Source organism: Chanos chanos, chromosome 8 (genome assembly GCF_902362185.1).
Source record: "Chanos chanos chromosome 8, fChaCha1.1, whole genome shotgun sequence".
In the NCBI taxonomy this organism is placed as follows: Eukaryota; Metazoa; Chordata; class Actinopteri; order Gonorynchiformes; family Chanidae; genus Chanos; species Chanos chanos.
Genome location: NC_044502.1, coordinates 27,998,966 through 28,143,144, shown reverse-complemented (window position 1 = coordinate 28,143,144; position 144,179 = coordinate 27,998,966). Strand labels below are relative to the sequence as shown.

The following is a 144,179-nucleotide window of genomic DNA, read 5'->3' as shown; positions in this document are numbered from 1 at the left end:
TGGTCTTAAGGAGATCACAGAGTGGCCCCCTAATGGTTGCCAGGGAGGGTACGTACTTCCCTACCTAGTTAATCATTTCAAGTGCTCGTTTCAGCTCTTTTATGTTTGTTGTGGCTGGTAGGTCTGCTATCGCCTTGACCTTCTCTGGATCCGGCTGTACACCTCTCTCATTCACCATGTGTCCCAGGAAGTGTAGCTGCTATTGGCTGAAGTAACATTTGTCTTTTTCCCCTTCAATCCAGCTCTCTCTATCCTTTCCAGAACTTTCTCCCTTGTTCTCCTGCATGCTGAATCCATGGACAATTACATCGTCAGTGTAGACCACCACCCCATCAAGGTCAGAGAGTATTTCATGCATCTTCCTTTGGAAGATTTCTGTCATGTACTTGGGAAGTGTAGTTTTTGTTTTGGCCATGTGGTGTCCTCAGTCTTTGTTTGTGCCTGTTTAGTTCATCATTGATGTATTGTTTTCACCTGTGTCTTGTTCTGTCTGTCTATTTAAGCCTCTTGTTTTCTTCAGTTCTTTGCTCAGTCTTGAGTTGCTACCAAGTGTACAATTCCAGATCAAGCCTTCTAGTAAGCTCTGTGTTTTTTATGTGTTTTCTTGGGTTGCCTCCCTGTTGCCGAACCTCTGTTTTTGCCTGTTTTTTGGACAAGATTCTGCCCGCCGATTTCTCTGGTTCTGACACTGGATATCTCTGTTTACCGGTTTTTGACTTCTGCTCTGATTCACCTATTAAAAGAATCACTTGCACTGCATTACTTTTTGTCTTGCTTTCTGCAATTTGGTCTTGCACTTGGCACCAGGGTAAGGCTCTGGGCTTTCAAGCCAGAGCCCGGGTTCGATTCCCAGGTCATACGTCACAATTTCTGGTGCTATGCTTATGCCAGGAGGCAGCTGTTTAAAGCAGTACCTACCAAATGGCGTTACAGCAAGCTGCTTTCACTGTGCAATGGAATCTGCCAAAACCCACGAGATGCGTCCAGGGAGGGGAAGACTTTGGCCCTGCCAGCTTTGCCAAGACTTCCTTGATGGTGGGAAGCATGTATCTTTCTCTTTTCACCTGCTCATTCATTTTTTTCACATCTACGCAGATGTGCACTTTGCCTTTTGAGTTCACTACTGGCACCATTGGACTGCACCAGTTGGTTGGGTGGGTGACTTTCTCAATCACTCCCAAAGTCTCCATCTTGCTAAGCTCCTCCTTGACTTTGGGTATTATGGGCAATGGCATTCTGTGAGCTGTCGTTACTGCGTAGGGTTCTGTTCCCTTCTTGAGGGGTATTTTGATGAGCTCAGTCTTCAATGTGCCATGCTTGAGAAACGCCCTACTTATTTCCTTGACTCTTTTCACTAAGCCTAGTGCTATGGCTGCCTCCCTACCCAGCAAGTTGTACCTGTGACTACTTACAGCTTTGTTTCCTGGTGTTTCCCTATATAGCTGAAGGCTGTGTTGAAAAAGCCTATACATTTGAAGCATCCTCCTGGGCTAATAAGAGGAATGTCTGGTTTATTTAGAACCTGTCTCTGCCTCAGTGCTTTGAATGTGTCATGGTTTATTACTGTAGCATCAGCCCCTATATGAGTCTTGAAGTGGGCAACTATTTGACCTAACTCTAAAGTCATTGACCATGTTTCTGGGTTGCTCTCCAAATCATCTGCCCCAGGGTAAAATGATCCCTCTTAATTTGTTTCATCTTGGACCTCGATATATTTATTATTATTTATTATACACACACACACACACACACACACATATAGTGTTTATAACTGAGTGGGTTTTAAATATTAACACTGTTTGGCCTCAAAATAATGTGCTACAACATATTGATGATTTGGAATTTTTTAAAGGGGTTAATGGTTTTGTGATGGTCATAATATATATACAAGCAATGTTCATCATCTAAGCTAAATTTTTCATTTACAGCTTTCAATGTGTTTCTGTTTTAAAACTTTCTGCAACCTACGGCACTGTCTTAAAATGAAAAAAACAAAAAGAGTAAAAAGAAAGTACCCCATTTTCTCACCAAGAACCTGTCACTATTCCTCGTTCATGCTCTTGTCATTTCCTTACTGAAGTGCTAGCGGGCTTTCTCGGCCAGGCACCCTACCTGTGCCATTAGACTTTTGCAGCTTGTCCAGAATTCAGTGGCATGTCTGGTATTTGAACTCTCCGAATTCCCAGGTCACCCCCTCTTCACGCACCCACTGTGCTGGCTGCCTGCGGAAACAAATATTCAGCCGAGGACTGTGGTTCATGTTGTTCAGTGTAATGAAGGGAGGCGTACTGGCCTGTTGACAGATTATGCTCTGGGGAAATCTACTGAAGACATCCCTTGTCATCTCTAACCTCTAACCTATTCTTTCTTTACTAACACCCTACTCCTTTATTTCTAACCTTCTCACAAACAAACAAAGAAACAAAAAAACCCCAAAAGAAAACAAAAATGTACTTTAGGCTCTAAAGGGACATGTTGTTGTTTTCTTTCTTATTCAGCCTTTGTCGTCAAAGTGTAACTGCAAACATGAACACGATCTCAGAAGTCATTTTCACTAGGGAATTAATTTAAAAACGTTTGCAGTGGTCATATGCTTGATAGTTATGGACTTGATCGAATTTATTAGGAGACAATCCCCATGCTTACAAGTCTATTATGTGGTGATTTAATCAGTAATTTGGTATATTTCAGAGTCAAGACCTGGAGGAGGTGTGCTGACCTTTGCAGTGGATTTACAGCGAAATTGCTAGTTAGGGATTTCTCTCTGAAATCTAAATTTCTTGTCAGAAGTGAAACTGAAGCTGAATAAAAATACAGGTATGATTCTATGGGGTGAGGGGGGACATTGATTGCAAGTGAAAATGGCTGGTTGGTCTCCAGTGATGGAGTGTAAGCTGGATACTTATTAGATTTATATTGCAAAAACGTATGTTGCAGTTGGCTACTTGGGCCTCATTTGGACAGAGATAAATTTGTAACTGTATGCCATTCATCTTTGCAATACTACTGTCTATATAGGGAGGAGAAGATGACAGGTGGAGAGTTCGTCGAGCATCTGAGGTGTGGTATTATACCTCGCTTCGTAAAGGAAGAGTGGATTCCAGGCCGTGGTAGAGTGTTTGACACATGGTTGGAATAGTCCAGCGACAACGATAGGGGGAGCAATGATTGAAAGAAGTTGTGAATTGAAAATGTTGACGTAATGTCATCATTATAAATATGAATTCTTTGGGCGGACCTATAGCACACACTGTTGTCACATAACTGGGGATTTACAGAAACAAAAAGGAAACATCGGAATAAGTGGACGTAACTTTACTCGGTGTTAGTTCTGCATACCCCGTACACACGAATATTTCGTGAAACATCTTAAACAGATGCCACTAATGTACTACATCGATTTTACAGCCCCCATAACGTTGTCATATACAGTGTATTTCATACATATTGATGTATTATGCGCAAGCTTTCCAAAATACCCATTTAGCCTACCCGTTGTAAAAAAAAATCGTAAACTATGTCCTGACCACGCTTATTCAGAAAGTTTGTGTCCACGCGTACGGCCATTACCTACATTCAGCAACGCCACCGCCTAAACTGTTATGAACAAAAACAGAAATCAACGATGATATTTCATGTAACGTTTGACTGGCAATGCCGCATGAGTAGGGTATTCAATTCAACTCAAAAAAAGTAGTCGTGGTCACAATTTTTACAGTGTGTACCATCAAATCAGCAGGACCTGTCCACGAAAAGCACCCACCCCCCCCCCCCCCCACACACAAAATGTGAACCAGCATTAAAGATTGCGTTCTAATCCCAATGGGACAAATATAAGGTCTCACTTGCATGAAACCCACTTCCAAATCAATGCAAGTCAAGAAGACAGGATGACAAGAACGTAGCCACGAGATCAGATTTTGAACATGGGCTTTATGGATATTGGGGCCACGTATTTTATAGAATGGCCATGATACAGTTAAAGAAAAAAAAAAAAAACCTTCTCCGTGTCCCCTCCCCGCTTCCGTAGGGGATCTCACGCATATCACAGTCGGCTACTTCGCTTAATGCTCAATGCTGCCGCAAGCGGGTGAGGTGTACCGGTCATTGGGAACGTCCAATTACAAAAAAAGAGAGCGATTAATAATGAACCTTTGTGCGCTCAGGAACTTACACTGAATATCTATACTGTATTTTCCCGCATTAGTTTTATGTCATGTGTATTTTACAATAATACTGACCAACTCAGAATTTGAGGACAGATCGGCTTTCACACATTTCACACAAGATGTAATGGGACTTCTCAAAGCAAGATCAATAGAGTGCACTCTCTCTGAACGGCTGGACTGACTGATTTTGTCACTTTGTTAAAGTAACAGTTGTATGGTTACAGACTATGGCAGCTGCAACGAGCCCAGATGCAGTGCCTCAGCCGCGGGTCTATTTTCAAACACCTGCTGGTGCGGACGACGCTGAAGTTACAGGTCAAAAGCAAGGACGAGTAACCGTTAAATATGACAGAAAAGAACTAAGGAAGAGGCTTAATTTGGAAGAGTGGATAGTTAGCCAGTTAACGGATTTATACGACTGCGAGGTAAGAGAAACAGAAGATGTGTATTGTTGGGGTTGGACTATAGGGCTTTGTTGTTTGGGCTGCCGATGCTATTTTCTTTTATTGTCGTCATTGTGAGATTAACTTTCATCAGAACAATATTTCACCGAAAGATACCTGGAACTATCAATGTGCATTGTCCATATATAAGGAAATGAATATGAAGAGGTTATAATGGCCCACTGATTAGACGCATTTTGATTAGTGTCTATTAAGGTATTTGGTAGGCAATATAAGGGCGTGGCATCAGATTTCACAACAAAGCAGTAAGTGTCTGTATTAAACAAGAGTTGAGATAATAAGTAGAAAACTATACTGATAATTGTGGTTTCATTATCATTTTCCAGACAATGGCAATAAAAATGATTAAGAGGGGTTTTTATCGTTTACCTGTCCGTGCAATGCGAAGCCTAATGTAAAGTCAAAAGTAATTCTGCCACACCAACAAAGGAAAACTACCTCACTTTAAAGAACAAAGAAAGAAAGAAAAACCCCGCTTTTTTATTGTTTGGCCTACCTTGGCTTGCGTCTGTAGTACCTTTCTTGAAGCCGGCATGGTGATGTCATGTCTTCATGAAGTCACATAAAAGCATCTTTTACCCATCTGCACGGAGAGAGCCGGTGGTAGTAACTCGAATTTGCAAGTTTAACTCGAGTTCAACTCGAATTTGCAAGTTTAGATACACCTCCTGAGATGCAGTTCAGCTCCCCAACTAAAACGCCATTGCTGGCATAGGGTATACCAAACTAGTTCTGACTTCTGGGAGAAATCAACCTGACATCTGAAGTAATGTTGCAATAAATTATATTTCTATAGGCCATTTACCGTTGCGCAAACATGATCATGTTTGTTATTTCTGATTTTCATTTGGTTGGACAGACGACGTTTTATTCAGTGCTCGTCTTCAGATTCACATTTGGTTTCGACAGTGTAATGAAAGACACGCCTCGCACTCTTTTCATATTAATTCAACGCATCACGGTTTTTCACAATACTTAGTGAAACGAGCATATTTCGCTTTCTTAACGAAATTGAATTTACTCGGTAGTCTCACGTGACCTATACCTCACAGATTTCCAATTGGTGGAGCAGAGAGCCAATCCAAAGGCCAACAAAAGGTAGATTGTACTTGATAGTGTGATTGGATTAAAACCCATATTGTGTTGACAATGCCAATACACCTGAATTGATAATACAGTAGTGTGTGACACACATAACTCATCCCCCTATGGCCCCTACCATATTATATGATTGATATGCAGCAAAATGAGTGTGTTCATTGTGGGGGCGAGTCTAGCTATTAAAATCCCAAGAGCACTTTACAATTATCTTAACCATTAGCATAGACTCCATAAGTAGAGAGGCCAAAGATGCCGGACCTCCCCATGCCATTGCCAGGGATCTCCTGGATCTGTCCACTTTGCCACCTGAAAGTGCCTCACTGATCTTGATGCAGTTCATTTTGGATGGGTATCATCTCTTCCAGGTTGATAATACCCTCATGGCCATCCACAGGGCAGTGTTCATGGAATGGTTTGAGCACCAAACAAGGCAAACTCTGTGATTTATGAATAGAGTTGACATATGATGTCACTTAACCAAATCTGAGCCCAGCAGAACACTTGTGGGTGATTCTGAAAGCGCTCTGTCAAACCCCTCCCTTTCCAACACGGTCAAAACAAAATGATGGATTTTTTTTTTTGGTGTGTGTTGATCCAGATACCATTGCCATATTGAAGCTGTTATGGTGTCTACTCGTGTCCCAATACTGTATTTAGACACTATGTTGCTGTGTCCTTTAATCTGGTAGTTAGTTGTGGTTTGTTTGACCAATTCTAACCAAAGTCCTTTTAGAAAGCAGTGCAATAGCCCACATCCAAAATCATCTTATCTAAGTTTGAAATGTCATTTTAAACACAGGTAGCAAATAAGAAGAGACTGGAGCAGATGTTATTATAATGTGCAATTTAGCCGATACTTAACCCCTGTAAAGAAAGACTTTACAAGTATGTGAGCAAGCCATGGAGATGCCTTGCCCAACCCATTAAAGGTAACAAAAGAATATAATTTCATACAGGCAATCAGGAATTGCCAATGGCCATTTCACTGCCTGCGGTCTCATAAAGTGCTCTGAGAAACACTTTTAAAAGGGAATTTTACCTCTAGCTTGAAAGTAAGGATAAAATGCTTTATGGTTAGCCAATCTCTTATGCCTGCCGTGAGGCAGGAGTGATTTTACTCTGGGACTCACATCGAGCATTAAGAATTACTTTGGGACATGTTATGAATATTGGCCCAGATCTCAGAAGGCACAATTTTCTGGATAAACTGAAACATAATCTAAAGCAGATCCCTGGGAAAGGGAAAAAAAATCTTCTTGTTAATGTTCTCTGAGAGGAGGAACTGCTGGAGGCAGTGCGGAATGTTCCGGACAATAAATGTCTTGACCCAGATCTCTTCGGTATAGAATTTAATAAAGACCTCCTGGATGTTCTCAAATGGACGTGCATTTTACCCACGTACCTTAGTTCCTCCGACGAAGCAGTCAAGCTGAAGAAGGGGAAAGATCTAGATATCCCACCTCATATGGATCTCATCACATAAATATAGATTGATGCCTAAACTCTTGCAAGAAATTTGAGCCTGTTGACTTGAAGGACCATTGGTCAGTATCATATCAACCCAGACAAGACTAAATATGTTAAAGGTTATAGACAATTAGACAATTATCAAGCAATGTATAATGTGTTCTGGACAATATACAGCACTCCCAAGCATGGAAAGTGGACATAGCAATAGTGGGATTGGATGTGTGTGTAAAAAAAAAAAAACTTGATCAGGTGGAGCATGTCTGTGTGTTTCAGGACCTGCAGTGAATCGAATTCAGGGAGATTTCCATTGAGTGCATTCAGTTCCTATGTGACAGTCATAAAGCACATGTAATAACTGGTGGGTTGTTGTTTAGCACGTTTGGTTTAGATAGAGGTATAAAATAAAGCTGCCCAATCTCAGCTCTCTTATTTAGTATAGTGAATGAGACTGTACCTATGGAAGTTGACACTAGCTTGCATACAAAAGTATGTTCTGCTTGGAGAAACAATGGCTTCATGTGGATGACTTTATTCAGTTTGTTAGAGAGACTCATAACTCTCTGCCCAGCTTAGTTTATGCAATACTGCATCTTTGCATCTTCAGAGGATACAAAATTAACTTTTCCAGTTTATGATACCATTTAAAATAGGTCAAGTTAACCACACCCACTTCATGGTTTTCAGATGTAGGCTTGCAGGCAGAGGGTATAAAGGGATATGGAACTAAATATGTTTCATTAATCTCTTTTGTGACAGTGTCTCCCTGTTGATTTCAAAAGTCAAAATTGGCTTGGATTAATGAATGCGTGTCCTTTCATCTTTAATGGGGAGGGTTAACATAATGAAAATGAGTATACTGCTAATATCCCATAGGCTACACTCTGCAGGTAGTCAGTGCCCAACCTTGACTACTGTAGATCTGACACAAATCATCGTATTCCACACTTTCTCTCAGCAGGGAAGAAGTCAGGAATTAAATTTGACAAATTAAAATTGTTTCATGATAAGGGACTGGCAATCTGTAATACAGAGTATTATAATCTCAGCTAATGTATCAAAATAGATGAGGGTATGGTGTTCAAAGACTGACTTTTGTTCTTGGCTTACCATGTAATCATGTAATTGTTCACCCACTGCACATAAGTGCCTGCTCTGAATGTAAAATGTAAAACCCGGCCATGGACAGCATAGTTAATGTAGTTTTTTTGTTGTTGTTGTTTGTTTGTTTTTTTCTTTATTTATATAGGAAACAGATGGTCTGGGCTGAAATTGAACGTTACCGGCAAAAAAAAAAAAAAAGAGAGCGAGAGAGAGAGAGAGCTCGAAAAAGCTGTCTGCTTCATTAGCCCAGAGGGGTTCTGACGCAAGTCTGAAGATATGTTAGAGTTTAAGCATCACCTGAAGCCTTTACACTGATGAAAAATCAAAGTTCCTCAACTGTATTTCTATAGAGTTTTTCAGGCTAGGGACTATGCAAGCAGTAGTATTGTATCTGGAAACTGTAGCCTTTCATTGCTGGAAAAATTGTTAATCAGTTGTGACTCCAGCCAGTTACGGTCTAACTGTTTTTATATTTTATGCACTACTTGTGAGGTGAATACCAGTTCCAGGCGGGCTAGATGAGAGCTTGCTTTTAACACAAACATGATCGAAGGCAGTGGGAGAATATAAATCTTTTAAATTCTGCCTTAACAACCAGTTTGATGGGAAGTAGTTTAAAATTATATGACAACTGAATTTTAGTCTTGTCGACTTAAATAAATGTGTCTTAATCTAAATCTGAACTTTGTGGTAGTTCTTAAAGAGGACTGGATTAGTGTACTAGATAAAGACTGAGTTCCATCTCATGGTTATATAGAGTCAATGGTATCAAATATGCTCTCAAAGGTCAGTTTTCAAAGATTACTCTTAAAATGTCTTCCACTGCACAGAATACTAATGTAGCATTGGTCATTTAGACATATCTGTGCTTGGCATGTCTTGAAATATGTTATTGTTTTATGTGTATTCTCTCATGGCCACAGTTCTGTCCAGTGATTCTACCATGTTGTAATTCCTGGTGCACTGTAATTAAAGGCTTAATATTAAAGATGTAAGAAATATAGATGAATACATGAAAAATATGACCAGAAACAACTTAAATAAGGTTATTATTTCAAGTTATACTGATAGAATATGCCATTTATACAACTTTATTGGCCTAATTGTTTGGGGGAAACTAGAAAATGGATGAGGTAAATCAAAAAGAGAGATGATATTGCTACCAGATTAGCCACCTGGAGCTTTGTGCTTCTGAAGTGTCGGAAACCTCATTGGATAAAACTACTCAACACAACAGAGTTGAACATTATCATAGTTGGCATGGTAATGACAAACAGCGAAAGGAAAATAGAACTATTTCTAGAAGCTGGATTTCTTTCAGAACTGAGTGGGTGCTGCAGTAGTTAGCTATAATGCTACACGTCCAGGTGTGATTACTGAAAACACCACGCAAAACAGAATTTAGTTGAGCTACCACAAAGTTTCTGCTAAATATAAATATAATTCAATTAGGAGTGGAAGTGTAATAAAACTGTTCTTTGGCAACGGATATGATGTGGACCACTCTTTGCTCCAGAGAGTTAGACTCACTAGAGTTAGGCTAACAAAGGTTACATCTTCAATAAATTAAACATTAAGTAAAATATAAACTAAAATTTACACCTATCCAAATATGAGCAAATCTAGCCAAAAGAATACACTTCCCCACCATCACAGTTCTCATTAGCCTTACAATTACCGCATATTTGTTTTTATTGCAATAGATAAAAATCATGGTAATTTATTTATAATATCCATCATGGCTGAACTAATTCAATTTATTTAATTTACTCTCTAAGTGAGGCTGTAAGAGGGCAATAACATTTCTGAAATTAGAGCTGGAAACTGTTTACATTATGTTATTTTATAAAAATACAGTTGCATTTTATCAGATGAAAGCCTTCACCTGTTCGTTGAGTATTACATTCTTTAGGTTGTGACTTTTCTAAGAATAGACTGATTTAAATTTTTTTTATTTATATTTGATGTTTCCTAAGCTATCGCCAATAGTTCGAGACTCATAGATTCATTTTGTCAATAGTTCGAGAGTCATAGATACACACACACACACACACACACACACACACACACACACACACAGACTTCATTTTTAGAGAGGTAGTTTGGTGCTTAATTGAGTGAGGATTATGTTAGTCACTCTGTTTGGCAGGAGGGAAGCCAAAAGATGGGGGAATTGCCACAGTCTTTCTCCAAGTCAGTAGAATATTTATGTGAACTGACAGAGTGATTTGACTTGAATTGTCGGAGTCAAATTGTTCCTGCAAGATTTGCTCTCAGCTGATGACAACTTTTGGGATGCACTGATGCGTGTAGTCTCATTCAACTGGAAACACTGCGAACCGTTCCAGTGAGCTCACTAAAGTATATCAATATTAGGCTTTAAATGGGGAATAACAGTCAAAGGATTTAAACAATTCTTGCAAGTAATGTGCCTATAGGAGCACAATAACAAACACTATAAAGCTATCCTCCCGTAGAGCCACTGCTTTCTGCTAAAGATAGAAAATACAAAAAAAAAGGGAAAGAAATTGGTGTGAATGGGTTTCATCTCTCACACAGACAATTGAAAGTATTGACATAGTCAACCACAAAAGTCAATTTACTGAAAGGATCAGCCATGACATACAGTGGCCCTCTGCTCTCCGACTGAAGACTGAGTGTTGAAGAGTGACATTTACCCTTTTCCAACGCATGGACCTCTTAGACATTTTACCTTTCAAATTTGCTTGTACATCACATATTTCCCTGATTGAACATTTTCTTTTCTTTTTTTGACACTTTTCCTGAAACGTATTGAAAACCAAGTTATACCTGTCCATTCACAGTGGTGGCTGCTTCATCACTCAGTTTCCAAAGAAATGAGAGAGACCTTTTCATCTTGCCAACGCAGAGAGTGTGGTACATAATCTTGTTGATAATGGTCTCATTTGTTTTCATAGAGAGGAAGCAACAGTTTTTACTGTTAGTCTTTAAAACAGGATGTAAAAGCTGTTTTCACACTGTGAGCCTGGACATTAATACACTTACTGCAATTTCAAAATGTAAGCAACAATGAATGTTCGTAAAACCTTTTAATTAGGATAACACATAAAATTGTGCTGACTGCTGAAACTGTACACAAACTGTATTTCCTTTAGGATGCCAATGTCATTGTTCTCAAACCTCCCTCAATTTCACGTCGACTGACTGCCCTGGTTCTCCAGGGCAATATGGGTCAGAATGAATGGTTTTATAACCTGTGACCTGCTCCCATACCGTCACATTAGAACAGCTTCACTCCTCTCTTGGTATGTTATGGCTGGGTTGCTCCAGTTTCCAACACGTTTTCTCCTTTTTGTTCTGCACACGGAAGCAGCACGCGAACTGAATACAGAGTTTGCTGAACTAGCTTATTAAAACCACAATATTTAAAGAAGTTTGTTTGTGTTTCTGATTATTGCGAGGGGCTGAGGGGGGGGGGGGGGGGGAGGTTACAAAGGCAGGAGTAAATACAGCTGGCTTCAAAACGAATACAAGAAGAAAGGATGAAACTGGAAGAACTAGAAGAGATTTCAGACCGACAGAAAAGACGTGAAAGAGAAAGGCCATAGGAGTTTGGGTGGCTCGTGTGCTCCAGAGGAAATCATTATGTTCCAGTTAAAGTTTATCATTTATGATATACAGAAGGTGTTCCGTTGGCAGAAGGTGTGGGGTTAAACTGTGTGGAGAGAGCTCAGAGTGAACGGACAGGAAGTGATGCAAGTTGTTTTCTTGATGAAGCCATATGCACTCCTGAGGTTTAGGATATCCTGAAGCAGACTGAGAGACAGGAAATCAGGGATGACAGATAAAGAAAGTGTTGGCTGAGAAATAAGTCTCTTTCCATCGTGTCCTAACAACAGCCCACGGGTCAAGTTTTGTCTGTGAATGCTGTTGGGGGGTAAACCCCCAGCGTGCAGAGCAAAATGTTTTCTTGTTCCCTTTTAAAAATATATGAACTGTGAATACAAGCTTTTCATTGTAAAGAGAGAGTAGCAAACCCACATGAACAACTTAACATTCCGACAAATACTTGGAAATATACTGTTACGTCTGCACAGGATATTTATTTTAACTGATTGATCAGGAAGATACTTATTTCAGTCTGTCACAAAGAGTTCTTTTGTCAATCTTATTGTCGCTGAGTCCAGACAAACTCATTTTAATTAGTAGCAGGCTTTTAAGCTTTACTCACAATCACGACTGCACTATGTCTGTGTCTGTTTACTTTCCTTGCTGAGCGTATGTCACTCCTGTTTCCTCCCATTCAACTTTTTCCCCCCTCATCTCTGTTTGTCTGGTAGGAGGAGGAGGTTCCCGAGCTGGAGATTGATGTGGACGAGCTGTTGGACATGCCCAGTGACGAGGACAGAGCCATCAGAGTCAAGGTTTTACCCGATCTACCAAACATTTCTGTATTATTTTTGGTTTCCTTATACTAAGAATTGGGGATGTTTTGGTTATTGACAAAGCAACATCTGCTAGATTGGTAAGTTCACAGTAGTGTTCCCCAAAATGTTCACTTTCACAGTTCACACACTTGATTGAACTTGTAGAAGGTTTGATTTCATCAGCTGATGAAAAGAAGTCAGTCACGTATCTGCTGAGCTGAAACAATACAGCCTCAGTACTTTGGATCTCTAGGACTTAAACCCAGAATCAGTCCTTAAGAACCCTCCTTGAGTATTTGGTTTTAATCTCAGTTTAGCACAGCTGAAAAAACGTCCAGCCGCTGGTTGGGTCTGCAGAAGATCACCTCTGGAACGTATTGATACGTACTCATATCTAGGTGCAATCCCTTGGATAGCGTGGCAATTTATTTTACCTGAACATTTATTTGTGAATGTAGCTTGAGCACTGACTACTAAACGGTAAAATTAATAATAACAGTGAGAGCTGTTGCCATATCTGGAGCTAAATGGCTAACGTGATATGCCCTACTTTCTCGCTCCCACTTTGTTTTACAGGGTTTGTTGGTGGATTGTTATAAACCTACAAATGTAAGTTGACATTCTTTTTTCTCTTCTTTTTTTGTTTTTTTTAAACTTAAGTAGTCTACTTTCTCGTGGCCATCAATGCAATGACTATTTCAGCGTCATGCTTTCTATTAAGTCATTACTCATATTTTTTTTTTCTGGACAAGTATGAGTCAAATAATTGCACATTAGTCCTGCTAGAACTGATATTTATAGAACTTCATATTATACTTCTAGAGATGAATATACAACTATGTGATTAGCAGATTCTAAGTCAGGGCGGCAAGTGATGACTTGATTTTAAGTGCAGTGCAAAAGTGATATAATTTAATTTAGTTAATGTGCACTTCAGAATCCATTTAGAGAGTTTGTGCATGATTTTTTTAAAGACCTTATTAGACTGAAGGTCTTGACTCTTCAGTTTGACCAACAGTTTTCATCTGTAATCATGCATTACAGAGGAAAGGCAGAGCCCTTACACTGCCACAGGCTCTCACTGTGGTAAATACAGACTGACGGTTAGTTACATGTCTGCTGGATCTTGTTATTCTCCATCTTGGTGTAGTTTTATAAACTGTAAAAATGAGACTGTCAATACTTCACAACTTCAATGGAAAATCTTCACAATGCCTTGTTATAGTGTGTTTTTCACAGGTTAGTGAGTAATCATATCATAAAGCATCTTGAAAGGCCTTCAATTCCTTGAAGTCACAGTTTCATGAGACTGAAGCCCAGTTCTGTGTTCTCCCCTGAATTAACATAAAACTTAACGGAATTTTTAACCTCCAGCCCCCTGAACAAAGGAGCATTGTTGAGAAATTCCCACAGTGAAAAATAGGAAGTCTTTTGTTTCCTAACCCACCCTCTGGCATTGCTTTCTTTCTCCAAGGACTTTGTCTCTGCTCTGCTGGAGAAAGTCAGAGGCATGCAGAAGCTCAGCACCCCACAGAAGAAAGGAGACGTCTAACATCTAGTTCTCCTCCTCCTCTCCTCCTCTTCCTTTCTCCAATCCAGATGTCAACAGCCCTGGGGGAGCAGTGTAATTATGCACAACCTCCTAGAACAGCAGTGTCTATATCCTCAGAGATTGGTGTGAGCAGTCCAGCCAATCACACGTCAACTACTGGTTTACAGTCCAGCCAGTCACATGTCAACTACAGGTTTACTGTCCAACCAATCACATGTCAGCTACAGGTTAACTGTCCAGCCAATCAAATGTCACCTACAGGTTTACTGTCCAGCCAATCAAATGTGAGCTACAGGTTAACTGTCCAGCCAATCAAATGTCACCTACAGGTTTACTGACTGAACTGTCCTGAGTTTATTTGAATGTTGTTTAAGTGTATTTTATATAGGTAGTGTTCCCATATTGCTCCTTGTTTCAAAAAACCTGCTCTGGTGCTATCAAGTCTGAAAACAGTTCCTCTGATGTTTAACTTTATTTTGAAGTCATCTGGACTGTTTTGTGCACTGTAAGGTTTTTTTTCTTACTGGACAGAATCTTAATGTTTACTTTTTTTAGTAACACTGAAAATGAGGCATTTGTATCAAGAGAAACTAGATAGTGAGTTATTTTTTGAAAGACAATGTGAAGTTGACTAGTTATGAATTCAAAGTGTCTTGAAATGTGTAGCTCAATTGTAATGTAAGCTTGTGTGAAACAACAGAAGGAGAGACAGCACAGTATAAAACAGAGTGCTAGAAAACCCAGTTTATCATCACGTTTTCATCTAGGAACCAAACCACTCCATGCAGTACTCAATGTTCTGATTACTGAGATAGGAATTATTGAATTTTAGTTAGAGATACAACTGATATGAGCTGTAGCAATATCTATGGAGTAGACTTGCCAAACACCTTTTCACAGTTTTTTTTGGGTTAACATTGTGCATGGACACCTTTGATGAATTTTTATACAGAGGCAAGATTTGAATGTTGAACATCATATGATTTGTGTGGGCCTATATCTCTGGTAAAACATGTTCAAAGTTCAAATACTTTTTTTTTTGTATATCAAAAGTTTATTCATTCTGAACACGTGTATTTTCAAATAGTGACAAAAACACAACTCCTGATGTTTAAGACCTAGTTAGAGATGGAAATTAAACCACTGCACTGTATTCACTCATAATCACATCTGCATCATTAGCTTGACAGAAACAAAGAATTATGATGCAGAAGACACCTGCGGTCTTAAAACTCTACCATCGTCTGTCTTTTGAGCAGAAGTACGAAAACAATGAAAAAAGAATCATGTTGATAAGAATGCTTAATTTTTTTGGAATTCTTCACTTCTGAGATTCAAGAAAAAGAAAAAGAAAAAACAGCTGTAGACCTGATCATGTTAATTACCTGTGCAGGTACGGCTCATGTCAACCAAAACTGTATTACGGTCAGAATGCAGACGATGTGACAGGACTAGATGACAGAACAGCACGTTGGTTTACATCCACAATCAGTTCATTTTCACCACTACAAATCAGATCTTCTCTCAATGCTCAGTAGCTCCACTTCAAAGATGAGTGTGGCGCCACCTGGTGGACAAACAGGATAACAGTTTAACAGGATGACAACGCATTCAGACCGTTTTGTTAAACTGGCAAGAACGGTTTCATTTTAGCACTAGACCCACGTCAGACTTTTTTTTCAGAAGCTTTAAGTTGTGATGTCCACCGGGGGTCTTTTGATACACAAAATAAATATTTCATATTGGCGCATCGCTGTCTGCATGATTTGTTTTACCTGGAATTTTCGGAGGTGCCCCTCTGTCTCCGTACCCTGGCAAAAATAAAATAAAGAGAATGATCAGTGATATAACCTTAAGTCCCACTCTATCACCCTATCATCCCAAACATAAGCAAATCATAATCCTGATGCAAATCATAATCCTGATGCATAATTCATGTCTCTTGGCCCAGAGTGACAGTCTGCGGAGTAGCATTTTAATAAGAGTTACTGTGGTCACTTTGGGCCTAACTGTGCAAAAAAAGGTGCTTTATATTTAAATGCAGTATCAATAAATTAGCTTGAAAAGCCAACTTCTTGTTCTTTCTGTTGTTTATTAGGGATCTAAGCATCCTTCTGTGCTCACTCTGTGTCCTTACTTTTAACTTAATCTAACACTTAATTACAGTGTTTCTCACATAAAAGTGAGTTTGACTTTCTGTCGTAACCCATCCCTCACCAGTTTCTATTTCTTGTAAAATTTATTTTTGCAAAGAAAAGTTTATATTGGGGTCCCAGACTCAACTATCAAAATGACACGGCCTCCAAACACTGATCAAATAACGTTGTCTTTTTTACCAAAACCAGCTGAACACTGCCATTGTTTGATCCTTTCCTCATTAAAGTGGGGGACATGTGAGCAATGTGTTCCTCTTAAGCCACATGCAACACTCACACCTTTGCCTGTAGGTGGCGCTGTAGGAACAAAATACTCAATAGAACTCAGTCGCTACACTGTAAGAATTCACCAGACACCTAAGATAAAATTTTGGTTTTCACAATGGATTACAGCTGCATTGATGCACAATGAAAATGAGAAACTTAGAGAACAATGGAAGGATATGCTGAATAAAAATGATTTTTGAGCTTTATCAAAATGTCTAAATTTTCTGGCCAAAACTATAGCAAGCTGTGTCCTGCATTCATGTAACAACATACACTTATTAAAATGCTGTATTATTGGATATTCATGGCCAAATGTGTATGTGTTTGCACTATGATTAGACAACAAAAAGCAGAAAATCACACATCAAATGCCAATTCCAAAAACACTTCAGAATTAAAAATTCGTTAAAGAATTTTTTGAAGTCTCAGTTGAACACTCAGTATTTCCATATTTTTGGAAATATATCTGCCCTGACCCTCCAGGTGACCCCTTGTATCCCTCAACTGACTGCTTAAGAGAAACTGGGGTACACACTCCACACTGGCCAGCTTTGGAGAATGCGTCATGAAGTACGTGCCATATTAGCAGTCATTTGACGGGCCTGGTAATGGGCGAGCATCGCGACACTCGGTACGCTGACATCCCGACTCAGAACCAAAACGTAACATTTGGGTCAGTCAGAGAGTGCATCTCTGGCTATGTTCAGCGTACAGACAGACAACTTCATCTTTGTGCCTCTTCAGAATATAAATCTGTATTATCATTATACAAGCCTGAGGTCTTGCTCAATGCCTTGGCACTTTTATTCAAAGACGTAAATATACACATAGGGGACAAAGGTTAGAAAAGGAAGACGCTTTTTTACATCTATGTTTTTTCAAAATATTCCTGTAGTCTGAGGCAGTAACAACCTCGACACACCACTAAACTAATTCAAGGACCTAAAGAGCTAAACACTTTCATGGTATTTCAAAATTTAAACATGACTGAACTGTTACTGTATTGAGGAAAACGAGTGTTTATGGTCCAGTATCTGAAAGGACACAGCTCAAAATCTCACACAGCCCCAACAGTTCAAAAGCGGTGTTTAAAGTCCAACTGAATATTTTCTGAAGGGAATGAGTATCCACAGTTTTTATTAGATGACAATCAGTTCATTAGTTGAAATAGCTGTGTGTTGTTTAGTGCTTCCATTATTTTGTCTACCCTCTCAGACTGACCATTCGACATTTCAGTTTTAAGCGGATTCAGATCCAGCATAAACTTATTTTCATATTTACAGCTAAAAATAAAAGGGGGGAAAAACCCAGAACATAGAGAGTCACAGGACACTGAGTAAGTGATTATTTCCCACTCTGAGTAAGACCAGTTAAACTCACCAAGGCCAGTTTCCAGCTCTTAGTTAAGACCAGTTAAATTCACCAGGCTCTGAGTTAAGTCCAGTGAAACTTACCAAGACCAGTTTCCAGCTCGGAGTTTAAGTCCAGTTAAACTCACCAAGGCCAGTTTCCAGCTCGGAGTTAAATCCAGTTAAACTCACCAAGCCCTGAGTTAAGGCCAGTTAAACTCACCAAGCTCTGAGTTAAGTCCAGTTAAACTCACCAAGCCCTGAGTTAAGTCCGGTTAAACTCACCAAGCCTTGAGTTAAGGCCAGTCAAACTCACCAAGCTCTGAGTTAAGTCCAGTTAAACTCACCAAGCCCTGAGTTAAGTCCGGTTAAACTCACCAAGCCTTGAGTTAAGGCCAGTCAAACTCACCAAGCTCTGAGGGTATGACCAGTTAAACTCACCAAGCCCTGACTTAAGTCCAGTTAAACTCACCAAGCCCTGAGTTAAGTCCAGTTAAACTCACCAAGCCCTGAGTTAAGTCCAGTTAAACTCACCAAGCCCTGAGTTAAGGCCAGTTAAACTCACCAAGCCCTGAGTTAAGTACAGTTAAACTCACCAAGCTCTGATGGTATGACCAGCTTCCTCTTCTCCCCCTCACACATCCTGTCAAAGAGATGAGAACCAACATCAACACACACCTTCTCCACATCCAATGGTTTAACATATGCACCTTCACAACAATTTTTACAGAGGTCTCAAAGACAACATGATACCCTGTCAAACAATGAATCAGAAACATTAATGTGCACTTAACTAAGACATGTACTTATATGTGTGGGTGTGTGTGTGTGTGTGTGTGTGAGAGAGAGAGAGACACACACAGAGAGTGACATGAGAAGAAGCAGTTCAATGAATAGAACTGGATCAAAACCTTCCTCACCCTAGAAGCCCCTGATCCCAACCCTTGATGACCTGTCCGGTTCCAAGCGTGAAGGTGAAAGGCTGGTTTCTGGGTATGCTGCTGTCAAATTCTGTTCCATCCTCCAACCGTCCCTTTGGGACAATTGAAGTAAGTATAGCAATACAGGACCAACTATAATACATAGTGAATAATATAATAATATCATGATAGTATTTCAGTACGAATAGTTTCTGAGCTGTGATGTGAAGTACAGGCTTAAAGATCTGCTGGCATGTTTAAAGAGGACAGGAGACTTACGGTGTAGTGCATGTTGAGTACGTCTCCCTTTCGGGATTTGATGGGACAGTTATCTACTCTTTTCTTTATCCCGATCTGGAGCTTTTTCTTGTCGGCTCCGTGCACAGTATTCGGAGCGAGACATAGCAATGTCACGGCAAACAGCAAACAGAGCCGCATGACTACGATAGAAGAGATAAGAGGACACACAGCTCTACAACGGCAAAGAACTCTGTCTAATATATTCAGTTACTGCAGTCAAATGCTGCAACTCAGTTCTGGCACTGAAATCACAACAAAACATTTTGTGTCCATGAACCTGCGCAGACTGTCACTGCTATACTTGAACTGTGTCGTGTAAACTCACTGTAACTTGTGTCCCCGGTAACAAAACTACTCCAAAAAGGTATCACGCCTCAGACACTGTGACAGTCAAGTGTAAATAACTGGACATGGTTTGGTTTTTCATTAAATACAAAATGCCAGTGAACAGTTGTTAACTTCAGTAAGCTTGACACGTCAGCCGTTATTTAGCTTATCAACTAAGCACGGTGCCAAAAGGGCATGTTCTGTTAACTGACTGTTATCATCAGAGATTTAAGTTCTAAATTTCAGTCAATAGTAAAGTGAGGATAGCACAGGAACACAACGGGGTAATAAAGATCTTCCAACATTCTCGTCACTTCATTGCAAAACATTGCCCTCTATTTCACTGGTATTCATTAGAATATAAACAAAAAAGTTATGATGATGCCACGATAATAAGTGTCTTTACAGTTGTATTCAATCCTATAAAACCGCCTAGTCAGTTACCTTACATTACCTGCTTGCTAGCTTAGCTCTTGCAAGTCAGGTAGCAACCATGCTAGCTAAAATCTGAAGTAATATTTGCATCCGCATGGTTATTTCAAGCAGTTTGGAACTAAAGTACCATTCAACACAATTTAAGAGTAAACTGAAAATAGCAAAATATCATTTTAATTCATGTCGTTTGATTTATACCTTCGAGCTGAATGAGATCTGCCGCCCTGTACTTAGGATGAAAGCTGAACTCGATAGAGGAAGTATTGGACTGCTGGGAAGTGTGGTCCGAGCTCCACTAGTCGTTTCATGATTGGTCCACATTCTGGGAGGAATAGCAAGCGCTGGGCAGCTCACCGCAGAGGTTTCGTACTAACTATCTGATACAATAATACTCTATTCTAATTCAGTGGTTTGAGACGCTGGGTTTGGTTTGGGGTCTGCTAACGCGTCACGCTAAAGGAAGAATCCTCCGAATTTACATTATTTGTAGAGCATCCACATGCTTATAACTGCGATATCTGTTTATATAGGCTATACACTTTAGAGCAGACTGTATTTGTCTTGCTTAAATCTGCTACCTTTTTATCATTTATTTTCTTATGTAATTACGATATCAAACTACATTACGCTGGATTTCTAAGCTTTTGAAACCTTTGCTTTGAAATCTTGACTTCGATGTTCTTTTACACTGTCTCATTACAAGGATGATATACTGATAGCTTAATCTAAATCTTGATCATTACATTTTAAAACTTTACATTATACAAATGATCATTTTAGCCCTCTCCCCCACTGTGTGCCCACTCCATCGACGCTAGCAGTTGCTGAACGCGGTTAGCCCCTTCCAAATCTCAGGTAGATGTGTTCGTACCAGTGCTGTAACACAACAATTGTGTTGTTTCAGCAGAGTCTATTTTTAAGCAGGCTATGTAGGCCTACTTTCCGCAAAGCAACCGAGCACCTTATATCGCATTTTAAAATAACAACAACATATTTCAAAAGCCTGACATCCTTTTTGATTACACTTTGCTAGATGTTAAAATTTCATTACCAAACTACAAAAATCTGACCTCAAAATTCAAAATATATGTTATATATCAAAATATCACTAAATATCAAAGGTGCCGCAAGAGGGCACGATGCCAGTGCCTTGTATTAAATTTCAGAATTTACAGAAACCAAAGATGTCTCATTTTAAGATCTTGATGCCAGGTTTATCGTATTTTTGATCTGACCAAAAAAAAAAAAACCTCACAAACCCCCCCCAAAAACAAACAACCCCCCCCCCCCCCCCCAATTCTGAGCAGCTTGTAATACGTTTACTTGTTTGTCGTCGTCCCCCGCCCCAGAGAACGGAAAAGAGCATATGCCACACAGGTTGTTGTAGGATTTCTGTCCAGCAGGAGGCGTTATTACCTCAAATTATAGGAATCTGTTACTTCAGCAATGCCATGGCAACTGCCAAAATAACAGAAACACCTGCCGCTACACAGGATGGGTTTCTATGTAAGGAACTAAAGATCCTGCATGCTTAGTGTATTGTATTAAAAATACCAAGCAGCTCCAGTCAGTCTAATATTTGGGCAACTATGGCTAGGGGGAAGAAATCTCATTGACTTTGAGAGTGTGGTGATTGTTGGTTCTCATTTAAGAGTACCCTCAGAAATGAAGCTTGCTCCAGTAGCAACTGCTATTTTGAGGAGAGGTGGTGACTAAGGTAACACTGACATGGAAACCTGAGGTAAAAACGATATAAGCTAGAGTCAACTGTGGTCAGAGCCACTACATTTATCAATGTATGGCATGAGCAGGCAGTGTCCTCAAGAGCTGTCCATTGAGAATACCACAGAAAGTGATACTATCATCAGGTTAGTGGTTTCACAGCCATCAATTACAGCTGTAGAAACTTCAAGAATCTACACTGAGGTGCACTATAACTGCTGTGATGTTACTATGGTGGTCAAACATCCTTTATATACAATTTACATTGCTGGTCCCTTTGTTTTGGCAGTTGCCTGTAGTTCTGTTTGGCAGGTTATGACAAGTATTATAATTTCAAGGGGAAAATTATATTATTCATCATGCACAAAAAAGAATCTCATCAAAATGCAAACCAACTATTGAATTTACATGCACACATATGTAAAAGTATTAATTTCTCCTTCTTGTACATCCTTCTAATGTGTCACAGATACCCTAATGAGGAACCACTAAAGCCACAGTGTGTGAATTCCCTCACACGATTTACAATTGCTCATTACTAACAGTTTGTCTGAGAGACAGCACTTCAGTCTTCTGTCTGGAGCAAGAATGTTACTGTAATAATTATTTCATTCTCTCCCGACAAGGTTTCTCATTTAAAGCCTGTGACTCATGTGCCCCGTGTGCTAGCACCCCCCCCTTTTTTTTTCTTTGTTTGAGCTGTGAGTGCAGTGCTCCAACAAAAAGGGTTCTGTTGCCCAGGGTGACCAAAGATAAATGACCTCCTTCGATTCTCTTCTTCTTTCTCATCATTCCCAGGGCTTGTTTAACTCCTTAATATTCTCTCTCTCTCTCTCTCTGTCTCTTTCACTTACTTCTTGACTGTGTGATTCTGTCCTCTCTAATTCAATTGTCTGTGTTCTAGCGCAAAGATCTAAGAGTTCCCAGAGAAAACCATGTTATGTAATCTAATTTGTAATTAATAATCAGTTAGGGCCTAGTATCTCTTATTTAGAGCATTCAACAGATGTGTGTTCACGGCATTCTCGCACTCCAGGAATTATTGGTATGGAAAACCACACATCCGTAAACGAAATTACATGTTGCGCCTTGAGGCAATAAGCATAAGAAACAAAACGCAAATCACTTTTGTAAATATTTGCGTCTGCCCTCTCATGCGACGGTGCTTTTTGAAAGGCATATGCAGAGTCCATCAGAAGATGGAGCTCTCTCGTGTGGGGGTGGTGGGTGTAACCTGTATAGAAAGATTGCCCATTAATATAGTCCAGTTTGAGAGCAGACTGTTAGAAATTTCAGAGTCAACACTTTTCATTTCCCTGGGAGGGGGTGGGGGGTGGGGGGTGGGGAGCGTTGTTATATCATATGCGACGACTAAGTTCTCATCCTCTTACATTCAAACCTTGGCGTCAGCCTCAGTCATAATAAGTAATGGATTGTCTTTATAGTAACAATGCGTCGGGCCATAATATCTGGCCCTGCGTCAAACACTTGAATACAAGGCAGGGGTCTGATAAAGAACGGGCCCCTGTAGGGCTCACTCAGGTCTTGAGATTAATGACTGAACGATGAAGTGGCTAGTATTCCCACACTTAACTGTGGAGGTAGTGGCCTGTGATATGGAAGTGGGTGTGTGACAAAACCTTAGCCAAAGGGACTGGCACAGATTACGAGAGAAAGAGATGCAGTTGGGTTTGAAATGAAAATTGAATACAAATGCTTTAAAGGACTGTGCGCGTTTTTGTACACAGCTATCTGCTTTGCTTCTAAAAAAGCAAGGGAGTTAGGCATGGCACCCCACTAGATTAAATATAGCCTTTGTAGTACTTGTATTGTAATTTTTTTCTCTCTCTCTAGAGAGAACACTTTGACCTTTTCCATTACGACAACCTTTAGTTACTCTCATCATGCTGAGAGTCGTCCTTTCATGAAGGTTGGCGACAAGAGAGTGGATAAAGAGAGGTTGCAGTCAGAACGGAATAAGGCAAATGCGTGCATATTCACACCGCATGGGGAAAAAAAAAGAAAAGCGATCAGCTAAAAAACACTGGCCCTATTTGGTGAAAGCAATTTGACTCTGCCTCCTGCTGTAAACATCACTGGATCCTGTTATGCTCAAAATCTGGGAGTCCAGCTTGGAGCACCCCCTCCCTTTCCTTTTCTCTCTCTCTCCCTCTCTCTAATAACAAGTCTCTCAGATACACTGATCGAACAAACTTCATTGTACCTCCAGTCAAACAGGTGATTGCCTAGTAACAGGGTGTACGTTTGTATGCATGATCACTCAGAACTGAGGCCGGATGGTAGTACAGGCACTTAGTGGAGAGCCCGATTAGAAACAATGCCATGGCCTTGGAAAGCTGGTTTCTTTCCTCGTAGGCACTTCCTTCTAGCCACTGCTAGGTGAGTTAGCTCTGCAGCCAGCAGCCTCCCTGCAGGCGAGAAAGAGAAATGGCCTGTGCTCCCTGTCTCCATTTCAGTTTTGATTGGTGAATGTGTGTAAACATGACACCAGTTGGGCTAACAACATACCACGTTGTGACTACTGTGACACTAAGGCATTTTACAGATAGCACTACAGAGCCCGTATGGTTATCATTTTTGACATTTCTGCATTGAAAAAAAAAAGAGAAAAAAGATAGGAACAGACCAAGCTCTCTCCCGTCATTTCTCAGTTTTGACTCACTTCAGAGCAGAGTGATCCCTTAAGAGCAGACTGGAGGGATAGAGAGTGAGAGGGAGAGCCAGGAAGACACAAACCTTTATGAATCAGGACCAAAGCCAGATTAACACATCACTTTACCAGTGCCTGAGAGGCCAGAGAGAGACTGAATGAACTAGATCAAAAGTATAATAATTTAATACAATTAATCTCATGGTTAATAATTTAATATAATTAAAATATGATGATGATGATGATGATGATGATGATTATTATTATATTCTGGTGAATTACCATATTTTATTAAAATAATGTATTATCTGAATTTTTCATAGGGTGTCCATTGACTAAAAAACTGTTAACTGTGAAAATGTCACATTAATCATGATTATTTCATGATCAATTGGTCAAATGTAGCTTGATTAAAGATTCCATTTCATAAAGGCTGAGTTAGGTTGTACTAAGTTGCAGTCTGAATTCATTGTGAACCGAAGGTTTCACTTGTGGTAAACTTGTCCTGAAAAGAGACAACAGTTGTCTGTAGAGGTTTTGTAAAGAATGCTTTCCTTACATTTTGCTGGAACAGTCCAGGCGTGTCCTTGTAAAATACAGGGATAACCGTCTGAGTGATACGAAACTAAAACACATAATAAAATGAATGGCATTACACATTACATTTTCTTATTGCTGATGCTTGTTATTGCTGACACTTCTAATTGTTCACATTTCTTTTTCCCTGGCGGGGGAGACCAGTCTGAGTGCTGATGGCTGGATTTTTCTTTTTTTTTTAAAGGAGAGAATATCATCAGTGCCACTGGTGGATTGTGTGTCATGGCAAGAATCCACTCAGAAAGTTATTAAATATGGTATTATTACTTAAACACATTTTAACTAAGCACTATGGTGCCAGATACGTAGACAAAGGTTGTGGGTTCATCCCTATGACAGAATCTTTCAAAACAGCAAAAGCTTAAATTCTAAAACTTTTTGTTCTTCAACTACTTGCAGTTCTTGTGTCATGAACCTTCTGGAAAAACTTGCTGTCTCATACTCTCATAACTTTGAGGGTAAGACAGTGAAAAACAGGGTTGTGGCATCATCCTTCACAAATGCGAATCTGCTTTTCAAAATACTCTCCAACTCGCCCGGATAAAAGCAAGAAAAACAGAGCCCTGTCTTTATCTGTTGACAGGGCTTTTGGTTACCAGTGCCCGCAGAATGACATTTGTTTTGTTTTTTTTCAGATGACATTAATTTGTCTTTGTTGACGGGGCTAATTGGACCTTCTGCTGTCAGTGAGAATGGAAACAAAGCATCTGCATCATAAGTAAGGCTGCAAGTTGACCTCTAAAGATGACCCATACCTAGCTTTTAGTTTGCCTCTAGCTAGGATTAGATTCGTCTTGTTTGACAGGGTTATTGTCTTGCATGCATCATTCTGTTAAATGACTGGCCACACATGGAAAGTGAAATACAGTATACTGACATGCAGTTTGACTGTGTGTGTGGATGTGATATTGGCTTTGTGAATGCAACTGTGCATGTGATATTTAAAGCTAAGATGAAACTACTGCAGCTCCTAAAAAATGACATTCTATAAACAGCAACCATGAAAACCGGCTATTAACATTTTTATTTTTAATATACGGAGGCTGCACAATTCTGAGGAATGGAAGAGGGTTTTGATTTTCCTTTAAAACAAACAAACAAACAAAAATACACTGATCTTGAAATGCTTTAAAAAAACCAACCAAATGTCACATGGCATGAGGAGCATGACTGGATAAGACAGATGTCTTATTGGTTCTTAGAAGAGTGTGCTGAGAACGAAACTGCGCATAATGCCCGTCATTCTCAGAACTAATAAAGACTAAAATAATGTGGCAGCAACTCTGGGAAGTAGACCTCTCCTTCACACTAATGTTGGATAACATGAGGGGGGGAGAGAGAGAGAGAGAGAAGACAGAACACAAAGACGGTTTGGAAGAACACCAACCAGATTTTGAACTTTTGAAGGCTCTTCATAACAGCGAAGTTTGTGGATCTGTTATTGATCCGAACTTTATTCAAATGCAGCAACTGAGTCAGGCAACGGTGCTGGAGAGGAAACCCCCCAAACAGCCCCGCAGACACACTCGCCTTCAACGAAGGATCATGAATATTTCAGTCTGCGTCACCAAAAGCATTAAAGAGTGCAAGTAGACAATTTTGACTGAAAATATTGCATCAGTGTACCTAAAGGTGCGGTTCAATCTCTCAAATGAATAGAAGCTCCATGGCCCAGAGGCGAGATAACACGGCTTTGTAACAATACTGTGTAAGCTGTAGAATCTGCAGGGTAGCAAGAACAGCAGGAAGATGGAGTGGGAGAGAGAGAGAGGGAGAGAGAGAGAGAGTGGGGAAAGGAAAGGAAAAAAAAGAGAGAGTGTGGGAGAGCGGATAAAAGCGAGAAACTGTTGGGAAGAAAAAAAGGAGTGTGCAAAATGCGACAGACTGGAAGTGAGGAACATTGATTTGAAAAGTCACTGGTGAATGCCAAAGCAGAATGGCCCTCCCCTCTCCCTTCCTCTGATCTTTAAGAGCAGTGAGGAGCATGTGCCAAACTATAACGGACACAACTCACTTCTCCCTTTTACAGGCCGCAGCGCTCGTTAATGTTTCCTGATGCATGAATAACTCCTATTCACTCATTACTCTTCTCTTTGTCATCCCTCAGAAACCATCAACCGTTGGTCGTTTCAAAACGCCACTGGTCCAATGAACGCCCTGTCCTTGCTTGACTCACTCAGTTCAATTCACACCCCGCTGATGCACTCATAACTCCCTCAGTAGCAGCGTACACATATGTAAGTTACGATTGGAACTGGTTGAGGGATAAATTAGATGACAGCCAATCAATAAGCTCCGTGCTTAAAAGCCTTGTGCAGTGTTTTACCATTTCCATTAGTGGAGATATGATCGATGAGTATTGATAAGTTTTGTGACAGTCTTTAATGTATCCCTTTCTTGTTAACATGAGTAACTCAATCTATGTCATATTACATAAGCTCCCCACACTTCCTTTTTAAGCAGTGCTCATTGTGGCATAATCATCCTTCATAAAGCAACGTTTCAGATGCTCTTTTGAGCAAAGGCATTCATTTCCCCGGAGCTGGACTTCATTTCAGCATGACACAACAGCAACCAATCCCTTACGTTCTCTTTATTTGTATTTCTTCTCCCCCACACTTTTCCGTCCCATAATAAAAGAAGACAATGTTATGGCGAATTAGTGTTCACAACTCCCATGATTATGGATATCTTCTCTTTATACTCTCTCTTTGATGTTCAATGCCTCCTGGGTGGAATGTGATTGGATACTGTATACTGAGGGAATTTCGGGAACTGATATGTTAAATGGGAATTTCATTCACAACCTAACGCTTATGCTAACACTACTGGGTGAATGTATGTCACTAGTTGAGAAACAAGTTCAGTTATCATCTTTCCCCCACCACTAAAAGCAACCAATCACATCGCTGACAGTTCTACCATGTACCTAACCCACACTACTCCAAAACTCTGCCTTTTTCGCCAGAAAAATACAAAGAAAAAGGACTTGAATTTAATAAAAAAAAAAAAAGAAGAAGAAGAAGAAGAAAGAAACATACATTTTCATCAAGTCAGTAATTCTGCGTTAAGATTGCTATAATTACATAGCTCTAAAGTGCTAATACATTTTATTTGAGATTTGAGGGGAAAAAAAAAAAACTTCATTGCGTGCCAAAGCTATTGAGGCCAAAGGTGAAGATATGACACTAAAAATGATTAGTCTACATTAGCTATATGAAAACATTTTAAATCTCACATATTAAGTGCTATCATTATTCATTTATTGCTGAATGTTTATGGGTAGTTTCATATTCTTAGGTTAAGACTGATATTAACTTTTGCATTAATACACACATAGACCCAGACATGAGATTTGTCATCGTGGATGATTAAGCAGCATGGTGATCTTTCAGTGTGACAAACATCACCACAACTCGTAATGACACAGAATGGGAAAGTCTCCCACACTGGGGGTGGGCAGGCACACACACACATACACACGCGCTCACACACACACGTGCACACACACACACAGTGACATTCTAGATTTATTGGTCAGTAACTATTTTCATGTCACTGAAGATATTTTCCTCCAGAAATAAATTTTTCTTTCCACCTCCCTTTTCAAATGGTGTGATACGCGTGTGGATGATGGTTAGCTAACGCGCCACAGCAACTGCTGCTGATGTCAAATGATTGTCACGGTCCTTCACCCCCCCCCTCCCACTGGGTACCAGATGGTCCCTGGGTGGTTCCACTCCTCTACTCATTGATTTCCAAGATGAGATCGTCTCCTTCCAGGTTGCTATCGGCGGTGACGTAAACTTTAGCCACCGTGCCGGACAGCGGAGAGTTGACTACCGTCTCCATCTTCATGGCGCTTAGCACGCACAGTGGCTGGCCCTTCTCCACCTGCTGGCCCTTCTTCACCTTGACCTCCACCACTTTACCGGGCATGGGTGCCCCTATCTGCCCCCGCACGTCCTTCAGCGCCTTCGGGTGGAAGTGCATCTCCTGTAGAGGGCAAGCAGAAAGAGACGAGAAGAATTACAGCACCGGAAAATTGTAGATTTCCTTCCCTCTGTGACTGGTACCTTACTGAGTACTCCCTTTGTGATACTTGCCGCCGGATACTTGTTGATCATTTACATTATGTGGGCTTTTGACCCACTTGTAGTCCACTCTTGTTTTCCCTTCAACATTTTTGCATTTGTATCTGGTCTAATACTGAACTTCGCAGCAGCACAGCTGGCTCCTTCTGGCTATATGTTTGGTTTGTGTTCTGCCTGTCTTGGAAGTTGCTTTACATAAAAGCGTCTGCAAAATGAACAAATGCAAAAGTCCTGGTTTTCTGGAGGAGCCTCCAGACACCTCAGTGTTCATAAACAGACAGTGTTTTTAAATTAATCTTCTCAGCTTTGCTCTGTATGTACCTTCATGGCCACCGTATCCCGGACCAACACAGATCTCAGCTGTCCGTTGAGCTCGAAGAAGACCTCTCTCTGACCTGCCTTGTTCAGGTCTCCCAGAGCCAGCGCTTTAATGTGGAGAGTCTTCCCTCGCTCCAGCTCCACCTGAGAACAAGAATCAAAACACAAGAGGAACGAGAGGGGAGTCGGACCATAACAAAAGGTCAGGGAGGGGAGAAAAGCCATTAAAAAAGGGTCAGAACAATGAAAAAGTATCAGTAAAGGTCAAAGACAACGTGAAAAAAAAAAAACTTTTAATGTGCCTGTTGACAAATGAAAAAAGTTGAAATCGAGATTAAAGCATCACCTCAAACTCCTCTGCGATTTTGGGTCCGTCGAGGAAAAGGCGAGTGTTAAGGCAGTCTACGGGCCCAAAGTTTCTGGAGAACTCCTTGAACTCCTGGAAAACCTTGGGGTACATGGCTGCCGACATGACGTCCTCCGGGGTGATGTCGTCTCCGTGCGCCTCACGTAACTGCTTCTCCAAGGCTTGGAAATCCATGGGAGGTAGGGAGGCTCCGGGACGCCCTTCCACCCGCGGGAGAGATTTCAACACCTGGAGGGGGTCAAAAGTAAGGTCATCAATCAGGCAGAGGTAGACAAGTTCAGTTAAAAAAGCGATGTGGGTTTACAGAATGTTTTATTCTCCGTTTCCCCCGAGGTTGGCAGTTCGTCCTAATCAACAATGAGATTCTCCAGAACTTTTCTCAAGTGTCTTTCAAAAACCGCAGACCAGAAAAATTCGCACTCAAGCCTCCGTGGTTTGATATTTTATTTTTGCATTCGTGAATGGTTCTCTTGAGCGTTCTGACAGAAGTGAATGCATGTCCACTTATGAGCAGAAATAAAATATTTAAGGGAGAAAAAGAACAAATGGAAAGACAGCTGTGACAGTTCTAGGTAATGTCTGTGATCTTCACAGTATAACATTATGCAGATGGACTATTTATTTTTGAAATGTTCCGCTAAAAGATTTCCCAAATCGGCGATGCAAGACAGAAATTACAAAGAGGAAGGCTGCTGGGTAACTATGCCTTATATGACAAATGGAACAATATGATTTTTCCGTTTGTCTGTGACAAATAAGGGGTCAAGAAATGACAAAATAAAACAGCAAAAAAAATACTAAACATTAGTTTAGTATTTTTATAACACCAAATAGAATAAAAATCACTGTATTAAAACAAATTTAGGCATATACCAAAACACAAAAAAATGACATCATATTAAGACAATCATTTGGATTTTGATTTAAAACATTTTTCTTGGTCATTCCACAACTATGAAGTCTCCATCTTAGAGCCAGAGGCTCTAAAAGCTACAATTTTTTTTTTTAATCCAGAAATGACTATCTAAGCAGCAGAGCTGATAGAAGAGCTCCACACTGTGGTTTTGCTTTGTTAATTAATATAACTGCTATGTGTTGAGTGGCTCAGCAGTCAGTCAGGCAGTACCTTGGACCTGAAGGGCTCGGGGAATCCTCCGTGGGGAATTCCGATGTGACCCTGCAGGAACTCCACCACGGAGAGAGGGAAGGAGAGCTCATCTGCTCGCTCCTCCACCTCCGCCCGCGTCAACGAGTTCTGCACCATGAACTGAGCCAGGTCACCCACAATCTTTGACGAAGGGGTCACCTGAACATCAGAGAGAGAGAGAGAGAGAGAGAGAGAGAGGTAAGATGGTAAAGATACTCAGTTCCTTCAAGAGCGCTTTTCTAACTTTATACCATCAAGACACTCTGTGAAGGCTGGCATGGAGTTTTGAGATCTGGGTGTACGAAAGCAACACTGTGTTTCTACAGTACATTATAATCACAGTCCTAAGGCCAGAAAAGGGGAAAGAACAGATTAGAGAGAATGAGAAAGATGGATGGAGAAACAAAAGAACAGCAGAGTATCAACTGTTTAGCCTCCCTCTCTTCCTTCCTCTCACCCCTACCACTGACAATCTTCAGGAGGGAGAAGAACAAAGGGAAATCAAACAAACAAACAAACAAACAAAAATCAGAAAGCCAACTATCTCTGATCATTTAATTAAGTCAAAGGAAATGAAAGCCAGCAAGGCACGACCAAACACTGGCAGATACCACTGATTGGTTTTGTTTTTTGTACCCCAAACAAAAAAAAAAAAAACCCTTCAGACAGCAAGGCGAGGAACACAGACAAGCCCTGGTGAAAGCTCCCAGTTAGGACCAGCTCCCAGTGTTTCAGGGCCATGGGGTGAAGGGGACGGGATTGTCCTGCCTCCATTTCTTTCTTTTTCTTTTCTTTCTCCTGCCAAGTTAGTTTTACTTTATATGGAGATCAAGTGCAGTAAAGGAAGTGCAAACAGATGTACTTGACAGAGCTGATATGGAAGAGTGAGAGTAAGTGAGAAGAAGAGAGTTTGTGAGAGAGAGTAATTTAATTGTAACTCGGGGGGGGATTCTTGGGTTCATAGCACTTGTGATCTAGCAAGCAGCTAATGTGAATTTCTGCATCTTAGTGCTAATGAAACACCAGTGTAACTCCATTAAAACACAGAGAAAACACAGTGTATAGGAAAGGATATCAAAAAGCTAAGTGTGTGAAAGAATAACGTGATATACCAACAGCATATGTTTGTCACATGGAATATCACGACATTACAAATATCTTTTTTTTTCGCAAAATGATACCATATGACTGTTAACTGACACATCACCTCTGCAGTAGATGCCATTTGGGCTGAATATTCAAGTCAAATTTTTACAGTCCTACACAGAGAGGCTGCAGAGAGATCAGTTAAACTCTCCTCACAAAAAACCCCCACAGAGAATTTATACAGAGGTAGGGTTTTTGCTCACTCTCCCCCTCTCTCTCTCTCTCTCTCTCTAACACACACACACACACACACACACACACACACACACACACACACACACACACACCTTAAGTCAAAGCTGTCAACATAATTCCTTTGTTTACAGTAAGCCTGGGTAATCTCCCAGTATTTCATCTATTTGTTTATGACCGGCATGACATGACGAGTCAGCGAATCATCGAGTCTTTGATTATCCTAATACAAACTCTTCTGCTGTAACAGCCACAGAGCACATGCCTTAATGTTGCCTGTGTGCTCCCTGAGGACTGTTAAACTTCTGGACAGCTTTCCAATCTCTTATACATCTATAACAATGCAAAATGTACTGTCTAAAATACCCTAAACCTTGTCCAAGAGAATTTCTGCTAGCATCCAATCAGAACCCAGAACACTATGCACTACTGCCAAACTAATATAAAATAAAAACAAAAACAAGAGAGAGAGAAAACGTATAACTGCTCAGACAGACTGAGGTTTCTCCTGTTTACCTTGATGAGGTCTCCGAGCAGTTTGTTGGCCTCTGTGTAGGCTTTCTTCACCTCTTTAAACTTGTTGCCCAGTCCCATGCTGTGAGCCTGGAAGTGAAGGTTGGTGTACTGGCCGCCGGGGATCTCGTTCTCGTAGACATCAGCGTTGCCGGACTTCATGGTGGCCGTGCAGTCGAACGGAGCGTACAGGCCCCTGGTCACCTCCCAGTATTCGCTATAGTCAAAGACCTTCTCCAGAGAAATACCTGAGGGGGAGAGGGGCGTGGAGGAAGGGAGAGAGTGAGACAGGGTGACAGAGAGTAAAAAGGAAGGAAGTGATTAGACAGAGAGGGAGAGAGAAAGATTGATGGAAGGGAGAGAAAGCAAAAGAGTCAAAGTAAGAGTTTCAGGAGGAGGGGAGGGAGACAATGAAAACTCAATTGATTATAGCTAAAATACATGACACAGAAATTCAGATTTCAACTGTTAACATTTTCAAGTCCCAAAGCTGAATAATTATAGTTTCAGCCGATACCAAAGGTGAGCAGAGAGCTAAAGAATGGATGGTGATCACTTTCAGCCTAGATGAACAGGGCTACATCAAGACCTTGTGCCTAATCAATCACGGATCACCACACTAACTACACTTAACCCGCATTTGCCTGCCTGGTGACAACCAAAGGTGTCTCTCTGTTTTACACACCGAGGTGGGAGGTGAGGGTGTAGTGTTTAAACTAACAAAACTGTTTTGTTATTGTTCCATTAATGAACAAAATGATAAGGAGCACATATAGGAGGAACATGGGAATGGGTGAAACGGTCAGAGCTGTACCATAGGACAGGAAACACACAGCTGTGACAGAGCTCAGTCCCACTGCCTCAGTCTTTTCTGTAAGTCTCGGACTTTTTAATGAAGACTTCCATCCTGTCAGTGCCAGTACAAAGATCCTCTCAGGGCCCATATATATATATATATATATATATATATATATATATATATATACACACACACACATACACACACACACACACGCATGCACACATACACACACACACGCATGCACACACACACGCACATACACATGCACATACACGCGCACATACACGCGCACATAGAGCCTTGTAGACCCGATGACGATAAGAATTGCAATTTTACAGGATTGTTGGTCCCAGGTCAACGCCATACAGATAAAACAGAATTGAACTGAACTAAACAGCAAGTTGTCTTTTTCAAGACATTTTAACTACCTGGTTACGACTGAGAGAGAGAGAGAGAGACAGAGAGAGAGAGAGAAGGGGGTGTACAGGAAGGGATCTTTCACAGATAAACAAACTGAATCAAGCAAAGCGCTGAACGCCTTCACATTGCATGAGTACTCTGATATGCTTCCCTGCTCCAGTCTCACACGCCCACACTCTGCCATGGTGAGAAGGTACAAACACAGATAGAGAACGAGAGCGAGAGAGACGCGTTCAATTTTCAAAGAGATAGGCAGATGAGATGATGATTGGGGGAGGGGGGGCATATTTTATACACGTACACACACACACACACAGACAGATCCCCGATAAATCAGCAGATATTTCGAGGAGCTAAGGGACGCTGACGTTTCATTACTACATCTAAACATAATCTCAACTGGGGCTCAACTGTTCTATTTTTCTTTCCCAATACATTGTTAGTACTTCATTCATTCACATGCCTTGGTGACATGGCCGCTGTGTCACGTGAACGAGATCTCAGACGGTTGGATGTGTCGTCTTTGCAGATCGTGCCGAGCCAGACACGGAGGCTGAAGAGCGACCTGGAGACAGGACTCTTCCACACAGAGCGACCTGGAGACAGGACTCTTCCACACAGAGCGACCTGGAGACAGGACTCTTCCACACAGAGCGACCTGGAGACAGGACTCTTCCACACAGAATGACCTGGAGACAGGACTCTTCCACACAGAGTGACCTGGAGACAGGACTCTTCCACACAGAATGACCTAGAGACAAGACTCTTCCACACAGAGTGACCTGGAGACAGGACTCTTCCACACAGAGTGACCTGGAGACAGGACTCTTCCACACAGAATGACCTGGAGACAGGGAGACAGGACTCTTCCACACTGAGCGACCTGGAGACAAGACTCTTCCACACAGAGTGACCTGGAGACAGGACTCTTCCACACAGAGCAACCTGGAGACAGGACTCTTCCACACTGAGCGACCTGGAGACAGGACTCTTCCACACAGAGCGACCTGGAGACAGGACTCTTCCATACAGAGTGACCTGGAGACAGGACTCTTCCATACAGAGCTGTGGGATTTGGCTTTTTTTTGGTACTGTTCCCCTGGCAACAGCGGCAGAGTCTTACGGACACACTGTGGCGGGCACGGGCGGGCAGAGAGGTGGGGCACAGCTCTCATCAGCTGAGGTTAAGCATCAGCGCCCGCCGTAATGCCGCAATTACTGCAGGGTTAGCCGGGGTCACGTATGAACTTCTGAAATGCGAGGCCTCGTGCACAGACCTTTCTCTGCTCCCCCCTCCACTCCCCTACCACCCCTTGCTCTCTCTGCCTCTCCCTCTCTTTCTCTCTCAGTATCATTTGTTCTTTTCGGTTCAGTCCTTTCATTAAAAGTCTAGTTTTCTTACTGTCTGTTTTCTCACTAGGGGAGTTTGACCTTTACTGGCACCGTCTACTCACACTAATACATTTTTAAAGAGATGGAGAGGAAAAGAAAGAGAAAGATTGTGTGAAAGCTCTTGCATAAAAAAAAACAAAAAAACAAACAAACAAAGGAACATTGTCAGTCTTAGCTGAGCAATTAAACATAAGTGATTGCTAAAAAAACACCCCACAACAACAACAAAAAAAAATCAAGTCTGGCTGTGTGTCTTAGGCTGAAGTCCGTGTATAAGGGTGTCCAGCCGTAATTGTTGTTAGATGTTCCTAATTGTTGTTAGATGTTCCTAACTGTTGTTAGATGTTCCCCAAGCGAAATCAAATGGATAAGCACTAGTATTTCAAACCTGAATTTCCCAGCATGCACACTGCACGCTGTCTGCCTTGCATCCAAAACACTGTGTTTGTGTGTGTGTGTGTGTGTGTGTGTTTGTGTGTGTGTGTGTGTGGTGTGTGGTGTGTGGTGTGTGTGTGTGGTGTGTGTGTGTGGTGTGTGTGTGTGGTGTGTGTGTGTATGTGTGTGTGCGTGCCTAAACAGAAACTGTGCTCTAATGTAATAAAAACGCAGCACGCAGTAGGGGGACTCAGTAGGGAGAATTTAAACAGTGATGTGGTTAGGAGTGTGCTAAAGTAGTCAAAAAACACTCACTCGTACATTGCAGTGATTAGAGTCACAGCTCCAAAGTTCAGGAGTGAAACTTGGTAAATCTAAACTGCTCAGAAAAGTCTGTTTTTCCTCTTCATGTGGCAGGACTAAAGATAGATACTCTCCCAAACTACCTGTACTCAGCTGTGCGGCGCAGACGTGTCAAAGATAAGTTTATAAATGCAAATTTAACAAACCCTCTTACACAGAGTGCCAAAAATGAGCAGAATTACCAGATTAAATTCACATACAGATAAATGATTGTTATATACTTAGGAGGTTCTTTCCATTGGTGCTGGTGCCCATAACTGGTGTCAATTCACTGGCAGTCAGAAAGCCGCTCTGATTGGTCAGTGGTAGGTGACGAGCCTTTGATTGACGGTTCTTACCGGTGTCATGTTTGGTTCCCTTGGTGCAGGCCACGATGGCGCCCATGCTGGGCTGTGATGTCATCCCTGCCATGGAATCCACGGCGACGTCCACGATGTCTGCCCCGGCCTCTGCACATGCCAGCATGGCGGCCACGCCCGCGCCTGCGGTGTCGTGGGTGTGGACGTGGATTGGTGTCTCAGGGAAACGGTCTCGCAATGCACCAATCAGCAATCGGCTGGCCTCAGGCTTCAGCAGACCGGCCATATCCTGGAGTGAAAGAGTGAGTGGTGGGGGGGTGGGGTGTGTGTGAGAGAGAGAGAGAGAGAGAGAGAGAAACAGATGGACAGGTGGAGATGTTGAGAGAAGTTCAAAGGCAGAGACAAATAGGATACAGCAGGACTGATGAAAAAGTCATTAAGTAAGAGGAGGAATGTAAGCGTGTGAGGGGGGGGGCGGGTAGTCATGTCCTTAGCCGTACCTTTATGCATAATATATGTGTACCAGCTCTGACCAGTTCGTCAGCCAGTTTCAGGTAGTAATCCAGGGAGTATTTCTGTCTCATGGGGTCAGACACATCACCTGTGTATGAGATGGCTGCTTCTACCACACCACCTGCTGCACCCGCTGCCTCCATCCCCAACAGCATGTTAGGGAGATAGTTGAGTGAGTCAAAGACACGGAAGATATCCATGCCGTTCTCCTTAGCCACTTCACAGAACCTGAGATGGCAGAGAGAGAGAGAGAGAGAAAGAGAGAGTGAGAAAGACAGGGATAGAAGGAAATATGGATTCTCTTACCGACATGGTTGGAAATGGAACAAAAAACCCAAATTGCTGAGTTAATGAATGAGTGAAATGAGTGGCTGGGTGTCTGAATAAATGAGGGAGAGAGAGAGAGAGAGAGAGAGTGTGTGTGTGTGAGCACGCGAATGAACATTTGTGAGAGTGAGGGAGTTAGTGATTGAGTGAGAGACAGACGGAGTACATGGATGAGTGAACAAACGAGTTAAAAAAGAAAAAAAAAAAAACTCTTAGCAGTAGCTTCAGAGTTAAGGATGAACTGTCAGACAGGACTGACAGTGTGAATTTCCACTGTACTGCCTGATAATGGGTGGAAGTGGGGGGCACTGTATGGGCTGATAAAAGGGGAGGACTGAGGAGAGTCTGTTGACTGGTAAACGAGTGGCAGGTTTCTGGAGGGGCGCTGATGTGACACTGACTTGTGGACGGTGTTGTCGGGGTAGTTGGTGTAACCCACGGCGTTGGCGCCCCTCAGAAGCATCTGGAAGGGTACGTTCGGGATCAGCGCCCGCAGCTCCTGCAGCCTCTTCCAAGGGCACTCACACAGAAACCTCATGGCAACATCGAACGTGGCACCTACGCTCCCGGCACAGAGAAGAGAGAGAGAACAGAACAGAAAGAGAGAGAGAGAGAACGAGATGACAGGAGTTTGTGAGCAAGCGGGGGGGGGGGGGGGGGTGGGGAGTATTACAGGGACACAAAAACATGCAGGCCCTTTTGAAACACTTCACATTTGAGGATGCGGGTTGTACGCCATCACTTCAGTAAGAATGAACTTTTATCTCAACTGTGATGGTCTTTCTCTGTAGTTCAGCTTTCTTCTACGAGGTCAAAACACAGACCAGCATGAAGAACTGGTTCTCAAAGACCCACCCCTCCATTCCAGCCCTTTTATTTATTTATTCTGGGCCGAATCACAACAGGAACCTAACAGTGAGACCACGGACTGATTTTCTCTTAAAGTTAAAATCCTTCATTTCAACAATTTCAGGAAGGACAAGAATGGCAAGAATGCAAGTCCATAATAAACTGAAGATTGCACTTTGAGAGAGGAAAAACGAGAACATGGAGTGCTACAATCTCTTTTTTTTTAAAATTCTTTAAATCACAGTGAAAAACCAGTACTAATCTACTGAGACGTTTTGTGAAATTTCATTATTTTTTAAAGAATTGGGATATGTGCATCATCATCCAAACAGCAGCTTACCAAACCGTGCAAAATCTCTCAGAATCTGACTTCATAGAAATAGACAGCTGTAAACTCTACAAAGTCAGAGAGAGAGAGAGAGAGACACACACACACACACACACACACACACTCCTCACCGCCCCAGTTCTCCAGGCTGAAGAGGTTGTTGAAGTTGTGGGTGACAAACGGAGAGATCTGTTTGAGGTCGTGGGTGCGGACGCGGGTGGCCAGTAGAGATTGATGGGCGTCTCGGAAGGTGGTGTCCATCAGGAGCAGGCCCTTGTGTGCCCGAGCCGCCCGCGCAAAGCCCTCCGGACCCTCCCTTAGCAAGACCTCTCTGAAGCCTGCCGGAGGGTCGCCTGTGGTAAATACACACACACACGATAAGCTAATCAATATTACAGACATAGTCACCGCAGTTACTCTAATTAGAGAAGGAATCAACAAAACCCACAGGTTTGCACTTCTCTCCCATCCTCAACACACACACACACACACACACACACACACACGTGCACGTGCACATGCACACACATACACGCTTAAGCTCCAAACAACTGTACACAAATCAGCCACTCAATAATACACACGTGCACATCAGGTCGAGATGTTGATGGTTAACCATTATCTCATTAACCTCTGAAAAACCCTTAATCAATTAACTGTCTGAGTTAACGGTTTAATTGTAATTACCAAATGAAACAGACGAGAAGAGAGTTCTCTGCTATCGGCCAACATCCCTGTTACTGATCTGTGCAAACGGTGTGCTTCAGTATACTGAGACTGAGAAACATTTTTTAGCTTTGCCAGAAACTGAACAGTGAATGAAACAAAAGTGATGTGCCGATTGGCTGTAAGCCTCTGTGATCATTTAATTCTGAACAAATAAATGGAAAACTGAAAGCGTTTCTGTCGCAGTACAAGCCAGCCTCCTCATTTTTTAAAAAAAAAATTTCAACTTTTGCAACATTTTTAGGATGTTTTATGAGTCAGCTGTGACTTTTTTGGAATTCAATAGACTTTTCTTTTTTTAATATTTAAGCTACATGCATACAGCCACTTCAGCTCTTCTCCTATGAAAAACTCTCAATTTCAAAAATCTTTTTTTTTTTTTTTTGAGATGCAAGAAAATGTCAACAGTCCATCCTTCCAGTGTTAGTTTTTGCCATGGTTTTTCCTACTTTGGCTGTATAATTATACTACTCCACATTTATGTTCAATCTTTACGCTTTCCATGACAGGTTGTCGTCAGAGCCCCTGCGATTTGACACGTACGTTTTGAATGAATGGTTTCTTGAGCAGTCTCCATTTTCGCTGTCAGTGGAATGAAAGGCCCAATTGCCTTCAGCGTGCCTTGACCCTACATGATATGTGATATTTATTTGGGCAGGATTTTGGCGTGTCAAACCCTCATACTCAAGGCTTCACTTCCAGGGAATTTACAGAAAATTGCGATGTTCACACGGACACTTAGACAAATAAACACATCACGGATGGAGGGAATGGATTATGTCATTTATACTGCTTAATTAATCTTTGTGTAAATTATTCTTGTCAGCTGAAAACACAAGTCAGTCCTCAGAGACTCCAAAATCCGAATCGGAATCCGAAACACACACATGCACACACACGCACAAATATACAATGTGGTCAAAGCCCAGTTTATTGATGTAAAAGGTCAGGCATTTAGGCAGCCACACTCACATACATTCTTTCTCTCACACTCTCTCACACACATAAACACACACACACAGACACACACACACACAAATCTCATTCTCAAAGCACACTATAGAGCAGCCATGGTGTACTATGCTGCACTGTAGGTGTGAGGGTGAGCTGCTCACTCCAGCTACAGTGACACCTTACCCAGAGGCACTTGCGGGATGACGGGATCGATGGAAGAAGGCTTCGCCTTCACAGGAATGGGCGTGGTAGGGCCGTTCACCATCACGTGACCTGAGGGAGACAGAAAGTCAAATTGTTTCGTGTCAACCGCCCCTCACACGATACATAAGCAATGAGGACCATCCATGCAAGTCAGCAAGGTGTGGACTGTTCCTGGCACTACCGTGAGTGCTTCCATGGTAACCACGGCTTGTTCAGTCAAACCAGAACAATTAAAAACATCTATTTGGATCAGGACAATGGATCTATAACTAAATGAAAGAGTATCCTTCCGAATACCTTTCAGAATGGCCATTATTCTAGAGAGAGAGAGGGCTTTAACAGCACTGATAACTGCCCATTGTCAAACCGGTCAAAGAGTCGCCAGTGAGACAGAGCTGGGGATGGAGACATTCATGTCCCAGAAGGACAGTGACGCCCCAGGGGTATACAGCTGAGTGGCTCATCATCCAAACCTTTCAAAAAGAGTCTCTCAGGACTTTGGCCTGGATGTACAGAGACCTCCAAGGCTGCAGGCTCTTTGAGTTGTGTAAAAGAAAAGTGAGTTAAAGTAAAAGAAAAATCCCTTTTTTTCTGCCTCTCTCTCTCTCTGGCTCCACATCTTTTCAACTGGTCAACGACACTTGCCAGTCCTCCAGGCGACACAGCACAGATAGGAAATTAGTGAAATCTGTAACCTTTTAAGGTTGTTTTGAGATGTAAAGTCTGGAATAGGTGTACTTACATTACACACACACACACACACAAAAAAAGAGAAAGGCACTCAAAATATCACATTGCTAACGGAGAAAAAGGGAAAGTGTGACATCTGGAGAACAGATGGAATGCTATTCTGATAATGTTATACACTGTATGTTAGACAATACTTACATTATGCAGGTTTTTTCCCCCCCTGCTCCTTATTAATCTTATGTGAGGAAATGTCTTGTGTGTAAGCCTGTATTGTTTCTGTCGAACACTTAACCGTCTGAACCGTACAATAGATGTTTACTAAATATACACATTTCTATGTCTGAACAGTCATGCGCTGCTTAACGTCGCTGAGACGTTCTGTGAAATGGGATGCTATGTGATTTAGACATTGTGCGAACACCATACTGTATGCTTAAACAGAGAGATAACACTACAACACTCAAGAGACGTGCACGAGACTGGATGCTGCTGCCTACGAGTCGAAGCATACGCTGTTATGTGGTAAACTTTTTATTTGTAAGTAGGGAAAGTCCACATTGAAATAGCGATTGAAAGTACAGTACATACACAAGCCAGTAACAGAGGTGTTTATTAAGACTATGAAGACATATGTATTATAGGTTACATATGTACTGTACCATTAAACGCTTGGAGCGCAATCACTTTGTATACAGGAGACATGAGATATAAGTGTTGCCTGCGGGAAGCTGTTGCGTTTGCTAGGTCCGGTTACATCTGACACGTCCTGTTCTCCAATCAGGATTTCTGAACTGTATTCTAACCTTAATGGACCACGGACGTATATGGAGCCGGACATTGCCCGAGCGGACATTATGCGACACATGACTGTAAATACATTCTTATCCAGCTAAAATCTACTGTTGTGAACAAAATGGAGCTATATAGGCTACTGAATCAAAGACACTGTAGTGCAGTGCAGAAGTGCATCTTCTGTGTAAGAGTCATGGTTCATATACCATTTCCCAACAAGGGAACACAAGGGGAAGGCAAAGCCAACTCAGGTGCAGTGAGTGCTCTACAAGAGGGAGAGCTATAGAATTAAAAGATCGTTGGGCTTGAACATTCCAAGGTGCCATACCACACCTAAATAATGCAGAAGTTTCTGGGCTCGGTTCTGGACGGGTTTGAGGTTGAAGAGGTCCGGGTTCTCATCAATAAACTGGGTGTCCACTGTCCCGTACAAGAACTGGTCATTACTCAGCACGTTCTGAAGAAAGGGGATATTAGTCTGTATGGATGGAGAGAGAGAGAGAGAGAGAGAGAGAGAGAGAGAGTGTGTTTAAAAAAAAGCAACAGACTAGTAGGTGCAACTGTGTGAGAGATACACAAAACACTAACACATACAGCAAAGTGATAATGGGCCTTGGAGGCAAAACCAGACTGTTCTGGGGTCAGAAATAAAAGATCGATACCTTTATCTAACCGCTTGATACCTCATCATGCATCAACATAACCCTGACCCTCCTCATCGTTCAATAATTGTTACAAACGGAAAGAAAACCCTTCGGTTCTATGAGAACGTCCTCTATACCATTAATAGCCCACATGCTACACACGCTTTGACTAGGGTTCATACAGTACCAAGCTTCATCTGACAGCACAGAGAGGGAGAGAGGGAGAAAGAGAGAGAGAATGTGCAAGAGTGAGAGTGAAAGAGGAAAGGCTATAACAAGACAGGGATAGTGTGGGAGTGGGGAAGGGAGAGAGATCTCTCACACTGTTAATGGTTGTAGATAGGATCGTTAAACTTGAGAAATTTACTTTTGACTGTGGAGAAGACATTGATGTGAGAGACTGAGAGATAAGACAGGGAGAGAGAAAGAGTGAGGGTTTTCACACATCGTTATAGGCAACAGAAAGGACGACTGGAGAGAAGTACACTTTTCATTTAAAAGAGTGAGACAGATTGCAAGGGGGGGAGAGAGAGAGAGAGAGAGAGAGAGAGAGAGACTGTCAACTGAATAGTGGAGTAGACACAGAAATGGAAGGTCAGAGTGAGAGACATGGAGAAGGTGCAAAATCAAACTCATGTCATTTGCTTCCTACTTTTTGCTACTGTGCTTCACCTCCCTCTCTCTGACCCAACATGCATGCACTCACACACACACACACACACACACACACACACTCACACTCACACACACACACACACACACACACACACACACACACACAAACATGCACTTGTTGTGGTTCAGTAAAGAGCCAGAGTCTCAGTGCGCCCCCATGTTGAAGCATACACCCACCTCTCTAATCTACATTATACAAAACTACAGCAACACTGCAAAGCCAAGATATCTCTCACAGTCCATCCTGCCAGCTCCAGTGAATGCACACGCGCACACAAACACAAGTCTTGACAAAAGGGATATAGCCAAAATGAATGAGGGCACAGTAGCACAAAAAAACAAAAAACAAAAACCCACCACCACACTCACACACACCTACACCTGCTGGGTGGGAACTCCATTGAAATCTATGGACCACAGGGACAGAACAACTCCACAGCAAACACACTAGCACCTTCTGATAGTAATCTGAGTACCAGAATCTTTGAGAAATAACCCCCAAATATCTATGCACATGTACGTCCGTACACACACATTCACGGCCGTGCATCCTGACTGTATCCCACTCAGGAAAGGGAGGTATCATTTTTGCTTTCAGATGAGAGTAAAGTACATCATGAACTCGATCTCTGTCAGAGTTACTGTGGGAGCAGAAAGTACTTTGGCCCTCTAACAGCACTGTTCTCTTCTGTTCTGCAGAAAAGGACTACATCAAGTGGGTGGTAGGACAAAACGAGAGAGAGAGACACACAAAAAACAAAAAAACAAAAAAAATACAAACAGTGGTATGTGCTCAAAGCACAAAGCCCAGAGTGGAGAGCATCAAAGCCAGCTGTTTAGCTGTGATGCACCACATGACTGCTGCAGCTTCAATTTAGGCCAAAGCGATTAAAAGGATACCTCCAAAAGAAAAAGAAAAAGAAAACCAACCCACAGGCAGAAATTTGCTGTTCTTCTTGCGAGAACTATTTCGAGGCAGAATGCATGACTAGGACTTGAAAAGCCTGTCTCACCCCAGACAGGTTTGGTTTTAAACTTGCCTGCCTGTCAATGGTGTATACTACTGTATACATGATGTGTGCACTGTCCAAGGTCCTGAAAGAATCACATGACTCATGCACATACAGTGGTTCTAATAAACGTTCAAAGACAAAACTATGAGGGAGCTTCAAAGTAAAAGAGGGTCATTTATTTAAATCACAGCCAGTGTACAATTCTGTATTTAATACTGCAGAGAGATGATTGTACTCAGGGTTGTGAACGAGCTCAAAATATCACACCAAGATAGACACCAACTTCACGTTTCATCTGGAATTGAAAGTATACATTTATATTACAGCTATACTGCAATATCAGCTGTTATTCTTTAAGACATCTTTGCTTTCCCTTGCATAGTGCTCTCAGAGGACTCAGTGCACTTAATTTAAGAAACAATTTAAAAATTGAGTCAAAAATACCTGAGAGAATGCATAATTGAATCAATGCATTTGAAATTAAGGTCTGAATTTTAGTGTATATGATTAAGTACCCATTCACTTATGTTTCAAAGCCTCTCTCCAGCATTTTATTCCTTATGTATGTATGGATGTCTATACATTGTGTTCTCTTTAATAGTAAAGGAAAAAACAATACAGGGAAGGACTCCTCTGATGGTGGAGGAGAAGGAGGAGACCTGTCAACCACGTAGCCCTCGTCCCTGGGGTGTGTCTCCCACACTTTGTGGTGCTAATGCTGTGTGCCAGCTAAATTTTGTACGCTGGAGTTTGACTGACAGGTCTCCTCCCTGAGGCGTTGCCATGGCAACCATCCCACTGCATGCCAGCGGCATTTAAAATTGACACTCTCCTAACAGCAATTAACCTATTAAAGCTCACGCACAATATGAAGACTCTCCTACACTACACACACACACCCACCCACTCACTACAGGACAGAGTGGACAGTCCCTGGTGCTGAGTGGTCCTGAGGTGGGACTAAGCTTCACCACATCAAAAAAAAGTAAAACTTTTATGCTTTCACAAATATTTTTAAACAACACATTCATTCAAATACTGTGTGCTTGTTTTTAGGGATTTATATTATTTCACTTGGCCATAAAAGTCTCTCATCCGTGTAGTATTCATTTGCTCATTCATTTTTCAGAGAGTGACTTGTAACACACTAATGAACAGGCAAAATGTCTGCTTGGGATTAACAAAAACTGTAAGATTAATGAAAATTACAATTAATTATCTTATCTAGCCAAAGTCTTGGTTACAGATGAACTATGTTTTGTATTTATTTAGAAAACCAATCAGATTTTCATGACTACTGAAGATAACCAGCAAATGAAAATGGCAATGAAAATACGAGCTACAATATTGCTTAGACAGTCTTAGTGTTTAACGGGTTCTTTTTCACGGTATGCATTTTGTGGAGCTGTTCAATCACATCCCTATGTTTAGTTAACCACTCACTTCAGCTCTGTTAGACTGACAAGAATATGTCATACAGGAGTCCAAAGACCAAACAACTTTTTGCATATTTATTTCTTCTGAAAGGGTTATTCAGCCAGTGTTCATCTGATCAAATAAAGTGAGTGCGAGTAAGTTTGAGATGAATAACAATGACTGTGTTTCTCTTGAGAATGGTTTGAGAAACTTCATATGAATATTTTCAGATACGAGAGGTTTTCTTCCACAGAAACTTAATTTGCGACAGTTTAGCCTTAGGTTGACTGGAGTGTTTTGATTCATTACCAGAAGCCTATAAATAAAACTTTGAGTCTTTCTTATATTCCTATGAATACCTGAGTATTGTAGGCAGCATAGACTTGTCTTTGGAGTTTGTCTAAGATTTACCACTCTTTATATTATTGTTTATTGCGTCTGATTTCTAACCACTAATCGCATGACAGTTAATCAGACGACACCCTGAAACTTGGTTTGTAGCTTCAGCTGGTAGTGGAACAAGTTTCTCGGGGGGGGGGGGGGGGGGTTTGGGAAAATTTAAGATTTTCATTATTTCAGTCATTCAAGACTTTGTAAATTTCCCATAAACTCACACTGGCACAGTGTTCCGAAATTCCAAACTCTTCAGCATTCTAGCACACAAAGCACTTCAGCATTTTCGTACATTAAGTTCTTGAAATTTAGTGAAAAGCGTTGGGATATGCACTCGTTTCTTTCCCTCTCCTCCTATTCTAAACTTTGATCTTTGATTCCCCCATTTTTCCTCAGAACTATGTTTATGTTTATTTGTTTTATTATTAAAGTCAGCCAATTTTCTGACTGACATCCAGGCTATGCTGACTTGAGTGGCTGGTGCAGTCCGTACAAATACCTTCCTTCCATCTCTCCTTTATCATCTGTCTGTTTGTCTGAGTCACTATAGACCATTCCCTAACAGTACGGCCCTTCTTTTTCTACTGATAGCTCATCAAATCCCCCCCTCCCCTCCCCCTAACACTTGCTTCGCATTCCCACAGACCTCCATTTGGAGGATATGGTAATTCAGGAACATAATTATCTCATCTCAAGGTCCCTACTCCTCTTTCATCACTTTTTAACTCAGTCTGCATTCTCTACAGACCTGTGGCGCTTTTAGTCACTCAAACAGCTGGTTGTCCCTTTCCCTATTTTCTACCTTCTGCATTGTAAAAAAAAACTATTAAAAGTTTACAAATCAAAAAGAAACTTCTATTCTATGCACACATCCACACACATAACAAACAACACACACACAGACTTATGAAAATAATGCAAATTACACCCACTAAACATTCCCCTGAACTGCTAAACTCAGAATGTGCAAACACACATTTACTAGAGGACTGCTAAGAGCTCCAGTCTGAAATGTGGTCATAAAAACCATTTGACAATAGTTTGATTAAAATTGTTTGAAACGATTAAAAATGCCATTCTATCCCTAGTAACCAGACTATTTAGAGTTACTTACACCTATTGTATACACACCCACTCACACAAAACACACAGTGTACTCTCACTCCTGAAAGCTACAATCATCTAGACATTGAATCACAATCACATAGAACAGCCGCCATGCTGGTAATTATCTGCGCTTATCTGTATTATTACCGTATTGGACATATTAAATCTACACGTTACAGATAACATACTTAAACCTGTTACAAGTTTGGCTTTTTCAAGCCAGCTATGATCTGTATCCAGTCTGCTAACTTTACAAATGTACGCTGCGAATATAGACATGTCATGATTCAAGAATCCCTTTCATGCATTCTGAAGGAAAAAGCCGTTTCTCTCAGTTTCTCTCAATCCTGAAGCCTTGTTGCTTGCGAAAATTTACTTGTAAAAATAAAAACCATCAATTTTCACACATCCGTGGTTAAGATGCTTTTTAAAATCTGTATCATATCTGGCATACATTACATAAGGATGTTTAAGCAAAAAACAAGACAAAACAAACAAAAAAAACACACCACCACCACATCTTTCAGCATGTTTTATTTTTAAACAACTCTGAAGGTAAACCATTTATCTGTTTACTTATTTATTTGTTCATTTTTGGACTTGTCTTGTAAACAAGAGATACTCCAAGACAGACTATTCATGGAAACAGACAGACAGTGTCTGTGATAAGCATGATTGTGTCTGTATGGAGTGTTCTGGTTGTCCACATATGATGCCTGACAGAAGGTCTGGGGGGGGGGGGGGGGGGGGTTTGGGAAAATAGCTTTTGAGAGTGCGAGTGCTCAGATGCACTGTATATAGCTCTGCTCAGAGTGTGGCTATGGGCACACAGCTTCTTCACTTACTCATTCACCTAGAAACACAGAGCCCAGAAAAAAAGAAAAAAACAGTAGAGAAAACAGGAGGCGTACAAGGAGGGAGAGGGGAATAGAGAGGGGGGGGGGGCAGAGGGAGAGGGGAGCTCGCTCAGTCTCTTCCTCTGCCTCTCTCTTTCAGATTTAATTAAACCCGTCATTTATAGTCCATCTAAACCTTTGCTGTGTTTATATACAACTGTACTAGGTTTTTCCTTTTTCAGTGGAGACAGTGCTTGCACTGATCAGTGGATAAAACCTCTCCTTCGTTAAGGTTACTGGGAGTTGTGTTCCGGTGTACATATATGCTGACATGACTGAGAGTCTATGCAGTAAGGCTTTTTGTTTTCCTGCTCTCCTCCTTTCTGCTGTTTGGAGATGAATCAGAGTGGGAGGTTTGACCCCTTGCCGGACCTCCATCCCTCCCCCGGTTCACCTCCTCATCTCCACTCGTGCCTTGCTTTCTCATAGTTCCTCTCCTCGATTCAGGTTCTCTACTTAAATCACAAGCCAGGGCTGCTTCAGGCTCTCCAGCTCCCCCCCCCCCCTTCCTTTTTTTCCCTCCCTTTCCATCTCCCTTGCTCTGTCCTTGCTGTAGCAGACAAATTGCAGCCGCACACACACACACACACACGCACACAGACACACACACGGACTCAGTCTCTGCACCAAAAGCCACAAATAACAGTGCTTGCTCAGGACTGTGAAAGAATGAAAGAATGAAAGAATAGCAAGACGATTTGGATAAAACACGCAGCGGCTATGGCAGCAAAAATCCACCAGGACATCACAGGCTCTTAATGTCTTTTGGTGTTCTGTTCAAACACACCGCTTTCTGGGCTTCTCTTCTAGATTAGAACAAAAGGGAGGCAGAAGCAGCAGGGTGGAGAGGCGAGAGAGAGAGAGACAGCGCGAGAGTAAGTGAGTGAGTGAGAGAGAGAGAGAGAAAGAAAAAGAGAGAGACTGGGGTTCCCAAGGCAGCACAGAGGGAGCAGTGAGGTCTGCAGCGGCTGTCTGGGGAAAAACTACTCCTCCAACAGGAAGAGGACACAAAGATCTACTCAGAAAGGTGGGTGAACCTTTTAGCTGTTTTTAGAACCTGTGAGTGTTGCAGAGTAGATGAGCAGGGGAGAGAGACAGAGAGAGAGCGAGAGAGAGAGAGGAGGATTCATGCAAATAACTCCGGACTCAAGAGAGTGGGCGAGCTAGTGAGAGGACCCGTAAAGCAGGAGAACTGAGAGCTTGAATAAGGGCTTTCAGAAAGAATAATGTAATGTCTTATGGATTTACCAGAGTCCAGCGAGAAAGCATGTGCTGCTCAACTCAGCAAAAAAGCCCGTCGGCATAGTCTGAGAGCCTGTGGAAATTGGATTATTAGCTTAAATGCACCGGTTTACAGGAAGAATCAATTAATTTGGCATCCCAAACAGTGTAAGCAGTGGCTAACTTCAACGGACGTGCTGTAGAGGTCTCCGGCTAGAGTGTTTTAAGTGGCTGTGTACTGTCTGAAATGCAGCTGGAACTCAGATAAAGATTTCATATTGACACCACGTAGCAAGCAGGGTGAGCAGAGAGAGAGGGGAAAGATCGACAGAGGCAACGTGTCCTGTGATGACCAGATCTCATTTCTAGCACTGGAGAAATAGGTGATTTGTTTCAGCTTCAATTTCAGATTGTTTTGGTTGTTGTTGTGGTTGTTGTTTTCTCTAAACCTTTAATTTTTGTCTCATTTCCAAGAAAACAAATAGGACAGTAATCACATTTCCAGCACTGGAAAAATAGGTGATCAGTTTCAGCTTCAGTTTCAGATTTATTTTTACATTTTTTTTCTCTCTCTGTCATTCATTTTTGTCTCACTCCCAAGAAATCAAATTAGACAGTAATCACAACCTGAAATTTTTCATTACAGAGACATTATTCAAGGACATTATTCAAGAGGGAAAAAAAAAACACCAGGACCAGAAAGGTCAAGTGTAACCTCTTGGAACTCCTTTGGATGGAATCTCATGGAATTAAGAGGAAACGAGTGAAATTAAAAGTGAGTGTGACAACCACTGGATTATAAGAAGACACGGGAAGATGCAACAAAATGGCTGGTTCGTTCATTCATAATGATGATGTGACCACTCAGATTACACTTGGCCATTCATTTTATTGACACAAAACAACCACCGCCCTCATGATGGTTAATGAAAACAGTCAGTCATCAACACAGCATTCAAGGCCATGACTGACTGTTTACGGTTTCCTCCTGGAATTCCTCATCTAACATTAAGAGGATCTACAAGAGGGTTTTCGACTGGAGTATGGGAACATCTGAAGTCTTGATGCAACCCAGACATTGAAGGTACGTAAAACTAGCTCTTTCCAATCTTTGAAAAAGAATATTCACAGGCTATGTGCAGATAACTGCAATAATAAAGGAACCTCTTGAGTACATGAAGGATCAAAACTATATATAAACCAGACACCTCAATAGAGGTATGTAGTACCATCAGAGTTAGGGCCAAGTTTAAAAACAATGGGCAGGCTTGCATACTGACGTGATGTTTGAATGAGAGACAACCGCTATGGTCAGCCGTAGTTGACTGGGCTTACATCTCAACCAGTGGTTCATGGTGCAGGGCAAAACTGACTCGGAATCAAACTGACTGAAATGTAAGTCCAGGAGGAGCAAGCAGTTTAATGATAAACAGTCCAGTAAGAAACTACAGAGAAGGATACAGATCCCAGGTTCCAGTACATAAGCCCCTTATTACCTAAAAAGGCACATTTCTAATTAAGTGGTACAAAAAATACATGCACTGGTTTACTGAGCAGTGGGAAAAAAATTTGAGGAGACAAGTCATTCTTCACACTGTTCTGAACAAGCTGACAAAGTAAATTTGTGGTGCTTATCAAAAGAACCCATATGCCCCAGTATGTGATGCCCCTGATGCAGGGTTCTGGCATCATGGTTAGGTGTGCATGTGTGCGTTTTCTGTGAACTGGTTTACATCCAGTCAAACCCTTTAGCAGGGGCAGGATAAACAGCAATAAACACCAAGACATTCACAGTGATAACCTTCAACCTATAGTGAAGCATTTCTGGCCTCTTTCCAGATGACAATCCTACCCAAAGGAAACAGAGTGTCACTGAATGGCTTGGTAATCATGAAAATAGCGTAAACCATCTCAGCGATGAGACTGCAACCCCACTTCTGAGGGAGAAACTGACAGCACTTGAGACACCTTCTTTTTTTCTGCCAAAATCATTTTCTGAATTTATCGTAGATGAATAGGGTAATATCCCTTCAACAGAGATCCAGACACTTGAGGAATCCATCTCAAAGGAATAGTGATGTGGTTCCAGCGCCTCATGGTGGTCAAATGTCTTATTAAGACACTTCATGCTGGTGTTCCCACACGTGAAACAGTATCACATTCCTCCTTTGTACCCACTGTGCTATCTGTGCAGCTGTGGTCTAAAGGTTAGAGAACCGGGCTCGAGACTGGAGGGTTGCCAGTTCGATTCCCAACACCCATGGCTGTGTGCCCTTGACCAAGGCACTTAACCCTCCTGCGTCTATTGTCTGTGTGTTCACTACTGGTGTGTTGGATGGGTTAAATGCAGAGACAAATTCACTGCTCACTGTTCACAGTGTGTGTGTGTGTCACGGAGATTTACATTAAATGCTGTCGCTATTACTGGCTCAAGCTGAATCCTGGTACTGATTGCAGGACACTGACAGTCAAATGCATGCTCCTGTAAAACAAATATGAAATCTATTGTACATTCTCTTATGTGTACTCATACATTAGGAGATAATTCACATGCACATGGATTTAAGTCAATTACACAAGGTTATTTATAGGTTATACCTTCATTTCCCCACACAGTCTGTTCCCAGCTCTCCCTCTTTACCTCTCTGCTCAATGCTTTGTGAGCATGACAGGGGATTGTGTATTGGTCAAATAAGCTGAAATGGACTATTTGAAACCACATAAATAGCATACAAGCTATACCACAGCAAACCATAATAACCTCATCTATCGAATCAACTACAACATATTAAAACCCAGCCAAGCGTCCACGGTTCACACTCAAAGCAATCATTGGGCTGGGGACCTGGAACGATCAGGGACATTTGATCACACTTGTTAAAAAAAAAAAAAAAACCTATTCAACTTCATCTGCATCTTTTGTCGATTCCCTCCCCCATCCCACCAACCCTTGTATCCTGGGACTGTTTAAAGTGTATGTTATATTCACACAGACATATACATTTGTGTGTGTGTGTGCATGTGTGTGTGCATGCATGTGTTTCAGCTGAACATAGCAATATGAACAGCTGCAGAGCAAGGTGCCATGAAAGGTAGAATAAACTTAAGTCCACTAAGCTAAAGCAAACAGAAGGCTTTATGCAGTGTCCACACACCACACATTCACACATAACGGCTATGCAGTCACTCGTCTGACGCAGAAAGATGAGCAAGATCATTTATCAAGGAGTTGTGAATGATTGCTCAAATGGCTAGTGTTGATAACTGTTGGGAGGTCTTGGCTTTCCCTCACAATACCCAAATAAAGATTAAGTTATACTACATTGTGTGGTACAAGAAAAAAATGCTTAAAAATTCATACAAGTGACTGAGTAATTCAAGCAAGTCATTAATCAGCGGCGATGGGAAACTCACCATCAGCTCCGCTGTGGATTGATATGTTAAGATTTATCAACCTGACTCAGGATGACTGCCTAGCTGTACACCAAGTCTCAATGGTAATTACTGGACAAAAGAATGTGAGCAGAGTGAATAAGAGCGAGACGCTAGCTATATCGATTATCACTAGCTAGAATTAAGATGCACAAGTCCACATTTTGAGAAAAGTCCTATATGGATTGCTGGTTTTGTTTTTTCCTTAAGATATCACTTTAGATGAGCTGAACAGAAAGCATGCATCAAGTTAATTTTTGGAATGCCAACTTTTTTTGTTTGTTTGTTTGTTTTTTCTCTCCCATGCAGGTCTGTGGATAACCCAGTTTATGATGCCAATCAAAGGACAGCGACGGCAGTCCAGAAAAAAGCACTTCTCATCAGCATTACTGAGCATGCCCCAATGGATCGACTCTGAGGAACACCAGTCAGGATTCTGGTCTTTTAATTCACAGACATGTAAATCACCCCCCATCCAATACCCTTGTCGTTCATACCAGCTGACTGACTTGTGGCTGTTTTTAGCAACTCTTACTGTGCTGGGGTGTGGCCTGGGTGTGTCTGCAGGAGAGACATGGGGTATGGTGTCCATTTGCCCCTTCCACTGTGTGTGTCGGAACTTGTCTGAGTCACTGAGCACACTCTGTGTAAACAAGGGGTTGCTCTTTGTCCCACCCAACATTGACCGTCGCACAGTGGAGCTACGCTTGGCCGACAATTTCATCTTGGAAGTGGGAGGGTCTGATTTTGAAAACATGTCTGGACTGGTTGACCTGACATTGTCACGCAACACCATCCACGCTCTGCGACCCATGGCTTTTTCTGACCTGGAGAGCCTCAGATCGCTCCATCTGGACTATAACCGTCTGACTACTGTGGGCCCACAGGACCTGACAGGCCTTCTCAACCTACAACACCTCATCATTAACAACAACCAACTGACACACGTGTCAGCAGATGCCTTTGATGACTTCTTGCTCACGCTAGAGGATCTGGACCTGTCCTACAACAATTTGAGGAGGGTACCCTGGGAAGCGATCCAGAACATGGCCAGCCTGCACACCCTAATCCTGGATCACAACCTCATCGACCACATCATGGAGGGCTCCTTCAGCGAGCTCTATAAGCTTGCTCGTTTGGACATGACCTCCAACCGACTCCAGACACTGCCACTTGACCCGCTATTCTCCCGCTCACAGATTGGTGCGGTCAGCCCGACACCTTACAACGCCATCATCAGCCTACACTTTGGCGGGAACCCTCTACACTGCAACTGCGAACTGCTATGGCTGAGGCGGCTAGTCCGCGAAGACAACATGGAGACGTGTGCGACACCACCCCACCTGGCTGGCCGATACTTCTGGTCTATCCCAGAGGAGGAGTTCACCTGTGAGCCTCCTCTAATTACACGGAGCACCAACAGACTCTGGGTACTGGAGGGCCAGAGGGCGACGCTTAAATGTCGTGCCATTGGTGACCCTGAGCCCATCATCCATTGGGTGTCGCCCGATGACCGAATCGTAGCCAACACCAGCAGGATGCATTCGTACTACAACGGTACGCTGGATGTGCTGGTGACCCGTGCTCATGACGACGGAACCTACACCTGCATCGCCATTAATGCTGCTGGAGAGTCCACTGCCACTGTCGATCTCAAGATCATCCCCCTACCTCACCGTGGAAACGGCACCATACCCATCATCAACCCGCGGGACCCCGGATCTTCTGACATTAGTAGTGGAAGAATTGGAGGAGGAGGAGGTGGTGGGGTGGGAGCCGTGACAACACGAAACACCTCTGCAGGAGAGGGAGATGAAGGCAGCATGAGCAGCAGCAGTACTGAACAACTGGTTGGAGTCTTGGGGGTGACGTCCACCTCCGCGCATGTACGGTGGTACATGGGAAGGACACCTTCTCCTTATCTGGTTTGGATGTACCAGATCCAGTACAACAGTACCGCTGACGATGCACTTGTATACCGGTAAGAGCCTCATCTAATACTCTGATATGGTGATGCTGACCCTGGTTGCGAGCATGCTAAAAGTGCCTGTTTCTGACAAGTTTGAAATTGTCAAACAGGCCAAAAATATTAATGCATGGGACAAAAAGGCAAAAAAAACAAATAGTGCCTTAAAGGCAAATATTGCCTGTCAAAGGCTGTAATTATCAAACGATTTTATAAAGTCTGGATGGCTTTAAGGAGGTCATTTAGGTGTAGAGAGGAGCATACGGGCTGTAAACTGAATGGATCACTGAACATGTCTGAGCACATTCAAGAAAAGCTCTGACTGACTTAAATATAAACAGATATAAACAGAAACAAACTACCATCAGCATTCTTTGATTATTGACCTTGTTATGTTGCTTCAAGGCTAGAACCAGAAAAACCAAACATGCTCAAATTCAAGATAAGGTCCAAAGTGAAACAGATCTTACAGGGAAGCAACATGATACAAATAGACAGAGGGTGTGTATAAATGGACAGAGATGGATTCTGCACACCCTGAGGAAGTAAAGATGAACTCCTTTAAAGAGCTCAAACCACAGAGCAAAGAAAAGTGTCATTACCCATCAGTCCAGCTGAAATGGAGCTAAAGAGAGAAAGAGAGAGAGAGAGAGAGGGAGAGGAACAGAGCAAGAGAGTAAGAATGAAGTCACATGAGAACAACCATGGTGGCTGGTTGCATTAGTGCTGCCTGCTTTGATAAGATGGGATGCTGCCTCTGTAATAAAAAAAAAAAGGAAATGAAGACCTCCAAGACAAATGTGATCCAACTCCCAGGTCTCATAAATTAGGCACACCTGGCTGGCCCGAGCCCTGCGACTCAAGGGAAGACATAGAAAAAAAGGCTCCTCTACACCACATTCTGCTTTCTTCTACGTTCCATGTGAAAGACCTTTCAGTCTTTGGCTTGTCGCACTCGATAAGTCTGTCTGGGAGCAGAACACACACACACACACACACACACACACACACACACACACACACACACACACACACAAGTACTCGCTCTTTCTACCACAGATATACAATATTGAGTCCATAGGAAAAAAAGATGAGAGAGAGAGAGAGAGAGAGAGAGAGAGAGAGAGAGAGAGAGAGAGTAAAATCTGTACCAAAGAGCAAAGATGATCTTCATTCCCAGAGGCTGTTGAGTGATGCAAGATGTTGGATGAGAGAGAGTGCCTTGTTAGGCCATCCTTCCTCTGCTCATAATGGATGTGTTACTACTGCTCAGCTTATCCAAATGTAGAGCTTTCTTTAGTAAACACCGGATTGCTATCCTGCATGCAAAGCACAATCCCAAATAATGAATTAACTGCTGCCTCACAGGCTTGCATAACTGCGTCTCCTAACTGTACTGAAGTGTCTCAACAGAAATTTGATTTTAGAATCTATTTTCATCAATCTTCCTTATTTCATTAGATATAAGGACATTGAGAATTCTGTAGACCAAGTTCTCAATTCACTGTGTGACTTCTGGAGAACTAATTTCACACCAGGAAACCCCTCAGGAAACAATGTTTGTGCAGACTGAACAGAACTGTGACTTAAGTGGTGAAACTATTGCCTAAACGTGATTGGGAAAGTTTTGCATAAGTCTAATTGGCACCATGGCAACAGACATTTGAATTTGAATTGGTTGTTGTTAGCAGCCTCACATAAAGAAGCAAGACGTCAACATGAATACATAGAAATAGGCTCATTTGACAACAGGGGAAGGAGAACTGCGCTTATATGTTGGCATGTCAGCAACTTATTTGCAGCAACCACAAAACAAACCTGATCACTGGGTATTGCAAACCAGTCGCAAGTCAAAACGTAGGAATGAAAACAAACAAAACAAAACCAAAACAAATAATAAAAAGCTGGCAGATCGAAGTAGGTGGTCAGAGTACAGATGAAGGCTACACAGTAGGTGAAATGGAAAACTGCTTAAGGGTTTCAATACAATAATAATAGTCAATTATCTCTCAATGGCAAATGTACAGAAAGCTCCTGAACTGTGGCGTCAACCAGAGCATTCTGCATTAAGCTTCTTATTCTTCCATAGCTGAGAAACATCCGCAGGACAAGGACATCTGTTAAAAGAGCACCGTACATTCTGAGCGCGCAAATGTTGTTCAGCATAAGGCAGAGGACAAGGACAAGAGAGTGGTAAAGAATGACATGAAAGGGTGTTCTCCTGAATAACAGGATTCAGTTATTACCGGCCTGTGTGTTTAAGTCCAAGTGTACAATGATTCATGTTCTACCTCTAAGGTCTTTCATTTCTGTGTGTCTTAGCTATCGGACAATTCTGTTGAATACTCTCACACTATCACAGTTTACTGATTTATATTATTTCCATTTGAAGAAAAAAAACTCTGCTCTTTGTTGTAAATGATAGTCATATTTAGCATGTGTTTTGCCTTATTTTTTTGATTCCTGGATTATCTACACTAATCATCAATTTTCTCTTTTCTTCTTTTCTCTATTTCGCAGGATTCTTCCACCAACAAGCAACAGCTTTTTGCTGAAAAACCTAGTTTCAGGAGCTGACTACAGCCTGTGTGTGCTGGCCATTTTTGACGACGGCTCTTCCTCCCTGGCCACCACTAAGGTACTGGGCTGCACCCGGTTTAGCACCAAGGAGGATTATCCAGAGTGCCGGACGCTGCAGGCGCATTTCTTGGGCGGCACCCTGACTGTGATGGTGGGAGGCGTTTTGGTAGTGACGTTGCTGGTCTTCACCGTCGCCATGATGGTGCGGCACCGGGTATGCGGCGACAGTCGAGACGATGGGCGATGCTCGGCTGAATTCCTTCCAAGGAAAGCCGTGGACGTTTACGCCCAGACCAACAGCAGCAACAACAAAGTAATGATGGTAGCACTCACAAAAAAAGCCCCGCCCAAAGTCAAACATGCGACGCCGCACATACTGCCCAAGCTAAGCCCAGAACCTCACCGGACACGTAGCGCTGATAGTGACCCCGTCAAAGAGAAACGCATTCCGCTTTTCACTCCAGACAACGAGAGTGCAAAACTGTTCTACTCCCCAACCAGCACGATGCATACCATGCCTCCTCCGGGGCACAAGGCAGTAAATCTGGTTTGTAAGCTAAAACTGCGGCACTCACTGGATAGGTCCAGAGACAGGGAGATGGGATCAAGTACAAGGCAGATGCTGGTATCTTCTTCACAGGGGGCAGGTGTGGAGGATGCAGAGGAGGAAGAAGACTGGCAGGGAAACTCAGATCGGAGCGCTGGAGAGAACCAAGTGGCAAGGATTAAACGCAGCTGCTCCTTGGATGTGGACGAGATCAGGACCGCGACCTGCTACAGCTACGCTAAGCGACTGAGCGTCATCTGGAGCAGGCAGAGTGAGTCAGCACACGGCATGCTGGTCCAGTGCACCTCCACCAACGGTTCATCCACCACAAAGAGCAAACAGTACGGACGCGCGCTCACACCTGACTACCTGAACACCTATGGCTCCAATAACTTCAACTCTAACTCTTCCAGTGGCAGCGGACCTGCCTCGAAAGAGGATCTGGAGGAGAGTGTGGTGTAGAGTGATGACAGACTCTACACAAGCATTTGAATGCTAGCTACATTCACATAAATGATTCTGGGGAATTAAAGTGAATCCAAGGAACACAAAGTCTTTGGTGCAAACAGACAGAAAGAGGAGGGAAAAAAAGCTGAAAGATAAAACAACACAAATAAGAGTGAACACGTCCTGTTAATTTGTGCATGAGTGCACGAAACCATGTTCTTGCCAACAGAGCTTATTCAAAACCACAGTGAAGCTGAATCAAATTAAAAAGGAAGACAAAGAGAGAGGCAGAGAACGTTTAGAGAAACGAGATTAAAGGACTAATTTGATTGGATGAGAGGTCTTTTGAATACAGAGATTACAACCTGAGGCTTCTGTTTCAACAAGATTAATTAACCAATTAAAGAAATTATAAAGTCAGACACCACTTTGTGCAAGTAACACCCTCCGTTTCTGAAAGATGACTATGAATATGAATGGAGAATAAAACAGAATGAGCATTCAAAACTCAAAAAGCGGTACAAGAAATACCTTGGAGTACACTGTCATGGGTGTAAAATCACATCTTTTTGAGGCTTCTGATGAGAAAACTGAATAAACATAAAAAAGTGGAAAAAAGTGTGCTTTCTAACTATGTTTGTCTGCGTTTATTTAGAGGTGCTTTCACCTAACACACTTCAGTGCTAAGACAACAAGAACTGATCAAGAACGAAAACCACTGGTGAACAAGTTTCAATGGTGCGACTTAAAACCAGCGTGTTTTATGATGCCTAGTCAATATTTTCAAGGAAATTAAAAAAAAAAGAAAGAGCGTTGATGATACCACATTTTTTTGTTCATGAAGTAAAATGAAAACATTGTATATAGTGGCTAATGGTAAACCACTTAGAGGAAACTATACTTCAGTAAAAATAGAAGAGAGCAAAAATGGAAACCACTGCAAAAAGCGGCAGCGATTTCGCCTTCATCAGGAATGGCAAAACACGGGACAAAAAATATCAGGCAGAGGACAAACAGCATGTTACCTCTGATGTTTTAATATGACACCATTAAAGAGGCTAATTGTTTATGCATGCTCAAATGAGTCCATTTTTAATTGCTGTGAAGACAGCAATAAGAGAGACAACTTCACGCTTCACACTTTATGCTGATTTGAAAGGAGCCCAAAAAGAGATTCATATAAATCTTAGCAGACAAAACCAATAACATTCAGACCTCCCTCTTAGAAATATGTGACATCTTTAAAGTGATCCATTTGCCATAGATAAAATATTATGCATGCTTCGTTTACAGTTAGGGTTTCTCCGTGTTTTATCCATACAGCTGCCGTGTTTCTTTAACAACTGACCGATGAGAGAGATGGTAAATAAGATGGATATCAAACAGAAACAAAGGTTGGTTTGAAATAAAAAACAAAACAAAACAGACAGATAAGGTTGATGGAGGTGGGAGACAGACGGGTTCACAACAGAGAAATCTAGGATCCACGACTGTTTCAATCCATTTAAACATATTAACCGTTTTATTACAGTGCTTGATGGTGCCAATAAAGCTGTCTCCAACACGTTGGTAAAAATGGGAAACCTGAAGGGAACGGAGGGAAATAAGTCTACAATATGTTCAAACATACCCATGAAAAAGAAACATGCTGGCGGTGAGTCACATTTCCTGCAGATAAGGTGGGGAAGAGCTGAGAAAGCACGAAGAACCGTGCCCATCTTCTTGCCAAAGGCAATGTGCTGTCCTGATTTATCCAATTAAAAATGAGTTGACAGACGTATACACATTTACCTCTGGAAGCATTCTTCTTTCAAAACGGAAATAAATAAATATTTAAATAAATAATGGAATACATTAACGGATCCACGGATAACAGAGTAAAGAGTAAATCAATAGATGAAAATGTATGATAACACACTCATACATCTGGCGTGTCATTGACCCAATACATAGTATGAATATGCAAACATACTCTCAGTGACCACATTATTAAACACATCTGTGTAGTGCAGGGTGAGACCTGCGTTTGCTCTCAGAATAGAAAATGAATTCTTCGTAGAGATGGATTCTACAAGGTGCAAGCAATGTTCCACAGATATGCTGGTCCATACTGATGCAATGGGATCACACAGTGCGCATTTGACAGCAACACAAGTCGTAAACAGCCCCGTTCCATCACACCCCAAAACATGGTCTGTCGGGTAGAGTTCTAGGGACTGTGCAGGCCACTCAAGTAAAGCTGACCTGATCTCCTGTTCTTAGAACCTCTGACAAAAAATATGCACTTTGTGATATCTTGCTGGAAGTATCTGTATGATGTAGGGTAAACTGTAGTCATTAAGAGATATATTTGGTCATTGAAACTGTTGGGATATGACTGTGGCATTCAACCACCGAGGACCTAATGAGGAAATGGAAACCTAAATCAAAGGACCCAACGTGTGGCATTCCCCGTACACTAACACTACTAATCTGCAGTGTTAAGTAGGCAGGATGGATCCACAGACTAATGTGCTTCACATCAGATCCTTACTCCGTCTTAAGCGTTGGAGAAACCGTGATGTGTGTGAAGCTGTGTGAAACCTCGATATCTGGAAATAGCAAATGCACGTGCATCTTGACACGTTTTAGAGCAACCAGCAAACTAGGAGCATTTTAAAGTTCTAACCACCAAGGGCACAAATGGACCTTAAGGTTGAGTTTTGTGAAGATAGCCAGGAGGCCTTGAACTAATCTGAAAAACACATTACAACTTCCTCAGTCCAACATATAAACATGCAGTTCAGCTGGTTAGAGAGATTACAGTGGCCTCCAGGGTGCTGAGGAATTCTCTCTCTCCCCCTTTATTATAATTACCACTGCACTCTCAACATCTGAGTCTACGACTGAGCACTGAGCTCACAGGAGAACTAGAGCATTCACACGTCAACACAGATCCAGCACTTGATACTTTGAGCTTGCGCCTCGCCTGATATAACTCGGCATGTCTAAATCTAGGGTGCAACCAGCATCTACAACAACATGAGCAAAAGGAATTCACTTGACCGACTTGCACTTTCACACAATAGTGGAACAAATGAAACTTGACACTTTTTCTTGCACGTAAAGCTTTTTATGCTGATTTCAACTATATGTAGATCCTTCACTAAAGAAAAAAAAATTGTACTTCTCTCTCAATAGTCCAGAATATAGGGGTGATTTTGACACCTCAAACAATTTTAAACCTACCTGGAACTTGGCAAAACTCTAAACCTACTCTTTACTCCCTTCTCCCATCCCAGAGCATACGACTGCATAAATTGACAATAAAGACCATCAAAAAAGCCTTCAATGACAGCGACCACCTCCCATCCAGCCTACCTCCTCCTTATCCTCCCTCTGTTTTTCTTCTTCTGCATCTCAGTAGATTGCGTAGTGAGAACTTTGTCAAGTTTACTTGTCTTAAGCGGAAGAATAAGGATGTAGCTCCACAACTGTCCGCTGAGCAAAAGAGAAGCAGGAGCAGCACGAAACATCGATGACTTTTAACCCTCATGCCTCTTACTCTGTCTGCACACTTCCCTTACTCTCCTCCTCCTGACTTCACCTCCTCCAATGTAGACCTCCTCCCTCATGGGGATGGACTTGACGGAGGACTTGACGGCAGCTCTTTTCTGAAAGAAGCACATGACCCACCTGCAAGAGAATAGCTTTATTTTCGTATCCTCTAAGAGTTAACCATGCTTTAAAAAAAAAAAAGAAGTTTTCTTCTCCTTCCACATGACAGCTAAATCCCCTAGGATGGCAGCTAAACGAAAGAAAAGAGCTGACTTCTTTGCCATCTAGGAAGAAATCAAAGGAATCACTACCCACAGAATTGCTGGATGCCATCTAGAGCTATTGAGGGCTCTAGCGTTTGATCTAGAATGAATTAAAAATGAGGACGTCTATCCCAGCAGGGGTGCCTGTGTGAGGAGAGTAAGTGAGGGTTAAAGTCAACAGCCTATTTGCTTCTCTCCCAATGCATTTCATTCGAAGTATTTAAGTGAAGAAAAAAAAAATTACCCCTATTATGTCAAATGCTATAATATCAAATATCAAACTGACAACGAAGAGAAGCTAGTAATTATACAAAGAAAAGGTAAAAAAGGTTGTGTTAGAAAACTCTACTGTGAGGTAAGTCCCTTGCACATAGCAGCCTTTACAGTTTAGCAGCTGAAAGCTACTAACAATGAGAGATCCTGCCTAAGGTTTGTGGGAAGTCAGCTTCATAGTTAGAGCCTGATGACTGAACCCATATCCTATTTGTGGTCAGTCACTGCGACTGTCGTTATTATTATTATTATTAAGTAGTGTACACAAAACACACTAAGGAAAATAGCCCTAACCTAAAAAAAAAATAAAAAAAAAAAAATTACCCCACAGCCAATAAAGATGTGATAGAAATACTGGCCCAGATCTCTAAAGTGTAGTCCTAAGGCTGTTTTTGGCTGTGGATCCTTCCAGCAACGTAATGTCCCTAAAGCTGAAATTGAGAAAATTTGGAGAGGTGGGTCTATGGGCTTGATCAGGATTTTACGATAGCCTTCTTGACAGGCATCAAACCAGCCCATGCATTCGTTGCCTGATAAGGGAACAGGGACAGGTCACTTTTTGTCAGGAAAACTAATGGATTTTCAATCAGAGAACATCCTATACAAGTTCAGGCAATTCTTCAGTCACCCCCCCCCCCCCCCCCCCAAAATGCATTCTTGTAGGTACCTGGGGCACTTCTGACACATTTTGTACATATTCGTGATGGGATGTTGTTCACCTCATGCATAATAACACAGGTAGTGTAGCACATGCCTTGTGAACAAATTTGTGAGGAATCATTCGGTGAGCTTGATTTTTGGAACCAGAAATGTAATGAGACCATTATCATGCCCCAGCCTCATTTCAGATTCACTTGCCAGAATTGTTAAACACGTAAGTAAACAGAAGTGTGGATTTTGGGAAGTAAGAGAACTGTCTAGCAGGTTGTACTCTGGGTAAGGATCCACTAGTATTTCAGCTATAAAGTGCCTCTTCCCTGTCCCTAGCCCTTCATCAGGCCAGTAATGACAAACAATGTGACACTTACTTGTAACTGACCGTTCAAACTAGACCAATGTTTTCCCTACATCATACCAAATTTGTAACTCGCAACGTCAATTTTGGAATTAACTCAAAACGACAATTTTGGATTGAACTTTTCTGGCTACTCTCAGTGAGCAGAAGGTTCTATAAAGGACGCGGCCAAATCAAAGCCCCTTCCGAATTTTAGAAAGGTACCAATGGGCGTGCATTACTTTGTATGTTTAGCGCCCTTTCCTACAATGACCAGCAGTACAATTCAAAGTCAGGAACAATTCATGGCTCCCTAAGCTTAACCGTGGTGAATGGTAGTGAGTTGAACGGGAGGACGTTCCATGTAAAAACCAGAGACACAAGATACTGTCTTTAAAGAAATTCTGCAAGAGACACTGTGGAAACACGGAAATGAGAGAATAAAATGAATGTACTCCCTAGAGTTTAAGTCATATTTTGCCATGATGAGACAAGCAGAATGTAAACCATCTGTGCTGAGCCTATTTAATCTTATTGTTAATGGTTTGTAGTTGCCACCACAGGGTTGAGACATAAAAGCTGGCAATATCACACAGCTTTGCCTTATTGCTTGAGCCACAGGTAACTTAAAAACCACAGGTGATACAAGCAATTCCTGACTCCAAAGCATCCTTCTACAAGCTAAAAGGCTCAGATCTGTAGAGCACAGTCTCCCATATTAACAAATGCACAGAGGTTATCATGCAAAAACTGACACAGAAATGGAACAATTTCAGGTGAAAATGGTATAAATCTATTTTACATATTTTTTATTCTGTTCAAAGGCAGAACAAAGACCACGTCCATCCAAAGGGTGGAAAAAAAAAAAATAAATGTACAAACATACAAAATGTTCAACCAAGTCACAGCTGTTGATTATGTGATATAAATGCTGTAAGCTGTAGGATGTTTGGTATCCTTTCAGAAACTCTGATAAATTACCTGTATTTCTGAAGAAACTCCAACAACACTCAAAACTCAACTCAATCCACCACCTGTCAAACCTTGCATGCGACGGAAACCTATCAAACCCTGCATGAGACAGACACACAAGTTTTATTTCTTAATTATATATCTATGCTTTCTTTGTTCTCTCAGGGCAAATTTCGTGTCACAGGAAAAAAAAAAAAAGTTAGAGGGTGGTAATTCTTGCATCCAACGCAGTCTACATCTACATCTAATTTAACCTGTGTTTTGGTCGCTACCTATTTTAAAGGGTGAAACTGAATGATTCCTCTTTAAGTGGACCCACAACAATCAACAGCAGTTTGAGGGGACTCTGTTCTAGGCCTGGTGCATCAACTTGCTGGCAGACTTTCATATTCTTGTCATGAAATCTCATAGTTTGCAATGTGGAGAATCCACTTCAGCTCAGGGTTGAAAAAAATAAAAAAGGTTTTCATTCAAGAGCAACGTGTTCTGATGTTAGATGTGTAGGGCTGCATGTTAAATTATCTAAATTTCAGGTTATTACGTAAACAGAAGGGAAAGAATTTCAATTTGAGGTTAATTTTCCTCTGTAAACACTGAAGCCCCATCCTGTTTTAATCCGCGTGTGAACAAACGGATGGGCCCACCTCCATTCCAATGATAATCTTGTCTTGTCCAATGCATTATTAATTGTGTTGTGGTAGAAGACACGGCTCTAAACTCTGCCTTAAGACATCTTAAGTTATTCCTCTGTTTTCTCCATTTGCTGTTTCATCTCGGTCATTTGCTTCTCGCTAGGCCGATTCAGGAGGCAAAAGCAGTGCTATTGCCACATATAAATCATTTAATTACTTCCAAGAACATTTGGGCGTTTGTAGCTGAATTTGTAATAAACTCAATGAATTATAGCTTGACACTTAATTGGTTTGCAAAGTCATTTTGTAATAAACCTGTAATGAAACACCAAGTTTTTTCCCCCCAAGACCACAATGCAACTGAGAAGATAGATAAGAAATAAAGATTTTTCTGTTATTTATGATCTATGACAATGGGCAAAATGTAACGCTAGCTAAATGCCCACAGACCCAAAACTGGATATTGAGGGTGTAGATACAAGCATCTATTTAATGCATTAGTAGCTCACAAAAAATGCAAGAAAAAAAAAGGGTACTCATTCAGGCATGCATTCTTCATTCTCCATATCTTATACGTGTTCATCTTTTATAAAAACTCATTTAAACCACAAGAAACTATTTGAGAGCTGTTATCATAACTATTACATTAAGGATTACGATTCATGTTAAGGATCTCTCACACAAGAAAAAAAAAACAAAACCCACACACACAGAATAATCAGTCATCACCCCCCAAAAATAACATTCCGTTTCCTTGATCACGAAATTTTTGCCCTCTTTGCATCATAATGAGAACTCCTTCAGATTTTGAATTCACTGAGGAAGAAGCAGCCAGGTGACACTGCCTGTTCTGAGAGCAGTTCACATCTGTTGATTTCTAGCCATCATTCTTGTATCATGGCAACCACAATACTCCTTCCTCTAATATACCTCAGACTGCTGGGTTATTTCGTGGAGTGCTTAAAGCCCCTTACATTCAAGGACATCTTACTTACTAAATGAATTAAGTAATCATTGACTAAGGATGTTACCAGTCTTGCAATGTAATTATATTCCCACATAATAACCAACAAAGGTTTGTTTTTACTGAGTAAAAACAAAACAAAAATATCCCCTGTACTGTGTAATGTGAGCTTTCATTTCGCTAGAGTCCATCTTCCCCCCATAAAAGACACAGACCGACCCTTGTTCACAGCACGAGCAAAAGGTTGTTAAGGCAAAACAGTTTTTAGAACAACAGTTAAAATTACGTAGATAAATGGGCTACAGCTGAGAGCAACGAGCTACACTCTTAGTCATCCACAACACAAGATCGGCCAGAAACAAAGCCTCCATAGAGCTAGGAAGCTCAAGCAGTGCAGAATCCAGACATGTTGAGTGTTTTCCACAATGATGAAAACCATCCTATTAAGGCCGGTAGGTCTTGTGCATTGGTTCTTTTAAAGCCATGACAACCCTCTCCCCCAACAACATCCACACTGATCTTTAACCAATCACAGATAAATAAAAAGGACTGAATGCCAAGCTGAGTCAGTTTCCTCTTCATCTTCCCCATGTTTCCTCCTGTGTATTAAAAGGGGCGTGTGCTCAGCTGGACTGGCAACATCCCCCTTAAATTCAAACGTAAAAATCAGGAAGCTAAGCATGAACACTTTCAGATAAAGAGGTTATCCATTCAATGTCGAAAAAAGAACATTCCAGAATCTATCTATGGCTTTTACATACATCATACACACACACACACACACATATATATATATATATACACATACTCTTATACACACACACACACACATACATACACACATACATATGTATGTATATATGTATGTATATAAAAATCAACTTCAGCTGTATGAGATGGTTTATCAGCGACAGCTCAGATAGTCACTTACACTTACTCAGAATTGACTGTCAACACAATATGAAAGAAGAAACTCCGACAACAAAACTCAACTTAACTCGAACCATCACCTATCAAACCCTGCATGATACGGACACACATGCAAGTTTTGTTTCTTGATTGTATTTCATACTTCACAGGAGATTACGCTTTCTTGTTCCTCTGTTCCTCACTCACTCCCCCCCGCCCCCCCCTTACCGGTACTCAGTGTCTCTGTTGGCTTTCATCATTCTGTGTCTGATGTCGCCCTGTTGAGAGATACTGCCACTCTTCCCACGTCTCCCATTCAAATTCAACAGGGCCTCCAGGCTGTTACCACAACATACCTCCCCAAGAGTGTCACGCTCGTCTCAGTAACACAGAAGAACCAGAAAACCGAGGAAGAGATGGAGCGAGAGAGAGAGAAAGAGAGTGTGAGTGAGTGAGTGAAAGAAAGAAAGGTAGACATATAAGCAAATAAGAAAGTAAGGAAAATAAGGAGAAAGCAGGACAGAGAAAATGGAAGAATCTAGGGGAAAAAAAGTGAGAGAGGCGAGAGCGAGCGAGACAAATGGAAGAAATGGAGTTTATAACAATAGTCTTTCCTGCCCCTCGCTGGGCTTGACGAATTAAGCCTGAGCTTTTGAAATGGTGAGCACTAATGCATCAATAATGATTTTATTACTGAAATTAATACAAATATTCAGCTGCTCAATTACTCAAATCACGGCTTGCAGTGCTCAATAAAAGATGACTTATTGTCGGCTCTTGGTGAAACACTTAAAATCTTCATCTTCTGTTTAAGCCATCCAACTCCAGTCCTCAGTTCTATTCTTGTCCTTCTATCACAGAGCAGAGCAATATGGGAGTGTAGGGTGCGAGATGGAGAGTCAGTGCTGTATAGTCTCCAGCACAGTGTCCACAGGTGACTTTGTAGTGATGTGTGTGCACTATTAATGGCATCCTGCTGTAATGCTATAAGGGCCAAACTCATTCTGCTAAAGCGCATTTTCACTCAGGTCAGGCCAAGAGTCACTTGGTGGCTCACTGCCATTGGTCAACACTGGCGCTAACAGGCAAGCTGTTCACATGTAGTGTGCCAGCTAGGGCAGGAGGTAAAACACTGGGCACAGAGAGAGAGAGAGAGAGAGAGAGAGTGCAAGAGAGAGGGCGAGACAAAGAAAGAAGTAGAGGGAGAGAGCTATGAACATTGGTAGGGTGAATGAAAACATGCTACACTAGCAACAAAAAAGATACACAGGGAAAAAAAAAAAGACACTAATGACCAGCTCAGTGTTGGGACCAACCCAACTACAACGTCAACAAGATGGTCGTCACGACGACATGGCTGAAGATGGGCGGCTGTTTGGAGGGTGAAGGCAGAACATTTCGACTCATTCTGGTACCCTCTTGCAACCCCCCCCCCCCCCTCCCCCCCACTTCTCCAAGGAAGAAAGATTAATTAACTTCAGTTCATTGCTGGCAAAGGTAATTACATTCTGTAGTGATGACACCAAAAAAAAAAAAAAATAGGTATTTGAACATGCCCAATACAAAAGGGAGAAGGCAAGATCGTGTATGAGTGGAATAGCTGTCCCCTCCTGCTGGGAGACGCTGTGTGAATGAGTGAGCGAGTGAGTAAGTACAGGGAACGAGAGACTGACAGAGTGGGTCAAATGACTTACTAATCAAATGTAAGAAAAAGCAGAGAGCGCTAAGCAAGGACAAATGCATGGTTTGAGCTTCAGAACAGAATTTGGGTTTTTCTCTTAACTGATCTAACTCACAGCCACATTACTGTAGACAGCCCCGTAGCTGACACTAAGATGATTAATATGCTTCAGGTATGTTAGCACATTGCTGCGACGGACAGGAAATCAATCACTGCACTGACAAGGTACCTTCAGGGCTTAAAAAGTGTTCTGCAAATAGCTAAAGAGGGAACCGAGAGAAAGGGAGAAAGAGAGAGAGAGAGAGAGAGAGAGAGAGTGAGGGAGTGAGAGCGTGAGAGGGAGAGAAAAAAGATCTGAGCTCTATAATGAACTAAACATTAAAAAGGTTCCCTGGAGACCTGCTCTTCAAAGCTTCAAAACTTTCTAACACAGCTGCTCGCCACACGCACACAAACAAACACACACACACGCACACACTCAAACACACACACTCTCTATCAAAGGATGCATTCACACACCTCTCCAATTAAGGCGGGAAATAAAAAAAAAAAAAAAAGAAAGAAAAATCCTCTCAAATACACTTCACCATGAAAACAAAAACCGAAAAAGATGCTCCCTCACACGAGCGTCGACAAAACATAAAACAATGAAAACATTTTCTAATAGCCCTCTCTGCTCTCTCCTCCTGCTCTGTCGGCTCTTCGTGTGTGTGTCCATGAGTATGAGTCCAGCACACATACATATGCAAAAGGAAAAAACAAACTTCATAAGGCCAGACACATGCACACATATGAATCACTCTCTGATTAAGAGTCAAGTTCTTGATAAGGAAGATGAAGTCATTTTCATTTCTGTGGGGGAGGGGGACAGGGGGTACAAAAGAAAAAAAAAATCTTCTATGGCTACAGGTAGAGGAAAGAGACACTGGATGTAGTCAAAAGATTATGATGTGTGTTTATATATGCTCTTTTATTATGACATTTATCAGGCAGTGATATTTCTTTAATCAATACTGTTGTTTTAGGGTCAACCATTCTGGAGACTTCAGACTTGACTCAGACTTTGAACCAAAAGGCTTGAGACTTGACTAGGACTCGTTCTTCAGAGACTTCAGACTCGACTCAGAGTCAAGGTCAAACACTACAGAAACATCTCTGGTTTCAAAGCCTCAGTGAATCTGAGACATCTGTGATTAATGCGGTAACCATGCTGAATTGCACTTCGTTGAGCCATCAAGAGAGCAACTGGGGTAACAAATCCATTTTTTTTGGGAGAGATTTGTTTAAGAGTTTATTTGTCATATGCAGGTTGACACAGGGTCAACGGTACAATGAAATGTGTGAGAAGAGAGAAACAGGTCAACTCAGCAATTTGCATGTGAAACCTAGCAATTTTAAATTGCACTCTGTGGCATCACCAAGAGATTCACTGGAGTAATACGTGGCATAGTGTCTCAGCCACAGAGGTTAAACCGACGTGCAAATTTGAACAAAACGTTATTTAATAGCATGTGAGCTATGGCTCAACATGGCAGAGAAAGAGGAAAAAGAGAATGGCGGACAAAAACCGGCGGGTGCCAAATTACATTACGTACCGGATGATATTTCCATTTCCAACACTAACAAATTTAGCTCGTTTCTTAAATCCAGGCTAAGCCTCATCTGTGTTTGCCTCTTAATCCCAGATTAAGTTTCATCTAGGTTCTCAAGTCCTTTGAACCCAGTCCATAACATCAGAAGCCTCAAACGCTCTGTTTCACTTTAACTCGCTTTGCTTCGGTCTTGCATTTCTCTTTTCACTTTTCAGCCCTGCTCTTGCTTCTTCTGTCTGCTCTCTGCTAAAGCGAGGCCACGTGAGCACACACATTGGGCTCCCTTGCTTTCTCTGACTAAGCAGCTTGTGCTAAAAATGTCACGGATCATTGTTCAGTAATGTCATGCCAAGACAGTTTTAGGGTGAGTTTCACTCCCTGAGCACTTGCGAGAGGTGCAATTTCAGGATATCGGTATGTGGAGGAGCTTCAGGACAACTTCACTCTGATACAAACGGCTGTGAGATTTTCAAGGCTTTTAAAGGCATTCAGCTCATGTCAGTGTGACCCCTCCCGACCTCCAAACAATTCTTATAACAGCAGACACTGACACAAAACAGTTTTCCTATGACCTGTTACCCTTTCAGAACCATGGGGAGCTAGAGTTGGGTCATATAGTGACTGGGAACCTTACCTTGACCCCTCTGACACGGAACTCTGCCAGGGCGCGGCTCATCTTGGCGGCGGCGGCGGGCATGTCCTTCCCACTGGCGATGACTTTAACCAGGAGGGAGTCGTAGTGGGGGGAGATGACGGCCCCCTGGAATGCTGAGGCGCTATCCAGCCGGATACCCATTCCCTCTCCGCTACGGAAGACCTGCGAAGAAGAGGGAAAGCATGGGATAAGCACAGCAAAACGACCAGGGCACCGGCTGGGTCAACACGAGCAAAACGACCAGGGCACCGGCTGGGTCAACACGAGCAAAACGACCAGGGCACCGGCTGGGTCAACACGAGCAAAACGACCAGGGCACCGGCTGGGTCAACACGAGGGCAAGTTGAGTCTTGTCGTGTGGGTTTAACGAATAAAACAGCATCATCACTGGAAACAGAGCAAATACCAGAGAAATGAATGAAAAAGCCAAACACTCCATTTAAAGCGGACTTCATCAGGAGAGTAGGGAAACTGTAGATACACCAAGAAATGCTCTCAGTTCTTTTTTTGTGCCACACACACACACACACACACACACACACACACACACACACTCCATTCAAAGCTGAGAGGAGTATGGAAACTGTAGAAATACCTAGAAATATTCTGGGCGATTTTTTTTGTGCCAAACACACACACACACGCACACACACACACACACACACACACACACACACACACACGTGACCCCTAACCTGACTGGCAGCTCTCCTTAGCTGCTCTAGCTGAAACCAACCCAACCTTTCGGGTGAAGGCGTTTCACCCGTTGTCGATAAGGGCGGGGGAGAAAAGAATGGAAAGAGGAGCAGAGGTAATGTGACAGGAGCAGAAATCCAGGGCTCATTAAAGTCATGAGATAGTCAGCAGGCATGATGGTTTGATGCCAACCCATAGCTCAACAGTGGGCGTGCTAATGAGTGGGAAAAGCCAACAGAGACGAGACTTGAACAGCCACCGCGATTGCTAGAGCAATTTCCCCCATCATTCAGATTGGTGGATATCTAATCTGACATTTTGTTAACAGCCCTGCCACCCGGAGAGACATCCCATCGGTGAGCGGAGACAGAGAGACGGGGCTATGGCGTGTCATAAGATAATGACTGTCAAACGTATTCTGTGGAGACAGAGACGGCATGACGGCGAGTCTTAAAGATGTGTTAATCAATCGTCCTCTCCACTCACGGAGAACAAACCTGCAAATTACAAAACGAATGATCAAAAAAGAAAGAAAGAAAAGCTGGCGGTGTGTGTGTGTGGGGGGGGGGGGGGGGGGGGGGGCATATTAATGTTCAAACACTTTCAAATGTCAGGGTAACAGAACACATCAAACAGCCTTCCCTTGTTTGCACCTCATCATCTTATTAGGACCTGAGAACAGAAGAGCCCGAGGGGAGCTGATGTGGCCGTGGGCTGCAAGAACTGAGGATAAAACACATTCAGAGAGATGAGCGAAGCCCAGCAGGGCCTCACACAGGTCAGTCTCTACAAATCTTTTCTCTTTCTCTCCCTTTTTCTACCCTCTCTCCGACCATTCATCTTTCATTCCCTCTTTCCAACTGCCCACTCACCATACCATCAGCACAGGTCCATCACTGGCCTAAGAAATTAAATAAAGCGTTTTTTCGTTTTCAGCTGGCATGGAAAATGACATAATGCAGTAACCTATAGTCCTGATCTCAGACAGTGTTCTGTGACTCCCACCCACAAGAGGGTGCTAATCAAGTTTGGCACAAACCAGTGGGTTTGTTTTTGGTTCCCATTCCATGGACAAGTTCATTAGAACATCAAAGTCAACAGTCTGTCAAGAAGGTATGTCTTCTTGCATTCTGTTCGTCGTAGCCAGTCGAGTCCCATTTACTGCAACACAAGGACAAGTGGACAAACTGACAAGGCTTTTCCAACTTGTGGAACATGTGGTCATGTTAAGTCTAAAAGCAAGACAATTTTCCTTCCACCCTTGTGACTGGTTGGCGATTATCTTCTCTGATGAGGATTTTGGAAGAGGATAGACCATACTTTAAAAATGCATCAACTTTGGTCACAAAAGACAGCTCATTACACTCAATGCTACTAACTGTTTTACTCTCTAACGTTAGAGTCAGGCCTGGACTGTCCTTAGCAAAGTGTTTCAACATTAACTACATTTAAAATTTCAAGCATATTTTCTTTTGTTACATTCAAATGTGCCTTTTTAGACAACATTCATCATACATACAGCTTTTTAATTTAACACAACAGCTGTCTTGTTAGAAGACAAAGGAGCAGTGAAGAAAAACAACAAATTAAGCAGTAAGAAAAAGAAAAAAAAAAAAGAAAAAAAAAAAAAGAGAGTTTGATTTCCTTGTGACCTGTTTTCTTCCTCCTGCAAAGCATTCTGGGATTGCTCTTGCTGAGCAGTGTACTCGTTTGTTTGTTTGTGTTTTGATGAGGGAAGGGAGGGTATTTGAGAAGAGGGAGTCTCTCACTGCTGCTTTTGACCTGCAGGCAACCCCACAAGGGAAAACATGCAGCAAAAACATTACAGCACAGCTGCAGTCAAAGCTGCAGGAATGTCTGCCTTTAATCCAGTGGAAGATACACTGATTGGAAAAAAAAAAAAATCAAAGGGCTTATGTCTAATCTGAAATGCACGACATGCAGTAACAAATTCAACAGGTTAAAGGTAGCTATGAGATACTGAAATAATACAAAATTATACCTCAGAAAATGCATGCAAACTTCTGACTGTGTGTGACAGTTCTCAATCTTGTTGATAGACTCAGTTCCCACTGTGTGTGTGTGTGTGTGTGTGTGTGTGTGTGGGATTGCTCTCTGCCTAAAGAATTATATGATCAAAATGTGTGAAATGTCCTGGCCTTGGACCACTGGGAGAGAGAAATAGAAAGAGAGAGCAAGAGAGAGAGAGCGAATGAATAAGTGAGAGAGAGAGCAAGAGAGAGAGAAAGAGGGAAAGAAAGAGAGAGAGAGACAGAGAGAGAGCAAGAGAAAGAGAGAGAGAGAGAGAGAGAGTGAGCAAGAGAAAGAGAGAGCTAGAAAGAAAGAGAGAGAGAATGTTCAGGAAAGCGAGAATTAGTGCACCGATCCATGCATGTGATGCCTCTACCTCGCTATTGCTACGGCAACCGGGGCCATTTCAAAATGGCGGTCTGCCAATCCAGTCCTCAGTTGTTGTTTTTTTAATTTATTTATTTATTTATTTTACCCCTTTTCTCTAAAGTAGGTCACAACACCTCCACTCTTTTCCCTTTCTCTCACTCTCTCTGCCACACAGTCTCAAACCTGTGAAATCAGCATCTGTAGACACAGCTCCAGTTCCCTCCTCCATTCTCTACCCTACTCCACCGCTAAGGCTTTTTCTGCTGACTCTCTGATCCGACTGTCTTCTCCTCCGTTCAGAACGAGTCTCAAATGGACGAGCGAGCACTTTGAAGAGCTGCACCGGGGTGGCCTGAGGTAGGGGGAATGTTGAAAAATACATTAGACACGCCGCCTTTGAACGTTCAAGGCCGCTCCACAGAAATGACGCATGGGACGGAAATGTGTTCGGGTGATACTCCACAACAAGGAAACAGGTCATCGTCTATAGGCCCCGGGCGAAAAAAACGCAGGATGAGCTACTCAAAGTAGCCACACACACACACACGACGACCAAAGACGCTGATACAGACTCTGGAAGGTTATCATGGCAGGCCAAAACTCTGAATTCAAACATGAACTTAAAAACTCTGCTCTGCTCATTCTTAAAGTTCACAAGGACTGCTCCAGGGCCCTATCCCCCGTGCACTTTGATTCTTCCCACTGGCCACGTTCATTTGGTTCCTGACTCTGGTCCTTGCTGACAATGCCATCAGTGGACCAGCATCAGTAACTGTCAGAGCAATGCTCTGTCCTTACACTTAAATCTGGACACCTTGTTCTTCCACCGTGTTCCTGGATCTCTCTCCCCCAAAGGTTCTGCTTGAACCAAAACGGTAGAATAACCATTTGCCAGCAACTGAAAACTCACATTCTCAATGTTTCTAAACTTAGAATATCTCTAACAACAACTGTGCTCACTTTATTAAAAGAAAAAAAAAATACAGCTACCTTAAGCACTTACTCTCCACAGGTCCTCCATGGGAAGGCTTTATTCTTTAATGAGGATATATTTTTAGTTCTCTTCCACTCAATTTAAAAGCGCTTCTGGAGCATCTGCCAGATGAACAAAGTTGTATATCCTGAGATACAAAATTACCTGGACAATGCTAGTCAATGGGACATCCAGAGAAAGAAACAAGACCGTAGTGAGATTGGGGAACAATTCAACACAAAAAACGTTTGAGAAGATCAGAAGATCAGAACGTCCAAACGATGTGGTCACATGTAACTTTATGCAACTTTTTCTCGGGACACAACACTCAAAATACCCTGTGGACACAGTTTGAGATTCTTATGAAAGCATCTTGCAAATCTGGCTCATTAGAGTCATCAACTGAACCTCTCCCTCTCCTTTCTCTCTCTCTCCCTCCTTCCATCCATCCCATTTTCTTGTTCTCTGGTTCTTTCTCCCTCATTCTCTTTGCCAAATCTCACTCCATTAAGCACCTTTCCTTCAATTTCTGCCTTTGGCGTCGACGACCAAAATTGGACCATTGGTTCTCGCTGGGTTTTCACGGATCGAACAAAGCAAGCTGACAGGGCAGCAGCCAGCCCAGCTGCCGCAGCTACACAATTAGGACACCGCAGGAAGAGTGCGCCTCCCTCTCTCTCACTCTCCGTCTGTCCTTTTTCCTTCATTATGTTTTCACTCCATTACCCCACCACTCAATGCACCAGTTCACTGGCTGGACACGTCCGGGGAGACCCAGAGATGCTAACGGGTGTTCCAGTGCCTATGATTACATATTTAGCCTTGGAGTTAAGCACATAAAATAATGAAAAACCACAGAGCAAGTGAAGCAAAAACACAGTTATGGACACAGCAGCGAGGAAACGGATGCTAACTCATGCACTTACTCACTCACTGTCTCTCTCAGTCTTTCATGTAGTCTTTGAAGAAACAAAGGAGAGAGTGCTTTAATCTTATGAGGTGGAGTGACGTGAAATGTCTGTAATTAGATGACAACTCAATAAACATACAGGGGTCTGAAATGGGGGCAAATCCCAGGACTGAATACATAAGCGTAATCGTTGACAGAGAGAAATGGGGAGAGAGGGAAGGAGAGAGAGATGGAGGGAGAACGAATGATGGAGCAGACTGAATTTGTAGTTGGATTTGTAGACAGAAAGACAGTTGGAGGGAGAGAAAGAGAGAGATGGAGAGAGAGAGAGGAGGAGAGGACTGAAATCATAGGTGGATATGTAGACAGAGAGAGGGAGAGATGGAGAAAGAGAAGGAGAGCAATAATGCTAAGCATGGATCAGATGGAGAGATGGAGAGAGAGAGATGGACAGTAATAATGCTAAGCATGGATCAGATGGAGAGAGAGAGAGATGGACAGTAATAATGCTGAGCATGGATCAGATGGAGAGATGGAGAGAGAGAGAGATGGACAGTAATAATGCTAAGCATGGATCAGATGGAGAGAGAGAGAGATGGACAGTAATAATGCTGAGCATGGATCAGATGGAGAGAGAGAGAGATGGACAGTAATAATGCTGAGCATGGATCAGATGGAGAGAGAGAGAGATGGACAGTAATAATGCTAAGCATGGATCAGATGGAGAGATGGAGAGAGAGAGATGGACAGTAATAATGCTAAACATGGATCAGATGGAGAGATGGAGAGAGAGAGATGGACAGTAATAATGCTGAGCATGGATCAGATGGAGAGATGGAGAGAGAGAGAGATGGACAGTAATAATGCTGAGCATGGATCAGATGGAGAGATGGAGAGAGAGAGATGGACAGTAATAATGCTGAGCATGGATCAGGTGGAGAGAGAGAGAGAGATGGACAGTAATAATGCTGAGCATGGATCAGGTGGAGAGAGAGAGAGAGATGGACAGTAATAATGCTGAGCATGGATCAGATGGAGAGATGGAGAGAGAGAGAGAGATGGACAGTAATAATGCTAAGCATGGATCAGATGGAGAGATGGAGAGAGAGAGATGGACAGTAATAATGCTGAGCATGGATCAGATGGAGAGAGAGAGAGAGAGAGAGAGATGGACAGTAATAATGCTGAGCATGGATCAGATGGAGAGAGAGAGAGAGAGAGAGAGATGGACAGTAATAATGCTGAGCATGGATCAGATGGAGAGATGGAGAGAGAGAGAGATGGACAGTAATAATGCTGAGCATGGATCAGATGGAGAGAGAGAGAGATGGACAGTAATAATGCTGAGCATGGATCAGATGGTTGGGCAGGGTGTTATTTGGCTCTTTCCCACGCGCACAGAAATGGAGAGAACGGGAGTGAGAGAATGAGGCACGAGGTGAATTAAACAGATGACTGGATGAAAAACGACAAAGGGGAATACATGACATGAGGAAGGGTAAGATAATTATTCATATCCCCAGCAGATGTCTAAGACAAACAAAAGAAGAACAGGAGCGATAGAGGTAGGCTATGAGGGGTGGGATGTGCTGACAAAGATTTATATTATATGGGAAAAATAGCATTATACAGATATAGGGCAGAAAGAGAGAGAGAGAGAGAGATTAGAATGATGAAATGGTATAGAAATCAGCTAACATTAACATAATACAGTTGACTAAAATATATTATCTGTATTACCAAAGCCATTTGCCCCCAACCCCAAACAAAGCCACCAAGCACACAAAGAACAGCACATTTCTACATAAAAGGCCAAGACCGTGAATGCCACCACCTGTAAGTTTGACTTCTGTGTGACCTTGGAAAAGCCACTTTGGCTACTCAAACTGTTAAAGGGAACCCACTATCCTCCATTGTGCCTGGTTATACTGGTTATACCTACAGGCAAACATCCTGGTAATACTATGGTAGCTGAAACAGTGAGCTGGACTGTCAGCATTCACAAAGGAAAGAAGGGAGCACAGTAACAGGCACAGAGGCAAAAGCTGGTCTGCTGAACTACAAAAACAACAACAAAAAAACCCCACACATTAGAGTAACCACAATAAGTAGCACCAAGCCCTGAAGGTCCTGGATGTTGTTGGACAGTTGTTCTGTCTTCAGGTGGATAAAAGGTCAACTAGGTTCACAAAATCTTTTTGGTTAACCTTTTTTTTTTTTTTTTTTTTTTTTTAAATTTGAGGAATTGTGTGTCACATTATCCTCCAAGGCAGGGATTTTTGGATTTATTTTGAGTGGGGTCCACCCTTTTAGTTGTGAATGTAATATTGGGCCAGTAAGGCATACAAAACAATAATCTGTGAAGTGCCTAGAGACCTGTCTGTATTTATTATTGTTTGGTGTACAACTTTCAGACAGACAAAATGAAAACAGACAAGTGACGATTAAGAATTAGGCTAATATGAAATTCAATCTGGAAATGAAAATTTACATCACAGTTTCATGTGATGTAATTGTCTGTATAATTTCCTGTAAATGCGAGTCGTATAATTGCACAGGAAAGAAAGAACAAACTTGAAATGAACTTGAAAAACTGACCTGAACTAAATTTAATTGCTCCTGTAATTAGTTTAATTGTAAAAAAAAAAAAATCTTTAAAAAAAAAAATCTTCTAAATTTGCGCTTAATTTGCGTACTGATATGATTGGGGTCGCATCTACAGAACACCTGACGATTCTAAAGAACACCCTGACGATTCTAAAGAACACCTGACGATTCTAAAGAACACCTGATGATTCTAAAGAACACCTGATGATTCTAAAGAACACCCTGACAACCATGTCTCACAGTCACAGCCTTAAGGCTGATTTATACTTCTGCGTAGGCTCTACGCAAGGCCTACGCCGTAGCCTACACGAGTGGCTTACGCCATTGTGAGCATTTATACTTCTGCGTTGGTGTTTCTGTGTCGCTCTGTAATGAAACCTTTAAAACGCTAGTTTGTGGTGGGATTTCTATGCCATGGTGTTGATTTCCTCGTGCATTACAAGCGATGGAGTAATGTTAAATAAAAAGTAAGAATTCAGTGCTTGCACACCAATATCTGTAAAACAAATTTTGCGTTCAAAAGAAGGGGTTTCTAAACTTTGGGGGACAAACAAACAGAGCTCTCAAAATAACGAGCATTCAGTTCGCCATTTTGCTGAAAATTTTCAATCGCGACTGAAACTGAGTGGATCACGTTGGAGTAGGAGCTAATAAATGCTGAACAACAGTTACTTTTACTGAAATTACTGCAACACAGAAAAGAGAGAAGACATCGGAGGAGATGGTGTGTGGGACCATTGAACCGATTGAGCAGAAGGAGGGTGATCGTACCAAGCAGACCAATCACAGGTGTTGTGGTCTGCTTCGACGTGTGTCGCGCAGTTACATTTCTAGGGAGATGCGCGTCCCTAAGGCATAGATTCAACGCAGAAGTATAAATTGGGCTTTAGAGACCATGCCTCTCCCTGTCACAGGCCACTAATTTGCAGCCAACCATATTTGAGATGTTCTTTTTTTTCTTTCTTTTTTTAAACAAAGACATCTGAAAACAAAACAAATCTTCAAGCAATTTTTCTGATTGAGAGTACACAAGAATTTACAAGTGTGTACAATCCTTTGGTGTCATCATTTGATTTCCATTTAAGAGCCATGTTCACTTGATCAATGAACAAGACCTCCACTGACCTGAAAGAACCTCTGACCTTAAAGAACCTCTGCGTTGATGGAGTTCTGTTAAATACAAGATGATGTAGCGAGCAATATTTGCTGAAATGGTCAAGTGATGATTGGTCAAATAGTCCACATCTGTGGACTGTGTGGAGAAATAGAGACTTCAGATGTCGGTGACTAAGGAACTGAAAAGAAACACTGGTTAAGTAGAGCATGCTTTATCCAAGGCACAGAGATTTCCACACCCTTGACAATTCAGAAGGTGATGGCAGAAAATCATTACCATTCCACCTGTGTTACTACTGAACTTTTCCTCTGATTTCCGTAGTGCTGCTGCAAAGTCTACCACATTCAACTTTTAACTTCTCAAAGCTTTGACCCCGTTACCACAAATAACTACACGCTTCAACTTCATGGAAAGAGAAGAGTCCACAAGGTCAGAGGCCTGGTGTAATTATTAACCAGTGAAAATCCAATGAGTGCACTGGAAAATGCATACTCTACAGTGGGGATAGTGACCAACATGCAGGAGTGAGCTGATATAGAAGTGGGGAGTAATGACACTATTGAAAAACTTTCCTTTTTTAGTCTCATGAACATAGATACAATATAACTACATCTCAGAAATCATATTTCAGTTGACTTTAGCCCAGGCATGTAGTCTAAGCGAACTTGTCAAACCTTATACACTATTTATGAGATGATGAAAATGAACAGTAGACTCCAGGGTCTATGTTGAGAGAGGATGGAACTCCTCATAACTGTCTAAAACATGATCGAGAGCCCAGCTAAAGGAACACAAATACAAAAACAACAATACAACAGTCCTAAGTTCAGTTGTTCAGCTCATCTGGGGTATGCATGTTAAAACTAAGAAAATGGAAAGGAAACCTCATATAAACATCACATTAGCAGGAGAGTAGCTACAGGTTTACCACTAATGACAGCTGAACCCAGACAATGCCATGATCATTAACGCCATGGCATCCTCACTACGGTTAGAGCCATGACTACAAACAGCCTGGTCTCTCTATGCACTGGATCACCATATGCAGTTACGCCCATTGCCCCCACCTGCAAAAAAGAAAAACTGCTTTGTTTAATGAAACCCAGCTGAAAAACATCTCTAATTAGAAATCCACTGGTTCCATCTCTGATTTTTCATGCTAATCATTTACTTCACAAAAAAAAAAAAAAAAAAAAAATCACATGAGAAAATGTTTGGATGCACATGTATGTTGGGTTTGGAGTGATACAGGAAAGCAGAAGAAAGTATACTAGAGGAAAGGCCAGATTCTCACAATAGGAGTGTGAGTGTATGTGTGTGTGTGTGTGTGTGTGTGTGTGTGTGTGCGCGCGCAAGTGCACAGGTATGTGCGTACCCAAGTTTGAGAGAGAGTGAGAGGAAGAGAAATAAATTAGTAAATGCAGTAACAAAGAATAGAAGACCCTGAGAAAACTTCAGGGGTAAAATCAAACCGCAAAACTGAAAATTGCAATTCTGCCAACTACATCAGAGAACACTTGAGAAAAGCAATATGGATTGTGAAGAAAAGTACAAAGGTGGGGAAAAGAAACACAGTTTGAACATGAGGAAGGAGACATAGGAGGAGGAGGGTTGACATGAATAGCAGCTAGGTGCCAGGTGGATGTGAAAATATGGAACGCAGAAAGACAGAAAATAAGCACAAAAAAAAGAAAAAAAAAAGACAGCAATGAAGAAGTGAGTCTGTGAGATGGAAACATCCTGTGAAACATCCCTGAGTGATTTTATTACCTGGCGAATGGATTGTGATTTTGAAAGAATATTTTATTAGGCATAAAATGCCAATCAGGGTAAGAGCCAAGCGCTGTCACGCTGTGCCGTGCCGTGCCGGTCGGGTCAGAGAGAGGGAAAACGGAGGTGGAATGATGTTCATTTCAACACATTTCACCAAATGGGAAATTTTCAATTTCATTTCAGGTGCAAGCCAAAAAAAATAAATAAAAAACCACGTTCTGTCGCTGAAAAGGTGATGGTTTGCTATAACCACTAAAACAGGAGTTTCAAATGATGGGCGACCAAGGGTCGCTGTGCGTGTCTGAGAGCCTGTCTGGACAGAGTAATCTGGTCACACAGTATGACAGATACAGACCCACATGAGAAGAGAAGAGAAGAGAAGAGTCTTTAAGGGAAAAAAAAGTCTGTACATTTTCCTAGTGCCAAACATGCAATCCGTCTGTAAGGACACAAGATCGACGGGTTACATATTAAAGTGAACAAAGTCAGAGCAAAGGAGAGGAGAACCTCCTCTTGTCAAAACTTTGAAACGTTGAGAATTCTCATGACATCAAGATGACGACGCTCGTCCACTGTAAACACATACGGCTCAATTAAACGTCTATCAATCGTGAGCGGTGCCAAACAGACCTACCATCGATGGAGCAGACTTCCTCTTCAGTCAAACATTAGAGCCTGAGGAAATGCCTGTCCTCTCAAGCACATTTCACTCCGCCGCTGTCTAGACGGTGCTCTTCATTTTCCCCTCTTCATTACTTAGATTACAATTTCCCTCTCTCTCTCCCTCGCTCTCTCTGTGTCACTAAAAACAAATGCCATCTTGTTAGAGGAGTAGATAAACTAGGAAAAAGAGGAGATAGCATAAAAAGAGAGGGTAACAGATTAAAGGAGATTGGTGTAGGTGAGCACAGCTAGGAGCCAAGATGTCTGCTAATTTCTCACTACGCATTTAATAAAGGCTGTTAACACAGCTCGCATGCTGCCATTTGGAGTACCTTTAAAATAACAGGATAAACATACCAGATTTATCAAATGCTTTGTGACATGAGGACACACACACATAACAAAAAAAAGACAAAGACAGGCTCTGTTATCCTGAGGTGAAGTCTACTGCGTAGTCATAGTAGTACATCCTGGCACAGTAATGTGTCGTTAAAATTGGACACAGGTAAGGTCGTTCATAGTGGGTTGGTAGTTCCTGCACTAGTTTCTGTAATCAATAACACTTCACAGCACATTGTAGGCCAGAGACAGAGAGAGAGAGAGAGAGAATGCACGCTGTTACACTGTAGGCTAGCCCATACCATAGTGAGCCGACCAAGATCAGCAAAAATAAATGAATAAATAAATAAATAGAAAAACTAAAGGCCTGTCTATGATCTATTCCTACCAAAAAAAAATTATTGTTAAAAAAAATCAATTCAGTTATGAAGTAACTTAGCCTGGGGGTTAGCTAGTTAAATAAGCAAGAAGATATCAAAGTTCTTGTGATTCTTTTAACCTTTCACTTCATTTGTTTGAGTATTTGTGAAACAGAAGTACTCAAACAAATGAAGTTGTCTGAATTTTAACAGTTCTCCTTCGAGGACAAAGAGAGGGCGGGAAGGCGGTGCAGGACAAAGACAATTCACACCAAAAATTGCCTTCGCTATTGTAAGACCGGAAATCCAAGTCAGACAGCGACAGCAACAGCAACGCTGTGTTTTCCTAAGAGCTTTTGTGGTTCTCAAGGTGACCCCTGACAATCCCCAAAGTCAACACTGCAATGCTAATTCTCACGTCCCAATGTGTCCCAAACAAAAGAGTGGTTAAAGATATTGTCACGCACTGGGAATCAATCACAAGGCCTTGGAATCAATCACATTCAAAGGTGCAGACAGAAGAACAAAAGGATTCCTCCTGCCTCATTCAAGTATTTGCACATTTTCAGCCTTCGACGCTCCACGAGGAACAGCAAGAATAACTGTTTAAACTCGATGCCCTCCTGTGAAATAATTTGCATGTTCACACACAGAGGAAACACAGTTAGTGTGGAGCAACCCTGGGACATCATGCTTTGTGTTTTCAGAGAGCTTTGGAAATAACGATGGTGAAACAGCTCTTGAAAACATTATTTGACCCATCCGTGCATTTGGCACCTTTTTCCGAGGAAAACTTGAGGTTTCATAAATTCAGTTGGGCTGGGTACAGTGGAGGGAGGTCCTTCTCGCATCTCTCATGTCCTCTAAAATCTCACTTAATGGTCAATCATTAGTCCCCAGAAGAGCCTTTGAGGCCATTCTTCAACACTTGGCCATTTAATGGGATTAATACCCAGATGGTGCCGGTCACACATGCGAGTTACACCGTACCTGACGTAAATCTTCTGCTTCTTTTCCTCTGTAGCCACGTGCCTCACTCATCTCAGGGGCGAGGAGGCTAAAGGCGGCCAGATGTGTTAATGTTCTTCACTCTTTAAAGACTACGCTACCAGATGACCTTGCAATTTTCCTCTGATCCTTTCATCACCCTGGGAGCCTGCTTAAGTGAAGGTTCTTCAACCGCAGACAGACAATTTGGAGTGGGACCCAGTACCACAAATCACTGATCTGCTCTTCTTGACTGCAGACTCCGAGCCAACTTTTATCTTTGCTACACCAGAAAGACACCAAAGCCTCATCATAAAAAAAACAAAACAAAAAACCAAACATATTTATAGATACACTTGCCTTTTCTCCATGGCGCTTTGGCATGTACACTGTCGCCTGTAATTTAGCTCCCCGAAAAGTGCACTTTCATAAATGTCAGGAGAATAAACCATCTAGACAGACTTGACTATTAGGGACCAATACCTTTTCCTCTCCCTCTGTCATCACTGGGCAGTTCTATAATTCACACGACTAGCTTTTGTTAGACACTTTTTGCTCTGATTAAGTATATATTACAGTCAGAGCCATATCCCCTGTCTTTGATCACTGTCATATCTTTTCCTTTTTGTTGCATCATAATCTATCTTTTTACCACTTAAACCCCTCCTCCCTTCAGATCATGATGAAATTAGGTGGGTCCACTCATGGACTGCTGTTGATTAATTTATAATAATTAACTTCCAATGTTACTATCAATCATTAATGGATCAACAGCATTAATAAACATTTAGCCCCTTCGGACAGAAAGACAGGGGTAGAAAGGTTAAAAAAAATAAAAAAGAAGGACTGAATCCAGTCAGTGGTGTAGAATTGAGCAGGTCCTAAATATGAGTTATTGTATCTGCCTGCAGGCACCATCATAGGTGGTGCCGGCGTTCCCTAAACAACCCTTTCATCGCTCCACAACTCTGACAGAAAGGAAGGGCAATTTGACTTTTTCTACTGAAACGTTTGTGTTTAGACCCTGGCCTGTTTGACTGAATAGCAATGTCCAGAAGTGGTCGTCTGAATCTGGCATTGAGAGCTAAAAGAACAGCCTGTACAGGTTTCACAGGTAGCTTGTTCTCCAAGTGTTATCAAGCTAAAAAGGTCCCCCCCCCCCCACATTTGCAACTTTCAGTTGTGGGCAAACTCATAAAATATCCAACAGTATTAGAGCTTGCCGTGTGTGTCCTGGGGATCTTCAGGCGGGTGTCAAATGATGTTTTGTAAACTACCCACAATGTTGGAGCATTTTTGGAATACAGATGAATTGGTCATCACCTGCTGTCCAGGCGATGCATTGGCTTTGTGTATGTGTGTGTATGTGTGTGTGCGAGAGAGAGAGAGACAGCGAGAGCAAGAGAGCAAGGGAGAGTCAGAAAACAAGACCAGGCAGTGGAAAGTGTTGCCAGACCAAAACTCACTGAACAAATGTAACATCATAAAAGAGACTCCATACGTGCACACACACACAGAGAGAGAGAGAGAGAGAGAGAGAGAGAGAGAGAGAGAGAGAGAGAGAGAGAGAGAGAGAGAGACCTATGATCAGCACCTAATTTCCTCTGCAGTGATATGCCGTGTTGAAGGCCATGTAATGAAAATGAGTGCATTTATCTCCATGCGTCAGGTTACTATAAGATGCACCTCCTGACTGTGTGTGCAGGCACAGACAATGGTGCAAACACATCAACTCTTATGTGGTCAGTGCTTACTCTAACTTTTCTGACTGTTATGTACAAAAGAGCTTATCAAAAAAAACCCCTACATTAAATTGACTCCTTACAAAACATTTCTCTTTCTTTCATTTAAAATAAGTCCAATCAACCAAACAGCACACGTGCAGTCGACAGGACGTGTTGATCAGTGGCGTACGTTACTGCAATTTCAAAACCGCTGTCAGCATGAGACATCTTCCATGGACCATTAGACAAGTCCCTGACTTTGCATGCAAAGCTACTCTAAAGGTGTGTTTTAGTGATGCAAAATTTCACTTCACTTCCCTCATGCTGGTTTGATCGCTTGCTTGAAAAATGCACTACGTCACAGCAAGCCTTTTTGATCACGCCAATCAGATTACACATCATTAGCTTGTCCTCCATCTTGACCAATGAGATTTCTGGGAAGGGGGCGAGGCTTCTACCCCTACTTGAAGGTGATTGGCCTTCGACAGGCAACATTTTTGCTCGTATTGAACATGTTTTAACTCAAGCGAATGTTCATTTCGCCCATTTCATGTTGCTCGCAGTTTCGCCGCGATGAACTCCGTCCATTCGCCTCCTGCCATTACCTTCTCATGCATTCGCGGCGCTTGAAAATTTCGCGTCGCGTTCGGTTAAAATGCAGCTCAACGAAGATTGTGGCTGACAGAATCTTTGCTTAGTTCTCAGAAGTTAACAGTAGTCCCCTTTTATGTAGAACAAAAAGGAGTCTACAAAATGGTTTCAACTTCACTGAGTGATACTGGGCGGCTGATGAAAGACAATGAGAGACAAATGACACAACCTCAACTCAGAAAAGATGGGAAAGGAGGATATATGCATAAGCCAAGAGGAGAAAAGCAGTTGATGAGAAAACTGTCAAATAACAATTACTGCCATTTTACTTTATCTGAAACTTCAAAATATGGACATCTAGTGAGGTTCGAGGTATCAACTAAATTAAAACAAAATGAAGAGATGTTTGCATAAGAAATGCTCACATTGTGAAAAAGATGGCTGAAACGAAATGACATTTGATTATAACTCGCTGACTGTTAAACAGCATGACCACGGAGTTGTGTGGACGACACGCTGTCTTATCACGAGATTATTTACAGATTCAGCTTCCTACGGGATCCTGGAACAAATCAAGGTGTCAGGACAGAGCAGATCCAAGTGTCTGTCACCCTGTGTGACTTACTGCCACAAAACTGTGACATGCAGTCTGTAATACAGTTATACCCGCTCATTTCACCCCCAATAAAGCCAAACACCAGATCTTTCCAACAAACTGTCAGCAGTCATTACTGGCATAGTAAGTGACATGGGACAAGTAAAATGAGGGAGGGGGGGCAAGGGCAGGTGGAGACTGGCCACAACATGCCAGCCCCCCCCCCCCCCCAACACACACCCCCACCCACACACACACACAGACACAAAGAGACACACACCCCCACACAGTACCTGGCTGCGTTTCTCTCTGACAGATACGCAACTTTGAAACGACAATCAGGGCCAGCTGTACCAGACCAAAAATGTAATATTCATCAGTGAAACAGCAAACAATTGTCACTCTGCACACTTAATTGTAGATTCACGTCTCTAATACAACACTGTTTACCACCACAACAGTCATCAGCATAATTGTGTTTATTATGACTGTGAAGCAGTATGGAGGAGGTGGAGGTTGATTAGTTCTCTCAGTGAGAAATCTACAGCTGATCCCAGCGCCAAAGTCCAAACAACAAACTCACTCGCTCATTAGAGCAGGACTACCCGGAGCCAAAACAGGAAAACGGTTAACGTTTGTTCGAAAAGTTGAAAAACCACGTGTGGACCTCATTCAGAATAAGGAAAAGCTTTGCGAGAGAGATGCAGCAGAGTCAAAGAAAAGGTAAGCTAATAAATAGGACAGATCAGTTCATGCTTTAAATGAAATTTCCACCGACTATGCCATTCCACAGTTTTTGCATTTTTTTTTTTTTCCACTGACGGAAATTTGAATCATCAAAACATTGTGCCAGAGATCAAACCCTCCGAGGCGCTATGAAATCATCTTTTCTCGTTCTCGATATTCTGTCTCTTTTTCACTCTGCAGATCACCCCCTTCCCCCCCTCTGTTCCACGAAAACAAGTGCTGCTCTTCATGCTCAATCCAGCCTATCCTCTTGCGGTGTTTCAGAGAAGAAGAAGTGAGAAGAGACAGAAAATAATAAAAAAAAAGAAAAGTGGAGCATGATGTCTTTTACCAGTGCTCTTTTCAGAGCCGTGGGTTTTTTCTTTTTCTTTTCTCTCACGTCTGTCATACGGAGGATTCAGGCTGCCAAATTAAAGAAATGACGAGAAATTGAAAAAAAAAAATACACGCTTAATTTTAAATGAGTCAAAAAAAAAAAGACTCGCTATATTAATAAATAGGTTTAGAAACGGTCAGAATTTGCCTATGCGTGTTTGCACCTTGTACACATGTTTATCTATTTATGATTTTCTGCTGTTTTTTTTGTTTTTTCTTAGAGTTCTCAGACTGCCAAAATAACAATGAATAAACAATTCACAGGACAAGATGCGAGGAATTTCAAAAGTAAACGAATGCACACACTCACATTAATAAATAAATTCGGAAATCAAGTCAGGATTTTCATTATTTAAGTTTTCTTTTTACCTTTAACAAAGAAGCAGACAAGGAAACTCGGGGTAACAACCGAGAGGGGGAAGGCTGGAACTAGGCTGAAACTAAATGGATCAAAACTGAGCCTTCTGTAGTTAAGGAACGATTTAACTTGGATATCCGTGCCTCTGGGCCTGGGTGCTGAGATCAGTAGTCCGGCTCACAAACAAGGTAACGTCAACATTAATTTATTAATGCATTCATTTATTTTTAAAACTATCATTTATTAATTTGGACCCATGAGACCTCCACACTAACAAACAAGGTCAGGTACCGGAACATTCCGAGACACAGCTGAGAGATGCCAAGCCTCTGAGTCAGACAGTCTGGGTGGTGAAAAGAGAAATACGTCTTTCCCCTTTACCCCTCCTCTCCCTCTCCCCCTCTCTCTCACATCCATAACAGCGCTAAGCAAACTGTGATACATTCATGACAGCACCTCATCCATTAGCGCCTGGAGTCTGTTTGTTGATCTGTCAATAGGAACCCATGTCATATAGGTGAATCTATAAGGCCTACCCACATCTCACACACACCCCAATATCTGCACCATCATCAACCCATGAATTCAATATTTAATACACATCAGTGTTGCGTTGTGGTCTTCACACTCTGGCCATCATCTACAGCATCACACCAGGTCCCCGACTCCACCCACCCACCAATAAATACACCCCTCCCTGCATGCAATCATCCATAAACGGGAATTCTATCCATCTCTCTCTCTCTTTCCCTTCCTTTAGGATAGGATAACTGGGATATACTGTCTATCTGAAAAATATCTTGGTGCCTATTAGATATCAGTTATAACCATGAGGTAGCTTTTAGTGCGGTCATGTTCTTTTAGATGTATTTTCTGCACAGGGCTGTAGAGGTGTTTGGTGCTGCAGTGTCTGGAGCCGCTGGCTAATGGGGTGATTGGTGTTCTCTATGGGAGCTGTGGGTGTCTGGGGTGGGTAAGCCCTGAGGACCGCCAAATATAGCACAACAATGAGCCATCCATCACCCGCAGTCAGACAGCCTGGCTAGCTAACACACACACACACACACACACACACACACACACACACACACACACACACACACACACTCACCATGCACAAACACAGCCTGCATACTGGGGCATCTGGGCAGATTTAAGGCCAGAGAAAGGCCAGTGGCCATGGAGAGTAAATATCATACATTTGTCTGGTTTCTGCTAGTGTGCTTAATCCCTCACCAAGCACCGCACGTACACACAGAAATATCTCAGACAAATGAAAAAATAATGAGACAGAGAGAGAGAGAGAGAGACAGGCCACGCTCTGCGCTGGATGAAAGGTAAGCGACTGATTCGGGTAGGGGATTGGGTGGTGGATTAGAGCAGGACGCACCTCCAGACGTCCTGTATCAGGCTGGAAGCCCCTGGCGGGATCCTCGGTGGTGACGCGACACTGGATGGCGTAGCCGTTGATACGGATCTTATCCTGCTTCAGGCCCAGCTCAGGCAGACTGTGTCCCTCACACACACGCAGCTGAGCATGGACCAGGTCCACACTAAACGAGAGAGAGAGAGAGAGAGAGAGAGAGAGAGAGAGAATTAACAAAAAAAAATAAGACTGATAGCAACATCAGCCGTCACTTTGAATCCGGCACATCTGAAGGCGGATGAATGGATGGATAGATAAGATCCCTAAATCTTCAGACTGATGGAGATAGTTCTGCCACTGTGAATGGAAGTCGTTCCTAAGGTGACATTAACATCACTGTGTTTGGCTGATTCCTTATTTGGTATTTTTCAGCAACAATTACACTACATCTGTTCCCACCACAGTGTTTCACTCCATGCACAGAGCAGGTTCTGGAGAGAGCCTTGGTCTTGTCTCTGGCATGACGCCAGACGGTGCCACTGACATGGCAGACTGGGCTAAAGAGAGGAATTCATGCTCCAGTGCATTTCCACTTACAATACATCTGAGTCACCATAATCACATAGTTATGCAAACTCAGAACAGAGAATGAGGGTGAGAGAGAGAGAGAGAGAGCGAGACAGTGTGAGAGAGAGTTAACGTGCAAAGGGTGAACTGAATGTGTATGACTGTGTATCAACGGCGTGCCATTTCATGCCAATTTTAAGACTCTGATAACAATTCTGGGTTTCTGAGACACCAAAAACTAAACATCAAATTAACTGACATCACGGTCAAAATGCATTGCATTGCCTGATTTTGATATCATTCAATTAAAAGCGAAAACAAACTGCCACACTTTATTTATCTCCTTATATTATACACAAATGAGCCTTATAGTTTACAGTTCAATCGTTTAACATCGTCCACTAAATTGTTAACAACTTGCATACAATATTTACGATACATACATATTCACTGTGGTGAGATCAGACTTTGAAATCAGATGGATAAAATATGTTCAGGACATCCCCTCGGTCTATGGGAAAAACACCTGTTGCACTTGTATTGAATAACACTCAGCCACTCTGAGGTTTGGGTTGAAATTTAACTGGAGAGTCTTCACAGTAAATACTGCTCACTTAAGTTTAACCAGCAAACCCAAGCTGTCAGGCAGCATTTTGTACGAGCAAAATTAGCATTCATTTCAAACCTTGCGGTGAAAAACAAATGGGGGGGGGCGCAAAACAATAAAAAAAAAAGGCAAAAGAATATAAATAAAAAAGGAGGGAATGAAAAACCCACCAGGAGAAAAGAACAAGCACGTAAAAAAAAAAAAAAGAGCAAACAAGAACAAACTAATAAGCAAGGCAGAAAGCATGAAAAACAGACCGAGAACTGGGGGCAGCCAATGAGAAATGTATCCAGACAATAACATCCCGCTTGGCCCTCAGAGCTGTTTTCTACTCAATCCCGGTCCAAACACCCACAAATAAATCTGTTCCCAGCCCAACCAAATGAGCTGGTCACATTTGGCTGAATTCACAATCTTACAGGACACATTCAAATACTTCCCACTGTCCATGGGTGAATTTATTTAAAGCTCTATAAACCTGATATTCACCCCCCACTCAGACTTAAGCCAAACAGTTCCTCAACATTATGTATCTCACATAAATACATCTTCAGGGAGGACAGATTCTTAACTGGGGTTTGGGTTTTATTTAAAATGCAAACTTTTAAAAGGAAAGCATTAGTAGGAAGAGGAGAGAGAGAGACAAACACAGATACACTGAAAAAAAAAATCGTGTTTCAGAAAAATCTTTTCAAAAGTAAAGAGCCATTATCTTGACAAGTAATTTATGCTTGAAGCTAAACCAAAACGCCGAGAGCTGCTTACCTTACAAAGTAACACAACCTTGCAGAAGTCATTACAGGGAGATGGCAACTTGAGAGAATAATGGTGTTTAAATAGCTCACAGGCAAAAACACATAATAATTCCTTACTTCACCACATCAGCACTCCCCGTACGAATGAGCAACAAACTACAAATTGTGTGTCAAAGTGAGTGTATGTGTACACCCAGCGGGTTGGGGAAAACCAATTTTAAGCAGGAGGAAAGTAAGAAAGGCATTGCATTTGTACCTTAAATTATAGACACTCCAGGGGGAAAGCAGAACTGACACACTGAGGATTTGGATATTTTGCAACACACATATATAAACACACACACAGCCCAAAGCAATATGCTTCTCCAGACAGACATGTGGCTGAGCAGTCTGAACGTTCATTTTCAAACCCAGGGAAGTCATTCTTCACACATGCCTTTTCTGACATACACTTAGCCATGTGACAGAATATTTCCTCTCTCTGACATGAACATATGCACAATCAAATTACGCCATATGCAGAAAACCAATTTAAGAAAAAAAAAAAAGAAGAAGAAAAAAAAAAAGAGAGAAGAGAGATGAACTCGTGAGATCAGATGATGCATTGGGCCTTCACTTACTGCAAACAAACCAGCAGATTGTCTATGATGACGATGATGATCTTTGAAGCAGATTATCGTATCGTACAGACGTCGCCAAATCCCCAGACAGTTCTGGTGTCATCTGGAGGTGATTGAGTTAGTGTATAAAGTGTGCTGTGAAGGAAATGTCAACAGTTGTCTAGGTGAAGCTCTCTGTGGAAGCGTTCTGCAGAAACGCTCTGCTGTCACTATAGAGTGACATTTCACAGCTGACTTACTGAAAAGGCGCTAGTCTGTTTTTGTATCTTCAACCAGCGCACAATCACCGTCAAGGACCACGGACGGCTCACCCCTGACGACGCCTTTTCTTGAGACTTCCAGACCAACATCACCTTAACCGCCGCTTTTCCTCGTGAAACAGCAGCGAGTCGAGCAGTCTTTGACACTGCAGCGTTTGCCAAAAGTGTCTCCACAAATACCCCTCTCTTTCAAGTCCCGAAGATCTCCTCCTGTAGCCATGCTAGCCCAAAACACCCTTCAGAATTTAAACACACACACTGAACACAACTGGAAATTCACTACACAAAAAACTCAGGGACCACCTGTGTAGAAGCAGCTGCTGTCATTAGACTTTGCACCCCTCATTAACTCAAGTGTTTTCTTATTTCACTCACTACCTGTGCATATTGTGATGAAAACTGGTAATTACATTTCAAAACTACATTTAGTCACCACCAAAATAAAAAAACAAAAAACACCCTTCTCTCTGAAAAAATTGCGATTTAGAGGAGAACAATAACAGACACAAATTTAATCTGCATCATGGAAGGAAAAACTCCAACTCTAAGATGCTATAACAAAATTTTGGGAGAGAACAGAGGTGGAAGGCTGGTGATGCATTTTCTGGGAGAGTAAAATCTCTCTCTCTCTCTGCGGTGTTGGGTTTGCTTGGAGGCGTTAATTTATGCATCCAAGCTCACATTGTGATAATCTTGCTAAGACAGTCGGCCTAACCACAAACATGTTACAACACAAGCCCCACAGCAGAGACAGACAGCCCCCAATCTGCCAATGGAGACGAAGACAAACACTGTGTTTCCCTCCACAGACAGAAGACATTTTCTTCAGTCTACCATCTTTATTGTGAAAAGCGAGAGGAATGAGAACGGAACATGTGTGAGAGAGAGAGAGAGAGAGAGAGAGAGAGAGAGAGAGAGAGAGAGAGAGAGAGAGAGAGAGAGAGAGAGCTTAGGAAAAAAAAAAACTAGGACAGCAGGACAGAAGAGAGACTGCAATGCACTAAAAAAAAAAAGAAACAAACTTGATGATAGAAAGGAGCAAGGCGTGTGTGTGTGTGTGTGTGTGTGTGCGTGTGTGTGCTTGTGTGTGCGCATGTGTGTGTGTGTAAGTATGCATGCGTGCCAAAGTTAATATATTCTATCTGATTTCCTATTCCATTTTAATTGCCAGAGAGGAGTGAGGGAGCAGCATTTCTGATGGCAGCATCAGGGTGGTGTCTGTCTGATCGCTGTTTCAGCCCGAGCGCTGTGTGTATGTGTGTGTCTGTGTGTGTGTGTGTGGCTGTGTTCTCCCTTCTCCTGTCTATTTCTGAACAGAGTATTTGAGGAGGTCTTTTTCTGTGCTACAAAACACACACACACATGCACGCGCTACAGCTGTGACAGGGAGACCCTGTGTGAGAGGAGGTATTGGCCACCGGGACGTCTCATTTTTGCACCTCGTGCCCACTACACACACACACACACCCACCCCAATGTTCACTGAACGATGAGGGTAGAATGATGAAAGAATGGGACTTCCCAAAGCCAAGAGTGGTATTATATGGAGAAAAAAAGAGAAAATACCTCTTACTCTACCAGAAAGATTAAAATAACTTCAGCAAACATGTTATCCAAATTTATGACAGCAAAGCAGAAGAAAGGGTTAGTGTTAATTTTGAATAAATTACAAAATTTGTCCAAAAGTCAGTCAAGTTACCAGGGTAACCAAGTTTACCTACCCTTTTAAAATAAATGTTCCAGTAGGACAGAGACACACACACACACACACACACACACACACAGACTCTTATACAGCGGAGCACGGCTGCTGAGTAATACTGTGTTAATGTCTCTCTCCGGGCCGGTCACTGTTGGAGAGCGGCTGACCATCTGTCTCGTTCGTCTGAGCTCATCAGTCTGAGAAAATCATCTTCCTCAGTCTTAATGTCTCTGTCTAATCGCTGACAAAAACGGAGCAGTGCAACAGAACAGATGCAATTTAACAACAATTCAAAGCAATTAGAACCCCATTACAAGGTTATTTAGAGCCAGACCACCTAGGCATGGAAATAGAGAGAGAGAGAGAGAGAGAGAGAGAGAGAGAGAGAGAGAGAGAGAAAAAAACCGAATACACTCACACACACACACACACAAATAATCACTCCAGTTTTTGAAGTATTTGATATGCTGCATATCAGTGCTGAATATCAATGGTTTTCGGGCTCTCAACCTCTAAAACAGAACAACCTTCTCTCTGAAAGGGGGTGGTGTGAGTGTAGGGTCTGAAAGCAGAAAAGTGAGCAAAACTAAGTTCCCTGATTCACTCGGTCGGTTAACTAGTGGTTAAACATTAATTGTGTGTCCGTGATTCACTCGGTCGGTTAACTTGTGGTTAAACATTAATTGTGTGTTCGTGATTCACTCGGTCGGTTAACTTGTGGTTAAACATTAATTGTGTGTTCGTGATTCACTCGGTCGGTTAACTTGTGGTTAAAGGCGTTGGACATGCCAGTGCCTCTGAGGAAAACCACACAAAACGGGTTAAGTTAAAAGCTAGCGTGTGGTTAAAAAATGAAAAACTAATGAGGGTGTTTTTTATTTAGTTGAAGACAGAGACACATTATTAATGAAATACTGTGTGAAAATCCTCCATCCTTGACCACAGGCTGACCTTTACCCCCCCGACCCACACCTTCAGATCGGTGAAATGTATAAAAATGTCAGGGCATGTCAAACCACCTCAGAGGTGGCTGACAGGCCTCAGACTCATGAGGGTTAAAGGGGTGGGGACGCTTTCAGACCCTACACTCACACCACCCCCTTTCAGAGAGCAGGTTGTTCTGTTTTAGAGGTTGAGAGCCCGAAAACCATTGACATTCAGCACTGATATGCAGCATATCAAATACTTCAAAAACTAGAGTGATTATTTATGTGTGTGTGTGTGTGTGTGTGTGTGTGCGTGAGTGTATTCATTTTTTTTCTTTTTTTCCTCTCTCTCTCTATATTTCTGTGCCTGGGTGCTCTGGCCTTAACAGGACACGACATTATTACTACAATGGATTTTGATACACCCCCTCCACATTTCTCCACTCATATGCATGGTGCACATCAAGATTATAGCTAACAATTTCCTAATCATTCACGATAAAAATACAGAAGTTACACACTATATGTGTTCCTCAACAACTTTCATTTATTTGACTTTTACTTATTTGCGTTAGAGCTCTCCATCTGACCATCTTTTGTTCTTGGTGTGTAGGCTTGCATTTTGGCATGTGTGACTCTGGTCTGCTCATGCAAACACCAGAGACTCTTCCAGGGTAACCAGCTGTGACACTCTCTGGGAAAATGTGTTACGCTTGCTAAAGCGGAGGAAGTATAACCATATATGGTCAAAGGAGGTGAAACAACATTTTTTTCCATTTGCAGTCAAAGGAAAAAATTTGATTTAACCAATAATGTTAGCTCTTTCTCAGAAATGAACCAGGATTTTATAAAACTATAATTTGTTGTGAAGACGAAGTAATATGCAGCAAGGGTGTGACGCAAGTCATTCTGTTGAAAAAACATTTAGGATGCGTGCTGCTTTTCATCCAAGAGCACTTTGTGACGTGCGTGTGTGCGCGCGCGTGTGTGTGCGAAACATTGTGTGTGCGTGTCTGTAATAACGCACAACTTAGACAGTCCATAAATGATAGAAGCAATAATAGTAATAAAATGTGAGTACTGGCTCTCTTTAGTCAACTCATAAACCACACTGGCTGGCTAGTCAGATAGATACTATCAACAACACAGCCTGTGTCTCCACTGTTCCATTCCATTCCATTAATAGTGATTTTACCGTTCCGTATCTTAAAGACCAATAATGATGTAAACATGATGTTTATACATCAATCACACATCACAACTGTTTCTTTAATGTATCCTTCCAAACTTCAGAGCCAAGTCAGGGGGTGCAACTTTGAGGGTGCAATTTGGCAGAAAAGCCATTAAATAAATAACTTCCACCATCTACCATAATCTAAGGAATAAATAAATGGGGAATGCAAAAACTAGAGTGACACATCTTCACAGACAATTAAACATGTAGAGCAAAAAAGTGGAGCTGATCAAATTAAATGTGAGAGTACATGACATGAATTTTAAGGCCAGTGACTTGGTGGAATCGCTGAGTCACTTGACAGGGGACGCTGTGTGGCAGAGGGTAAACTGACCTTAATTACGAAGGCTTTTTTAATACGAGAGGTATTCAACATACACATCTCAGACGTGTCAAACACAAACAAACACGTTGTGAGCAATTAGGTGAATGGGAGTTAAGAGCAGAAAACAGAAGGTTACAACAGAGGTTCAACATATTAAAAAAAGACAAAGCAAGAACAAACAACAGAGACTATGGTGAAAACAGTGTTTAAGGACATGGAGGAGGGTGGAGAGGATACCGGTCAATGTGAGACTAAACATAACTTCACAGCTGAAGACTGACGGGTAATTAGCAGCTGACAAATGAAGAGTATTAGCATAGCAACTGAACCAATATGAAAGCACCCAATCAAGAGGGTCTATCTTTCTTTACTTTTGGATTCTTTGTTCTGCATGACTACTGATTTTCCGATTTCAAGAGGTCTACCATTAATAAGTGAAACAAATTTTACTTTTGTTTTACCAGTTGTATAAAGATTTAGAGAATAAAGATAAAGTCTCTTTTTCGCTGTGACTAATGCTTCAAAGAGGAACTTCGACTCATACTTAGAAATCTTGAGCTTATTTATACCCCCAGAGAAGCACAGAGCGGGGTCTAATTTAATCTGCCGGTAGATGACTTCCAGTGGTAACAAGGTTATCAGAGTCCAGCGCTTACGAAAATGGGATGAATTCCATGTATACACGTAGGTGGCCTAGCATCAGTTTCTGGCAATGTTCACAGATGTCTGAGTTGACAGTTCTTGTGAGAAATCTGTTCTTTTTTGGGGAATTGGGTTCTATGAAAAACCTCAGCTGAACTCTGCCATTTGTGAAGCATGTGAACATATTCTGACATGTTGGGTCCACTGTTCAGGATCTTTGATTGGGAAGAAGCCTGAGGTATCTGGATTTGACTGGACTCCAGAGGTCTTAGAGATGATTTTTCTTCCTGATAATTGTCTAATGGATTCTGATGGGGCTGAAGATAGTTTGGTAAATCATACGTGACAGTGACAGAGGTGTTAATGGAGGGGGGGGGGGACGCCATAAATATTCAAAATAAATCACGATTTTGAAGGTAGTTCTGTTACCAGAGCTCTTACCAAGGGGTCATTTGTCCGTTAGAAATTACCAAGACCAATTTGGAGCAATCAGGATCTTTTTCTTATGCCAGCTACAGTAAAAAAAATGTAATAGGTCCAATCTTGGCTGTGCCAAATGGGAGCTGAAAGGTAGGGAGAAGTACTCTGCTTGAGAATCAGACAAATTGTATGCCCAGCGTGCACGGCAAGAGAGAAAAGGGGATTTTTGTTCCCCTGACAGACTTGCCTGTTGAGAGGTTTTGCAGAGAACAAAAACAGGTGCTCAGTTTGGTCTTGACTTTAGAAAAAATAGGGATTTGTGGCTACCAGAATACAGCATTGAACATAATTATCGAACGAATGAATGTAATCTAGAATCACAGTACATAATTACTAATAATTTCAACTTTTCGTCGCAATGACAAGAAAACTGATCACACTGTGCACCAAACAGTGGCACTAAAGAGGCCTGATAGCAGGGACAGTGCTGTCTCGTCCTGTCAGAGTGATGTAGTTCTATTGTCTGTAAAGACTGGGAGGGGGAGTGAGGAAAGCGAGCGTGTTTGTCTGGGACCATGGTGTGAACGGTCTTCAACTCTTTTTACATTTGCGAAAACAGAAACATTTTTGGGGGGGGGGGGGGGGGGGGTTGTTGTTTTGTTTTTGTCCCCCCGCCACCCCCCGCCCCCGAGTCCTGTGTAGGATCTGAATCTATTTGAGGAAACCAGGCCCAAAGCCCCTCCATTCTGACGAGATGGAGAAGGAATTAGGAGATAATCCTGTCAAACACCTGCTCTGTGTCCAAAGCAAAAAAAAAAAAAGCCAGGCAGAGGAGCTACACAGTTTGAGGCGATGAATCAGTCTGATTAAGCGTATGCTAAGCTTGCCGCTTGCCCTTTCAGCAAACCCATGTGGTCCCCTGTCGATTCATTTCTCTATAACAAGGTTCTAGTCCATTTGTCAGGATTTATACATTATATATATATATATATATATATATATTACATATGTATTATATATGAGATTTTCAAAAGGACAAAAGCTCAAACAGTTTCTGCCTTTTTCTTGAAAATGAGAGAGATCAGGGCTGTTGTATGTTTCAGTGAATTCATTTGGCAAACGTCTATTGTAAAAATACATACATAAATAAATAATTTATATGAAATAGAGCATGAAGAAATTCAAGCAGAACAAGCACTCCAAACAAAAAGGTGAGGCCTCTCACAGTAATCAAGTCTACCACAGATCCATGTGGAAGACATTTCATAATTCATAAAACAAAAAGCCAGTAGTCATGATATCTCTCATAGGGTAAGAATCTTACACCATTTCTTCTTGACTGAAGACAGACAACCCATTCTTTTCGCCCTCGACCTCATCAAAAATTTCCTGTTACCTTGATGTAATACTTACAACAGGTTGTGATTTCAGTCAGATAAATGTATTCACACTTGATGGATCGAAAACTTTTATGCCCTTCACAGCCTATACGTTAACTGGAAATTAAAGGACCGAAAGTCTTTAAACTCTTCGTCTAAATAAATATATGAGCATATTCTCGGAATCAGCTCTTAATTAAATATGGAAGTGACAGAAGAATTTTGGATTTCAAGGACAAGCTGCAAACAGGCTGCAGTGTGTGAAGGGGTGGGGGGGGGGGGGGGATCAGGGCGGCTCTTAGCACTACCTTAATATGCTGTGACCAACTGAAGGTCATTTCTCAGACAGATAAAGAGAAATGGGGAGAGAGAGAGAGAGAGAGAGACAGAAAGATGGGAACATACAAATACAAATCAGCTTCTTCATGCCTTTCATACCTTTTCAAGAAGGCTAAAAGTATAAATAGCTGTAAACTCTGTGCTGATTCAAATGTCAGAGATGTCAAATCACCTGGAAGACGAAACTGACTTACACACAGTCTTATCTTTTTTCCCCCCCTCTAGCTCTGCAACATTACTTCCACATTACCAGGGAGATACATTTTTATTTAGGGGTTTGAATTGTTTCTTTATATTACTTGTTTGTTTCTGTTTTCTTCCTTTCTGTTTTATTGTTCTTAGCTTTCTCTTGATCTCTGACTCTGTCACCTAGTTTTGTCTCCTCCGTTTCATTCTACCCACCCCCCCCCCCCACACACACACACACACACACACACACACTCTTAAAAAAAAAAAAAAAAAAAAGTGAAACTTTGGTCTCTTCCACCAACAAGCTTTTGACATGATCTGATCACTTGTCTTGATTGCTGTAGACTCTGCGATCTGTCAGATGATTCATATGAGCCAATGATTCAATCCAAAGCTAACACTCCGATTACTCATCTTATAATACCAGCCTAACAGCGCTGCAGGAAAAATGGCAAAAACTGCCACATGACAGGATGAAAATGCGTCACCCAGTGCCAAGCTGGTTTATTCTTTACCCTCAATGTGTTTTCCAAGAACTTACAAAAAAAAATTCTCAGACTATAGTTTCAGTCAAAGAAGGAACAAAAATGATGGCAAAAAAAGGCATCATTACAACAAATGCAACAACAACAAATAACAGGTTAGGAGTGGTAAACAGTAACTGAAAATCAGTGAGGTGTGTGTTGTCAATGTGGGAATAGAATCAGAAATGCAGGAATGACAACCTGTGAGTATGTATAGTTGTGTGTGTGTGTATATGTGTGTGATGGCTGTCACTCACTCAGTGATCTCCTCGGTAACCGTGTGTTCCACCTGCAGTCGGGAGTTGACCTCGATGAAATAGTGCTTTCCATGCTTGTCCACCAGAAACTCCACTGTCCCGGCATTTTCATAGCCAACCTGTGAGAGGTCAGAGAGATGACCGTCAGGTGAGGCCTCACAAACACACACACACACAGAGCAAGAGAATGGAGAGATGACAGTCAGGTAAGGCCTCACACACACTCACACACACAGCAAGAGGACGGAGATAGGCCTGTAACAATTATTTCATAATTGTTTAACTGCAATTTTTTGACGTGATCACAATTTCTTTGTTCTTTGTTATATATATAAAACATATATATATAAAAAAAAGGATGTTATGTTTTCGGTGTGGTTTGTTGGTTGGTTTGTTTGTTTGTTTGTTTGTCTGTTTGTCAGCAGGATTACAGGAAATTTGGTTAACACTTTCGTTAACATTGCGTGATAAGGCGAAAATGAAATGAATTTGTCGCACATGCGCAAACCTGTCATAATTACAGTGAATGGTGTGCCCTGACTACTAGTGATAGGAAGTTCAGATCTTTTTACTGACTCAGATCTTTGAATCGTGTTCGGTAAAATGAATGTAGCTTCAAGTCATTCGTTCATTTCGTTCATTGGAACTAGTGTGGCGATGTAGCTGTCATCTGAGTGATGACAGAAGAGAGCAAGAGCACAGTTCCTAAACACTGAGAGAAATATGGTTTGCTTCATTTGTTAAAGTATAATACACAAGTTCACTTTTGTTAAGCTCTTAGACAACCTTTTGGACCATAGCCTATTGAGTTATTCAGTTGAACTGACTGATTACCTAAGTTCAACAGTCAAAGTCAAAATCTTTATTGTCATATGCACAGTTAAAACAAGTTTCCCCACACAATGAAATTCTTACTTTGCCTTCCACTCTGAACGCTGTTTATCAAATAAACACCAGGTATAAAAAAGGAGAGATAAAGGAAAACAATAAAAATATCCAAAGAACACTATGTACAATATGTTCAATTGCCTGTGCGAGAGCGCTGTGCTCATGAATAAAAATATCATTCTATTCATTCAATGATAGCTATTCACTTCAGCCCTCCTGGTCATTGAGGACCCGTAGTGTATAAACTCGCTCCATCGGAAAGGCAAATTAAACATCCATTCAGTATCTACATTACACACAGCTAGCGAGCTAGCTACAGAAATGTTCTGGTTGACCAGCTAATGTTAGCAAGCCCTCCTCACCAGTGATAATACCACTGGTCATGTTACTGCTGTGACCATGTGAATAATGAACGAAAGACTCAGACCTGAAGACCCATAGTTAGTCGTGAGTCGTGAACGAATCGGTCGTTCCTCCACTGAAAATGCGTGGCGGTCATGTGACAAGTGAACAAGATACCCAGGACCCGAAGACCCGTACGAATCACGAATCACTCACTTAGGCGACTTGTTACTCCAGAATCATACAACAGATTAGTTCAAAATGAACAAATCGTTCATGAACAACACATCACTAGTGACTACACATACAGCAAACCATAACAGCCACCTGAAACATCACTGTAGAAACAAAGCAGTGGGTATGTAGGAAACAGGCAATGTCTAAGTTATCCTTACTGTTTTTTTCTAAGACGATATGACCAAGTTTAAAGCTTATTGCGGGCTAGTATAACACGCGCATAATCACTAATCGTTTCTTACAATAAATTGGCTTTCACAATCATACATTCTGACTTTTTTGTTCTAACGGTTTTGGAAATATATCCAGACAGTGGTTTTGGCTGCAGATTTGAATATCTTAGAAGAATGGACTGTTGGCCTTGGCGGATGTCTGCGCTCTGAGTGTCCTAGTTTTTTAATGAGATGGGTCAAAGCATGGTCACACTTCTGTTTGCATCTATCAAACACGTTTCCAATGTCCGCATGCACCCTGTAGCACGACAGAACAGTGGGCATCCTATCCCACCCGCCCGCACTGATTTGGAGTTGCAAAGTCAAGACAGCTTTCGAACGTTAAAAATCTAAACAGAGTTGGGCAGTTTCGTGAGAGGCCGTGTTGTACCTTTGAGAAATGCCCATAACCAAACGCGTATCAGTTTAAAGTTTTCACTGGAGTTTTCATTTAGTGCTTGTTAATAAAGAAAGTCACGTTGATCCTGTCAAAAAGTGGGGAGTCTGCAAACCCAGCTGAGTTCAGCTATTCAGAGGCTGTGTATTTGTGTTATTACACTATCTGGGTCACATAACAGTGAAATTACCAAAAGATGCATCCTGGGATTCATTCAAAACTTCAGTTTGTTTGAAAAATAATAAATATATAAATATTCTTCAAATTTGACCAATTTGTTTTTGGGCCAGGCAGCTATAAGCAGCTAAGGAATATTTCCTAAGGACTATGCACACATCAGAACAAATCCAAAGAGAATTTTCATGCAGACAGAGAACTGTCTCTCAATTTCTTTCCATCTGGTGAGAGAGGAAAAAAACAAAACAAAAACAACAAAACAAAACCAAGACTCAACCTATCCGATAGCTTCTCAGCTATCAAGATAAGAAAAGAATGTGTCTGGCGTTTGGATTCTCGCCTTAAACAGAAAGCCCTGTTGGTCCTTGAGCAGGAGAACATGTTCAATAACATATTCAATATTCATGAGTGTTAACCTTCACATGGTGCAGTGGCTGAGGTCAAGATCAGACCACAAACGGAGTTTACGGCGGGGGTGACAGACGCGACTGGGTTAAAGTGGGTTTTTTTTCTGCCCTAGGCCAGGACTCCCACTGAGCAGTTAAAGAGTCTGGGATGCAGAAATCCCCTTTGGTACACGGGTCACGTACGTGTCGCTGAATGAATGCTTAATATTAGAAAAATCCAAAAACTACACCACCAACCCACATGAATTTGTATTAGAGTTTGTCTCACACACTCAAACACACATACACACACACACACACACACACACACGCAGCACAGGCTCCTCTTGCCACTTCACAAAACAAAATCATTGCACAGTGGTTGCACACAGTTAAACTAGCAAACTTTGCAGCTTAGAAGAATATAAAAATCATCCCTTAGCAAAACAAAACAAAACAAACAAACGAGTACACAATCTGCCCAAATGCCAAAACTGCACAGCAGCAACACACACACACACACACACACAATCACAATCCTGCCAGTACAGTAGTCGCAGTTCCTTGCATAGGCTGTGACAAGCATAGGTTGCCATTAACACCTATTAGTGTGGCCCATAATAGCCAGTATTTCGCAGGTTACATTTTTCTCATTAACCTCCATCAGTTTCTGAACTGCCGTGACAGCACTGTCCTTTCGTCACCAAATCCGGGAGTTGGGGTACTGTTGACACTTGACTCTACAGCTACCATGTCACAGGTGAAATACGGGGCACTATCACTCTACCTTCACACAGTGTGGATATTTCCATCTTACAAAGCTAAGTCCCTTAGATGAGGGTTAAACATTACCAGATCAAAACTGTCCTGTCCTTTAACTAAAGTGCCTCGAAGTCAAATGGAAGAATAATGCAACTCATGCTTCACTAGCTGTCATCGTAAATTCTTTGGAGTTGAGAGTTAGCTTTAGCACTGTAGGTTAAGCTACGGCCGCTGCTAATAGGTTTGTAATGGCAGGTTGGACTATGGTAAAAATGGAAGAAAGAAAGCTGCTAGTCTTTTGAGTTTTTGGTTGTTCATAATCAAGGCTCTAGAGACACCCAGAAATGAGTGTGAGGGCTGCCATTGCAAAACCTTTTCTTTCCCACATCAATGTTTGAAAATGCCTAAAATGGTGCAAAGACCATCAGAAGTGGACAATGGACCAACGGAAGAATGTCATCTTCTCTGACGAATCATCCTTCACGCTTTTTCCTTGTTCAGGACGAATTCATGTATGGAGGAAGCCAAAAGAAGCCCTTGACTTTGATTGCCTGATCCCAATCTATAAGCATGGAGGCAGTTCTGTGATGGTTTGGGCTGCAATATCGTGGGATTCTTTTGGTCCTGTGTTAGCACTGCATGGTATGGTTACCTCCAAAAAGTATTTGTCAATTTTGAGTGACCAAATTCACCTAGTGGTCCAAACACTCTTTCCAAATGGTGGTGCCATCTTTCAAGACAATAATATGCCAATTCACACCACTAAAATCGTTAAAGACTGGCAGAGCACAACAGTGAAGTTGAACACTTGGATTGGGTCCCACAATCACCAGATCTTAACATAATCGAAAATCTCTGGTATATTTGAGCAGCAAGTAAGGAGCCACCTCCCTCCACCTCACATCATCTCTGAAAGAGCTGGACCAACTCAATACTAAATAATAAAACTGTTATTTAACAAGGTGTTTCCATTATTTTGCCCAATCCCCGTATGTGCGTGTGGCAATTAACACCGGCTACTTTCCTCACTCCATACTATCCCAACCCTGAATGAACACAGCCCAGAGCATGAGCACAGAAATGAAGTCAACCATGTGGAAATGTTCCTGAAAATCAGACTGCCCACACTGAAGATGTAGGCTACAATAGTGAAACCGCAATCAAAACCACACAACAGACCAAACGATAGACTTGAACACACAGACACACACACACACACACACACACACAGACACACACACATATATATTTAAGGACATCCAGCCATCTTCAATACTATCTAAAGTCAACAAAGATATAGGAAGGACCAATGGCCTGTTGAAGATGCTCCCAAAAAAGTGACCTCTATTTTTTTCCTGTTCCAAAATAAATATTGAGAACTGAATGTAACACAACTGTACAGGTATGCGGAGAAGTGAGAGAATGAATCATAACTTGACACATGGCATTGTATTATTTTCTTACAAGGTGTTTGTGGACACTTCATAACATTATTTATCTGCTTGGCTCAAGCAGAACAGACAGGTAAAAAAAAAAAAAAAAAAATCAAATAAAGGTCCAGTTCTTTTTTTGGTTTTGTTGAGGGGTAAAAAAAAAAAAAAAAAAAAAAAAAAAAAAAATGAAGAGAGACTTCAGTTAAGCAGTGTTGTCTGAGTAAGCAATGTTATCAAAATGGGTTTGAACAGGATATGTCGGAATAACAAACAGTGAGACAAGACTGCAAGAACGACAGAGGACGAGAAAAAGCGGGGAGATTGAGCAGCCAACGCTGGAATTTGTGATAAGAAAATGCTAATGTCGAGAGAGCTGATCCCACAATTCGTGTACAGGAGTTTCAGGGTAGACCTAGCATCACCATGGCAACAGCCGCCTTAAAACAAAATCAATGATTTTGACAGACATGCCACCACCACCAATTGATTCCTTAGCCTTGTATAATTCCCGACACAAAAGCCAATTTTACAACTTTCTACTGGCCTTGCAATTTTCATTCTCCCGAAACAGCATGTCCACAGTCACAATTTTCAGAGCCTTTCAAAACAATAAAATTGACATCCAAATCTAAAATATTCTATTCTTTGTGCTACCTTGTGCCAAGCATTTTGATTTGAACACTTTTTTTCATTTCACAAAGGTAGCCTATACAGAGGGTCTCTAATGAGTGTGCACCTACTTTTCTTTCCTGAGAGAAACTACCAGATAATTCAATTCCTGTGCACCAAACTCTTATAAAGTTAAACAAAAGAAAAAAAGGACGAAGGGAACAAAAGACAAAAATGTCAGAGGGAAAACTGATTGTCCGTACAAATCCATTTGATAACCCTCACACACACACACAGTTCCAATACTCTGTGATAACTATTGTGATGCAGAGAGTTTGAATATCTAAGGAGAGACACAACTTGACCTTAATGAAAATTCTGTTTGTCCTAAGCCTGAGAAAAATCACAGCTCCCAGGGCTAAACAAAGAAGACTCAGTCAATACACAATGTAGACACTTGAGTGTTACAAATGTCTGACTCAGGGTTAAAAGAAAAATAAACTGTGTACTAGAGTGAATGAGAGATATCATTTACACACACACACACACACACACACACCCCTGTACATAAACACTTAAGTGACTTCTGTGGAATTGTTCTGACAGTAAAGGCCAGACCAAAGTCATGAACAGAAGCACAGATTTATTATATAGACAAAGTATACCCACAGTGTGCAGGCAGAATTAGAACAACGCAGCAGCTACATCTTAATCCTAAGCATCTCATTTAATCATTCAATCACACAACAGATTATTAAAGGTTACAATAATATACCAAGCTCTTAACAAGCATATCTCTGTCTATATTTATATACTGTCATGTTACTTATAGCAGTAGATTTCTCGCAAGAAACAATATATATATAAATAACTTGGTAACTGTTTTTCTTCTCTGCACCAGTTTAAAATTTCATTGCAAAAAATGATTTTTGAGAACCATCCCATGGATGCTAACCTGACTCTCACCAAAATCAGGCTGAAAATAATCTCTAGAGATCCACAGCCAAAAATGATCCAATTTATGGTGAACTTTCTTTATATAGCAGCCATTGAAAATAGCCACTTCTGATTGGCTGGCAGATGTCTGTTAACACCGTATAATGGGACACAAGCATTAAAAGGCATGTAAAAATAACAGTAAACAGTAACAGCTGTTTGCTATTGGTTTAAGCCGTTATGTCACCTAGATAAAATTAGAAAAAAAAACAACAACACCATGAGGATTTTGCATGGGAGTGTTATAAGACATACACAACCAGTAGACTCCCTGACTGGACGTTTAGCTATATTTTGGCAATGAAATGATTAATCTTTGAAATGACTCGGAGGGTATTCCACTAAAAACGTGGAGGCTGCGTCTCACATTCACGTAAAAAAAAAAAGTCACTTAAATGCATCTTAAATGCTCAAGAAATTAAACCTCAGTCCCCCCATACAGAGAAATGAAACTTTTTTTTCCAGAAATACTTACTGGCAGAGACTATTTTAGATAAGTACTGTCATGTTTCAAATGTAACTACAGGCTGCTTTAACTGGGGAATATCCACATACTGTTCGAGCCAAGGTCACAGTATGGGGTGGGATAGAATGGCCATTACCGTGACAACAGCGACTGTTTGCTGTTTTATATTTTAATAGTTTAAAATTATAAATGGGCAAAATACACACACAGCCCGCATGGTTACAATCTTTGGTAAGTGGCCTTGCTACAAGCTGGATGATGCCCTCCGTGGCATTCCGATATCGGAAACTCGGCAGAGGAAGATTCTTACCTCTGTCTCATCCATTATTCCCAATATCAGGACACCTTGATATGCATAACCTTATACATCTCCTATGTTTGGAAGGGTCCAATCAAATATTGATGGTGTGGCATTGTGGACTGAAACTTTTCTTTTGTGAACACCTTGTGTAATCATCACTGAAATGAATAAATATCCTTTCTTTGTGAGTTCAGAGCGACACTCAATCTGACATATGGCCCTGTAAATAAGACATCTGTCTGTAATTCCAAAGATGTTCATTAAGTGACTCCACACTTTTCATCTGGTTTGTTTCTGATTTCTATTCAACTGAAATGGCACTACTACAGACAAATTTATCATTTCCAATTTATATATATATATATACACACACACACACACACACATATATATATGTATGTATATATATACACACATACATATATATATATATACACACACACACACACACACACACACACATACATATATATATATATATATATATATATATATATGTATATATGTGTGTGTGTGTGTGTGTGTGTGTGTGTGTGTGTGTGATATATATACACACACACACACACACACACACACACACACACACACACACACACACACACATATATATATATATATATATAGATAGATAGATAGATAGATAGATAGATAGATATTACACACACACACACCTACTTATTTATTTACATTACACGCTAGGGGCTGCGCAGAGTACTCGAGCAGTTACATCAAGTCCGGAGTTTCTACATTATGGTCGAGTATTCGCTAATCGCCTGATGCTAGATCTCATGTGCACTCAGTTTTCACTTAGAGCCCTTGGTAAACAAGAGGAACGATGGCGACAGCATAAAAGGGTGAATCGATGGGTTGTTTTTTTTTTTTACTTTAGTGTTGTATTTCACTGTGCAAATTTTCTTTCCCGGATTTCTCAAGGCTGGCTCTAACATCGAGTGAGTCTGTCATATAGTAGACTAGGCTACTAACGGGGCTAAACAAATTAATATTGTTAAGAGATAGATGCAAACAAATGTGACTAATTTCATTTTTAAGCCGGTTAGGTTTACTAATGATGACCAGGCAAAAAAACAGCCGCTATATCTAAACACTTTAAGAACATTCAGAAATAATTGTGCGTTCTTAAATTTACTCGGGTTTAACCCGCTATAATGAGCACAACATTCTTTGTTGACTCCGTTTTCTATCTTGGGCTACTTTAGAAAGTTGGTAACAATAACGTTAAAATATCGTCAGTATCAGCCATACTTCACCATTGCGTAAGGTAAGTGTTATCCTCAGATCATATCGTTAATTTTATGCTTTGCCCTATGCGCTGAGACCAACCGCATTATAGTTGCGTAGTCTTTTAATTGATGCAGCAGCACCCCCAGCCCCGCCCCGCACCGAATACTCGAGGTTTTCAGGAAACGAGAACTCGAGCTGTAAAATTATGTACTCGTGCAACCCTAATATGTGTGTGTGTGTGTGTGTGTGTGTGTGTATACATACATATATACACTCACACACACACACATTTCTTTTGTGCGTGTGTGATAAAATCATATCTCTCAACTATAGCTAGAAATATCCATCTATACATTAGATATATTAGAGAAAGACTGTGATTATGTTTGAGTACAAACACAGACAGTTGAACACTCAAAGAAACAACACCAAAACAGCAGTGCGTAGCAGAGACAGACAGCGACTGGAGACACCCACACACATAACACAGAATATATTAAAGGATGTCACAGGCCATGAAATCTCCCAGTCGTGCCTGCCATAAAATCAGGATATCTGCAAGATCAATAAACTCTGGGAAAATTTCCAGAATATTTCAGCATATTGACAAATGCAATGCACACAGACACACACACACACACACACACACCAGCTTTGTCCTTAGCAGCATTCTGATAACTTGCTTCCAGTCGATAAAATGAGTCTCTTTTCTGACTGACTGACTTCAGTTACACCTCTAATCACTTTAGAGTCTGTCAGTTCTCCTCCTGTCCTCTGGATAATATGAACCCACAAGACAGTGCTAATCGATTAGATAGACTTAATCTTATAGATAGGTTATCACTTCAACGACAGTATTCTACGTCAAAAAATCAATTAAAAGAAATCAGTTTTTATGGTCAGAAAATGAAGTTCCTTACAGAGTGCCAGTCATTTTAATGTAGAGGCTATTTTTACAAACACAGATAAAAGGCCGGTGCAAGGAGTGGGAAGAGAGAAAAATTGAAATAGGAAAATCGATCAGAGCGAAACGCACATTTCTCTCACACACACACTCTGGATGGACCGAGCACAAACACACGCACACACACACACACCATGTGTATTTGTGTGTCAGTGCAGACAGAAATGACTACAAGCGCCAGAAAAAAAGGAAAAAAACACAGCTCATGACAGACACTGCATGAAAAAAATCTAAACCAGAAAAGTTCATGCTTTCATGGTCTCTCCTCTCGCTGTCACGTATGATGTAACCACTGAGGTAGCAAGGCAGAGAGAGTCAAAAACACAGTTTTGACCCAAATCCATCAAATTTTACAACAACCGTGTGGCAGGCTCTGTAAGCTAGCTAAACAATACAGTATAAAACGGTCTGACATACGCCACTGAAACACACTCTCTCTCTCTCTCTCTCACACACGCACACACAGAACACCATACAACACCACACGACACGCAACACAAACACAACACACCCCAGCTGAAAAACTGAGGTGTTACTGAGTCAGAGCAGAGAAGGCATGGCAGAGAGTAAGAGTCACAGGCTGGGATAATACAAAGAAGTGATGTGTATTCACCTTCGCAACGAAAAAATAAACAAATAATGCTACGAATACTGCAATGTAACAATGTAACTAGCAAACAAGAACAGATAACATCAAGCGGTCAATGAATTTGCCAGTCAAGCCACATGACTCACTAACAATGCAGTCATAAGCAGCTAGCTCACCTAACATGAGTGAGCCAATGAATAAATAAATTAGGCAATTAAACCAGCTGTTTTCAAATAAGATCATTCCACAATGAAAAAGATCATTCATAAAATCTTGGGGGGGGGGGGGGGGGGGAATCAAAGTAGCTGCCAGTCTATACAGAAAAGGTAGCCCCAACAAATTCACTGTAAGATTACATTGTGATAAACCCTGAGCTCACAAAGATCCCAGAGGCTACAGTCAGGAATCTACAGACTTCTGTCAATAGAGTGAACACAAATCATTAGGAAAATACTGAGCAAGCAAGGCATTCCTGCAAAGGTAGGTTTGAAATCTTGCACCTAAATGAACCACAAAATGTCTGCAACAGAAGTCAGAACAGGTGAGACCAAATTTTTTTTTTTTCAACTGTCATCCCAAACAACACATCTAATGAACATTAACTTTTCGAGTATGCTCCTGGAGAGAATATGATTTGGGCCTACTTTGCGATTACAGACCCCAGTCACCTCACAGTCACTGAATCCATAATGTTTCTCCGTTCCAGCACAGGGGAAAATGTGAGACCATCTGTCAAACAGCTAAAGCTAATGCAAAAGTGAATCATGCATCATGGAAAAGTTCCAATCAAAACAGTATGTGTTTGAGTGTGTGTGTGTGTGTGTGTGTGTGTGTGCTTTTCAAAATATATTTAAATCCTCCATACCAGAATGTGCAAAGCGCAAGACCAGTGTGAGGGCTTGCTATGGAGACGGCATTGTACTACCCTGAAATTGAATTGCAATTGTTCATTTTATACACTGAAATCACTGCAGGAAATGTGCTAGGCGAGCCCACAGATTCTGTATTGTATTATGGCCAGTGAAACCTCTGGGGCAACTGTGACTAGTGGCTGTTGAACACAGCAAGCCTTTTGGCTGAAGAGGTTTATACAGTCGAGAGAATTTGTGTGTGGGGAGAGAGAGAGTTTCATAACAGGTAAAACAATACGAAGGCAAGCAATAGCACGTCCGTCTCCTTCAGCGTCGCTGTATTAACGCGCCTCTGCATTCTCAGCGCCGGTAAAACAGGAAACACACAGCTAAACCGCCGAAAAACGCGTAGCCCATGTCGAGTCAAACTGCTGTTTCATACAAGCAATCTGAGACTGAAGAGACTGAATGGAGCGCATCAAAATGTCACAGTAACCTGCCCCTAAACAAGCCATAATTGTCTACACGATCGTAGTCGATATTAATTGATCGCTTACAATTCAATAAATCATTATGGCATGCATCTGTCCAAACTTTCCGGCAAAGATTTAATATTAATGCTGACAACCTAACCGTATTCTGCCATCCATTTACTGCTGTCGTGTCTCAAGCAACTTAAACGCATCTGCATTGCCATCTAGCGTGTGGAGTTAAATATTACATCTTGCGGGTGGATTTGACTGTTTACGTGGGCGTGTTTTTAATCCCTGTTCGGTTAGGTTTATTTGCCGAGATTCTACTGGGAGTCAGTTTGAGGACGAAAAACATCACCGTTTAGGCTTCATAGTAGCATTTAAAGACTGCTCTTTCAAAAGTACAGTCATCACATGACATTCTGAAACTAACGGAGGCTACTACATAAGACCAGTGTCAAATTAACGCATTAAGGAGCTGTTTGCTTTGTTACGAGCCCCAGTATATTTGTGTTGAAACAGGCTCGAGACAACCGCTCTCAGAAATCTTGGGTGCCAGTCATATCAATCAATATCGCGACAGCTCAAATGATCTTTTGAACTAAAATATTATGTGAACTACCCGGAAGGTGCGAAAATACCCCTTGATCGTTTGCAGCTCTAGCCATGAATCTTAAATAATAAAAAAAAAAAAAGTGTCCTGAAATAGCCCTCTTCTGCCTTTATATTTTAACATCATTCCATTTCTGGTTCTCCAAGAATAAAAGTAAAAGAAATTAAGTCACTTACTGACAGTTCAGAGACTTTCTTACAAAAGAGACTTCAAACGTGACTATACTGTCTGCGGCCCACTTATTTTCCTCCTTCACTGCATTAAACCAGGCGAACCAATGTGTCCCAGAATGAACTACTGCTCCAAACACAGAGGAAGGAGAGATCAATGCAAAAGAAAAAAGGAAGGAAGAAAATGAAGCCACTTCAAAAAGGCTCCATTTTCTACAGCCTTTCTGAGTGCATTTTCATACCACTCACTTATAAAGAACTATATCCATGATAGAGCCACAACCATAAAACCGTAACTAACTCAGACCCACTGAAAGCATGAGGATGAGAGGGACTGAGCTGTTTATAGGCTGGATTAAAAGGACAACACACAGTCATAAAGAGCCTCAAGCCTCAACACAGACGCATCAGAGAATAGAAAGGTGGTATTAGATGTCTCTCTCAGATTCACATCCGCTCGCTTGCTCTCTCTCTCTCTCTCTCTCACGCACGCACACATACACATACACACACATACACAGTTCAGCAATGGTGTCGTTTTGTGTTACCAGTTCTCACATTTGATCTGCTTTGGAACCATTCAGTGTCCGGTAAACTTTGCTCTCAAAAGAGTTACAACAATGGGCAGCTGTCACAGGTGCTCATGGGAAAAAAGGAAGCCAGCCAGAAATCCTGAGCAAAGAGTCGTCTGTATTTTTCCTGCCTACTTTTCTTTTCAACACTCTCTTCTCTTAAACCAGCTCTTCTTCTCTCTCTATCGAAGCGTAAATCAAAACCCCGTACCTAGGCCATCATTTACAATTGGTATTTCAGACGCACAAAGATTTTATTCCACTGGTCGAATCTGAAGGAAGAATCGTATTTCTTTGTTGCTGCTTATTTTGTGCAAGATAGACATATCTGTGTGTCCTCGAATTTGGCATTTCAGTGATTGACTATAACCATGGCCTGTCAGCTTAAATGTTAAATGACTGCTTTCAAACGACAACCCCATTGCTATTAAATAATGAGAAATCAATAGCTGGTTATGCAAGATCAGCCACAGTGTGTACTGCTCAGGTTTGTTTAACAGCACCTGTCTAGCCAGGTTGACGGAGTCAGCGGTCAGTCTGTCTCGGAGGTGGGGGTCTAGTTGCGTTGCCGGGGCGATCTCCACCACCTTCTGGTGTCTCCTCTGGATGGAGCAGTCTCTCTCGTACAGGTGGATGACGTTGCCATACTTATCACCTGTACAAACACAATCGAGGAGCAGTTGTCAGGCTAACACAGGACCTGGCCATAAAGAAAACATGCTGTTTAAATGAACTGCATTTCAATGAACTGCATTTCAAACCAGTACAAGTCAATGAAGTACCAGAATTTACATTTAATTAAGAATCAGTGATGGTTTGTCGGTCAACACAATTTATTTTCAGTTGATTAAGATCAATCTCTGAACTCTTACATCCTAAAACCAGGGGATATTTTGTCCAAAGCAGAACAACCATGTCAGGTGAAGGTTAATAAGACATGTATGAATCAAGTGTGATGGGGAGGATGTCAGAGGCTGCAGTAAAATGAATTTTGAATTGAGTGCCCATGACTTCAGCTGCAACTACTGGTTTAAAAAAAACAAACAAACAAAAAAAAACAGTAAGTGTATGGATGAACAGTACTTAAAAATGGCTTTTCACACAACATTTTTAAAAACTTATTTCTTGGGTTAAGGGAGGAGCTTAAAAACTTCCAGACAGGAAGACAAGGATGTAAGTTCTTAATGTCAAAACATTTTGGTGTTGGAACTGTGTAGAGACAGACAGAGAAGCAGATACTAAAGAGATGTAATTAACTGCTTATTTCTAAATGCAAGGACAGTTATGCCATAAACGGCATTTGTAAAGGAAACATAACAAGTTTACTGACCCAGGATCTGAACCTCGATGTGTCTTGGCTTCTCAATGAACTTCTCCACGAACAGAGCTCCATTGCCAAACGCAGCCAAAGCCTCCGAGTACGCCCGCTGGTAATTCTCCTCCAACTCCTAAAGGTCAAACTATCATCAGTCTTCACAACACCGGCTTACGTATGCAAATGAAGAACTAATGGTCTCCTCAAAGGGGGAATCCATCTAAAACTAGCACAATGGCAAACAAACAAAAAAAAAACTCCTACAGCCTGTTGCACATGCTTAAATGACCATGTCCAAGTAAAAGACCAATTCTTTTTATAAAAGAACAAAAGGACAAACCGGTCCCTTTCACCCAATCAAAGGGGCAGTCATTTTTTTTTTAATAAAACTTAAACATGCTGAGGGGTTCAACATTGTTCAGAGTAAGCACTGCCATTTCTTTGGAATGCCTCGTGTTGCTTTAAGAACCTCTACGGTGAAATCAGTTTCATAGCAGAAACACAGTATGTGACTTCTGTCTCATTTCCGTCTATAAGGAGCCCTCTGGTCAGCTGTCGAGGGTCCACTCACGTCATATCCCCTCACGACCCGCATCCCCCGGCCTCCTCCCCCATACGCTGCCTTAAAGATGATGGGGAACCCGTATGTGTTGGAAAACTCCTGCGCTTCCTGCAAGGAGGTGATGGGAGCATCTGTTCCTGGGACCACAGGCACACCTGCACAGATGGACATGCGCTCAGTTCCACAGTCGTATGACAGACGAGACGTTTAAAGTTACACCCGCTGGGTAATTTTGACTTTTTCTTTTTTCAAACATCTGTTTGGTACCTTAAAGAGCAAATTTACACTTGCATTGTAATTAGGTTATTTGCTATCTGCAAATTCAGATGCTTCCCCACTCTGGGCTCCAGAATTAGACTCAAAAACATCATTGTGGAATTAATGGATTTCAGCTAACGCACTCCAGCAGCTGAAAGCATACTGCTAAAGCTTTCATTTGTTCTGAGCACTTGTTTCTCAGAGAGGACATACCACAAGGGACGAATGAAATTCAATTTACAACAATTAACAGAGGAAAGCGTGCAGGTAAAAACAACACTAAACACACATACACACGCAAACACGCGCACACACACACACACCAAAGCACAATAAGTGCTTCAGTAAATTAGGCAAAAGAGGGGTTCCTTATGTACCTGCACGAATAGCAAGGGCACGTGCCTCCACCTTATCACCCATTTTCCGCACCACCTCCGGGGAGGGGCCAATGAAGCGCACGCCAGCATCTGCACACGCCTGTGCAAAATCCGCTCTCTCCGACAGGAAACCGTAACCTGGGTGTATGGCATCCACGTCATTTTCCTAAAGCATGAGACAAATGCATAATTAATCCAGTGTATTACCGTATGTCATGGCCTTTCAACAACCAGAAGAAATATGAGAGGTCATTCAAGATACTGGTGTAGGAAATCTAGAATATTCCAGAACCCAGAGAACAATTTACATGCAATTGGTACGTTGTCACATGGTTATGATAACTTTCCAATTTTACAAAATAGCTGCAGCTGAATGGCTTTTCCAAATAAGAAGCTACTATTTTGCATCTTTAAGAAACTCCAAGTTTTCTGTGAAAATGAGGACAACGCTACTATTAGGTGCTAGCTAATGTTTATTGCCATCCTCCCATCATTTGACATACAGGGGTTTTATCTCTAACATTCACACCTGGCATTTAGACTGTGTAACTGCTTTGACTGGTTGGTTTGATTGGTGGCTGACGGCCATTACATTTTGGGTGCCATTTTGTATTTTAAGCCACCTGTACAGAATTTAAATGAATTTTTCAATATGTTTCAGACAGAATCACCTTCCTTTTGGCTATAAAGTTTTAGTTAGCTAGTTACCCTTGGTTACCCATCAGGTTGGGTCAGTCCTGACCTGAATTAAACTTCTAATATTTTGTTTCTTAAGTCAAATGTGAACAAATAAGACTATTTAGGCTGTCTCTTCAAACAGTCAGGTGACTAAGTTATCTGAAGCAAGTTTTATCATAACTACAACTTGTCATAAAGTTACTGTAAATGCACATGATCTCTATTGTAGCACCTTTTGTCGCCAAAGAACTTTATAACCTTTCAAAGGCGTATTTGAAATGAAAGTATGAATAATATAAAAGTGTTAAGTCCATTGATTTAGTCTTTTCTCTTAGTAATGCAATTTTCTAATGTGCTGAAACTCATGTGTTGCTGCGTGATGGGCCACAAGGGGTGAAACTGTGGGACTCTTCCACACAACGTGAGACGTCTGGTAACTCTGGGTGGGTTCTGAGAGACAAGACAGTCATAGCTTCTGTAACCTTCATTAATCCCCTCATCTATATAGTACTAATTAGCAGAAACTCCAAAGATTACAGCCAGCCAGTCATAGCAAAACCAGTCGAGTGATGAAAAATATATGTAAAATAACAAGATATCAGACTAGACTAAATATCACTGCTTTCATGATCACTCAATTTTTGGAAAAGGTTGTGGGCGTTCATAGCACAAAACAGAGACATTGGATAAATGGAGTTCTCATTATTAACCTACTGTGTGGTTGGAGTTTAAGTTAAAATGATAAATCCAAAAACAGTGAGAAAAGCACATTCAAAATGGATTTGTTTGCTAACACTGGTGACCGAATAAATAAATGAATAAATAATTAAAAAACTACTTGCTACCCAGACCCTCCAAGTGGTGTTAGAGTCACACACAAAGAGGCAAATAGATTGTTCCTGTATGTATGTGTGTATGTATTCCAGCATGTTCAAGGTCAAAGTCTTGGTAAAAAGTCCAGTGTGCTTCAGGTGGTCCTGACCTTGGCCACTTTGATGATATCGGGGATGTGTAAATAAGCAGCAACGGGGGACAGTCCCTTCCCGATGAGGTAGGCCTCGTCTGCCTTCTGTCTGTGCATCTGACCTGTGTCCTGCTCCGAATACACGGCCACCGTCCGGATCCCCAACTCAGTGCATGCCCGGAACACCCGGATGGCAATCTCACCTTTGGTCGGGGGAGAGAGAGAGAGAGAGATTTTTTGAAGAAAGCTCCTCAGTGAGAGGAGAAAGGGAGATGAAAAAGAGCAGTTGAGTGAACGAAGGTCTCTGTGAGTAGCAGCGTAAAGCAGAGCACTGACCTCTGTTGGCAACCATGACCTTTTTAATGGGTTTGTACTCCACAGTCTGAGGAGAAGTATGAGCAGCCCGAGACAGGCAGCAAGCCCTCCGCACGGCCAACAGGGCCAGGGCAGCACGCTTCCCCCCCATCATCACCAGCATCTGGACACAGACAGACAGACAGACAGACAGAGAGAAATTTGAATCAGTCCTTCATTAAACTGCTCTTTTCAAAAAAACCGCAACAAGTCAAAATGAATGAGTGAATAAGTGACAGGAAGGGGAGAGGGGGGAGAGAGAGAGAGAGAGAGAAACACTTCAAAAGAAATATAACCTCGGTCTTTAAGATCACAGTCGTTATCTTTTGAACGTAAACATGGGCATTAAGATAACGGGTTTAGATTAACAGAGCTGGAGGAACAGGCAGTGTGTACACAGTAGCTAAGCCACCCCTGTGTCTGAGATAAGTCAACAACCAAGACTAAAAGCAGCATGGAGGGAACACTCCAAGCACATCACAAAAGGGTCTGATTTTCAGGTTTTACAGCTGATTGGTGACTCGGGGTGGTCTGTTTTTCAAATACACACACACACACACACACACAAAGACGGAAATATCGAGAACAGTTTTAAATGTATTTTGTGGAAATGTGGATTAATTGTTGTTTCTCTAGATTCTCAGTATAGCAGGACTGACTTTAACGACTTACACATTTCTTCTGATATGAATCATCTTTAAGTTAGCATACCATAACTTTTAGTTTTGACAGTTTGGGCCTCTGTTTAATTTGCGAACTTGGAAACAATTAAAAAAAAAAACCCTTCACCATTGGTGCATGTTTTGTTTATGAACCATGGAGAAGAAAAATGAAAATATACGACTGCAAAACCAGTTTTACCACTGAATAACAGTCTCTACTTTCCAAAGGATGAATGATAACTACAGTTCAGTCATCAGAGGAGCCAAGTCAGAGACCTTGGCAGAGGCTACCGGGAAAAGGACTGTTAACCTACGGTTGATCCAGAGATGAACGTAAATTCTGTGTATTTCTGGCCAGGAGAAAACAAGGAGGTCGAGACAGATCTGTCAGAGGAAGGAGGCTGACAGTAAGGAAGCAGGGACCTTTCATTTCCTTTGTAAGTTAAAGGTTTGAAGTGAAAGCAGTTCTGTTGTAAAAATGTCTGAGACAGATGAGGCATCAGAGCCAAGCGCAGATGATTGGCTTTAAATGACAGCATGGATCAGAGAAATATTCTTCCCTGTTCCACCACAGCCTACCGCTAAGTCTTTGGTAACTAGGCTCAAAGAGGAAATCAGACACATATGGGCACATTTACAAGAGTCAACCCATGCAGAGCAGTTAACACGTGGCACCATCTTTGCTGACCACAAATTCCTGAATCGATCGCAACAAACATTTGAGAGATTAGAGATTGGTTCTTAGACCCATCACCTATCCACATGCAACACTCTGTGTCCGTTTTTTTAAATCATATTCCTATCAAAGATTAATGAAATAATTACATGAATTCATTTAAAACTTTGACTTAAAACTAAAGAAAAAAAATCTAAATTAGTGAAGCAATGAGCTTGAATACTTGCACAAAAAGGAGTGAAAGTTTAAAAAAAAACAAAAAAAAAAACATACTCCACGTTTCACTCTTAGTACTAACTCAAGCCCAGCCAGAGTTAATTCAGACGACATCTATAAGGATTTTGCTAATTACCATCAGCTGTGTTTTGTTTGAGTGTGAGAGGGAAAATATATTAACAATGGTGAATTCACTGCACTTGTCAAGTGACATTTTTTATGTTTAACTGATTTAGTTTTCAACATTTTTTCTGACAGAATCAGAGAAGATAAGAAACGATGCCAATGGTGGGAAATATCCCATCATCAAGTTGTTCATTTGGGTCCCATTCCACTCAGTACCACAAATTACACTACCACATCAAGCAGCCCTACAAACCATTGAAGAGGTATGTGTTTTATCAAAGGCCCTCAATAACTGATGAGAAACATAACAGAGAGTCAAAGGAGACTCAGTAATGATATGAGGAGAACACCAGGCTCAGTCAGCAGGAACTAGTCCAAAGAGCTTGGGGCCAAAGGCTCCAACAGAGAAGTTTCCATAAGTGCAGCTCTTGACCATACTGCTTCAGATGAACACACAAACAAACAAAGAACAGATGAAAGAAAACAGAGGCCACCTGAATAAACAGAGACACAGATTATCTTCCATAGGGAACGGGAGAAAGGACAGCGATACAGATTAATATCTGTAGGAAACAGAGAAATAACAGTAAGCAGGCGAATGGACAGATCAGAACATGTCACCTGAGGGTTGCTCACGCTAGCACTTCCCAGCTGTTCTCTGGGAGGTCAACAGCACTCTGAATTCAGACCTGTCCCTGCTCTAAGACACACCTGATTCAGCTCCTCAGATAATTACAATGCCCTTGATTAGCCAAGGTAGCATGCTACGACATAGAGAGACCTAAAATACACACAGTTGTTACATCCCTGGAGCAAGACAGGGAAACACCAGGTAAAGCAACAGTTAGTCTGTCAAAACTCCACAGTAGAGGGAGGGGTTCAGATATAAACTCATGGGAGAGTGGTTTTCTCTCTCTAATGAACAAGACTTGTTTCTCAGTCAGTCACTCTCTCCTCAGACACCCAGAAGGTTCCAGGAACATAAACTCTTACCATTCCAATCCATCAACAGCAAAATCAACAATGACAGCTCAGACAAGTTATTCTCAACTCTCAGTCCTGGAGGCCCACAGCACATTTTTGATCAAATTCAGCCCCTTCACCGCTGATTCAAATGATCAAATGAATGCTGAGCCCTTGGCTACATGACCTAGCTGTACTAGATCACATTTTCACTGTCACTGTCAAACTCTAAGCAACCAATGCAAAAAAAAATGGTTTTTTTCATAGGAAAAAATGGGTTTGTTTCTAAACAACATTTGTAGGCAACAGGCTGCTCTTTACAGCACGAAATCAGATAACAGACGGCCCACATTTAGGACAGGAACACTGTTATGGTCACAAATTAATACATTTCAATGATGAGCCTCGTCCTTGATAAAAATAAAAAAGTAAATAAATTTAACATAAAATAGTGTGAATAAATTAACAAAAAAGTGCTATGCTATGCTATGCTATGGTAACGCACCGTCAAGATGGCTGTCGTTTTCTGAGCTCTTCCTTAAGTGTAAGTTTTTTGTTAATTTATTCACACTATTTTATGCAACAACACTAAATTTTTGAACGTCATGATCACCTACAATAGACAGACTTTGATCGACATCAGATCTACAATGGATACTCATTTTATAGCCAAAAATTATTCAACAGACTCAGCGGACTTCCATTTGTTTAGATTTAAATTGTTTAGCCTACCTGTTATAAAAAAAATGTTTATTCACTCTGTTTGTATAAGTGACCTCACTGGAATTGTAATCTGGGGCTCCTAAAATCTTATCCTGTGGGTCTAGAGCCCTGCTTTTACAACCTGAGGAGAGCAGAACAGTACAGAATTCTTTTGGTCAGAGTTTACTACAGGGTAAATGTCACGCGTCTGTAGTGACTGGAGCAGCATTACACACTTCAGCACCTGCTGGGCTTCATCAGCAATGCACAATATGTGCTGACCAATGGAGTCTCTGCCAAATGAGGTCTATTCCTTCTTTGAAATCCACATTCTAGTATTACTCTAGAGAGCCAAAGAACTGATCAAGGTAAGTTTCACTGTAATCACTACAGCATGCCCTTTTAAAGTGTGTCAAAATTTAGTGGTACTTTCTCAAGTGGCCATGGAGCAGTGCGAAAAAATAAGACTTGTGCGGTCAGAATTACAGTTTAAAATGGAGACAACTGGAAATCTGAGAATCTGTACAGAGTGACATTGTATGTGTGTCAGTAGTGTTTTGTCTTCTCCTCAAAGGGTCTTTTTTTCCAGCTTTCCACAGGAAGAAAGTCAGCCCATTGGCTCACCCCTGGAGCACACTGACCTCATATAACCTCTCTCTCTCTCTCCTTTCTCCTCCATATCTTTTTCATTCACTCTATCGCTGTCCCGTTTTCCCCATGGCTATTTATACTCAGCCTCCAGGTAGTGCAGTCTCAATGTGCCTGCCCCTCAGTGAAGGGGGGGGAAATGAGAAAATTTCAGTCTGCCTCAAGGAGATTTACAGGTGCAAGAACGACATTCAGAATACCCAATGCCAATCATTCAAAACCACACAAAGAACACAGCGGGCAAAAAAGAAAAGAAAAAGAGAGGAAGGAAGTAAGTTGCGAGCAAGCTGCAGTAAAACGTTGCCCTGGAATGAAGGCCGCAACACACAGTCGTATGACAGGCTATAATTGTCTCGTCAAACACAAAATAATCCGCACATCTAATCCAACAAAGTCTATGCAATAAAACATTAAAAAATTAGGGTTTCTGTGATGGGACAAAGACTTGAGACTTAATATGGTTTCTGCTCTGTTTCTTGTTTTGTTCTGTGCACTGCAGCAGAGACAGGTTAGAGTATAAAGATACTGATACTGATCAAGGAAGGTCTGCTGTCTGTGCGAGAATTTCCTGAAATTAGTAAATCTGAACTGAAAGTAGCAAGTTTGAGTTGCCTGTAAACACGTGCTGATTCTAGTGTAAACACGTAAGTATCATTTGACTGGTCACACGCACGCATTTAGTGACAACTCAAGAAAATTGCAACACACTGAATCTAGGGCCAGTAAACCTAAAAACATGAATGTCATTTCACATTCCTGGTCTAAGAAATATTTGATTTTTATCCAATTTGATAATCTTGCTGAAACGAGTTCTGCGATCAGTGATAACGTGAAAGTATTCCAACATCACTGCTGTTTAAAGAAAAAAAAAACCTGAATTTGTCCTCCACGTAATAACTCAGTGGGCACTACAACGATAGTCACTTTTAAATAAAGTAAAGTCTGAAACATTTTCACTCCTCAAGTACTACATGAGAACTGTCTGTTCTTTTAAATGTTTCCTTTCTAGAGTAATGAAAAAGTGTATTGCTGCGTTTCAGGAGACAAAACACGTATTACGTAAACTAAGTTGTAAAGCACCTTACAAGGAGTGGGTTTACTGTTTTACAACTTATTTTAAATTTTAGCCTAGATGAGCATGTAATGGCCCTCTCATTGCTCCAAATGACTCCTTGGAGCTGCACCTATGACCTGAAAGCAGGTTAACGAAGTTGTCCAATGTGGCGGTGGGAAATCAATTATTCACTAAGCTGGTTTCATGCATAGCTGAAACGTGGATGACAGCGCTACAATCCGGCTTCTAGAGCTGGAAGTGAACATAGCTTCAGAATGAACCATCATTACATGTAGAGCGAACACTTACCTTCTCGTCTCTGCCAACCGAAAACTATGTCCTTGGAGTCCAACCAAATTTCTCAAAGGAACGTCAGCATTGAGGCTGAAAGCTCTCGAAGCGTAACTTTCTGTGAATAGGTACGGAACATACGCCACTAGAGTTAATGTATTGCGTTTCAAACTACCGACCATATGCGAGATAAAATTGCACGTTATCTGGGTGTTCACTATTTGGGACACTATGTAGGGTGTATATAAAAACGCCCAAAATTTTCAAGAACCCATAAAGAATTAACCAGACATAGCAAACAGCCTGAGACACTTAAACCTGTACGAAGCAGTGGACCCACCCCTAAATCACTCGCTCCTGGTTTTAGCTACACTCCCCTCCTTCAAAATAGAGCCCTATACGACAACTTTTCTTCAATCATTTCATCTATCCTATACGATATGTCGATTGGTTTGCTAAGGTAGAAAAATGCCCGTGTCCGTCTAGGACTTGTCATTGATGTAATTGGTTTAAAATAATACAAGAGTTAGAATTCTTGAAGCACTATTCGTAGGTAGAGCTGCCAATCAAAAGCGATACAGCTCAAGCTTCCGTGGTTGGCCCCTTCTGTCCATAATTGAAGTTTGTCTGTAAAATCAGTGGGTGGGTCAAACACTTGAAAGATTATCCGATGTTTTGGTGTAAGACACATTTTAAAAAGGCGTTTTTTTCTAACGAAAATGATACACATTCTCGTGTAAAAAACAAACAGAAATTTCTATATGTAAAATGCTGGCTTCTTTATTTGTTATGAACATTTAATAAAAGAGACTTAATCTAGTCTTTGAATTTGGAGATTAGTAAACACCTTTATATTTTTTACATAAAGGAAACTTTCACGGGAGCAGAAAAGGGGGTTTTAGGGCACAGGCCCACCTATGGCTTTGAAAAAAAGGAAAATATAAAATAATACATCGCAATGGAACATGAATGAAATGCACAAATAGCTTATTTTCAAGGTTCAGTCGATAACTCTTATTATTTGACTTGTGGCTACTTGACCTGAGCCACTTATGTTTTATTACTTTAACCTTGTGAGCGCCATTCTAAACGGACGCACACCTTGACCTACATATCAGTTTAGCTAAGGACCTTTCTGGATTGCTTGGTAGGAGATACCACAGTTAATACAGAGGGATTTAAAAAAAAAAGATGCTAATTCACCTTTGATCATTTTTAAAAGTAACATGAGACAGGAGTCTTGATTTAGAAACACTGGTCCGAGATTTTATTTTTCCAAGAAAACCAACACAAATTTCTGCAATGGAATGCATAGCCTCCCATTCTCCCCAAACACACAAACAAAACAAAACAAAAAAACAGGGAAAAAGAGATGATGAAATAACAAAATACATTCATAAAAGTAGAAAAATGGGACAAATGTAGCATTATTTAAAATGTGATTTGACAGATAAAATTGTCAATTGTACAGGTCATATGACTTGGTAACACATGTTGCAGCTTTAAAGTATACAACCATAGTTAACACAAAAGTTATACTAAATCCTCAGTACAAAACTCCACACTTCAAGCACGCAAGTTATTTCAGTTCAGCGATTAAAAATGTGTTTTAAGGAGAGCAAAGAAGAGTAATTTCTGGGATCAATTAAAACATTTCTCCACACCTGTCCAGATCAGATGGGTATCTGCCTTTAGAGGGAAACTAAGCAAGATAATGAGGTCTTCATAACACAAAATGACATGGGACTTCTAACCAATGTTACACTCCACTTCTACATTACACTCTCTCAATACAGACAAAAAAAAAAAAGTCACTGGTCCATCAATTTGAAATCTCGGAACTACATTACGAAACTCCACCGACTGGCCTGATGGGTCCCTTTAGATTCATTTATCCATGGAGTGCACAGTGGATGTGCTTGTACATGATTAAAGGAAATGAGGGACCAGCTCACAGAGATCAAGCAATCACGCAACACAAGAGAAGACATTTCTGGTACATTCTGTGTTCTGGAGCCCCTGATGTCCATTTTACTATTCTCTTGTCTTGCAATTCTGAGACAGCTGAGCGGAAGATAGATGAGGGAGTTAAAAAAAAAAAAAAAAGGAGGGAGTGAGAAAAGAAAGGAAAACAAGCAAAAAAGTTCATAAACCGGTCAAGCGGAGAGAAACCACTGAGACATTCCTGACAAAATAAAGCATGCATTGATCTTGTCCATTTAGTTTGTTGTATATACATCTTAAATTACTGAAACATGTACTACTCCATTATTAACGTTATTATATAGATCTTATTTTGTAAGTTCTTGAAAACTTTATTGTATATGTAAATATTTTTTTCTTTGAAATCCAGAGAATGTAAAAATTGAGAACGGAAGACAGAAGAGGGGGGCACAACAGGGGAAAAAAAAGAAAAGAAATAACAGGTAATAGTTGCAGCAAGGAAAAGAGCCAGTGGAAGGGAGAGATGGGGGGGGGGGGGGGTAATAATAAAAAAATGCAGAGTGAAGAAAGAGAGCGACTGTGTATGCCTGATGAGAAAATACAGTGGGAGGTACTGCCCACTGTTTGGTCTGCTGCAGTCCTTTGGGTTTTCCAGTTTTACTTTGCAGTCATCATCTGAACAAACTCTGCAGTCAAACACATAAGAGAGAGAGAGGGATCATTATATTGGCAACATCTCTCCTGCTTATCTATGTTCAACTTCATTACTCAAAAATGTCCTACACTGATCAGTCATGTATGTCTGAGTAAATGTAGCTATCTCTGAGAGCTAACCTTCGTAGTTGACCTGTCCGTCACCATCGATGTCTGCCTCTCTGATCATCTCATCCACCTCCTCATCCGTCAGCTTCTCCCCCAGGTTCGTCATGACGTGACGCAGTTCTGCTGCACTGATGTAGCCGTTTCCGTCCTGTCAGAGACACACACACACACACACACAATGCAGGAAAGTTATAAGTAAATGATTTTGTCTGCTGATTTGACACTGAACTCTAAACAGAATTAAGTATCATTCAGAAACACAAAGGGACTGTCAGCGATCACGGATGGCAGTGGCAAAGAAGAACACCACATGCGCGTTGTGTTTATATTGAACTTTCGTATGTAAACACACAATGCACAATGTAATACACAGGCTCAGCAACCAGCATCAGCCTACACTGCTGCATTAATACTTGGTCCTGTTTTGGAGTAGTAATGCCGAAATGGTTTGACTCGTATCTCCCCCCACCCCCCAGTCATACCTTGTCAAAAACTCTGAAAGCTTCCCGGATTTCTTCCTCACTGTCAGTGTCCTTCATCTTCCTCGCCATCATGGTCAGAAATTCTGGGAAGTCAATTGTCCCGTTGCCTATGACCGAACCAGAAATGGTGTCAGAGAGATGCCCCATTAAAATGGGAACTGACATCTTGTTCTGTCTTTTTCATATGTGTGTGTCTATGTGTGTGTCCCGCACCATCAGCATCCACCTCGTTGATCATATCCTGCAGTTCAGCCTCTGTGGGGTTCTGGCCCAGTGATCGCATGACTGTGCCCAGCTCTTTAGTGGTGATTGTGCCATCACCATCTTTGTCAAACAGTGAAAATGCCTCCTTAAATTCTTAGAAAACAAAAACAATATAATATTATTCGACATATACATTTTCTACAAACACACAAACAAGACAGTAAGTTAAACATTACTTTTTTTTTTTTTTTACCTTTTATCAAAAATGCCCATATTCTACATTAAACGGTAAAAGTATTCTGTCTAATTCAGAGGGAGAGATTGAGCAGTGATTACATCTATGCTTTCCTATTATAGGACAGAGACCATAGCGGACTGGTTCCCTCTGAAGTCTGTTGATACATACACAGACAACCCGGACAGACCATACCCAAATCTTGAGCCCATTGTGCGGAGAGCTGCAATACTCACCGGCAATCTGTTCTTCAGTCAGCTGGTCTGCCTGGAACAATGTAAAATTAATGAGAAAGAAAATTAATTAACTGACCGGCGGAGGACTATGATTCAAATGTCGCGAATGCCAAGATTCAATTATGTGCACACACACACACAAAAAACCGACGTACAGATTCAACTGTGCTGCAAAAATCATTTACGTGGTATATAATCGTTATGAAATTAGGAATTAGTGTCCGGCACTATTTTGGAGCTAACTGTGGAAAAAAACCACTGGTTTTGTAGTGCCATAAAACCAACTGTGAGTTCTATGATCTGATAACGTTCATCCCATCCTCATATCGCTTTACAAAAGTCATGTATCACGTTTCACATGTACTAATGTAGCGGTGCCAAACTCAGCTTATCTGACAGTTCCTTCCAAGTAATCATTTGAAGAGTAATCTGGACAGAGCGACAGTGTCAAGTCACATAGCGCCCATTTTTCACCATGAAGTCGAATGGCTAAATTTAGCGAGCTAATTACCGTGCATCGCTTGCCGCACTGTTGTAACTTAACCTGTAAACTAGTAAATTGTCCCTGCAAGCCAGTAAATTAACCCAGTGGTCTACTAACGGCATCATTAGATGTGTTAGGTATATCTAAATTACGTCAGTTCTCCTACACCTGGCGCGTATTGGTTCTCCAGCAATCACTACGCAGCCCATCACTGCCTTCAATGAAATGTTATCCTGGGTAACCTAATGCTGTGCTCCCTGTTACGCTTGAAACAGATGTGCAGGATGTGCCAACTTGCCAAACAATAAACAGTGTCGTTTGTCTTGTCCTAGCTATGATATGCCAACTATCCTATCATAGTAAATCTAACTAACCCTAACTTTGTTAGAGAACCTAACTTGGCTAGCTAGGCCGTTCAACCTCGGTTAACCACTCCACACAAAATAACGCTACCATACTTAAACATGGAATTACGCCTATTTGCCCACGATAGCTCCACTTAAGAGCCAACGTGGCGAACCATTTTGCAAGTTAACGTGGGATAGCTGCCCGATGTTCACGCAATCGATAGCTAACTAACGTAACTGTAAGAAAACGGTTTAAGACCTAGGCTAACTACGATAACTCATTGCTAACCTTAGCTAACCGGGCTCTTCGTTCAACTTACCCAATGCTAGTTAGCATAGCTACCTATCGACGTAGATTTCTTTAACATAGGTAATATGCGACACACATCTTTAGCTATTAAGTAAACACTAGGACATGTTAACTAACCTAAAATCAACATTTTAATAGAAATTCTACTAGGGCTGAAGGAGATTCCAACCAGGCATCGTTAGTTCGCTGTCCTAGCATTAGCCCATTCAATCACCACGAAACAAACCTTTTATTGGTCTAGCCACTTTTTTCTTAGGCACTATCTAACCGTGATACTAACAACATTTTCAACAGCTCACTTACCATTTTTATCTGTAGGTAAACAAAGTGGCTAGATACGTTGATAAGTGGGCAAAATGAACGATATTACTTTCGGTCTGACAGCTCCACTGTCTCTGAACTGCTCTGAACTTTTAATATCGCTACGCCAAGATTCTTGGGTCAGAAGCGGGACGCAGCACTCCAGCGTTACCGTTAGTATGGTCTCCCTTCGCCAACCTCATAAAAAGGCGAGGGAAAATAAATTGGGATGAAGCCAGTGGTGTTTGGCTTTGTCGATGTTGCCGTTTTTCGCCACTGACGCTTTTCCGCCTTTGAATATTTTATATATATATATATATATAAATTTATATGTGTAAAAGTATTTTGCGCGCGTCAGCTGACTCAAGAAGTACAACTTGATTGGTGTTCAACCACCTGCAATGCGTCAGAGGGGCCTCGTAGAACGGTGGGGATGCTCGTGAATCTGGGATCGGCGTAGTCACATGCGTACGATTGAAAAAACGCCAGCGGCTCCTCGTTCGTCTAAACCGAAGAAACGCTCTTAACAGAAACAAAACTTAACAGGTTTGAGGTCAAGATTTACAGTTCATAAGCTTTTAATAAACTACAAGGCGCATTCAAAAGATTTGGGAAATGATAATATGCACATGGAATCTGCTAAAATGTGTGAATATAATACGTATTATACAATAATATATATGTCTTCTTTTACGTTATTCATGGTGGTCATAATATTGACAATAGAGGCCATACATTGATTTTCAAGGTGTTGAGTTTGTTCTGGAACCTTTGAATCATTACAAAAAAAAGGGGGGGGGGGGCATGGCTTCTGAGCAAAACTATTGTTTCAACAAATGATGTGAGGCATCTTATGTCCTAAATTTACCGAACAAACTGATCAATGCACAATATCCACAGTCCAAGTACTTAATAAACGGACTATAGAACTTCACTTTAAAGTTCCTTGTCCAGTGATACTTAACCCCCAACGGAACAAGTTACACAGAGAGGAATAGTTAACAAGTGGGGGGCCAAATTAGTCTCCTATAGAGTTCCACTGTGTCTCCCAGTATTCAGGTGGCCCTGCTCCTGAGTTAGACAGACCAAGTGTGCAGCAGGCTTTTCCCCCTTCTTTTTCTCTTTTTTTTTACCCTTGTCACCTCAAATTCCAAGCTCAGTTTTTCCAGTACCTTTTGAGCAATTGCATTTATGAACCATTCTTAAAACCCAACAAGTCACTTAGTGAGTACAGCTCTGTTAACCTATGTCATAATAATTCCAAAGTCTCAGAGGAATTAACTTAAAACATGAGAATAATCTCAAAACATCACAAATTCTGCACATTCTACACATCACAAGAAGTCTCAACTCCTGAAGTCTCAGCACAGACACACTACAACTAGTTCACAATTTCACGTTAGCTGTTAATAAACCCAACACTTACTGAGTATTTGATCATGTTCACATGCAATAGTCTGTTGATGTGGCTTTGTCCCATAATTTTTCCTGCTCTGTGCGTTGATTCCCTCAGCATCAGTCACCCTGTGGAACCACTCTGCTCATCTCTCGGAGGCGATAGATTAATGATTATTGAGTCTTAGTAGCCAGGTGAGGTTGAGCACACATAATACATAATAGATTAGTCTAGTGAAAGATCCAGGAGTCACTTGATATCTGGACTGGGAAAGGGATGTTCATATACATGGGTCCAGGACAAGGTTGGGAGAGGGGCTTTTAAACAGGGCTAACAATTAGGTCGCTAACAGCCATGGAGGAAAAAAAATGCCTTAAAATGGGACCTAAAATGTCAGCTTAAAATAAATAAAGACAACAAGTCATGGGTTGATGTCTGTTGTTTTATTTCTGCCTCAGGTGGGTTTTTTTTTCTTAAAGTTTCAGGCTGATTGTGTGTCAAACCACATTCATTTCATTAAGGAGCAAACCAGCCCATTTTTAATCACATGCTTTACAAAACATGAGAGACATTATCTTTTGCATCACAATGACACTTGACCTAAAAGAAACACCCATTAAAAAAACAAAACAAAGCAATTAAAATCTTGAAAAAAAAGTACTGAATGACATTGCTGTCATATGTTCTCCTATTGGAATGTATTTCTACGTAACAGCAAAATACCAGTGTGGGGAGGGATGCTTTTAAGGAAGGAAAAAAACCCACTGCTTTCTTATGTTCCGATCCCCTAAAAAGTAGCGGTCAGATACAGTGTTTGGACTGTTTGGACTGTAGTGTGCGGGCACATTGCACATGTGTCCATGTGTGGTCTGCCAGTGTGTTACAAGTAAGGTCTTCTACTGAAAAAAAAAAATCAGTACATTTCTGCATTCTAAAAAAATTGTAACAATTAAAAAATTTTTAAAAAAAAAACATAAAAAACAATCCAGGTTACTGTATCTAATTGACGTCAATGCACAATTCACGTAAAGTATCTAACGTTATATTTGCCCTCCTCAACCTCGGTAGCTGTACTGCATCAGTACAGCTTGACCTGGACCCAGCTCCAGCTCTGCCAGTTTCACCTCAGTATCTGCAGACAGCCGCGTGTCAGTGCTGAGCAGGACCTTGGCCGTATCTTGTAGATCTTCCCCTTTCAGAGCCATTTTAACGGGATCAGAGTCCCAGTTAAAGGCGGCTACAAAACGTGTACTCTGGTCCCAGCTCCTGACATAGGCAAGCGCTTTGGGAGAACCGAATACTGGCCGGTAGTCGCCGTACAACAGAGACCGCTCTTTCCATCGGTATTCGCTCGCTTTCTTAAAGAACTCGAAAAGAGACTTCATGTCCTGCAATGGCACAAAAGGGAGAAAGAGGTGAAAATTAGCTTCGTGGTTTCCGATAACACTTGGAATGTATGATCCTTAGTGACACAAATGGAGGTTAAGAGCTCCGTTGAGCAAAACCAACGCCCTTGCTCTCATGTTATAGAATGTAAACACTGTATATGATTATTTAGATAAGATCATATGCAACATTCAAATTACCTGTGAGGTTTTATTGGCATCGTCAGGAGCAGCCCACAACATCTTGGGGAACTTTGTGTCCTAAAGTGATAGTGAGAGAAAACTGATGTCACAAAGAGATAATCCGCATCCACCATCAACTAAAACTACATTTCCTATCATCCCTAATGCATCAGTCACAACAGAGTATTCGCAGACGTCACTCACCAGCTCGTCCTCCAGTCCAATTTCATCTCCATAGTTGAACACGGGTATTCCAGGTAGCGTGAGCAGCAGGAGCTGGTTGAATTTGACCATTGTGGAACTGGCCAGTGAGGCTAAATGACCTTGAACACGGTCACCAAAGTTCCAGGCCAGCTGTCTCTGGTCCTGGGTGGAGTAGAGCTGCTGGATGGCCTGGCCACTCCCTGAGGCAGCGGAAGGACTGGATCGGAGGACACCAGACAGCAGCAGGTTCACACCAGTGCTGTTCAAAAGGTCAGACACCACCGGTGCCGATGCGTGTTCGGTGACGCCGATCAGAGCCCTTAAACAAAGCAAAGCAAGTTTGGTCTTTAGCTTGTTCGGACACTTGTGCACATGCAACCCCCCAATAACAACCTCAGATAACTAATAGGCCAGTACAATATAGCAATTTCCATAAGAGGGAGCCAGTTGTGGTTATCAGGCATATGCAATCCACAATATATCCCACACAATACCTTGTAGCCGTACTTGATCAAGTGGTAAATTGGGACAAAATGAGTGTGATTTGTGAAGAAGTGTGAGACTTCCTGACAGAAGGAGAACAGAAATTCAACACTCACTTTTTGGTGTCCGTACTCGAATTCTGCACGATGACTTTAATTTCAGACCAGAGCATCGGGAACTGAGAGGAGAGATGGTCCACGCCAGAGAACTGAAACCCATCCACACCTTTTTCCATCCAGTACACCAGTGCAACCTGGGTAAGAAAAGATCAGGGTTATAAACACCAGTCATCAACTCATCAAAGCAGACAATTTGAACCGTAGCATTTATATTGTCATGCAGTGTGACAAGACCCAGTCATTTGGAGGGTACCATCAAGCAGACTATGATAAACTATCACCTTCAGTTTTTCGCCAACATCTGGGATGGTCATATTGGAGTACCAGGGGTCTGCTCCATGATAGTTAGGGGTCAAATCCAACACCACCGACATACCTGAGAGGAGGAACACAGAGATTTTAACACACTGCAGTGTACTGTAGCAAAGACATGACTAGGAAATGAAGGGTGTTTAAGGTAATCTAGGCTGACTCACTCTTTTTCTTCATAGCTTCTACGAGTGTTTTGAACTGACTCATACTGCCAAATTCAGAGGCGATCTCCTGAAAATTCAGGTCCTCAGCCTGATCTACTGGTGCAACATGAATGGGCCCAACCACCAAACTCTTCACTTTCATCTGATACAGACGGTCAATCTTCTTCTCCAAACCTGAGGGGGCAAACCAACAGAGGCATTTTTCTTCAGAGTGTTTTCTTCTTCAACTACCCATCACACACAACATTCAAAACAAAAGACAATCACTGAGAAAAAAGCAGATCCTGGGATCTTCTGAACCTATGTACACATTACATTCAGACTGGTTTAAATAAAAACTCCAAACACAGACACACTCATATGTAGGCAAGAGAGGTAAAAGGTTATACATTACAAGTTCTGCAGCCCTGTAAGCCAAGTCAAAGGCAGAGAATATGTACACATATGTACGCACTTTGGTTGACTAAGCTAATGCTTAGTCAACCAAATGTGCTACTACTTACACACACACCCCCAGCCTGAAACTCATTTGCACAGCAGGGGATAGTGCTGTAGCAAATCCTACCCCCCCCCCGCCCCCCCAGTCTAGTTTGTTTGCCCTTTTGTTTTCTCAGTTGTCATCTGGTTCTGTTTCTTACCTGCAAGGCCAGGGGACTCTGTGAATGCATTCACATCTCCAACTTGGTACATGGAACCAAGATTCCACCAGTTCAGCGCTGGGATCGGTTTGCATGGGGGGGCCTGGACTATGATGACAATAGCTGCAGCTAACATCCCCAACCAGCCAATCCAGAAGAGAATCAACAGAGCCCAACGAGCTCTTACCCACCTATGACATATATATATACAGCGCTCAGATATGATATCTTAAAGTTCTAGCCAAAATGACACTTTTGACAACGTAGCGGGTAGATAACATCATCTCTTACCCTGGAGTTCCTGCCACTTTCAGTAGTTCCTCTTTGGAGAGACCGGTAAATTTTGTCTCGTTTTCCTCAGGAATCTTGAGCATGACGCTACCGTTTTTCTCAGTAATAGTCGGCGAGGTGGCATCTCCGTTCGCTGTCTCTCCAGCAGTCATTGGCTGCTTCTCCTGGTCAACTTCGTTGAGTTCCACGTCTTTCATGTCCACCTCGGCGTCTTTACTCATTCTGGTGCGTTTTATGTCGTCTGTAGAAGCGAATGAAATGATACAAAAAAACATGGAAGTAAATTACGCGAAGAACAGGCTTCTTTTTCTATGCGGAAGCAGACAAGATCGTGCACAATGACAACTGTGAAAGCAACCATGGTGGAATATTGCATCAACCGCGTCAGCACGATGTGCACATGGCCGCTCAAGAAGCCTGACATACAAGAGCACTGAGAAAACACATAAATCAGTTTATCTTCCAGATGTGAACTCGTCCTAAGAATTAAGTCAACTGCCTTATTTACTCTAAAAACCATTTTATTAACCAAAAACTGTAACATATTACAAAAGCCCCTGATGCTAGCTCATAATTTGAATATATGGGCACCTATACAACGTTCTTTGTAAATCGCAAATAACAGCACATGACACGGTTTTAAACTTTACGTGGTAATGTGCCGTGTTTATAAAAACAACGATTTTATATAGCCAGCCTCAGCATGAATCGAGTCAATGGAGAAACCGGATCAGTCCAGTTCCATCCTTGTCTTTTGTGGTTGAAATTACATCAGAGAGGAATTGATCAAAACTGAAGTCACCAGACGTCTCGTAGAACTAATTAAACGGCACTTTTACAGATTACTTTACCTTATACGTTTACCTTTTATCTTAACACAGTTCAAATACTTAATATATTAACGAGTAAAAATTTTGCTGTGGTCTGGATTTCTGTCGTCATTTCCAAGATCAGAACAATGTCAGAACCACAAAATATCCCAATACTTGGTTTAAACCTTACCAGTTGACGCGAAGCCTTGTGTTTTAATAAAATATAAAATAGTCCTTCAATCCTTTGAAGACCACGTTCTATCGCCCTCCTGTCAGTGTGTCCTAGTAAAGCTACCTTGGTCCAGGCTGATGAAATACTAAGCCGCAGTTGCGTACGCCCGCCCATTTTTAAGGTGGAGCCTCATTACGTGTATGTTATTTATAACAGTGCAGTTAGTTAAAAAATAGGTTACACACTAATGCTAAATTTCTTTCTTTCTTTTTTTAAATATATTTTTGTAATCATGTAGGTATTTGTCAAACGTTTCAAACGTTCATTTTGTGTTTAGTGAGTTGAATCAGTTGTTGCAATAGGGAGACGTCAAACCTAATCAGGACCCTATCACCAAAATAGTACTCACAGTACTGTCCAGTTTCTGAATAAAAACTCGAGTTAGCTCAGACGTCCTTAAAAACATGTTTTCCACGACCTACTCACTCATCATCATTTCATGAGTACACAAGTATGTGATAAACAAGTATTGTATCGGATTTTGCTCTTGGAAAGAGTAAATATCTGCCACCCAAGTAACAGGGAATAGTGTTAAAATGAGGTCTAATTGGCGTTGTTAAAGAGTTTGAGGAGAGACTCAAAGAAATCTAATTCTAAAACATGTGAAGCTCTTGCTAATCAGTCAACAGCCATGCGACCGAGGAAGTGTTTACTATCAATTTTGCATGTGTTTAAGATTCGTGACATGAAAACAGACATTAACTATTTTGTGAAACGTAATCATTAGACAGTAATAACAGACGAAAGGTATGACTGATAAAACGGTGGTGATAGTACATAATGTTTATAAAAATGTTTATGTGTTAATGAAATATACACAATAGTTACTCAAACTTTTGATTGTCTTTTGATTGATTTGATCAATTCAGCTGTGATTGTTTTCTTTGTAGAGTACTGATTAACAATGCCCCCCCCCACCCACACACACACACACACACACACACACACACATTCTGTAATCCAAGCACACTTATATAACTAAAGGTACATTGAGATACACACTTATATAACTTAAGGTAGATAGTAGAATGGTCTCCCATTGTTCAGAAACAAGAGAACAACTGTTTGCCAACCTGTAGCCAGTGCAAGAATTTACACCAGCGAGTTCTTGGCTTTATGTAAACATGTTTCTAAAGTCTCACAAAGTACTACACAGTTGGAGTGAGGGTATAAGGAACAAAGGGTCTGAATAACGATTCACAGTCAAACCTGCTGGTTTCACTGAGGTAGCTCTAAATGTTGCATTGCAGGTTTGCCATGTTTGCTTGCTGAGAGCTGCAAAGATGTATACTGTACTGAAATCCAACCTAGAGGGGCAGTAGGAAAACAACTGCATGTTGATGGCAGTTGTAAGTATTCATCTAGGATATTTACAGCAATAAAAGATGACATGGACATGCACAATCTGTAACACCATGTTGTAATATGAGTACAGTGCAAGAACCTAATGCACCTCTGGATTCCCTCTTTTGTTTCTGACGAAAACAGAAAGTGGGGAAAACAGTTCTGAGCTCTGCTCCACCCTCAGGGTGGGCTTGACAGAGGATCTGATATCACATAAACACAGCAAAGCACACTATGTGCCTCTGTCTCTGCTTTAAAGCACACAGTCACAGAGAGGTGAATATCAGAACAAATGATTAAATAAGAACAAAAAACAAAGTAATGTTCTGGGTTTTTATTTTCATTGTTGTGGGAGAGCATGTTTTATCTGCAATTGCATTACTGGATTGTAGAATGCCGATGAAACTAACAAAACTGATCTCTTCAATTAACTAAATTGTATCCTCTGTATTCTACGCTTATGTTCATTCAGAGACCGGTAATGATGGTTGAATTCCTAAGTGGCATAGGATGTTTATTCATTCAATGACACCTAGTCTTTATACAAGTATGTGGGAAAATAACCTTTGTACTGAAGTGAAGAAACTTACTCTTGAGAGACTTTATTTGCTGTTTGATCAAAAACCCTTTGGCAAATGTGGGAACAAAACAGGCTGATGTCTTTTGACCTGTCAGTTCTTTGGTCTGTCCTGGTCTGTCCTTTCCTTTGTGTACATCAAAATTCACATGTGTAATATGTATACAAATGTGATAATTGAGGGTGAATTGCACTCTGATCCATAGATGTCTTTGGCTGCCTCACCCCCCCATGTTTTTATTTTTACTTTGTTGTTTTCATCTGAATCACACATCACCTCAACAGTCTTCAAGATCTACACGTGTCGTAGATAGTTTTGGAAAAACAGGTCACGTAATTTCGTCCCTGCCCCCACTCCAGAAGAGCTGAGGTCTATAACGGGTACATACACTCCCCCTCTGGAAACAACAACAAGAACCACAACACTGTTTGGAAAGGAGAGAATGTGTATCTAAGATTACTTAAAATCTAAAGGAGCAGAAGAAGAAGAAGCAGTAAGATACAGGGAAGAAAAACATGCATTGCCACCCAGGTCAGATCTCCACTGCATCTATAGAAAAAAAAAGAGTTTTCAGAGGACATGTGTGAGTTAGAGGCTTATGTTGCTTTTTCCTAGGGGACTTCAAAGATTTAAAATGTTATAACTTTGTTCTTTTAAATATGACCCTCATTTTTTTCCCAGTGCAGTTTCGACTTTTAACTGGTTATGAGCCAATTTGGATACTCAAAAAAAACACACGACTCCCATTTAAGAAAACGATTTGCTATTTCTCATGCTTTAAAAGAAAGGGAAAGTCAGAGGGAAAAAACAAGGGATCAAAATTTCACTGCAGTTTTTTTTTTTTTTTTAATTTATTCTTATCACAGAATTTCTACCCTCGTTGCCTCGGCACGCCGCAGCCTTGGCCAAGCGGATATTGGACTGGATATTTGAAATATCTAATGCAATAACCCCTGGTTTTTCATATAACCTCACCCTTCCATTTATATTCATCTATTTTCATTCAGTATCAGGATATTACTGGGTTTGGGATTGGTTTGTCAGTTGTCACGGTGTAAACACAGACAGCTCAGTTTGGCCAGAGGTGTTTGTCTGTTAGAGGATGGATGTGTAGACCTCCCCCTGTTCACTCTTGTTTGTGTCTTGTCCTTGCTGAGCCGCCCTTGTTTTAAACAGGAATTTGCTTTGTTTGCCTTGTTGCGGTACGTTTCTGTGAGGGAGGGTTGAGTAACTATGCCCTGTGGTCTTTGGTTTTATCGTTTTGAGTATTGTTTTTGCACTTCTGTTCACTTCTGTTTCCTATGCAGTAGTGGATAGAAGACTTGTAAGATTCTTTTCTGCTTTACAGCAACAAGTGAAAAAATCTTTGTTACAGCAAGCTATATCAATCATATTTACCGAAGTATGCATGCACATTAACTGAAATTTAAAATGAATATATTGCTGAACTGAACTGACAATAAGACTCAGTGAAGGTTGAGAAGCAAAGGTGATTTGAAGGCGCAACAACAGAAGGTAACACTGAACGTAGCCGTGGCATTTAAGCAACAGTCAGCTCCTTAATAGCTATATGCTTGGTTTATTTTTTGCCTGTCTTGGAAGTTGCTTTAGATAAAAACATTTACTAAATGAGGAAATGTAAATGTAAATGTAAATGTAAGCTGGGGATCTCCTGAAAGATTAAGGTCCAACAGAAGATCTTTATATCTGGCAACCTAAACATTCAGCTGTCAAAATTGCATTCATAACAGACATTCACAACATATCTAAAAGGGCAGCTAAATAGCTGACACCATCCAATGCACAGACACACACAGAGACACACATGTGCACAGGCACACACATGCATACACATACACGTGCACGCGCGCGCACACACACACACACACACACACACACACACACACACACACACACACACACACACACACACACAAAGGCTGTGTTTATTCATCAAGTTGGGCCTCCTGATTTGCAAGTTTCTGGACATTACAGAGATGTTTCATAGAATGCTTAATTTGGCTTCATTTGTTAAGTAATTTCCTATGTATTTTTGTATGTACTATTTGGTGGGTGTGTGTGTGTGTGTATGTGTGTGTCCTGTCAGCAGAGTCACACGATTCTGTTCTAGAGGATGTCCTGCATTGCATACACCCCTCAGCTGCCTGTAGAACAGGCCATTAAAACCCCTCAGTACCACAGGCATTCTCAACCAAACTGATAAAACTCCTCAGTGCCACAAGTGTTCTCAGCCAAACTGATAAACCCCCACAGTGCCACAAGCGTTCTCAGCCAAACTGATAAACCCCCACAGTGCCACAAGCGTTCTCAGCCAAACTGATAAACCCCCACAGTGCCACAAGCGTTCTCAGCCAAACTAATCAGGATGTGAAGTCTGTCTGCAAATCATCAGTGATGAGGGAAAAGACAGCTGAGCGTGGGATGGTAAAAGTTTAATCAAAGGCTGCCCCACATGCGCTCACACAGATGTGGCTGTTTTACACTCATGATGAATCTTCTGTCAGCCAATATTTGATGCTTGTTTATATCATTTAAAATGATTATTTATTTTAAATGTAAAGTAATGGAATTGTGCTGTCCTACCAAGGGGATTGGAAATAAACAAGGGTTTGGAGATGCCATATTTATCAGTTTTGTTGATTATGAGATTGGAGAGTCGGTGAATCTTAAAAAAAAAAGTCCCTTTGGGCACTTTAAGAACTAAGGCTGTCCCTGAACTGACACTTTCCAGTGTTTCTCTTGCATTTGAACTAACAAAGCCGTGGGCAGTGATTGGGGCAGCGCTCTGGTCGGCCACCATACAGAACAGCTATGAAACAACAGATGTGTGGCCACTCATCAGGACAGCGGAGAGCATGACCACTGAAAGTATCTCCGCCACGGTTCCTCAAGTTCTGTACTCTCAACAACTGAACCTGGAGTCATCACATTGCCTGCGGGGTAAGTTGTGCAGGGCTAAAAAAAGTTCTTCCAGCGAAATGGAGAAATGTACTGGGAAGGTGAAACTGGTCTCCACTCCAGTTCCAGCAGGCGTGGTCAGCGTTTTCTGTAGAGAGCAATTGTGCAGGTTAAGGAATGAAATGGATTCATCTCTGGGAAATCTGAGTCTTCTCAAAAATGAACAAGGTGTCGTTGCCTAAAGAAGAGGACGGTCACACGCATCATGCGAATGTAAAAACTGTGAAGCCTGATGTGACTCTTAGCTTGGCTGCCAAACTTCATCCGTTTGTCAGAAGTTTTTCTCTTTCATTCACTGTAGCAACAAAAGTGTGCTTATGTCCTTGTTGGTGATATTTCCTGTCTGTTAGAAACATGTTGTAAACAGGTGTATTTAACTATCTGAGACATGAGAATAGTTTTTGTTTAATACAGTTACGTAAAAGAGGTGTGCTTTTTAGTTTGAACACACTTAAACACGGCCACTTGACCTTAATACACACTGTAAAACAACGTCTTTGTCCCTTATCTGCTGTTGGCATTTTCGCTGACTCCCTTTTCTCGTCAGAAAAACAAGGGCTCCGTCCTTGCAAGACTTTAAATGATATGCGTAATCTAAAAGTAGAAAATGAAATCCTATAAAATTGGGCGCTATGCCTCTTAAAATGAAGTACACCATTTACACTTCAACTTAAGAAAACTAAATTAAAAATACAAAAGAGATCTTATTATATTATAATCATTTTAACAATGCTAAATTATAATACCAGTATTATTATAGTACCACAACAGTATTACAGGGTAAATTATAATAACCTTGTACACACACACACACACACACACACACACACATTTTGATTATGTTTGTGTGGAAATTCAGAAAAGCTGTTCATAGATTTGTGGAAACAAGAACATTATGCTCTCTGCTCTGCTGAGAGGACCTGTCTTAGGGCAGCTGTGGAGGTCCAAAACAAGAGCAGCCAGAGCAGGTCTGTTCCCGGGAGCGTTCAGTCCACTGTCCATCTCCTCACCAGGCAGTTTAGCAGTCACAGCTGACAGTGCTCAGGTTGCTTTTGATTGTCTGACTGGAAAAGTTGCAGGCTATTGCATCAGGGAGGGCTGTTATTCCAAATCAGTCAAAGTGCTGGTCTATCACAGGGGGTGTTATCAGAGACATTTACTGGGATTGGTCAGGAAGTGAATGTGATGACTCATCAACTCCAGTTTGTACCAAAAAGAACGGGACAAAGAGGACAAATGTCAACTCAAGGGCAGTGTGTTTATTTATTTATTTATTTATTATGATCATCATTCTTCTTCCTCTTCCTCTTCCTCTTCCTCTTCTTCTTCTTCTTCCTCTTCCTCTTCCTCTTCTTCTTCTTCTTCTGTTTCTTCTTCTAATTATTATTATTATTATTATTATTATTATTATTATTATTATTATGAACTCTTGTCTTACTGAAGTGTGCCAGTGGCTCAGTGGCTCATTGCATCTAGCTTGGAGACATTGATGAGTTGACTCTGGCGTTTCATTTCACACCAAGAGTGTAGTACGAATCATGCTACAGAAGGCCTCATGTTAGTGCCTAAGTAATGTTTGCGGAGACAGTGAGTGTGAGAGTCAACATTAATGACATCCTGTACTCCTCCCACTCCTCCCACTTCTCTGATTCCCTTCTGGTCTCCTATTCTTTTTTTCAAACATCAGCTGTGAGGAGTTAAACACTAGTGTCCCATTATACACAATTGCTCTGTACTGTCCCTACTGGACCTAGCCGGAAGTGTAAGGAAATAAGGTATTTGCACTCAGTGCCCTTTCATGGGTAGTATGAAATTACCCACACACAACACACACCCGCATACACACACACACACACATACACACACACACACACACACACATATATACATATGTTTGTTTGTCTGTTTATTTTTATTTTAACTCAGGGCTTTGTCTTCTCTCTTCACATTGCGTTTAACATCACATGATTAATTATGTGTATGTAACTGTGGGAACTGTGAAAATGTGTGTTATATTTCACTCCAGTACAAAGTACAAATAAAACACCATTTCACTAAGAACCTTTGATTGTGTGGCTATATGTACAGACAAAATACCAACTTGTATGACTGACTGGTTTGACTCCATGTCAATGCTTCTGCCACTGTTGGTGGTGATGACACAAATTAGGCATAAGGAAATAAAACTCTATCATCCTTAAAGAGCTGACACAGTTCTTTAATGATGATGGAGTTCTCTTTTCAGTAATTACACTTTAATATCCGTTTTATGGGTTTTTGTGTTTTGAGACGTTCTGGCTGTACAAAGGAACTCTGTTAAAACACCATATTCGCTCTGGAAAAGAACATTTAAAGAGTCACGTATATGATTAGTGTTTTTTTTTTTTTTTTTACAGTCAGTATGTTGGAGGATAACTGGTTGGCACTTGTTGTGAAGCAAATGGTCTCTCCAATTTAAGAAATTAAACAAATAATTCCTTGTGTCTTTGCAAATACATCAATGCTTATGCCATAAACCTTTACCTACAGGAATAGTACTCTTCTTCAATTATCATCATCTCCTGCTGTGAGCTATGACTTGCCCAGTACATTTGTCAAACCGGTTCAGTCGGGGAGCAAAACACATATTTCAGCAAAGTTGTGACCTTGCCAAAAAGTCACATGACTCAATGTATTTACAACTGTCATTGTGCATGTGTGTTAGTTTTGAATTTGAAGAACATGTTGTCATTCTTTGTGAAGCATGATTTAATAAATATTCCCAAACTGTGCAGTGTATTTGATACAGGCATGTTGCATTTGCAAAACACACTGGAGTTGTAGGCTACTCTAGTATTCTTGTTGTGGTTGATTTTCAAAATTCTTCCTAGATTTCAATAATCTGTAGCTTGATATAATCAAGACGTGAGCAATACAACAGTAATTTCCCAAGTCCTGTGGAGAACTGAAGAGTTAAATTAGCTTAATTTATTATGATTTAAGGTTTCCTACCACAATGGCAACGGGGAACCTCCAGTCAGTGTAATTTCAGCAGTATGCACTCTGCCTAGCATTAGTACCGGATATTTAAATGGGTGTCTGACAATGTAGAGTCTTTTAAACTAAAACCATGCTGTGAGACCATTCATGCATCAAAGTGACAGCATCTGCTCCTGAAAGAAGATGAAACATGTCAATAAAACTAACAAATGTAATGACGGTTAGTCTTTTTGTTTTTTTTTTTAACATCACCCAGTAGGACAATGTGATTTTAAAATGAGGCAAAGCTGCGCTGAAATAGAAGGGAGATGAAGGACCATTCAACTCACTCAGCCGCAGTTTGTTAATTTTGACTTATGTTTTATTATTAATATAATTTGTCATATTAATATAATTCGAAGACTATTAAACCAGTCTAACTTCAAATAGAATTAAAAAACAACATACTGAAAATAACGAACATGAACTTCGCTGCAATGTGCAAATCGGTTTTCAATGTCCCCAGCAGAACTCGAAACATTATGATCAGCATGACAAGACACTTCAGGTCTAACTAAACCTTAAACTCTTTTATTAGAAATTCTCTCATCTCTACAGGACTACCAACTAACATTTCTCTTAAATAAGGCCGTGGACGGGGAATGTCTCACTGCTCTGAATCGGCTCCGTCAGCAATGTTGCCTGGTTCACTTTCATGCATGTTGCAACTAGTTCTCCCTGTCACAGACATCACACTGACTAGACGCCTCTTCCTCCGCTGTCCAATCTCCCTTTCTCGTCTGTTTCGTCTTGTTATGACTTCTACGTCGTTGTCGTCTTGTTACGTCTGTCGTGCGTGGTATACACCAATGGATATGCCAAGAGATCGTCTGTTCTATGTATTGTTGTCCCATTTATTTAAATTCAAATTGCTCTTGACATTGGGAGGGCGCGCAATGATGCACAGTAAAAAGAATCGATAATTCCCCTCAAATGCATTAAAACTAAAGTAACGAGCCTGTTTTGAAAATGTAAGGAGTAGAACAGATATTTGTGTTAAAATGTAGGGGGTAAAAGTAAAAAGTTGTCAGAAAAATAAATACTCAAGTAAAGTACAGAGACCTGAAAACTCTACTTAAGTACAGTAATGAAGTATTTGTTTGTTACTTCCCACCTCTGGATGCTAGCAGGGAACTGTCTCCCTGTTGCTGTCATAGTGCCTCTCACTGGCTGGTCAGTGGAGCCAGATCACTGGTGAATGGATTTTTTGAGCACAGTGTAGGTACCTTGCATTGTATTTCTGCTCATTTATATATTGCTGCTGAAAAGGGGGAAATCTGTTTTTGGCACAAAGAGAAACGGAGCAAACAAAACTCTCACCTTAGTTGAAACAGTGCGAAAATTTCCACAGGCAAAATGACTCCTACAGAGGGAGCCGCAGTGGCATGGACCCCAGTCACCACTCAGCCAAAAACACACGGGCTGAAATTCAACCGCATCCAGAGGTCAGGAGGTAAGGTCACCATGTATTAGGATGTATTTGTTGGAACAGGTTAACTATAATGGACTCCAAGCCTACGACCCTGAGGGAAGAAGTTGGGAAAAATCCCTCTCGGAATGATTCGTGCTGGAATCCTGGAGCAATCTCTAAAAGAGCCAGAGAAACTCGACCTTTCCTCTGGAAGTGGTGGAGAACCTAACCATCATGTTTCAGTCATGCCTTGATAGGAGCTTGCTGCATTTGCAAAATCACATTGATTGAGTTTGTTTGTGAAATGAAGGACATTTGTAAGAAACAGTGGGTTACATTTTCATCTCCATATGTCTCCTGCCCACTTCAAGCACAGGCTGTAATCCTTACTCACCGTCGCGGCTGATTTCCAAGACTCTCTCTAATTGGTCATTGGAGAGAGAGCCTCGTTCTAAATGGAGCGACGCTTTGTAAACAGAATCAACATCTTGGGTCTCGCTCATGAAATGCACCCAGCCCTCCGTCTCCGTGGGTCGTCAGTGGACAGCACGTGTGCCTCAGGAGGTGGTCCTAAAATAGGGAACAGACCCATCATTCATAGGCTTCTATTTCTGGAGACTGTGAGGTCAGCACTGACAGTAAGAACTCACAGCGCTCCAGTTCTGATAACCTTAGCATAACGCAGGTTTTTCTGTCCGGGTTGTATATTAACTAAACAGACGTGAAGGCCAGTGGTTCAAGAGCTGGCTGCAACACAGGCTAAAATTAAGACCCAGACTGAAAG

The 144,179-nt window shown here is 41.5% G+C and overlaps 6 protein-coding genes across 7 annotated transcripts; 2 read left to right on the top strand and 4 right to left on the bottom strand.

Annotated features, from left to right (window-relative positions):
• Nucleotides 1-4,147: 4,147 nt before the first annotated feature.
• ppp1r14ba (protein phosphatase 1, regulatory (inhibitor) subunit 14Ba) lies at nucleotides 4,148-14,556 on the top strand. Its single transcript, XM_030782527.1, has 4 exons — nucleotides 4,148-4,594; nucleotides 12,628-12,711; nucleotides 13,291-13,323; nucleotides 14,189-14,556. Exons 1-4 carry the CDS (start codon nucleotides 4,397-4,399, stop codon nucleotides 14,264-14,266), a joined length of 393 nt encoding a protein of 130 aa, XP_030638387.1. The 5' UTR covers nucleotides 4,148-4,396; the 3' UTR covers nucleotides 14,267-14,556.
• Nucleotides 14,557-15,297: 741 nt separating this feature from the next.
• On the bottom strand, nucleotides 15,298-20,274 carry fkbp2 (FKBP prolyl isomerase 2). Its single transcript, XM_030781325.1, has 6 exons — nucleotides 20,219-20,274; nucleotides 19,238-19,398; nucleotides 18,959-19,071; nucleotides 18,635-18,681; nucleotides 16,042-16,077; nucleotides 15,298-15,833 (listed from the first exon to the last, which is right to left on the bottom strand). Exons 2-6 carry the CDS (start codon nucleotides 19,394-19,396, stop codon nucleotides 15,772-15,774), a joined length of 417 nt encoding a protein of 138 aa, XP_030637185.1. The 5' UTR covers nucleotides 19,397-19,398; nucleotides 20,219-20,274; the 3' UTR covers nucleotides 15,298-15,771.
• Nucleotides 20,275-28,145: 7,871 nt separating this feature from the next.
• pcxa (pyruvate carboxylase a) lies at nucleotides 28,146-122,898 on the bottom strand. Of its 2 annotated transcripts, XM_030781260.1 has the most exons (22): nucleotides 122,823-122,898; nucleotides 122,501-122,600; nucleotides 117,127-117,268; nucleotides 116,809-116,993; nucleotides 115,149-115,314; nucleotides 114,523-114,668; nucleotides 113,967-114,084; nucleotides 113,140-113,291; nucleotides 99,957-100,075; nucleotides 89,235-89,397; nucleotides 70,610-70,792; nucleotides 42,155-42,299; nucleotides 40,319-40,408; nucleotides 38,587-38,808; nucleotides 37,680-37,836; nucleotides 36,939-37,179; nucleotides 36,478-36,727; nucleotides 32,791-33,035; nucleotides 30,916-31,095; nucleotides 29,769-30,017; nucleotides 29,426-29,566; nucleotides 28,755-29,006 (listed from the first exon to the last, which is right to left on the bottom strand). In XM_030781260.1, exons 3-22 carry the CDS (start codon nucleotides 117,266-117,268, stop codon nucleotides 28,755-28,757), a joined length of 3,546 nt encoding a protein of 1,181 aa, XP_030637120.1. In that variant the 5' UTR covers nucleotides 122,501-122,600; nucleotides 122,823-122,898. The 2 variants fall into 2 exon arrangements, with proteins under 2 accessions (XP_030637121.1, XP_030637120.1); XM_030781261.1 differs by lacking the exons at nucleotides 122,501-122,600; nucleotides 122,823-122,898 and having other exon boundaries at nucleotides 28,146-29,006.
• Nucleotides 53,014-58,173, top strand: lrfn4a (leucine rich repeat and fibronectin type III domain containing 4a). The gene is made up of 2 exons (XM_030781663.1): nucleotides 53,014-54,599; nucleotides 57,105-58,173. Exons 1-2 carry the CDS (start codon nucleotides 53,014-53,016, stop codon nucleotides 58,171-58,173), a joined length of 2,655 nt encoding a protein of 884 aa, XP_030637523.1.
• An 828-nt stretch (nucleotides 122,899-123,726) lies between the features above and the next one.
• calm3b (calmodulin 3b (phosphorylase kinase, delta)) lies at nucleotides 123,727-127,960 on the bottom strand. The gene is made up of 6 exons (XM_030782479.1): nucleotides 127,850-127,960; nucleotides 126,406-126,436; nucleotides 125,944-126,087; nucleotides 125,731-125,837; nucleotides 125,261-125,396; nucleotides 123,727-125,112 (listed from the first exon to the last, which is right to left on the bottom strand). The coding sequence occupies exons 1-6, from the start codon at nucleotides 127,850-127,852 to the stop codon at nucleotides 125,084-125,086; spliced, it is 450 nt and encodes a 149-aa protein (XP_030638339.1). The 5' UTR covers nucleotides 127,853-127,960; the 3' UTR covers nucleotides 123,727-125,083.
• A 1,689-nt stretch (nucleotides 127,961-129,649) lies between these two features.
• slc3a2b (solute carrier family 3 member 2b) lies at nucleotides 129,650-134,117 on the bottom strand. The gene is made up of 9 exons (XM_030782478.1): nucleotides 134,024-134,117; nucleotides 133,022-133,262; nucleotides 132,731-132,921; nucleotides 132,093-132,266; nucleotides 131,898-131,992; nucleotides 131,614-131,750; nucleotides 131,015-131,333; nucleotides 130,829-130,888; nucleotides 129,650-130,630 (listed from the first exon to the last, which is right to left on the bottom strand). Exons 2-9 carry the CDS (start codon nucleotides 133,240-133,242, stop codon nucleotides 130,298-130,300), a joined length of 1,530 nt encoding a protein of 509 aa, XP_030638338.1. The 5' UTR covers nucleotides 133,243-133,262; nucleotides 134,024-134,117; the 3' UTR covers nucleotides 129,650-130,297.
• Between the last annotated feature and the right edge of the window lie 10,062 nt (nucleotides 134,118-144,179).

Coding starts and splice junctions, on each gene's coding strand:
- slc3a2b (XM_030782478.1), bottom strand. CDS start 133,242: ATGAGTAAAGACGCCGAGGTGGACATGAAAGACGTGGAACTCAACGAA. Junction 132,267..132,730: donor AGAGTCCCCTGGCCTTGCAG/GTAAGAAACAGA, acceptor TTGCCCCCTCAG/GTTTGGAGAAGAAGATTGAC. Junction 131,334..131,613: donor TCGAGTACGGACACCAAAAA/GTGAGTGTTGAA, acceptor GCTTTGTTTAAG/GGCTCTGATCGGCGTCACCG.
- ppp1r14ba (XM_030782527.1), top strand. CDS start 4,397: ATGGCAGCTGCAACGAGCCCAGATGCAGTGCCTCAGCCGCGGGTCTAT. Junction 12,712..13,290: donor ACAGAGCCATCAGAGTCAAG/GTTTTACCCGAT, acceptor TTTGTTTTACAG/GGTTTGTTGGTGGATTGTTA. Junction 13,324..14,188: donor ATTGTTATAAACCTACAAAT/GTAAGTTGACAT, acceptor TCTTTCTCCAAG/GACTTTGTCTCTGCTCTGCT.
- lrfn4a (XM_030781663.1), top strand. CDS start 53,014: ATGCCCCAATGGATCGACTCTGAGGAACACCAGTCAGGATTCTGGTCT. Junction 54,600..57,104: donor GACGATGCACTTGTATACCG/GTAAGAGCCTCA, acceptor TCTATTTCGCAG/GATTCTTCCACCAACAAGCA.
- pcxa (XM_030781260.1), bottom strand. CDS start 117,268: ATGCTGGTGATGATGGGGGGGAAGCGTGCTGCCCTGGCCCTGTTGGCC. Junction 115,315..116,808: donor ATATCATCAAAGTGGCCAAG/GTCAGGACCACC, acceptor CTCATGCTTTAG/GAAAATGACGTGGATGCCAT. Junction 30,018..30,915: donor CCGAGCCCTTCAGGTCCAAG/GTACTGCCTGAC, acceptor GACCCCCTCCAG/GTGTTGAAATCTCTCCCGCG.
- calm3b (XM_030782479.1), bottom strand. Junction 125,838..125,943: donor CAACGAGGTGGATGCTGATG/GTGCGGGACACA, acceptor GTTCGGTCATAG/GCAACGGGACAATTGACTTC. Junction 125,113..125,260: donor CGGACAGGTCAACTACGAAG/GTTAGCTCTCAG, acceptor GTTTGACTGCAG/AGTTTGTTCAGATGATGACT.
- fkbp2 (XM_030781325.1), bottom strand. CDS start 19,396: ATGCGGCTCTGTTTGCTGTTTGCCGTGACATTGCTATGTCTCGCTCCG. Junction 19,072..19,237: donor TACTCAACATGCACTACACC/GTAAGTCTCCTG, acceptor ATTGTCCCAAAG/GGACGGTTGGAGGATGGAAC. Junction 15,834..16,041: donor GGCACCTCCGAAAATTCCAG/GTAAAACAAATC, acceptor TTTGTCCACCAG/GTGGCGCCACACTCATCTTT.